Source organism: Homalodisca vitripennis, chromosome 4 (genome assembly GCF_021130785.1).
Source record: "Homalodisca vitripennis isolate AUS2020 chromosome 4, UT_GWSS_2.1, whole genome shotgun sequence".
In the NCBI taxonomy this organism is placed as follows: Eukaryota; Metazoa; Arthropoda; class Insecta; order Hemiptera; family Cicadellidae; genus Homalodisca; species Homalodisca vitripennis.
The window spans coordinates 23,066,756-23,188,651 of record NC_060210.1 but is presented as its reverse complement, the minus strand read 5'-3'; the positions used below and the strand labels follow the sequence as shown (position 1 = coordinate 23,188,651).

At 33.3% G+C, this 121,896-nt stretch overlaps 2 protein-coding genes across 12 annotated transcripts; one reads left to right on the top strand and one right to left on the bottom strand.

Moving 5' to 3' along the window:
• Window positions 1–1,250: 1,250 nt before the first annotated feature.
• On the bottom strand, window positions 1,251–75,080 carry LOC124359036 (glutamine--fructose-6-phosphate aminotransferase [isomerizing] 2-like). Of its 11 annotated transcripts, none has more exons than XM_046811391.1 (17): window positions 74,939–75,080; window positions 55,774–55,881; window positions 50,820–50,909; window positions 43,729–43,904; window positions 43,458–43,595; window positions 42,394–42,535; window positions 40,266–40,298; window positions 37,564–37,587; window positions 36,149–36,306; window positions 24,564–24,687; window positions 16,358–16,473; window positions 14,487–14,685; window positions 11,251–11,495; window positions 8,716–8,871; window positions 8,472–8,600; window positions 7,147–7,281; window positions 1,251–4,766 (listed from the first exon to the last, which is right to left on the bottom strand). In XM_046811391.1, the coding sequence occupies exons 1-17, from the start codon at window positions 74,943–74,945 to the stop codon at window positions 4,656–4,658; spliced, it is 2,091 nt and encodes a 696-aa protein (XP_046667347.1). In that variant the 5' UTR covers window positions 74,946–75,080; the 3' UTR covers window positions 1,251–4,655. The 11 variants fall into 11 exon arrangements, with proteins under 11 accessions (XP_046667347.1, XP_046667353.1, XP_046667354.1 ...); XM_046811387.1 differs by lacking the exon at window positions 1,251–4,766 and adding an exon at window positions 6,129–6,287; XM_046811388.1 differs by lacking the exon at window positions 1,251–4,766 and adding an exon at window positions 6,129–6,287 and having other exon boundaries at window positions 40,266–40,295.
• A 1,247-nt stretch (window positions 75,081–76,327) lies between these two features.
• On the top strand, window positions 76,328–96,366 carry LOC124359035 (geranylgeranyl pyrophosphate synthase). The gene is made up of 7 exons (XM_046811386.1): window positions 76,328–76,517; window positions 79,155–79,309; window positions 81,167–81,311; window positions 82,605–82,725; window positions 94,648–94,787; window positions 95,337–95,439; window positions 96,163–96,366. The coding sequence occupies exons 1-7, from the start codon at window positions 76,473–76,475 to the stop codon at window positions 96,363–96,365; spliced, it is 912 nt and encodes a 303-aa protein (XP_046667342.1). The 5' UTR covers window positions 76,328–76,472; the 3' UTR covers window position 96,366.
• The last annotated feature ends 25,530 nt before the right edge of the window (window positions 96,367–121,896 follow it).

Sequence of the window (121,896 nt, the reverse complement as noted above, 5' to 3'; positions counted from 1 at the left end):
AGAGGAAATATCCTCTACCCTTCTCAAATCATCTTGTGGACACAGCCGATGTCTTGGACACGAAACAACTTTGTTCCACACGCACTCCCTGTATAATAAAACTACTTCATAGTCCAGTGTATTTTCTAGCCCAGTTTATGCTTTTTTCTTCATGATATCAAAAGCTTCTGTATTTTCCATTATTTGGCGTGCTGGTTGATCCAGTATCAGTAAGTAACGATGTAATGTTGAATCATGAATTTGAGTTCCCGTATTGCCAAATATTTCTAAACAAAAACAATGTTTTTGGTTGGATCAATCTAATTTTTTCTTAATTGGAAAACACCATCACAAGCAGTAGTTTTCTTCTAAATTTTCTAACTCAAGGAGAAAATTATCTTGTCTCCTTTAACTTGAAAACTTTTGCTCACAGAACTTTGATGCACATCACACTTACTAGCACTCTTCCAAGTCAGGAAATTGTTTTCACTCAATAATCTACCTCTCTTTAGTCATCATATCCTTGTCCATAAAACAATGATACTAAATCTGATTGGATTGTAGAAGGGAGTGCAAAAATAACATCTAGTAAACGGAAAAATAAAATGGTATTTTTTGAGTGAACACCTGTTTGTTGACTTGAGTTTATGTTTTGTAATCAAGAAAATCTTGCAAATACGAATGTTGCAACTTGATTCCATTAGTTTGCATACATGTATGTGTTTATAAATTATAAAATTGCATATTATTGAGTAGGCATACAGTTCTATGTTAAACATTTCAAGTCTTCAGTTCTTAGAGAAGTTATTTTTAAATTATTTACAAAACTTGTGCTACATAACAGACAAACAAAAAAGAGAGTGTCAGATATCAGACGCTGCAATAAAAGGAAGGTGAACTGAAGCTAAATTCAAAATTCAATCATTAAAGCAAGTTGTTATAAACTAAGTGCAGAATAGAAATATTACTTCGTTAAGAGAATTGGAGGTGGGCATAAAATGTGAGTTTAATAATACTCCAACCAGTCCAGGATATGCTGGAACGGTCGTGATTTCCTGTCAGTTCCAGTGGAACCTTTCATTTTTCTGTTGTGGTTCCTTAACCGTTCCAGTTACGGAGCATCATGACGAGGCGCAGTTCCAGTTCTAATTAGACCCATCTCTACCGGGGTCCATCGTAACAAATAATGAGAATTGTTATGGTTTGTCTGACTGGTATAAGTGATTTGAATGAGGAATAGGTACGAAGTGAGGTACAAAATCAAACGCAAATGTATTAAAACCCATTTAATACTTCTAGGACCACATTAAAGAAGAATACTGGGCAAAAGTAACAAAGAACAAGCAGTAAAAAAGTGTTTGCAAACCTGGCATACCTGACCACAGAGTTTCTACCACTTGAGTTTCCATAGACAAACAATACATTATTACATCTATCTGAGAGCAAGGAATAAAATCTTTCTGCACTTGGTCCCTAAACACATTCATCGTGAAGACATTTGAGGAAATATTACTACTGGAATGTACAAGAGTAAGAAGACTGTTGTTAAGGTGAAATATTAAAATAATGGCAGGACAAAAATAGGAACTGCTATATAAAATTAAAAGCAAAAAATGGCAGTGTAAATCTAAAATCAAGCTCATCGATTACCAATTTCCAGTTAAAACCAAATGGAAGCACTCGATTTTAATTCTATCACTGCACTGTTTTTAAATGGCAGAAATAGAGATTTTGCATCATATCTCAAATATAAAATTAAATATTTAAACTGTATGAATGAAAAATTACAACTATTTACTAAAATGTACAGTAAAAAAAATTATAATTTAAGGTTAAAACAAAAACTGTCTAAGTTGTTCTTAGTAATATAATATACTAATATTTAAAGAACACTAATTGTAATATTGCACCACGGATCCCTCAACTAATCAATTTTAAAATTTAGATTTGTAATGTCACTGAAATGGATTCTTTTTCGTTGTATAACTACTTGTTTACTTTTTATTTTTTTATATAGTTGGATTATACTGTCTACCATGGGTTATTCATCAAACAACAGTATTTATATAAACAAAAATTACAAAGTTCTCATGTACCAACAATTTTGGATAAGGAACGGTACGCCATCTCTCCAATTTTAACTTAATATTGAGATATAGTGGTACTAGCCGTAAGGTGAATGAAGAAACTAAATATGCAAGTGAAAGGAGATGTAAAAAAGGTGGTAAAATGTCCTACATAAATCAGCTGAAAATTAATATTCCTACAGCCAACCATGCACAGCTTTGTTTCCTTGTATATGACATAGTGATTGTCTTTTTTATGTCCATGTGGTTTGTAAGCACTGTTCTACAGTTTGAGATCGTGAAAGTAAACGTTTTATATAATGATTGATGCAGGCTGAAGAATCAGCTACAATGAATAACGGTGACAGTGGAAGAGAATAATCTTCTTTGTAAATGTGAATAGCAGCTTCATACTTCTATGCATCTACCTGCCTGTTTCTTTATTCAGCTTACGGCCTGTAGGGATATTTAGAACTAGCTAAACTTGGCTCCTCAAATGCATTAAAGACTTTTATCTATTTAAAAAAACACTACAGATATAATTTTCTCAGCCAAATAGTCTAGCAACATGTCTTAACATATCTAAACACAGACTACAGTTTAAATATTATACATGTGAATTATAAACTTCCAATAACCTGCAATTAAATTTCATAATTAGTTGTAAAGATTTCTTATTTCTTCTTCGGGCATAAAAATACATTTTGGGCTTTGGTTATAAAATTAAAAAACTACCAATTGGGCTTCTATTTCTAACTTAATTATACTTAATACATGAGACCTAGACTAATTGCTTTGCAGTACCAAAAATGATCTTTAAATTAAGAAAATCACTAAGACGCTGTAACATTACCGGTGGATAACAATTGCAAATATAAATTTTAAATTTGCTGATTACACTTCCATTATTACTGTAGCTGTTAAAACGAATTAGGTCTATTAAAGTTTCTTCAATCTGACTTAATTAATTTACAAGCATTGTTTGATGCAAATAGTCTGGCTTTCAATAAAAGTAAAAGAGTTATTGCATACTTAAAAAAATATTGTCTAAACAGCAATCAGTAATTGTTTATTATAATAGTGACATTCCGAATTTCAACAATTTAAAATTAAGATATATAAATCGTTGCTGATACTAAACGTGATTAGAGATCTAATATTTCTTAATCGTAACAATGAACCAAGCTTTTGTAAATTTGATTCTGGCCATGATCTGTTAATGCCAATACTTTAAAATTTATGTTTAATATTTTATTATTTAAACTCATAAAATCATTTTCTGGGGCCACTCAGATAAAAAAAACATACTTTTTAAAATTCAAATGAGAATTAATGAAATTTATTTACTCTCTTAAAACTAGAGAGTGATTAAAATTGACACTCAAATTGTGATATTTACTTCAATTTATACTCGTACATTAAGTATGATTTATTATGTTAAAATCTGGCCAAACTCCTCAAAACAATTCTATGGCATTATTAGAACATTAGACATTGAAACAATCTCCTTATCCCCACTCATAATACTGCAGCTTATGAAAATAGTCATTATTTTGGCTTGAGACATTTCTACCAACATTAAAAGTAGACTAGAGAAAACTGTTTTAATTATTCAAAAATATATTTCTTGCAGTTATAAGTACAACATTTTTGTATTCCACTATTCATAAGATATAATTTTATAAATATATTAACTTGTTGTTTACCTATTGTAAAGAAAGATTACAGCCACAAATTATTTGTATTTATTTGGTTACGTAACAAATTCAGAACTTTTTGTAATAACAAAGAAGTCCTACCTTGTTTTAGGATTATTTTAGGAATTTATTCATTAGGACTAATACAAAACTATTATATTCTTTAAATAGTTAATGAATAAACTTATATTGTAAAAATTAATTTCAATAATTTAATTTTCAAAATCTAAACACTTTCTATAAATGTTATGAACCATCCATATTTAAATTTAATTACTTTCAGTAACAATTATCATAGTCTTTAAGGAAAAGACTACATATTCTCTTAAAAATGAAACTATGAATCTTAAAGATTTTAACTTGGCTAGGCTTGTAGGTGAATTAGGTTTTCTTAATGGTAATGTCTTATGAGTTATGCCCATAACAGTTAAAGTACATATTCGAAGTAATAAACAAGAACAATATACCTGAAATAGGTATGATAAAACAATACATAATTTATAATATAACAACAATACAAAAAGGTTTAAACATACTTAACAACAATAATTAAACCATTAATAAAATTTATTTCACTCTAAAACAACATTAAATTGGTTTTGTCATATTTTGTAGCATTAAATATTACTTTAGAACTTGTACCAGAATACAAATATATTTTATATTGCGACCTTAGAGGTACAAAAAATTTTTAAAAACATTTTTCGTATGTGTTTTACCATGCTTGGAGCATCAGTCTTAAACTTTATAATTTTAAGTTTTGATGTTACAAAATGTTACTAAAAATATATAGCTACATTTCTAGTAAAAAGAGATCCGTAAAAGAAACAGAAACTGCAGACCGCAATTTTTTTTAAATTGGCAAATTTGAGCGCCATAAAAAATTTGGAAATTGAAAAACAAATGCCAGCATCTATTCAACTGTGACGGACTTGGCCAGGTTTCTCGGGCAGTCAACATTGCAGCCTCTCAGCACTGCGATGTGGTAGGACAGGAGCTGCATCGGTATCACAGTCAGGATGCCCTGAACAAGACAAAATGCCTATTACATCAATTTGAGGTTGACACAAATGCGAGCATCTATTCGACTGTGACGGGCTTGGCCAGGGTTCTGGGCCAGTCAACATTGCAGCCTCTCAGCACTGCGATGTGGTAGGACAGGAGCTGCATCGGTATCACAGTCAGGATGCCCTGAACAAGACAAAATGCCTATTACATCAATTTGAGGTTGACACACAAATGCGAGCATCTATTCGACTGTGACGGGCTTGGCCAGGGTTTCTGGGGCAGTCAACATTGCAGCCTCTCAGCACTGCGATGTGGTAGGACAGGAGCTGCATCGGTATCACAGTCAGGATGCCCTGAACAAGACAAAATGCCTATTACATCAATTTGAGGTTGACACACAAATGCGAGCATCTATTCAACTGTGACGGGCTTGGCCAGGGTTCTGGGGCAGTCAACATTGCAGCCTCTCAGCACTGCGATGTGGTAGGACAGGAGCTGCATTGGTATCACAGTCAGGATGCCCTGAACAAGACAAAATGCCTATTACATCAATTTGAGGTTGACACACAAATGCGAGCATCTATTCAACTGTGACGGACTTGGCCAGGGTTCTGGGGCAGTCAACATTGCAGCCTCTCAGCACTGCGATGTGGTAGGACAGGAGCTGCATCGGTATCACAGTCAGGATGCCCTGAACAAGACAAAATGCCTATTACATCAATTTGAGGTTGACACACAAATGCGAGCATCTATTCGACTGTGACGGGCTTGGCCAGGGTTCTGGGGCAGTCAACATTGCAGCCTCTCAGCACTGCGATGTGGTAGGACAGGAGCTGCATCGGTATCACAGTCAGGATGCCCTGAACAAGACAAAATGCCTATTACATCAATTTGAGGTTGACACACAAATGCGAGCATCTATTCGACTGTGACAGGCTTGGCCAGGGTTCTAGGGCAGTCAACATTGCAGCCTCTCAGCACTGCGATGTGGTAGGACAGGAGCTGCATTGGTATCACAGTCAGGATGCCCTGAACAAGACAAAATGCCTATTACATCAATTTGAGGTTGACACACAAATGCCAGCATCTATTCAACTGTGACGGACTTGGCCAGAGTTCTGAGGCAGTCAACATTGCAGTCTCTCAGCACTGCGATGTGGTAGGACAGGAGCTGCATCGGTATCACAGTCAGGATGCCCTGAACAAGACAAAATGCCTATTACATCAATTTGAGGTTGACACAAAAATGCGAGCTTCTATTCGACTGTGACGGACTTGGCCAGGGTTCTGAGGCAGTCAACATTGCAGCCTCTCAGCACTGCGATGTGGTAGGACAGGAGCTGCATCAGTATCACAGTCAGGATGCCCTGAACAAGACAAAATGCCTATTACATCAATTTGAGGTTGACACAAAAATGCGAGCATCTATTCGACTGTGACAGGCTTGGCCAGGGTTTCTAGGGCAGTCAACATTGCAGCCTCTCAGCACTGCGATGTGGTAGGACAGGAGCTGCATCGGTATCACAGTCAGGATGCCCTGAACAAGACAAAATGCCTATTACATCAATTTGAGGTTGACACACAAATGCCAGCATCTATTCAACTGTGACGGACTTGGCCAGGGTTCTGGGGCAGTCAACATTGCAGCCTCTCAGCACTGCGATGTGGTAGGACAGGAGCTGCATTGGTATCACAGTCAGGATGCCCTGAACAAGACAAAATGCCTATTACATCAATTTGAGGTTGACACAAAAATGCGAGCATCTATTCGACTGTGACAGGCTTGGCCAGGGTTCTGGGGCAGTCAACATTGCAGCCTGCGATGTGGTAGGACAGGAGCTGCATTGGTATCACAGTCAGGATGCCCTGAACAAGACAAAATGCCTATTACATCAATTTGAGGTTGACACAAAAATGCGAGCATCTATTCGACTGTGACGGGCTTGGCCAGGTTTCTGGGGCAGTCAACATTGCAGCCTCTCAGCACTACGATGTGGTAGGACAGGAACTGCATCGGTATCACAGTCAGGATGCCCTGAACAAGACAAAATGCCTATTACACAGTATGAGGTTGACACACAAATGTATTATCAGCAGAGTTTACAGATTAGTAGTCTTGGATAAAGAACTAAAATTATATGAACATTGTCACACAGACAGCTGCTATTGAATGCTGTGATCTGAAAAATAGGTTTTATCTTGTCTTCTCAATGTGCAAATTTAAATAAACATAAACTACCAATAAATCATTAAATAACAGGAAAATTAGTTTTCTCCTTTCAAATAATAAAAATGAAATTATATTAAGAGAACTGACCATACAAGAACAGAAAATTATATAAATAATATATGAGATGAATTTGTAAACAAATACAATTTTATAAATGAAATTGTACCTGTAGGCAGTCCACAGTGTGTGGCACTTCGACACTCTTGAACGCAAAGGACTTGGTTTCATCGTCACCGTTCTCACAGATGACAATCGGCCTTCCTTCTCTGGCTGTGACTTGCTGAAGAGCGTTCATAGATTTCTAAAAAGTTGAAAAAATGTTATTAATATACATCAAATAGAGAGTTATTTCAGAGGAGAAATACATTTGATTTTGTGCCTAGAACTAAAGAACACAACATTTTATTAAATCAAGCTATATCAACTTAAATGAGTAAATGTATTCTGTGTATTGCTGTAATCCTATATATTAGAATTATTAAAATCTCTGTTGATGTTCTTTTACAAAGTTTCTCTTAGCATATGAACAGATATTTATTTTTGACATTCTTACACTTAAATGAGATTTTTCTTTCTTTGGGCTGCAAGAGTACAATGCTTTGCTCCCTACTATAAAATTTTAAAAATCTACTCTAGGTTTTAGAAAGATGTTAATAACATGTTTTATTCTAAGTATATTTTAATTTAGAATATTGAAGTTACTTTGTAGTATTTGTGACAATATAGTTGGCTTGGAAAATGGAGTATTGTAATTTGCAGATATATACGGGTTGTAACAAAAAGATTGGGCTCGCTATGCATTTTCAGATTTTATGTGTGATTCTAAGCTAAAAATAAAGAATCACTTTTTACCAATTTCCACTTTATTTAGCTGCTAGCCGCCATTTTGTATTTTTTATTAACAAATTATTATCTCTAAAACTAGTAAAGCTAAATAAAATAAATTTGGCAAATAAGTTTGAACAGGTAAGAGTAAAATTAAAGAATGGTTTCTTTTGTTATACTAGTTTTAGAGATAATAATTAGTTAATAAAATAAACAAAATGGTGGCTAGCAGCCAAACAAAGTGGAAATTGGAAAAAAGTTATTCTTCATTTTTACCTTAGAATCACACAAAGAATTTGAAAACACTTAGCCAGCCCAATCTTTTTGTTACACCCTATATATATCCACATGTGTGGTACGGTCTTCACCGGCTGTTTCTCGCTTCTCACTTCCCAGCCTTGACAGTCATGATCTTCTAAATCCCTCACACTCATGGCTTCTTCCATTTCTTGTTTCCATTTTCTTGGAGGTCTACCATGTTTTTTTTATTTTCTGATTGAATCAACTGGAAAACTTTAACTGACACCTAGTTGTGTCCATCCTTCATAAATGACCATACCATCTCAATTGTTTACTTTCTAATTTGAAGAACGCTTGCTTAATAAAGTTTACATTTTTTATTATTATAAGAGATAATACATTCGTAATTTACAAGAAGGTTCTCACCACATAGACAGGATCTCTGGTGACAATCATGATGACAGGCATAGCTTTATCGACGAGAGCCAATGGACCATGTTTGAGTTCACCGGCCATAATGCCCTCACTGTGCATGTACGTCAGCTCCTTCACTTTCTGTAACAGCCAAGTGTCTACAGTCAACTACTATTTTATATGAAGAAAATCAAACCTATTTATTTCCCCTCTCTCCCGCTCCCTCTCTCTTTAAGATATTAAGAAATTCACTCACCAATGAACCTTCCATGCACGTGGCGAAGTTGTATCCTCTGCCCATGATGAGGAGTGACTTCTGCTGGTACAAGTCCTTGGCCAGGTCCAGAACCTTTTCATCGTTCTTTAACACTTCTCTAATCTGCTCATCAAGTTGTTTCAGTCCTTGAATAATCTGTTACAAATAATAAAAGTAAAAGACTTGTACATTTAATTTTATTAGCACGTGGTATATACTTCATATACTTGACCGAGATCGTACAGGAAATATATTAACACATTTTCTCTTTTCTAATTAAAAAGATTAACCTAGCCAAACACCTTGTATTGAATTAAAAAATATGTATTCATCTAAGTACATTATGTACAAGAATGGTATCAAGTTCTATTGTTCAATATCCATTTTTAAGCAATTATAGAACATATATACATATATATATATATATATATATATATATATATATATATATATATGTACTTATGGTATATATATATATATATACCATAAGTAACATGACATATTTAAATCTGTTAGTAAGTCCTCAATTAAAATGATTATATCATTTTAAGTGGTATTTTAAAATCTAAATACATACGTCTTACATTATCGTACACTTAGAAAACACATCTATGGTGTGTAATTATTTTAAAGTTACCTTAAAATGTTTTGTTCCTCTTTAAATTTTTATACATTCCAGCAATTTATAAAAAAATCTACATCCCTGGTAGGTAGGTTTCTTCTTAAACAATTCCAAATTGTGATAACCAATTGTAATATTCTCCCTGTTTTAGGTAGTTTTGAATGGGTGTAGTTGAGCTATTTGACATTTGCTTGAATTTCAATTATTTTACTTGGTTTTTAAATAGGAGAAGGGTGGATGCCACTTTAAGTTATTTAATAGCCAAATCGAACTTGTGTTTTTACTGACAAAATGGTACAGAATTTTAAGAGAAGCTGGCCTTAAAAAAGGAAAGCAAAAAAGAATTAAACTGTTGCAAGCAATTTAACAATCCAGTAAAACCCACACAAAATTTGAAAATGAATATAATTTCGTACAATATTTATGGATTTTAGCTAAACATTCAAAAATAAAATTCATATATCTAATATTTAAACAAATGAAGAAAAAAGCAATAAATTCATCTTGACCTGGTTACGCCTTGGCTGCATGGAAATCCTGTCCTCACTCATAAGTAAGGCAAACAGGACCAGAGATGTGAACTGCGAAGTATAGGCCTTGGTGGAGGCTACTCTTATTTCAAGGGCAGTGTGTTCTATTAGAACTAAGAGCATCTCTGTACTAACCTGGTGACGCCTTGGCTGCATGGAAATCCTGTCCTCACTCATAACTAACGCAAACATGACCAGGGAGATGAACTGCGAAGTGTAGGCCTTGGTGGAGGCTACTCTTATTTCAAGGGCAGTGTGTTCTATTAGAACTAAGAGCATCTATGTACTAACCTGGTGACGCCTTGGCTGCATGGAAATCTTGTCCTCACTCATAACTAACGCAAACATGACCAGGGAGATGAACTGCGAAGTGTAGGCCTTGGTGGAGGCTACTCTTACTTCAAGGGCAGTGTGTTCTATTAGAACTAAGAGCATCTCTGTACTAACCTGGTGACGCCTTGGCTACAAGGAAATCTTGTCCTCACTCATAACTAACGCAAACATGATCAGGGAGATGAACTGCGAAGTGTAGGCCTTGGTGGAGGCTACTCTTACTTCAAGGGCAGTGTGTTCTATTAGAACTAAGAGCATCTCTGTACTAACCTGGTGACGCCTTGGCTGCATGGAAATCCTGTTCTCACTCATAACTAACGCAAACATGACCAGGGAGATGAACTGTGAAGTGTATGCCTTGGTGGAGGCTACTCTTATTTCAAGGGCAGTGTGTTCTATTAGAACTAAGAGCATCTCTGTACTAACCTGGTGACGCCTTGGCTGCATGGAAATCCTGTTCTCACTCATAACTAACGCAAACATGACCAGGGAGATGAACTGTGAAGTGTATGCCTTGGTGGAGGCTACTCTTACTTCAAGGGCAGTGTGTTCTATTAGAACTAAGAGCATCTCTGTACTAACCTGGTGACGCCTTGGCTGCAAGGAAATCTTGTCCTCACTCATAACTAACGCAAACATGACCAGGGAGATGAACTGCGAAGTGTAGGCCTTGGTGGAGGCTACTCTTACTTCAAGGGCAGTGTGTTCTATTAGAACTAAGAGCATCTCTGTACTAACCTGGTGACGCCTTGGCTACAAGGAAATCTTGTCCTCACTCATAACTAACGCAAACATGATCAGGGAGATGAACTGCGAAGTGTAGGCCTTGGTGGAGGCTACTCTTACTTCAAGGGCAGTGTGTTCTATTAGAACTAAGAGCATCTCTGTACTAACCTGGTGACGCCTTGGCTGCATGGAAATCCTGTCCTCACTCATAAGTAAGGCAAACAGGACCAGAGATGTGAACTGCGAAGTATAGGCCTTGGTGGAGGCTACTCTTATTTCAAGGGCAGTGTGTTCTATTAGAACTAAGAGTATCTCTGTACTAACCTGGTGACGCCTTGGCTGCATGGAAATCCTGTCCTCACTCATAACTAACGCAAACATGACCAGGGAGATGAACTGCGAAGTGTAGGCCTTGGTGGAGGCTACTCCAATCTCAGGGCCAGCGTTGATGTGGACACCGCAGTGACTCTCTCGACAGATGGAAGAACCGACTGTGTTTGTGATGCCAATGATGAGAGCTCCCCGCTGCTTGCAGTACCTCAGTGCCATTAGCGAGTCAGCTGTCTCTCCTGCACACACATTTATTTAGTAAAGGATAATTACGAGGGTCGTCCAGAAAGTAAAGAACGATTGCGCATCACGGGCGGCGCAGTTCCCCCACCACCGCGGTAGATAGCTTGTTCGTTAGCCACACCTTCTGCCTCAGTGTGAGCTGAGTAGCTTTACCGTGAGGTCACGTTTGCGTCTCCTGTGAAAGTTTAAAATGGCGGCGTTAATTGAAAATCCCGCCAAGTGTGAACTGCGTAGTGTGATACGGTTTCTGAATGCACAGAATGTTCGACCTATTGAAATTTATAGGCAAATTAAGGCAGTTTACGGTGACAATGCGATGAATGAGTCATCAGTGAGAAAATGGTGCATTCAATTTAAGGAAGGTCGAACTAATGTGCACGACGAGGAACGAAGTGGAAGGCCGTCACTCGTTACTGACGAGTTGGCAGCGAAAGTTGATGGAAAAATTCAACAAAACCGTCGTTTCACTTTGAGTGGTCTAGTGGAATTTTTTCCACAAATTTCAAGGTCGCTTTTGCACGAAATAGTGACTGAACGTCTTGGTTATCAGAAAATGTGTGCTCGTTGGGTGCCTAAGATTCTTACTGATGTCCACAAGACTAAACGGATGGGAGCAGCTCTTGAGTTTTTGACTCAGTATGACGAAGAAGGTGATGCGTTTCTTGACCGCATCGTAACGGGTGACGAAACTTGGGTTTCCTATCGAACCCCGGAAACAAAGCTCCAGTCAATGGAATGGCATCACTCGAATTCACCAACAAAAAACAGGAAAGAAAAACCAAATTTGAACACCAGGAAATTGATGGCAACAGTTTTTTGGGACCGAAAAGGCCTAATCCATGTGGAGTTCATGCCGAGAGGCGAAACAATCAACTCAGAGGCCTACATCGAGACCTTGCATCGGCTTCGCCGCGCTATTCAGAACAAACGACGCGGAATGCTGTCGTCGAAAGTGGTGCTGATCCACGACAATGCTCGGCCTCATTGCAGTGCACGAACCAAAGCAGAACTCAATTCTTTCAAATGGCAAATCTTCGGACACCCTCCGTATAGTCCAGATCTGGCTCCGAGTGACTATCACTTGTTTCCAAAGTTGAAAGTGTTTTTAGGCGGAAAAAACTTTTTGGGTGACGAAGACCTCAAAGAAGGAGTAAAAACGTGGCTTCATTCCTTGGCGGCAGAACAGTATAACGTCGGTATAGAAAAACTGGTGCCACGCTACAACAAGTGCCTTGACAGTTCCGGCGATTTTGTAGAAAAATAGAGTAAGTTTATAAGTATTTATAAATAAATTTTCATGCTCTTATCTTTTGTTTTTATTGACTTATAACAAAACGTTCTTTACTTTCTGGACGACCCTCGTAATTTGCTCTAATAAAGGCATGTAATATAATATTTTATATAATAAAAATTCTCCAAAAAATCAATCATTTGTTCGAAGAAGGAATAACAGAGCAAATAGCACAGATATTTTTAACATTTCTAGATAAAAAAAATACATGGAAAATAGTTCCTTTAAAACCTTGATTAGAATTACCGGTTTAAAGGTAAACTTATTAATTGAAAAAAGCATCTAGTATAAAAAATATTTAATATTTTCCAAATTGGCACAATTATTATGTTTTATAATATATAAAAGCTTTTAATAAGCGCTATAACTGTATTTTTAAGACAACAATTTTTCAAAAACCTAAGTTTTGTTCCAAAGATAAAATAAAGAAACAGCACAAGTATCATGTAAAACTTGAATTAATAATTTTCCAAGGTCACGTAAGGAACAGATTTACAGCAACTCATATCGGCCCTCAGAATGTTGGCAAGGTGTGACTAATAGCAGTGGAGTTGCTGCTGTTCTCAGTTCTGTGTTTAGCAACACTCTTGTATTTCATGTCATTTGTATAACAGTGCATTTCAATACTCTCGACTAAGTTCACTATCTTGTTGCTTTCACAGTAGTCCAAGAAATATCTGATGGATTGAGCTGAGATGTTTACGTTATGTTATATAACCTTAATTTTAGTTGTGTGATTCATTTACAAATCAGAAATTGGGGAGAGATTATTATTGGAAATTGAAAATGATGTCAATAATTCAATTGTTTTTGAAGTATAACAATATAGTTTGCGTTTGTTCCCAAATACTCAACTCAAGATACATGTTTGATCTGCAGACTACAACGTTCATCATCCAAACACCAATGAGGCAATTAGAGCAATTTGCAAAAAAATGATCTAATAGCGATTGGTGCTTCAGAATTCCCTCTCTGGACACAGTGTCTAACATGTATGGATAATTACTTGTCCACCTCAACATCTGCCGAAATACATGAACATCATTAGCTGTCACCATAACAAATACACATACATTTGATTTAACTCATCTCAGCCACATCACAGTGGGAAAAGCCGATGGTCAGCAGCGATACGGGGTACAGCCAGTCAAATGTCATCCACTTATGTTTTGTGCAGATTATAATAGTGCATTTATTCTTATTATGATTCACAACGCACTTGAGATAATTCCATCGGACTTAACATTTTTTTTTCTTCAAAATTTGGAGCATTAACTAATCCTCTAATATGCATTCTAAAATATCTGAATGATCTAATTATATGACAGTAACACGTTTATATCAGAATCAACCGCAAAACTGAAAAACTTATGGATGGAGAAGTTGCAGTATTAATCCAGAAGATGTCACAGCTTGTTGTGGCCTAGAGTGCTGCATTCTGGCTTTTAACGTATAAGTCACATAGCCACTCTGCCCCCTCCAAAAAGAAAAACATCCAGCAAATTTAAATAGCTGAATCAAACCGACCCAGATAGAAGCGTGATCAAGTGGATGGTCCTGAAAAGTATAGATAATGAGTGCCTGTGTAGTAAAATGGTGACCAAGTCTGGAAACCAACCCATCGTACTGAAATAATCCGGCATCACTAAATGACCAAGTCTTAGCACTGGACATGTTCGCTCAGCACACTACACACCTGACTGAGAGATGAAGAAGCAAACGTCATCTCGGAAGACGGGTGTGTTCCGGTCAAGGAAGTCTGAGGCCAGCTCGACCATGACAGGGAGTTCAGTCAGCTCCTCCAGGAGTTGTCTGGTGGCCACCGCACTGTGGTAGCTGGTCCCACACCCAATGAGCATCAGCCGCCGGCACCGCCGGATCTCCGGGATATAATCCTGTTAACCGTCATTATAATTATTTACTTACAGAACTAATTTATAAATGCTAGTTCTGTTTTAACATAACCACTGTTGGATGGTTCCTAAAAAATTGAAACATGTTTTTGATCAATTTAACACTATTCCACAGAATGCATGTGTATTTTCCACAGCAGATCTAAACTCACTTATTGCATTTGTTAAAACTAAATCAGTTGTTATGCAAACTAAGTTATTACAGTTTGATGTCATTAATAATGTAAAAATGTTATTCAAAATTGCTTCGTGCTATTCTAACCGATCCCTACTACAGAAGAAAATGATCTCCGCCATTTAAAATAAAGTATGTTCTATGTTGCCTTTTGCTGAAAAAAATAGTAACTATCTGAGCATATTTCTTTCTAAATCTATATTTTTTAGTGTAAGTAATAGTTTACTTTATTCAAATTGCTGAAAAAATATGCTTTTGATGTTTGGAACATAGATGTTGATTGGAGACTGAACGCACATAATAATATATGAGATGTGTTCAAAAAGTAACAGGAATTTTAAAGTTTTGCGAGTTTGGAGAGCACGATTTTCAAGATTTTTGTTATTATGTTGGTATGCACTCACGCTCCTGAAGTATAATACAATTTCAAGCTGTGGTCAATTTTTATGTTTTCAGTGGCAGCTACTAAGGTCAGATGTGTTTTTTGAGAAAAAAAGTATGATAAATGCTAACAAAGGCCTTTGATGAGTCTGCTATGAGTAAAACAAGGGTTACGAATGGTATAAACATTTCAAAGTTGGCCGTGAAGACACTGAAAATGACGAACACTCCGGACGCCCCAGCACATCAACAACCAATAAATAAGTGAAAAGTCACTGTGTTCTCTAATTATATGGCATAGTGCATCATGAATTCTTGACATAGGCTAAAACGCTCAATAAGGACTACTCGCTGCAAGTTTGCCTGAAACAATCTGAAAAAAAAAAACACTTGGATTTGTGACAAAACAGTTCATGGTTTTTACACCATGACAATGTGCCTATTCACATCTCATTGCTTGTTCATGAATTTTTGGTCAAATACAGTACTCTAACAATACCCCATCCTCCATATTCTTTAGATATGGCTCCGTGTGATATTTATTTTATACTTTATTTATTCTTTTAAATTTATTTTATGCCATCTTTTTAACATACGAGCTAAAGATTATCCCAAAGATCAAGTTTGAGAAGAGTTTTGAGGCTTGGAAGAAGTGGTGGCACAAGTGCATAGTATCTAATGGGGACTATTTTTAAAGTGACAACAGTAGAAGAATAAATAAATATTTTTTTTCATAAAACAAAATCTTCAGTACTTTTTGAGCATAACCCATAGTTGGCACACTCTAAATCTTGTGTGGTGCTAACATCATTGTACAACTGACACATATAGACAATCCGACGTGAAATGGAAGTAGACACAATTTAATGATTATTTATGAAACTCTAGTGCTCTAATTCTAAATTTCATTACTTCCTGCTAACTACAACTTTAAATGAAGAGCAAGCCAACATTTTCTCAAAAACAAAATAAAAATGGTAACTTTAGCAGTATTTGATTTCCACACCACACACATTTAATGACCTAACATTAACTTGATATAGTGAATAGTTCAGAAAATAAAAAGTAAATAATGTAATTTGACCAGAATTACAGTACCTTTATGCCACCCAGGATAACTGTGTTAGTTTCAAAATTGACACGACCTCGCATAGTATTGATAACAGACTCTGGCTGCTCAAATATTTCCTTCTGCATGAAAGAGCTGTAGTTTCCTGAAACCAAAAACAAGCATTAACTCATTGGAATCCAATATACACTGTCTTGATTACTCGCAAACGCTTGAGTGTACAAGTGCACTGATATCAATGTTTAATTTATTCAAAATCTCAATACGCTATTACATAAATATAAAATTAAAAATAGGATTTGTCATCATAATATACCTAACCTCAAAATTACTACAAGTTCCCATTTGTTTAGTCGAAAACATAATAAGTTATAATGTAAAAGATGCAATATGACAATGTGTCTACTGTATTTTATTACTTATAATAATGAGTCAGAATATAATGAATGATTATACTTAATTAGGATAGTAAAAGGAACAAATATTCAAAGACGTACTACATTTGATGTTTTGTACAATGTAAATTCTTATGTCTTGTTGATTTATATTCAACATGCATGCATTAAAAATGCATGATCTTGAGATTTATTTAAGTAATAAATATAATATATAGAATAGTAAACTAGCTATACTTCCAGAGAACAAACTAATACCTTAAGATCTATACATTAAAATCTGTTTTAAAAACAAAATGCAAGTACTGTCATAAAACATTATGATGTTCATGTTCCCAGTGAAGATAAGATTAAAATTACAACTACCCAAAACAAAATGAATTGAGTCTAAAAACAATAAGAAAATTTAAATAAAACAATTTTTAGTTGGATAAGATATGAGAAGTAAATTTCACAGAACACACTTGAAAATTACAAAAAGTTAAAGAATGACGCTGTAAAATGTAGCAGCCTGCTTTTTGATACCATTAATTTGATTTTAAATCAAACACACCATATTGTGAGTAAATAATTTCACAGGCCATTCTGTTTTCCATTTTTGTTGATAATACTTTAAAAATTAATATACTGCAGTTTAGAAATAATTTTAAAATGATAGTGGAATTGATTTAATTACCATGGCAATATTTTTATACTACAATATTCCCAATAAGTTTTCAACTGGTTATGATGAGGTTCCAATGACTGTGATAAAGTTAGCCGGCAATCAACTAATTAAACCCTTAGTCCACTTAATCAATTCTTCCTTTATTAGTGGAATCTTTCCGTCAAAACTCAAAATAGCCAAAGTAATCCAGATTTTGAAAAAAGGAGATTCAAAACACCCATCACACTACAGACCATTATCGTTGCTACCTACTTTTTCAAAAATTTTTGAAAGAGCAGCCTATAATCAATTAGTACATTTTCTTGAAACCCATTGTTTGCATGATAAGGAACAACATGGCTTTAGACCAAATCGATCTGTGGTTACTGTTGGCATAGATTTCATTAATTCCGTCATTGACTCTGTAGATAAAGGAGAAAAAACAATAGGTATTTTCTTGGACCTAAGCAGAGCTTTTGATAGCGTTTCACACAAAATTCTATTAAACAAGATTGAAGGCCTGGGAATCAATGGCATTACTCTAAATTGGATCAGTTCATACTTAATCAATAGAAAACAATTTGATGAAATAAAAAGTAGCATTAAGAATCAATTAGTCACCAATAATTCTTCACTAGCACAGATTCAACATGGTGTTCCGCAAGGATCAATCTTTGGCCCACTGCTGTTTCTCTGTTATGTAAAAGGTATTCCGCTCTCTTTTCAAAACAGTCCAACAAAAACACTTTGTCTGTATGCTGACGATGCAATTTTAAAAATGAGTAGCAGTACATTAAATAATTTGAAAAATAATGCTTCTTCTAGTTTATTGGACATAAATAATTTCTTTAATAATCATAAACTATTATTAAATACCAGCAAAACTAATTTTATTGTTTTCAATGCAGGAAAAAGGAAATCTTCAGTAAATCCGGGAATAAAAATAAACAACCACTCTTTGGAAAAAGTAAGTTCCACAACATTTTTGGGTTTAATCTTAGATGAAAATTTGACATGGAATCTCCATACTGAACACATAGTTAATAAAGTTACTTCTGGATATGCTTTGTATAGGATGTCTAAATTTTGCTCATTAAATACTTTAAAAATAATTTATTTCTCTCTTATAGAATCATCAATAAGTTTTGGTATTGAAATATATGGGGGTACGTCAAAACAGAATTTGGATAGAATTCTCCTTCTCCAAAAGAGGGCAATACGAACCATGTTGAATCTAAAATTTGATGACTCTGTTCGTCAACATTTTACTGATTTAGGAATAATGACTGTTTATAGCTTATATGTTTTCCGATCAATACTCCATGTAAAAAAACTAAGCATAAATAAATTGGTTCCGAAACTAGGTGACAGTCATTCATATTTCACAAGAAATCGAAATCAAATTGCTATTAATTCCCATAGGCTAGAATTTTATACCAAAAAAACATCGTATGCAGGTGCAAAGTTTTTACTAAGACTACCTGTGGAATTAAGAAGTATAGACAATATTAAATTATTTAAGAAAAAATTAAAAAGTTATTTGATAAACAACCCATTATATAAATTTGATGAACTTTGACAACTATCCTTAATTTATGTTGAATTTGGTAGTAGGTGTAGTTTGATTTGTTATGGAGAAAACTGTAAATACTGTTACTTAGATGCAGCTAGTTTAATTTAACATAACAACGCCATTCAATGTATACCACTGTATATTATATGAATAAAGATGTTTCAATTCAATTCAAAAGGTACTTTGGAAGTAAACAAGCAAACAGCAACATGAGAACTAATGTCAGTACTAATGCAACCTCTGAGAAGTCATCAAGTAATTTTTTAAACCAATACCGTCTAGCAAAAATCAAGAACTAGAAATAGCAAAACCCCTAAGCAATATCCTAATCATGCATCAAAATATAAGAGGACTTAGCAAGAAGTTGAAAGAATAAATCATAACTTGAATACCTTGAATCCAACAATACTAATTTTAAGTGAACATGGAATGACATGGAAGCAGATTACATATGACAAAATTACATGGCTACAATTTGATAACAGAATTTTGCAGAGAAGAACATAGACTAGGGGGAGTGGCAATTTACATAAGGAAGCAGCAAAACTTGATGCTGAAGAAGTTTAAGTAGAAATGCATAATAGAGAACTACACTGTGAATCAGCATTAATAAAAGTAAAATTAAAAAAATTACTGGATATATATTCTAGGAGTATATCAACCACCTAGTAGCTTGACCAAACAGTCAATTAATGCAATCTCAAATATACTTGCTACATTTCAAGCTGAAGCAAAACATACGGTTATAATGGGAGATATTGACAGACTGTTATTAACCCTGACAACAAAGCTTTTGAAGAACTACTAACCTTTAACATCAGGCACCTCCCTCTCCCAGAAACTAGGATAACCGGTCTAAGACATAAATTGCCTGTATCTGTACTACCTGTACTTACCTGAGAATAAGGTCAGTTTCCGCTTGATACAGGAAGGAATGTCAGACCACACAGACCAACTGTGCAATCTGCTCTTGAATACAAAAAATGACAACAAATGTATAGCCTCTTCTAAAAGAATTTTCAGTAAACTAAACTTTCAAGTGTTAAACCAAGAACTGGCTGAGATAGACTGGAGCCAAGTATACAATGCTCCAGATGCTGAAGAAGCATTCAACTCCTTCAACTCGGTTGATAGAAGAGCACTAGACAATGCATGTCCACTAAAGAAAACAAGAAAAAAAACCAAAACACACATTCAAGTTTGAATACAATGAAGAAGTACAGATGCCCAAAGACAATTTTTTCAGAGCCTTACATGTTTATAAAATGACAGGAGAACCAACTGACAAGGAAGATATGACAAATAAGAAAAAACTTTATGACTTAAAACTCAGAGACCTCAGAAGAAATGTTGCAGCAGAACATGTCCACAAATCTGACAACAAATCAAGAGCTCTATGGACCATTATCAACTCGGATAAATCATCAAAGAAGACTTCTGACTCTTTATCAAAAATCGAAATAGGAGGAATAATGCAAAATGATCCCATTTTTATAGCAGGACACCTTAATCATACTTCTCTCAAATAGCAGATTTAACTTTAATTTTAGAAGAATAGGAATCAACTTCAAAGTTTAGTTTCAGCTGGCTCCTCAAACATCCAAAATCACACTGTTTAACCATTGCTCACCTTTTCATCAGCCACAATGGAAGAGATAATTAAAGTGATTGGCTCGCTTAGATCTAAGCTATCATCTGGTATGGATGAAATACCAGCAAAAGCAGTTAAACACTGTGCACACCAACTAGCCAATCCACTTACAAGCATAATTAATAAATCTTTCAGTACAGGTCAGTTTCCCTCTCTTCTAAAACTTTAAAAAATATACCCTACACACAAAAAAGGCTCTACAACTAGAGCTGAAAACTATAGACCTATTTCTCAGCTCTCTACTTTCTCCAAGATAATTGAGAAAATTGCACTGTCAAGAATGCTGAAACACAGAAGAACAAGATCTTATAACCACAAATCAACATGGTTTTTTAAAAGTCAAATCAACAACCAGTGTCTTAAAAAGCGTAGTCAAATCTATTCTGGATGAGCTAGGAGAAACTAATCATGTTACAGCTGTGTTATTGGACTATAGTAAAGCTTATGACTGCTTGGGACATGATTTCATTATAAAAAAAAACACATCCCTGGGTTTTAAAGTAAGATATAAAGACTGGATAAAAGACTATCTCAGAGGACATAGTCAGATTGTAGAGATTCAGAACACATCAAAATGCAATAGAACTACATTCAGATCCAAACCAAGACCAATAAATAGAGGAGTCCCTCAGGGCTCAGTATTAGGACCCTTCCTTTTTGTGCTTTTTACGAACGACTTCCCTAATTTCATCAGTGACTGCAATATTGAAACTATTATGTTTTCTGATGACACTACTCTGCTTATCAAAAATATAACAGCAAATGGACTTAATTCTGAAATAACTAAAACCACTAACAAAGCACTCCAGTATTGTCTTCAGAATGACTTGGCAATAAACCCATCCAAAATAACTCAATTAAATTTTAGCAGAAGACTTGAACCTATACCCAATATCAATGACATCACAGTGGAGGACAAATCCAAACAATTAGGTTTAACTATTGACAAAGATCTATCCTGGAATGAGCATATTCAAATATTGAGTAAAAAGCTTGGATCTGGTATTTTTGCAGTGCGTAGGATAAAATGGATAGGGGGGCAGGGTGCTACAAAAGTAGCCTACTATGCCCTAATAGAATCCCCCATTCGGTATGGTCTAATAGTTTGGGGTGGCACTTCTAAACAAAACATTAACAAAATCCTAATACTTCAGAAGAAAGCAGTGAGGGCTCTAGCAAACCTTAGTCCATTAGAGAGTTGCAGAAGTTCATATAAATCACTTAAGCTTCTGATGGTTGTGTCTTTGCATATACATGTAGTGGTCATGTACACAGACCAAATAGACTTTGCAAGAGGAAGTGATGTACACTACTACAACACTCGTAGAGCTAAAGATTATATTCTACAAGCACATCACACCACTAAATACAGTAAGAAACCCTCTTACATTGGACGCAAGATCTACAACTCACTCCCTCTGGATCTGAAGAATCTTACTGGAAGACAACTCAAAGACTGGCTGATGCAGCGACCCTTCTACACCCTACATGAATATTTTGACTTAGTAAAGGACTCAAACAAGACTTTGTAAAGCCAGATTCAACTTTGTAATGTACAATTTTTATTCTGTAATGTATTACATTTTAAGCTTGACGCCATGTTATTTCTTGAAGAAATTAACAATAAAGAATTCTTTGATTTGATTTGATTAGAAGAATGTTAAAAACGGTAGGGCTGAAACCACATCGGCCTACTCTACTGCAAGGTTTGAATGAAAATGATTATGACAGGCAAATGGAATTTTGTGAGTGATACGTAATAAGACAAGAAGCTGACAATACATTTTATAAATCCATTTTGTGGAGCGATGATGCAACATTCAAACTTAATGGTCAATTGAACATACGTAATGGCGTGTACAGAGATTCTGAAACCCCACATTTAGTCATACAGACTGAATTAAATGCCTCCGGAATATGTGTGTGGGCTGGAATCTTAGCTGGTGGACTTATTGGACCATTCTTTTTTTTTGAACAAACGGTTAATGCTGTTAATTACCATATGTTACATGAGGTAACAGTTGAATTGGAAAACAGTCCTGCATTCAAACAACTACAACCTGTTCGTGAGAAATTAATTTGGCAGCAAGATGGTGCACCTCCTCACTACGGGAAAAATGTGAGAGATTTCTTAAGTGAGACTTTTGCAGAATGGATAGGAAGATGAGGTACAACTGAATGGCCTGCGCATTCACCCGATATTACCCCAAAGGACTTTTCAATTTGTATTGTTATTAAATTGTAAAAGACGAAGTTTATTCAGAGAAATCAAGGGATCTGAGACACTTAAGAGAACATTTTGAATCTGTATTTGAAGAATTATCTATCCAAAGCCATCACTAACACCATATGCACTTCTGAGCTTAAAATATGTTACATGTGTATAGAAAATAATGGAGGACACTTTGAACATTTACTTTAGGTATGTCTTTGTTATTTGATATGACAGTTAAAATTATAAACATTTATATTTAATATACTTTATAATAAATTAATACTTACTATCGCAATGCATTTTTGTCAAGTGACTTATGGCCCACCCTGTATAATTAGTAAAACATATGTCGATCAATAATTTCTTATTTATCCATTCAGCAAGAATGGTTACTGAGTCGATGTATTTAAACTAGTTTATCTATGGCCATGAAAATTGGAAAATTGTTAAATTTGAAATCGGTGACAAATCTAGAGTTGTAAGAAAATGTGACAAAAGAATTATACGTGTACATTGGTTATAAAATAATTATACATATGTAATGTATTATGTATTGTGCATTGTGTAATATTTATTATGTAATATATATGTACATGTATTTTTTAGCCCCTCTTTGTCAATGGAACAATATCCTAAGTTTATGTAGAGTTTTGTTACACCCTGTATGTATCACTTGAGAGTTACAACTCAAAATCACATACCACAGTACACGTCCATTCACTGGGTAACTAAACTAGTAGAACATTTTTTAATAATAGGGTAATAAAGTTGAAACTGTAACAAATGCAATATATGCAACAAGAGTGAATGCATGTTCAAGAGTCACAACACCTTTACAGTGCTGTGGCTTCATTCTGTTTGGTGGGCTGCTGGTTCATGTTACTAACTATTAATGTAAGGCACACCAGAATTCAATCGTGTTAAGACAGAAATGCAATAAAGCAGTTGTTAGTACCTTAAGCAGTTCACACACATCGACATCAGAGGTCTGGAGTTCGAAGAAACACAGACATTGACTCTCTACTTAAGTAAACTTATGTCATTTGTTTTGATGTTTTAATATAATATACAATCCCGTACAAATGGCGCAGACGTGAGGTGAATTACGACTCTATCCAATCTAGTACACAGTGGTCATGGTTTTGTACAAGTCTTGCACAACACAAACCCTCCTTTTGATCTTTGCTGAGCATTTTGGGGACGAATTTCATAACCACTTGTTTGAAACTCAAAACATCGAAAAGAATTTCACCAACAATGGTTATTGATATGTCCAAATTTTCCTCCAACTGGCATACTGTTCCATCGCTAACTGCACATGTTCGATATTTTCAGGGATTCAAATTGATGAAGGTGAACCAGAACACAGATCACGTTTAACCTAATCATAGCCATATTACAACAGTTGTGCCATAAATTTAAAGATATTGGAGGCATGGATTTCCTTTGAAAGGCTTGCTATATCTATTCAATTTTTGTCCACACACTTTTTCCAGACTTTAAAACAAAACTTCACTGCAAATGCAAATTCACTGATTTTCACGTTCTGTCATTTTTGAGGGGAAAATCCGACGCAGACTTAAGAAACACACACAGTGTACACTGACTGACAGTCAACTTATTACATGTATGAATAAGAACTGTTCTCTGTGCAGAGACATTGCATGCTGAATCTGATAACAGTCAGCCCTTCATTAACTGTACGTGAGCTGTTCTCACCTGCAATGTGAATAACACAGTAAAACAATTTAATACCTTTCATAATCTGTTGGATTTCCATTTTAAGAGTAGTAATTTCCCGAGCATGAGAGTCATCCAAAGATCGCTTCAGCCTATGGATGCTCAGCTTGCCCTCCTTCACAGCAGCAACGTCATCATCCTGCAAACATCCATCAAAACTGCATCATTGTCTCAAGTATGTGGGTTTTTCTTTTATACACACATAACTAACTACAAACAACCAAAGAAATCATTCTGTTCATTATCAATAGTTAAAAGGTAGGAGTATACCACATTAAGTGCTGTGAAACAGACTTCGTTGAGGTAGCATGCAAAATTTCAAATCTATAGCTCATTTCATTCTTGAGATTTCCTACAGAAAGATGGACAATCAGAAAAGAAATTGGCACAAAAATGAAGCCAAGTTCCATAATTGGATATGTACCATAATGGAACATTTTTCTCTGTATAGAAATGAAGTTTAATACCAAAATTTAGGTCTACTGATGAAATCTTTCTCTAAATATCTCACATGATACATTCACATTTTTGGGGAGGTTGCAAATCCGTTTGAACTACCACACTAAGGTTTCCTCAACTGTTTCATTGACAAGAACTTGTAGTTTGGCAAAGTCTGTATGGATATTTAAAAGAATTGTGTCGTCAGCATATGAAAGAGACTTGACCTTAACAGCACTTATAAAATCATTTATATGTAATAAAAACAGAATAGGGTCCAAGACTGACCCTTGAGGTGCACCATTCTTGATCACTTCGTTGGACCAGTTTCCATTAATACAAATTTTTTGGCTACAATTAGATAAATAGTCTTTAAAGAGCATAGCCAGAAACTCAGTGATACCATAATAGTTAATTTTTAAGATCAGTTCATCATGTTTAACACAGTGGAAGGTCCTGTTCAAGTAAAAAAATGTTTACTGAGCAAAGGCTTTACCTTCAAAAGTGTTTAGTACCTCCTTAATTAGTGAATAAACTGCATCAATGGTGCATTTACCTCTTCTAAAACCAAATTGTGATAAATTTATATAGTTGTTATTTTCCAGATACACAAGTTGATCATATACTATAATTTCTATTATTTTAGATAGGACACGTATAATTGATACTGGGCAATAGCTCAAGAAAATCTTTAGACTCTTTTCTACAAATTGGGCGGATTCATGACAACTTCATTTCATCAGGGAAAATACCTTCTCTCATACATTTATTATATTTTAGATGTAGTTAATTGGTTCAAAAAGTATGGTAAATTCGTTAAAATATATTGTTACATAAGTTAAAAATGTCTTTGACTTTTTTAGATTTTAAGTCTTTTGACAACTTCAATGACCTCATCAGTCGAGACTTCTACGAAGATAATTTCTTTCTTTCAATATGGTAATTTTTTAATAAGCTCATACTATTAACATATGAGGCTTTTTGATACTATCCTTTATTTGTTTAATAAAATTGATAACAAATTCTTAAAGTTATCTGGAGCGATATTTGTATTTAATTAAGATGATAAATTGTTTGTATTTTCTTTTATCAAAACCCAGACGGCCTTATATTTGTTACTGCTATTTCCTGTTTTTGCGACATTATGAGTTCACTTTGCATCTTCTATGGACTTTTTAAGACATTCCATTAAATCCAACATGGCGGACACCCATCATCTAGTGTGAAAGTGATCCTACTTTTTAGTGAAGTTTAAGTGGGAAAATCAACAAAGTACCAACTTAACTACACACCAATCAATACTTCTAAACTGTAAGTTTAGTATCATCTATTTGAGGAACATTTAAATACCTTGAAGACAATAAAAATCCAAGAAAACTTTAAGTAGCAGCACGAACTAGATCAACAACTGCAACAATCTTTTCAAGATATATCACATAATATAACAAACTCAAGCACTTTTCTAATTAATTTTGTTATTTTATAGCACTACTGATATTTATTTTTCCACTGACAACAAGTAAATAAATAAGATAACAGGCTGAATAAAGCCGAAACAAAACAGTGACGTCATAGCCAACACGATACTATCTACAGCACCATCTGCTAAAAGACAGATAGAGCCAGCTATTAGGTCAAGCAGATAGGTGTATTTGCTTCACACTTGCTGACAATGCGTCTGTGACGCTGACCTCAGACAACACGGCCTCTCATCAGCACAATACTTAGCTTGTAGCAAATCACTACTTACAGAGCATTATCTATGTTTTAAATCTGAGTATTTATTTATCATTTTCTACTTTTACTTAATACAGTCTATTTTTACTAAGAATTTTCTATTAATGCCTCTACTAAACTGACTCTGAAATGCCCACTAAATATCCATGTGGTATATGCAATATTGGAGTAAAATATTCTAGTATTAAATGCACAGGCCTACGTGCAAATTGGTACCATGCAGGATGCCAAAATATTTTAGAAAAAGATTTTTTTAAATGGGCCATCCATGAAATTGTAAAATGGCACTGCATGGCATGCAGGATATCTAAAACACCACCATTACCCAACCGAATTGTTGATACAGAAACACTAAATACCTCAGACACCCTACTGGAACTAGAAATGAGTCTTATTGAAAACAACCTAATAGAAGGCTCTAACAGTCGAGAGGACGACCTCCAAATGGCTGCCAAAATAGGATCAGCATTAGTAGCTGAGAACGAATTGCTAAAATCAGAGAAACTAGCACTCCAAAACAAACTTATCAGTATGGAGGGGAAATTGGAAGAGATGGAAAACATTGAAAGCAAATATTTGACAAAAATTGAAAATCTTCTACAGTTAAATTCAGATATTCAAGCCCAACTTGAAAACGAGAAGAAACTTCGCATAGAAATCCAGAATTCATCAGAGGATAACGACCTTAAACTGGGTCAAATGATTGATAACTATGCAAAACAAATAGTAGAACTAGAAAAAACCAACTCCATACTGCAAGAAAAAATTTTAAACACAGAAATAACAGCTGTAGTATGCAAGAGCTCGTATTCACAGACTTCTCCTATGGGGGATGCCCAAATATATGAGACTAATCAAACGCTGTACTATTGGAAATATCAAAAATGAACTCAAAGCTTGACCAAATGGAGCTATCTATTAAGAACTTGGCTTCAAGTGCATTTAGCCAAAAAATAAATGAAACTCTCGCAGGAGTCAGTCAAACCTGTAGCAAATTACTTAATTTATCTACAAAGACAACAAATGCAGCTTCCTCTATTAACTCACCTATAACACATGTCAGCCCAACTACAAGGCCAGGAGTCAGCCAAACCTGCAGTAAAAAACTGAAAAATACCCTGACTACATCACCAACAGAAAAAAATCCATCCCCAACCTCAGAAGTCAGTCAAACCTGCAACCGAAAACTGTTTATACCTGCAAGGACAACAAAGGCAGAGCCCACTATTGCCTTAACCATGACAGATGCAAGCCTAACTACAACGCCAGGAGTCAGTCAAACCTGCAGTAAAAAACTGAAGCATACATTGACTACACCACGGACAAAACAGAACCTTTCAGTGACAACAGGAATGAGCAAAAAACGGACTATAAAGACTAATTAGTTTAGTGTCTCCCTTCAAGTGGCAAAAGCTGCTGAAAAATCCAACATCCAGCAATCCCAACTACCTACAAACACTAATAGAATTTTACAAAGTGAAGCCACTCAAACTTCAACTCCCATAATTGTACCGGAATCTCAGCCAGAACCATATAAACATTTTTTAGTTCACACCTACCAGAAGCAGACCAAATTCAAAACCAAATACTTCATAAACTCAAACCTAAAAAAAGCCCCAGAAAAAATCTAACTATAATGCATCAAAACATTTGTGGACTTGATAAAAAGATTGATAGGCTAAACCACCTTCTAAGCAATAAAAATATCTTGGTCCTTACCGAACATGGCCTCAAAAGCAAAGAATTAGAGAGTACTAAACTCGAACAATACTCTTTAATAGCAAACTTTAGCAGAGAAGACCATAAGCTGGGAGGTATAGCTATCTATGCAGAGGACACTCTAGCAGACAGCACCAAAGAAACCGCTATATCCCACCTATGTCAAGCGTTCTGCTGTGAAGGGACTATGGTGTCGGTAGAGTCAATTTGACAAAAACATACACATCCTGGGAGTATACCGATCACCCAGAGAAAGTACAAGAGCTAGTATAAATGTTCTGTCAAATATCCTATACTACACACAAGCACACAATAAACACCTAGTGCGGATCGGAGATATTAACATAGACAGGATGAAAAAAACCATAGACAACACAATCTTAGAAACTGAACTGCACACCCACAATATCATAAGATTGCTCTTACTTGCCACCCGCATTACTCATGACACAGCCACCTCAATTGACTGTATATGCACCAAAATACCTGAGTATAACATTGACACAGTCATTCTACAAACAGGACTTTCTGATCATACTGCTCAGATATGTCAGATAAACGGCTATGAAATAAACACTCTGCCGCAAACTTCCTTCAAAAGACAATTCAGTCCAACCAACCTACATAACTTGAAATCTCTTCTGATGAACAAAAAATGGGATACTATTAATCTTGCCCCTGATGCTGACACAGCTTATGATATCTTTCTGGAAGTCTTGAAATTATCCCTTGACATTGCTTGCCCCAAGTAGAAAAGTAACAGGAAAACAAACAAAAAAACTTTGTTTGTTTGTTTGCTATGACAATGAGACAAAATATCTCAAGGATATTTTCTTAAAGGCACTTTACAAATATGAAATGACAGGAAATATCCAAGATAAAGCAGTTATGGTGGAAAGGACAACAAATTATGACAACAAACTTAGAACCCTAAGACAAAATGCAAACTCACACTTCATTGAGTCAGCTGCAAACAAAACCAAGACCATATGGACAGTCATTAACCATGAAAGAAAAGGACAATACAAAATCCCATCTCAATCCAGTATTATAATAAATGACAAAGTCGTGAATAACCCATCTGAAGTTGCAGAACCTTTGAACACTTTCTTCTCTCAAGTTGCTGAAACGACACTGAAAGTTAGCAACCAGAAAACAGTTGGAAATCAGGATAACAATGAAAATGACTATAGTAGACAACTGCCAAACTGTTTTTAACTTAGGCCCAACAAATTTCAGAGAAGTAAGAGCTGCTATCTATTCCCTTAAATGAAAACCATCCAGTGGAATGGATGAATATTCATCTAAAATTGTAAAGTATTGTGCTGATGAGCTTGTACCACATCTAGTCAGCATAATAGACAAATCTTTCAGGCTTAGCCAATTTCCTACTGCATTCAAACAAAACATAAAAAAAGTGTAGTGTTGTGTCTAAAGTGTATCCAAAACATAAAAAAGGACCAACGACTGAAGTTCAAAATTACCGTCCTATTTCACTTGTTTTGACATTTTCAAAAATAATAGAAAAAGTAGTACTCAATAGACTTATGACCTACCTAGAGCAGCATAACATAGTTACTAACTGCCAACATGGATTTCTTAAAGGTAAATCAACAACATCAGCTATCATCTGCTTAGTAGAATACATAATTGACCAAATAGACAAAGGAAAATACATCTTTGCTCTCCTCCTCGACTATAGCAAAGCATTTGACTGTTTAGGACATGACCTCATATCAAAAAAACTTAAATCTCTAGACATTACTGGCATAGCAAACAAAAGGTTTATGAGTTATCTGTCAGGGCGAACACAGGTAGTTGAAATACAGAACATTACACTTGGCCATAAAAACACCTACCAGTCAAACCCACAACCAGTCACATGTGGAGTGCCACAAGGATCAGTCCTGGGCCCAGTCATCTTTTTCTTATCTGTCAATAACTTCCCAGCATACATCCAAGATCACAATACCAACTGTGTAATGTATGCTGATGACACAACACTCTTAATAAGGGATGACACTGCAGAAGGAGTACTTGCAACCGCCTGCAACTCCCTCTGTAAAGCACTGACATACTGCAGAAAAAATGACCTGGCTGTAAATCCATCAAAAACAATACAGATTAACTTTAGTAAAAGAAAAGATTACATTCCAAAAATACCTGACATAGAAATTGAAAACCATGTTAAATTCCTTGGAATCATCCTAGATGGAAATCTTGGCTGGACAGAGCATGTGGATGGCCTTTGCAAAAAATCAGCATAGGTATTTATGCTGTTCGGCGCATAAAATGGATTGGAAACTTAGAAAATGCCAAAACAGCCTACTATTCATTAGCAGAAACCCATATGAGGTATGGGATTGTTGTATGGGGCGGATTCTCTGTTGGAAACCTCAACAAGGTGCTCGTCCTGCAGAAAAAAAGCCATTAGAATCCTCGCTGACCTTGTACCTCAACAAACCCTCGGCATAATGACCGTCACTGCTCTATACATCCAAGAAGTAATTCTACATGTGCACAGCCTGGGTCTTCAAACAGGGAAAGACATCCATTCATACAACACTCGCCATACAGCCAACTACGTTCTGCCTCCACATCGCACAGCAATTTATGGAGAAAAACCATCTTATATCGGCCAGAAGTTGTGGAACGCTCTCCCAGAAACAATGAGAAGATTAAAGAGGAGTGCCCTACAAGGAAAACTGCATGACATCCTAGTAAATGAACCATTTTATTCACTGGATGAGTTCCTCAACGCCTGCAATGAAACATGGAGATTTCAAAATGTACCTTGACTTTTTTTTTAACTGAAACACAAATGTATAAACATTCATCATCCATACTTATGTAATAATATTATGTGACTCTATAACTGTTCTTAATGAATATGTAAAGAAAGAAGTTTGTCTATTTCTTGAAATTAAAATGGTCAGTACGAAGCCTATAACAGGTAGAATGTTTTGCCAGTTTGTCCACGAACAAGAGCCTTTCTTTCATTTGGGCCAGTTCACCACTATACCAATCATTTCGATTTCGACCTTTGATTTGTCTAACTGGGTAATTTTGTTTCTTTCACTGTGGACAAAATGTTAATTTATTAACTAAAATAGAAAAAAAACTTAAAAGAACTTTTGGCCAAAGAATACTTTTTCATTATTAAGTAAGGTAATTCCAATCATGTGAAAATAAATTGTTTTGTCAGAGCTTAAATCAGGGCTTTTGAAGTTTATTTTTGACAATGGAAGGATTGTAAAGGAAACAGTATTTTACCTAAAGAAGAAATCAGATTGCAGATCTCATAACGTAGTGTTACTGATTTTTTTTGTTTCACTGAACAATGGCAAATGTCCAGAAAAATCCTGTTTCCTCCACATAAAAAGGGGGGTTTTTGGAAAAATTATAATACAAGGTGTCATTTGCCCTCTTGGATTTAGCAAGGTTTCAGATGTTTTAGACAAAGTTTTCTTTTGGATATTTAAGATAAGCTCGTTATGATACGAGAAAGGAAAATCAAAAACGTTACATGATATAACCTGATCTGGGCAGTTAACAAAATATTATCAAGACAATGGCTCTCCAGATCGGTTTGTCATTGATGCAAAAGAAATTATATTTCATTAACACGTTTAAAAAAAAACCACTTTTTTTTGCACAGTATTACGATGAAGCTCGCATTCATGTCACCTCCTACAAATATTCAATAGCCATGGTAATTAGGAATTAGAAGCTAAGAACTCCTCTAGTGTTTCTAAGAAAATGTTTGGATCACCAGCTGGAGAGTGATATATTGAAACTGCTATATCTTTAAGATCATCTATAACAGCTGCCGATGCTTCAAACAGAAGACAAGCTCAAGGAGATAGTTTGGAAGTTTGTGTGGTGCAGGGAGGGAAAGATGTATGTGAGGAAGTCTGATAGGGCTTAGTGCATCAGAATTCACAGTAGTTTTCTTTTTAAACCATATCAGAGGTTATGGCAATTTTTTAATTAAAAGGAAGTTAGACCTTGAGAGTATACATTTGGCCAACTCATTTATACTGGAATGGTTGCAATTTTTTTTATAAGAAAACAATAATATAAGTTTTCGGCATGTAAACATTAGAAACAAATGCAATGTATTTGAAGTCCTACTCGACTTGATCAAAGATAAAATTAACATTATTTAAACCAAAGTTTGGATCTATTCAGAAGAAAACACTCTGTATAAGTTGCCAGAGTTTAATATGTTTAAATCATACATAGTGGAATCTGCCTCTTGAGCAGAGGGACAAAGTAAAAAGTGGTTTACTCACTAATTTGCCTATAGCTCTTTAAATGTTGATGCATTCCTGGTTTAAGTCATATTGTTCAATACTACACTGATTGACAATGTGATATGAGGAATGGTAATTTTTTAAATCATGTAAATATTAACAGTTGACACTGTACTGAAACTTGTAACACGTTAGGTACAAAATAGCTGGAGACAGATCACTGCCGACCACCCATTCGCCTTAGTGTATGGTCTGGTATTGCGTGGGGAGAAATATGTGCTGCTAATCTGCAGACGAGGAAGTAGAGATTGTAACAATAGCTACAAAATAGCTGGAGACAGATCACTGCCTACCACCCATTCACCTTAGTGTATGGTCTGATAGTGTGTGGGGAGAAATATGTGCTGCTAATCTGCAGACGAGGAAGTAGAGATTGTAACAATAGCTACAAAACAGCTGGAGACAGATCACTGCCGACCACCCATTCGCCTTAGTGTATGGTCTGGTATTGCGTGGGGAGAAATATGTGCTGCTAATCTGCAGACGAGGAAGTAGAGATTGTAACAATAGCTACAAAACAGCTGGAGACAGATCACTGCCGACCACCCATTCGCCTTAGTGTATGGTCTGGTAGTGCGTGGGAAGAAATATGTGCTGCTAATCTGCAGACGAGGAAGTAGAGATTGTAACAATAGCTACAAAATAGCTGGAGACAGATCACTGCCGACCACCCATTCGCCTTAGTGTATGGTCTGGTATTGCGTGGGAAGAAATATGTGCTGCTAATCTGCAGACGAGGAAGTAGAGATTGTAACACTAGCTACAAAATAGCTGGAGACAGATCACTGCCGACCACCCATTCGCCTTAGTGTATGGTCTGGTAGTGCGTGGGAAGAAATATGTGCTGCTAATCTGCAGACGAGGAAGTAGAGATTGTAACAATAGCTACAAAACAGCTGGAGACAGATCACTGCCGACCACCCATTCGCCTTAGTGTATGGTCTGGTATTGCGTGGGGAGAAATATGTGCTGCTAATCTGCAGACGAGGAAGTAGAGATTGTAACAATAGCTACAAAATAGCTGGAGACAGATCACTGCCTACCACCCATTCACCTTAGTGTATGGTCTGATAGTGCGTGGGAAGAAATATGTGCTGCTAATCTGCAGACGAGGAAGTAGAGATTGTAACAATAGCTACAAAACAGCTGGAGACAGATCACTGCCGACCACCCATTCGCCTTAGTGTATGGTCTGGTAGTGCGTGGGAAGAAATATGTGCTGCTAATCTGCAGACAAGGAAGTAGAGATTATAACATTAGCTACACTCTACAGACTGGCACACCATCAACATATGACACACAGTGTCAACACACTTGATAAACTCCTTTTACTCTTCCTGCAGAGAATCTGCTTCCTACAACAAAAATATTTGAATTTCCATTTTACACATGATGCAATTAAGAATTATTGTTTTGCATTTATAAAAAGGTATTTATCTTGCAAGAATAATAGACTGAAATGTATCTATCCTCCTGCATGGAAGTGTTTAGTACGGAATCAAACTGACTAGATAATGGAGAAGTATTGTTGTGAGTGAATGTGTTGTGTGTGCTGTATGCAGACTATAACAAGAGGAATGGTTGTCAAAGTTACAGCTCTTACACTATTACATTCTTATTTATTTAACAGTAAACAGAGGGCAGTTATTACTAATAAATCAGGAGAATATTGTTCTAATTGGGCAGATATAAAACATAGTGTACCCCAAAGGTCAATCTTAGGCCCATTGTTATTCATCGTCTATGTCAATGATCTGCCAAATTACCTCCTTAAAGAAGTGTGTAGCCTCTCTTTATATGTAGACAATACAACTGCTCTAATTAAACAAAAAAATTTAAGTGACTTAGAACTTGACACAAAAGATGTCATTGACAAACTTGACAAAAGTTTCCTTACTCGTGGTCTGTTGTTAAATCGAGACAAGACTAATACATTACGTTTTAAATTAATAAATGTTCATTTGTGTAAAGGGTTTAGTAATAATACACAAGTAGTAACATTTTAGGCATACATTTTGACACTACATTGAATGTTTCTGACCATATCAATATGTTAAATGTAAAACTTAATTCAACCAGGTAAGCTTTGAGTATATACTAGTTAGAATAACATCTTTGGGAGTTGGTGTAGCTGTGTATTATACCCATGTATTCTCGATATTGAGTTATGGAATTGCTCTGTGGGATAATTGCAGATGTGCAAAAACTCTGTATTAGTCAAAAAATCAATTATTAGAACAATAGATCATTGCAACTCAAGAACATGTAAATCGTTATTTAAAAAATTTAACATCCTTAATTTGCTATATATATATATATTTGAAATGCTTAAATTAATACATAAGAATCCTGATCAATTTGAAAAGTACAAATTTAATCATAGATACCACACAAGAAATTGAAATTTGTTTCAATATCTGGCACATAAACTAAAAAGATTTAAAACTAGTCCTCTTTATCTAGGTTTGTAATAATATAATAATATTCCACAGTCACATAAAAAACCTCCCTTATCTAAATTTACAAAACAATTAAAAAAAACCCTTTGTAGAAAAACATATTATAGTGTACATTAATTCTTTGAAGACAGTTTATGATGAAAACGAGTAATAAAAATACATCTTTAAAAAATTTTTAAATGGGCTTATGCCTTGGATTTAATCAATGGTTTTATAGGTCTTATAACGTTTTTTATATCAATAAATATATATATATATATATATATATATCAAAAGTAATGTTTTGGAATAAGTTTAGTTGCACAGTTTTAACGATTTTATAAGTTAATCAGTTATCACAGTATGTATCAGTTTTTTTATTACATTGTGATAACAGAAAACGTATTGTACAATAAATATTTGTCTATTGTCTACAATGTTAACCATATATCAACCAAGTCTGGGTTGTCTGAATTGTACTCTAATATGGCTAAATATTTTACAAACAACAGGCAGTTATTTAACTTTTAACAAAGCTCAATAGCTCCATTTCACTATAAAATTCAACAAAACGAAACTGAAATTCATGGCCTTTACAAATTCTTAACTTGACAGACTTTACCAGTGTAAGCCAACCCTATAAAGACTGATATTTTTTCTAAAAGTGGTGAATTTTATTCTCTTTACTTCATAGTCTAACGCTGATACAGTATCACTATTATTTATGTGTTAAAAATTAACAAAAGTTAAAAGTATATGTCTCTTGTGGCAAAAGCAGTGTAGCCAATATATGACAGTACAATATTTCATTTCAAAATCAAATCATTTCACTGTCAAGAAATGAACAAAATATCACTAGGCACAAAATAACACATTCTACAATGTGCCTTCAAATCTAACAAAAGGTCTTCAGATAAAACATGGAATCAGCTGTGAAATGTTAAGTGCGCACCTCAAGGAAGATGACTCTGTTGGTGTGCTCGATAACCGCACTGGCATCTGAGGCGAAGAAGTACTCCACCTCTTTGTCCTCAAGAGGTTGAAACTCAGAGGTGGATTCTGAGCGAGGAATCATGGCAGGGATATCCTGAGGACCGTGGGGTCTGTGATCTGCACACCACAATCAACATTCAGCCAACCCTATCACTAAATAAGTTAATGTTAAAGTCAAAACCAATGAGAGATCTTTACATTAATAATCCAAAAGAAACAAAGGATAATATGCTATATTTGTCATATTGAAAATATTTAAGATGTAAATGTTAAAATCGTTTTAATTTTATTACAACCCAAAAAATTGCAAAGCACAGAATACTCATGCCTTTTATACTGCAAATAGACACAGTTATTTTACTACTACGTTTTAAAGGAAGATCTGGATGCAAGAGATACTTACTGACTCAATTCTTTGAAAGTTCCAAAAGTTTGCACAACTGACTTAGACTCTTTCCACTAAAATATGTTTAATAACCCATTGAAAAATCCCACTGCCTAATTGAGTAATAAATAAAGTAAATTGAGAAAATTTAAATATCTAAATCCAATGAAGTGCTTCATTTGTTGGATATTTTGAATTAATGAGCCAACTTATAATTCAAATAAAAAGTTCAGAAAATTTAATATGATGTATAATATTGATTTCAGAAAACAATAAGATAATGAACTAAAAACATGTATTTTTGAAACAAAACTCCTCAAACAATTTCTCTCTAAAGTTCCTGAACATATAGCAAAATAATAAAAGAATCAAATTAAATTTTAATTAAATGTTTTCTATACAGTCTGTTTATGTCCACACATATATTATTAAATGTTAATATAAATAACAATATATAATAAATTGTTTACTGAGAACCAACAAGTTATAACCATTAGCTATCCCAGCAACCACCAGACAACATGCCTCTTAGCTTAAATTGTAAATAGCTCATTAAAGTGTATATTATTTTTATTGAAGAGAGAAACAAAAATATTATAATGTCTGATAGTTTACAAAAAGTCATAACAGGGATCCAAAAATACCCATACACCAAATTAGTTTTAGAAAAATAAAAAAGAACATTTTTCACATGCAATGATTTTTATAATAAAGATTTTCAAATACTTTTTAAAAATCATCGGAAAATTGTGTTATATTTCAATATCATAAATGGAATAGAAATCTTGCTTTTGAATATCTTATTTAAAAATAAATTTAAATTACCAAAAGAAGATCTCAAATGCAAATTAAACTTTATTTGCTTTCAGGACTCAAAGAATAGTGCAAAGCCAAAATTGCTGCTGCCAAAAGGTACGAAAGCGTTCACAATGAAGCAGTAAAAAAATGAAAAAGCAAAGCTGAGTCACAAACTGAAATAAATAGGGTACCTGATAAGGTATGTGCTTCAGCGTCTGACCAAACAAAGAACAAAAATATTAATAAACACAAAGACAAGGAACAAACAAGCTAAACACAATAATACAAACCACAACATAAGGAAAACAAAAGAGGCAAGTAATAAGAATTATTGGATCATATTTCAACTGGAAATTAAATTTTTTTCCCACAGTTAGGTTGTTAAGGCATGGGAAAAGGTTTATTACTTAATATAGATTTTATTCAGAAACCTACATAGATACTTCTTTTAAAATTTGATACTTACAATGTCACTTTTTGCATAATAATCAGGAACAAATTCATCCTTACAATAACAATGATATGGAAAAATTATTATTATATTACTAATTCTCATATAAGATCTGGCAATTTAATGTTTGATATTATGAATAATGTTTATTCTGGAAAACTACAATCTGTTCAAAATGTAATTTAGGTAATTTTAAGCTACTTGTAATCAGATAAGTTTAATACAACTATCTGATTGGTATTATGGAAGAAATTGAATAAACCAATGGAAAAGGTACAAAATAAGACTTATCATAAATAAAACTATAATTAAAACAAATAGAAAAAATATATTTAATACCCGTAACCAATAAATAAACAATTAAATAAATGGAGAATGGAATGAAGATAATTATTAGAAAAAAGGCAATTTTAAAAGAAAAATGTCAAGCCAAGCTATCAGATAGAGTGTGTATTACCATTGACCATGCTCAATTAATAAGGGTTGTTAGTTAGGAAATGGTATAATTTGAGAATAAGCTATTGTGTTTACGAGCTCACCAGATGTCACCTAGGATATAATTTACCTAGCTGGTTGGTATATTTATTTGGAATCTTGAAAGTTAGTACTTTTTACAGATAGCTGATTGAGTTATCTGTGCGTATTCACATCTATGCAGGTATTTGGTAAGTTGTAAATAGTTTTAGTTATGCTAGTGTACAGTTGTGTGCTCACTGCCATCAATGTTACAACTGAGGTGTATGCTGAGACTTTTTGAGCTGTACAGTTTAATGCACTTTATGAATTTTTCAACTGACTGAATCCTTTGTAGATATTTCATGCTGATGAGGTGTTCTAAACTCAGCATTGCTGTCTTTGTATTAAAGGAGATCCAGGTTGCAGTTGCACCGCTAGCATTTCCGATTGTCCAACTTTTAATGGAAATTCATTAAAGCTATGTAACAACAGGATTTCAGTTAAAGAATACTTGTTTGTGAACAGATGACACAGACTTGCTTCATGACTTCATATGATGTTTCACACGTAAGACACATGATGCTTCACACGCATGACACACGTGATGCTTCACATGCATGACACATGTGATACTTCACACACAAATGACATATGTGACGCTTTACACGTATGACACATGTGATGTTTCACACACAAATGACACATGTGATGCTTTACACGTATGACACATGTGATGTTTCACATGCATGACACATGTGATACTTCACACACAAATGACACATGTGACGCTTTACACGTATGAATGACACGTGATGTTTCACACACAAATGACACATGTGATGCTTTAAACGTATGACACATGTGATGTTTCACACACAAATGACACATGTGATGCTTTACACGTATGACACATGTGATGTTTCACACACAAATGACACATGTGATGCTTTACACGTATGACACATGTGATGTTTCACACGTATGACACATATATGATGTTTCTGATATAGGACATGTTCGATGGTTTGTTAGTCATAACAAGTCAGCCGCAGCATGCAATGATGACTAAATAATTGCGAACATAATCTGCAATTCTGAAATATACAAACTAGAAACTTACTCATTCATAATGTAACCATTTTTCTTTCCCTAATTCATAACAACTTATTCTTGTTTAAAATTTTAAAATTATTCTTGAATTCTTTTCACTTTCTAAGTAAATAAGCTGTAATAATATATTTGTTATACATTGTTGTAGAGTTATACAGTTCCCAAACTTGTTACTTATATAATCAACTCTTGCAAAAGAGAAATTCTTCTTTCTGCAGGTGGCAACACTGCTAGTGAAATAGCCAAGCTCTTTGTCACTTCTCTCTGTTCACTCTCCTCAATGTACTCAGCATTACCCAGTCAATCTCCTGCTTGATTCACTGACTAGAAATCTCACTTTGAAACATCAAATATTCCATGCACCATTTGATAAAACAATTTTAAATTGTATACCACATTATTAATGTGGAGGTTGATATCAATATATACATTTCATCTATTATAAGAGCAACCACCCATTTTCTTCGAACACATAGAAGTACAGGAGACAATATTCAGAAGGTTTGACGGACTGGGCAGTTTACCATCTATAATTAAGGATATAATTTACATCTTTTTACACGTTACACTTTTATTGTGACTGTCTATTTTCTCATCCTCCAAATTCAAATTTACCGCGTTAACAATTATCACACTATTTTAACTCAAGTTCTTCTTACCTGAAGTACTAACAACATATGACGCATCTTAGCGGTAGAAATAGAGTTCATTTTCTACTAAATTATTGACATTTGAAGCTCCCCGAAAAGTTAGATTATTGAATATAGTGACAAGAATGATTGGAACGAAATTAGAGAAGGCTGTTGCTTAAAAGCAGCAAGAGGTGATGGATGGATGATGATGGCGGTGATGGTGGTGATGGCGGTGAGAAAGTACCTGTGATAAGGGGCTGTGGAGGAGTTTCTTCTGCTGGTCAAGAATCATGCAAAAAACAAGAGGCTGGTTAGCAAACAGAAAATCAAGAGACCCTAATTAAATGTGTCACTTAGTCAAGAATTCACAAAAATTCTTGTCTTAGATCAAAAAACAAAATAAAATACTGTTTTAACAACATTTTTAAAAACAAATGTGCTTTTGAAATTTGAAATCGAAAATTCCCAGTACATAATTAAAATTATTAGAATATTTTAGTAAAAACTCATGAATGAACCAAAGTTAATTTAAAATTTTAACCTCTAAGTAAACTTAGCTACTCCCAATCTAAACGTGGTTTCTAACAACAGAATTTCTCTAATTCAGAAACTATAAATAATCTTGTCAACAAATATTTAACATTTCCCTAGAGTGATGTTTTGTGATCCATTTTCACATCCACATCACTCAACAATTCAAAGTTAAAAAAATAGAGTGATTAATAAAAGGCAGATAAAATTTGGTAAATTTAATGTCGTAGTTGTCTTTTTAAGTGTTAAGATGTTAAAAAGAAAAGGGGTGTTCTAAAAGTGGGGGTAAAACTAATATCACATGCTAGGTCTCATCACACTCACTACATGGAAACAGAAGTGACAGGTAGCAAACAGAGCGTTTACTTACAAGGTTACACAGACATCAGGTTACACACAGTCCAGAAAAAATGTTGCTGTTTGTTTCTCAACATTTTGCACAACACTTTTTGCTCTGCGAATTTATATAAATGGTCAGAGTCTGACACTGGTTGTGAGGCTGCTGCCATCTATTGGCATTATAATAAATATTTGGACTGTTTGAATTATAGTGCATTGTTATAGCAGGTATATTATGTATAATCCCAAAATGTCTTACGGACTTTGTAAACTTTTTAAAATTCATAATATTTCAAAATCGCACAAATTTAACATACCTGATATCAAATTCCAATAAAAATCATAAATCAATTTTAAGAATAAACTAATTTTCCAAGGTAGAAAAAATTTTGATAGCGTAAATGTTTGAATTAGATAAAAAAAAACACAAAAACTTAATGTCTACTATTTTAAAACGCTGGATCCCATTTAAATTTATTAGAATCAATTGACTAAGAGCAATACAAATTCAATCTTTAGTTATATCTAATTTTACAAATAATATATTCAGGAACAATTTTTCTACCTTCATTTATTATATTACAAGCAATTTTTATTAAATCTTTTAGAGTATTTTCTCAGGAATCCAGCAGATGTTGGAGCAAAAACACTGGATTACTATAAAATTGATAATAACAATAAATTTTATCAGAGAAAATTTAATTTTTGTACAATGCAAGGTTTAGTACAGTACATGCAAATAAAGAGGCTAAAATAAGAAATAACTTAAATCAGAAATCGAATGATTAGAATTGAAAACAAACTGAATATTATAAATTCAAAATTATTCGGAAAGACTAATGTTTACATTTTCCAAATGGCTTCAACACCTCATTTTTATCCACAAGAGATAAAGATTTGTGGTTTTACTGCGGTCATTTACCATGACAAAAAAATTACTTGCTTCTACTATATAAAAACCCCCAAATATTGCCAGGGCCAGATAAGCGAAGTTCCAGATTATAGAGGGGGTACTGAACAGGAAATTTTAAATAACACTGATTTTCAAATATTATATATTTGAAAAATATTCAATTTCAAATATTAAACAGAATTTGCAATGCAATTATAAAGTGTTCAATAAATACCTTGATGGTTTTTCAGAAATATAAATTTAAAGAAGTAACAAAATATCAAATTAAAATGAAATCACAAAATTTTAATTGACTTTTTTTAATTTAAATTATATTTCCAATCAAGTTGTGTTTTGAATGTGGTTTTTTTGGATTTTTTATGAAATAACTATCATCATATGAAAACATGGACCATCTCTATTATTTTAAGTTCAGTGTTATACAATTTATTGTAATGAACTTTTACATGAAATCCTTTGAAAAGAAACTCCTGAGGAAATATTACTAAAAAAGCAGACATTTTTTACAGACCAGCGACACAATAAAACACTATCTAAATAGCACATAAAAATAAGCACACGTGTCACACCCCAGGGCATACGACTGTACCTTTACTGTACAGAATGGGTACATGGTCGGTAGCGAGGCGAGTCTTAGTCTTGATGCCAACCAAGAGAGGACTTCCGCGCCGTGTTGCCACACACTCGCCGGGGAAATGTTTGCTCTTGAAACACAATGCGAATGCTCCTTCCTGTACGTAAATAGCATACTACAATGTGTCTTCAGAAAGTAGATACAAAGATCGGTCAAACTTGTGCTATATTCTCTTTGAATTGGCATTTATTTTGTAAAAAGTATAGGAGGTTTATTTTAACATAACGCTTATTTGTTACATGACCAGAGTCCATGTCTGTTGAGACAGATCTAAAAAAAGTCGGCAATGTTTAAAACATGTTCTTTCCATCGTTTCAACATCAGAGACACCTAGACTAGAAAAGAGGCCTGTCTGGTTTCCAGTATAATCTAGTTGAAGAGGTGTTTTCATTGTCTCATTAGGTGCACAATCGTGTGCACTATAATACAGACACCATCCATTCTTTTCATTGATTTCACTAAGATTCAAGATATATCAGAATTTATTTAAAGCCATAGTTTAGTGAACAAAATATTACCAAATTTTGATTTTATCTAGGGGTTATGAACAAGCTGAGTTATACACGTAACAATTACTAAGTTATACAAGTACACAATTCATGTGTGCTGTTCTCTAATTAATACAACATATATGTTTTCTCTGGCAGATCCTACCTAAAGCTTATTCTAGAATAAGTTTGGAAACACAGTGAAAATGGTATAAAATAATTCAGATTATACTAGAACAACACTGTTTTCTGTGTGTTTTCAAAATAGTTGAAAAATTTACTAAATTACTTTTAATATTTTTGAATTTTGATATAAATATTTACAAGAAATTAAAATGTTTCTAAAATCAATGAACGGTGTTCTAAATTTTTATCCTTAACGAATAAACATCGTTTAAAACAAGACATCTAAAATTTTACTGATTAAAAAAAATAATTGAATAACTGATTTATTATGCACATTTATTATGCACAAAAGTAATTTTATATTTGTTGTTTGTGCACCTAAACAACGTACAAGTAAGAACGTACCAGTTGCTGGATGACTTGCTCCACCAGCTCTCTGAAGGAATACTCTGGATGTTGGGTGTAGATGTGATGTACCAACTTTGCAATCACTTCCGTGTCGGTTTCAGACTCAAACTGGTACCCCTTCTTCATCAGGAATAACTGCACAACCAAAAAACTAGCATTTTTCAAAAAGAAAAAATTTGTAAATCAGAAAACAAAACTCATTTATGGATTTAAAGTTAAAAATGCCTCTGAACACAAATGGATTTCTGAACGTGAGAGCCAAAGCTACCTTGACGTCCTTGTAATTGGTGACGATCCCGTTGTGTACAACCACAAACGAGTGGGTGGACTCCGAGCGCTGAGGGTGCGAGTTCACCTCACTCGGAACTCCGTGAGTGGCCCAACGGGTATGAGCGATACCAACATGGCAGGATGTGGTGCCCTCAAAGTCCAGTTTCCCCCTACCTGCAGAACAAATGCTTCATTCGTATGTACAGTTTCACTTCGACATACTGCAGTAATAAGTATTAGAACTGTATTTAATTTATTGCATATGCAGCTATTTTAATATCCGTATAATAGATTAATAACTTATACATACAATTTTGTTAATATTAAACTAGAGTAACTCTCTTGGCAAGTAAGTATTGATCACTTGTTTTGCTCTTTCTATTATGCTTGATGTCAAAAACAAATCAGCTGATATTAAGTTGGTTAGTGGATTGAAAATAAGTGCCTGAACAACATGTATGTTTTAGTAAGACATTTTTTTAACCCTAGAACTGGCAATGGTGTCACTCTGTACTGGCGGCTCTATTTTAACAGCCTCGCAAACGTTTCTTATAATGTATCACATTTCATAACTGTTAATCCAAATATAAATTATTATGTCAATGTATTCACAACTATATAGGAAGCATTATAATAACAATATCTTATTGTTTCCATGGAAATATATTTTTATTTTTTTTACAAAATTGTAAAAAAAATGTTTTTTGGAAATTTTTTTTTTAAATATTTTGTTGTGTAACTGCTTAGCAATAAGCTTTACATCAAAACCGTAAATGTATAACTTATTCGAAATTGTGTCCTGATTCCATAAATATATATTTATTGTAACTTTTACCTCAAAACGTATGTGTTACAAGGCTTTGTATGAAAAAGCACCCATATTTACTTATTTTCAAAAATGCGTACATTTCTAAATAAATATTATTGTTCTTGGGTAAACATAATCTCTTGACTGCATTTATACTTATATAAGTATGGCAGTTAAATCAAAAATAAACTCAAATAATAAATTTTAATCTTACCTTATTTACATATGTACAATATCAAAGTTTCATTTTTCACACAGCGTCACTAGATCCCGCCCTGCGAGTTCTCAAAGATCATTTGATCGGTCTCTAAAGTTTTCACCCATACTGAACAACTAAAACTATAACCTAAGAAAGCTAAAAAAACAATAATAACAACACCAAATACTATTGGATTCGTAACCTCAAACACAAAACCCGGCACTTTTTTACAGTTTCACAACAATGTGGTTGACCCGTACTACGTTCACGTCAGCTGTCCAAAAAAAAAAACGATGTTTTACGGTAAACAAAGAAGACATAAATCGAAGTAAGAACAGTAAATCGGTACTATATATCAAATCTTCCAGAATATATCAAATAAAAATCATTTATATGACCTTAATTGCCTACAATTTCAATAACTGTACATATCTACTTTGGCGATGAATATTCGTCGTTGCCAAATCGGACGGGCCTTTGGCGACAAAAATTCGTTTCATACCAGCTCTAGGGTTAATAAATAAAAGTCTTTTTGTAAGATAAGCATTGGAATTTCAAAAGCCCATGAGGCAGTGCTCCACAGGCTTAACATAAATGCAAAAAAAACTTAAAAACGTGTGGACAGAGACCAGCACAGAAAAACCTTTAAAAAATCAAGGGAAAACATTCCAAAGCATCTCTTTACAAGTCGCAAAAGCCCAAGAGAAACTTAAGAAACCTAAAATATCCTTACCAGCTAAAGTGGACCCATAGAAAAATCCACGATGAAACTAAGTCATGGACCCCCGCTACATGCTAAGCTAAAAGCAGAGGATGAAAGCTACTATGATTTCTTCCTCAAACACATTGATTTTTACAGAACACTTAAGACAGTACATCCTGACTGCTCACTTACTTTTTTAGACAATGCCAAAGTGAAAATCTTACATCCCTAACCAAACAAAAATAGGGAAAAACAAAAACTCAAAGCATAAAAAAAGTCCCAAATAAACTTTCCGTCTTACACCAAAATGTAGAGGGAATAAGTAAAAAATCAAACCGGCTAAATCACCTTATAGAAGAAACCAACCCCGACATAATCATAATTAGCGAGCATGGGCTTAAAAAAGATCAAATGGAAAACACCAGACTGCCTAAGTACTGCCTAAAAACACATTTCAGCCATGAAGACCATAGAAAGGGAGGTGTCGCCATTTTTGTCAAAGATGAACTAGCAACAGCTGCGCAACCCATAATCATAGAATACAACAAAGAGCTGACATGTGAGATGGGCATGATCAAAGTATCGCTAGGTAAAAGGCAGCTATACATCTTAGGTGTCTACAGAACCCCAGCAGGACAACTTGAAGAAGCTTTAACCTTACTCTCAGCAACAATTGAAGAAACGAGGGCTGAGAATCACCCGATTCTTGTTATGGGAGACATAAATGTTAATAGTCTGAAAAAAGACAGGGAGAATGATATGCTTAATGACACCCTAAGCAGCCACAACATCACTAGACTACCACTCCCTCCAACACGAGTTACCCCAACATCCAAGACATCTATAGATTTCATCTGTACAAATATGGTCTCGGATGAAATAACTACTAACGTCCATGCTGGAATTTCTGACCACTCAGCTCAAATCTGTGAAATAACACACGTACAACAACTCTAACAAAACAACAAAGTACAATGCGCAGAATATTAAACCAAAGAAACCTTAACTTACTAAAGGTTCAGTTGGAAAATGAAGACTGGCAAAATGTACACACACAGACTCAGCAGAAACAGCATACAAAAATCTTCTGTCAACAGTGGTAATCAACCTGAACTCAACCTGCCCTAGAAAAAATGTCCGCCCTAGGAGGAGGAAGGTGATGGTTTTTGCTGACGAAGAAACAAATTGCCTGAAACAAAACTATTTACAGTGTCTTCGAAAATATGAACTCACTGGAGCGCTATCAGATAAAAATGAAATGAGCAAGGCAAAGAAAGATTATGATATGAGGCTGAAATCAGTAAAGCACCAAGCATCAGCTGATCACATAGCAAACGCTGCAAATAAATCAAAGGCATTGTGGCAGGTCATAAATAGTGAGAGGAAGAACAATCAACCAAAAATATCAGAACCAAAAATTACTATAGGACAGGAAATCGTCACTAACCCCCACACAATTGCTAATCACTTTAACCAGTTTTTCACCAATATTGCAGAAATCACCCTAAAAAACCAGCCAAAAGTCACAAAACAACCTGCACCTCCACAAACCTCAGGTAATGATTTAACACAGCTACCTTTCACTGATAAACAAGAAATTGAAGAGATCATCGATAATCTTAAACCCAAAACCTCGTCAGGATTAGATGAAATTTCAGCAAAGATGCTGAAACACTGTAAGAAAGCTTTAACTCCACCACTAGTCAAAGTAACAAACTTATCCCTCGCTTATGGCCACTTTCCAGCCGCACTTAAACAAAGTAAAGTATAACCCAAGCTAAAAAGTGGAAACCAGACTGAAGCCAAAAACTACAGACCCATATCGTTAATCTCAACCTTCTCCAAAGTAATTGAGAAAATAGTTTTAAAAAGACTAATGGACCACTGTGAACATAACAGCCTGTTAACAGAAAGCCAACATGGCTTCATCAAGGGAAGATCCACAACATATGCCATAATCAAACTTGCGGAATTCATCATTGATAGCTTGGAAGAAAAAAATCTGGTTACTGGAATTATGTTGGATTTCAGCAAAGCTTTTGATTGCTTGGGACACGAACTGATCCTCAACAAACTTGAACAGCTTGGTGTGAAAGGCCAAGCCCACGCATGGTTCAAGAGTTATTTGGAAGGAAGAAGTCAGGTTGTTGAGATTCAAGACAAACAAAAAAACATACGCCAAGAAGTAAGATCAGACCCTTTACCCATTACAAGGGGTGTACCTCAGGGGTCGGTATTGGGACCAGTCCTATTCATTCTCCTGACAAATGACATGCCACAATATCTAGGAATGCACTGTACTCCCCTAATGTACGCTGATGATACGACACTTCTAGTCTCCGAGTCATCACCAAACAATGTGGCCATCAACTCTTACATTGCACTGAATAAGGCATATCAATACTGTCATGAAAACGACTTAGTTGTAAACGCTGAAAAAACCAAACAATTAGCTTTTGGGAGAAGACAGGAGGAAGTCCCAGAACTACCAGAAGTATCAATGGAAAGCCAGACCAAATTCCTAGGAATGACAATGCACTATCCTGAAACAATCATGTTGACGCACTCTCCAAAAAATTGAACTCCTGCTTGTACATTTTAAAAAGAGTAAACCTCGTCAGTGACGATGCCACAACAAAAACTGCCTACCATGCATTATTCGAGTCTCACTTACGATATGGCCTTGCAGTTTGGGGAGGCACAACAGCAGGAAACCTTAATCGAATTCTACTTCTCCAGAAGAGAGCAATCAGGATTATGGCCGGCCTTGGCCCAAGGGAGAGCTGCAGAAAGGTCTTCAAAACTACAAATGTGTTAACAATCATCTGCCTATACATAAAAGAAGTCATATTGTATGTAACGATTGAACAGCTTCAACGAGGCCTTGATATATACACACACACACACACACAACACTCGTCATGCATCAAACTTTCACCTCCCTCTACATCACACTGCATCATATGAGAGGAAACCATCCTATATGGGGAGGAAACTCTTTAACCTCCTACCAGAAGATCTAAAGATGCTGAATGTGAAGAAGTTGAAGACAGTTCTGACCAACTGGCTCATCGACCGACCATTTTACTCCATTGATGAGTTCCTGGACTGGAGGAAGAATGAAGAACACATTCACTGAAGGAAAATACCTATATAAAATTGACGCCTTTGCATTTCTCGATGTTATGTTAATAATAAAGAATTTGTCTATTGTCTATCTAAATAATTTATGATAATTTTAAATTTGTCTTATACTAAATAAGTAGAGATTATTTACAGTGGCATTATAAATAAAGTTTTATTATACATTATAAGTTTATTAATAAAAACAAAATATTTAAACAAACCTTTACGAAGCCAAATTTATGTAGCATTCATCTGAATAAAAGTAATTATCATCTAATTTATTTTCAAATATGACATGACTTTGTAGGTACATATTATGCTCTTCATATATAAGGAGTTCATTAAAATTACTTCCATCTAATTTGGTGATTTATCTCATAATTAAGGTTGGTGGAATGAAAGATAATGTGTTATATAATTCCTGTGTTAAAGTTTATCCTACTTTAACCCTTTTAGCGCCAAGCATATTGGGCAGGTCGAGTCACATAACGCCAGAGTTAATGGTGCGGGTTGTCCCGTTGGGAACCGCAGCATAGCTGCTGGGTGTGTCGCAGTTTAACGAATTATGACACACATAGATATAGATCGTTCTCATTTCACTAAATTTTATGATAAATTAATGATCTAGACCACATTTTTTTTGTTATTAATAGGAGAACAATGACATGTAATGGAATTTATGAAATTTTGATAGTTTAAAATTGTATACCTTTAGAAGTTAGACACTTTTTCTATTTTTTGTGTGTAAATTAAGAGCTAAATAAATGCCTGAAAAAAATATTTACTCAGCAAACCTCTGTATTATAGTGTAATATATTTAATTGAGAAAAACCTGTGAAAATTTCATAAAATAGTACTAAAAAATTACAGATTTATAGTAAACAAAGTACAAAACTGACTTTTACCATGAAAACCCATGTGTCGTTAGATAAAAAATTTTAGTATGTATTGTTATTTTGTTTGAATATTACATGAATGTCTATCCAGTGCTACTTGTTATAGTACATTTACATAAAATGCATAAATCAGTACAAATTTTATTGATATTAGCCAATAAATGGTTGTGTACTGCATGAAAATAGTGAGAGCCTAAATAAAGGCTCTTGGCGCTTAACGTCCAAACTTGTCCAAGCCTATAATATCAAAGCTCTTGGCGTTTCACCACCAACCTAGCTTAAGCCTAAATAAAGGCTCTTGGTGTTTTATGACTTAACAGGTTGAACCTATATATAGGCTCTTGGTTCTAAAAGGGTTAAATATCCATATGGTAAATTTAATAACTCTTGAACTTTTCAACTATAAGCAAGTTCCTTTTGTTTTGGGGGACTAAACATTGCTATGTAAAATGTATTTAAAATGTAAAAAGTTTAAGCAAGATTTTGATCATTGAAATTTTAAATAACAATGTAAATAAAGACAGTCTAAGTGTAATATAAACTTTTTAAATAACTCAATTTGTATGAAACAAATTATAATTTTGGGCTTTTAATTTTTATAAACATCTTCCAGCTACTACGGAAGTTATAATGCCTTCCAGGTATTACGGAAGTTATAGTACCTTCAGGTACTACAGAAGTTATAGTATTTTCTATGTGATACACATCTTAAACTAATGTAGTCGTGAAAATTGGTTCACTTCTTAATTCTGAATAGAGTAAGAGAAATGAATGGTTTCTTGAGTGATTTCATTACGAATCAGTGAATTCCAATTTCCTAAACTTTTTTTACCCTTAATGATTTTGTTAATAATGAACTGTAGTGATACATATTTATATAATTCCTATTTAAATTGTACTATAAGTCACAATAATATTGTTTTAATTTAAAATTTAGATAATTTAAACATTTTCTTCATATTACTTTTAAATGTTTAACAATCACTATTCTATGACTGGTTTACAACTACAATATAAGTTTAGTTGGTAATAAAATATTAATTAGTTATTATTTATAATTAAATAATTAACATGTTTATTAGTATAAATAATAATGGTATGTAACATTCTAGGGAAGAATTAGGTCCAAACAAACGGTCCTGATTTGATAACAGACGTGAGAAGTGATTTTGATTTTTAAATTCAATCTGACAACAATAGGGAAAGTGTTCCAGCATAGCCCTGGATATATACCTACATATGACTCACAACATGCTGTTTTCAAACCTTCACATTGAATGTTAATCTCCTTAAACAAAATTACTGAGCTCTTTCACTAATAAACATCATGGTAAAATTTTATGGACTGCAAACTTACGAGACATGATCTCATCTTCGAGAGCTTTGACTTTGCCACTCTTCTTGACGATGGCCACATCCTTGCCATCAGGAGAGTCGAGGGCAACACCTGTTACAAAACAATATTTTATTGTAAAGATTTAGTATTGTTATCAAACATTTCTGAAAATAAATGAAAAATTAAATAGCTTTACAGTTAGCTTCTCAATTTTCCTGTTAGTAGGCCTACACAAGTAGTTACAACATTAATTTTAAGTTTCCAGCATTACTATCGTTTGCTGCTTTCCAAACCCCCAAACAACATAATGCCAAGCTGTGTACTACATGTGTTATTTTGTCAAGTTCATTACCTTCACAGTTCCATTAAACAAGGATAAACACATTTACAAAGGGATTAAACAATTTCATTAAACAAGGATTTACAAGGATAAAAAAACCATGATAAGCCAAGATTAATTGTCACCCTGAATATATATATATATATATATATATATATATATATATATATATATATATATATCACCCTGAAAGAATTACACTTCTAATGATACGTGGCTGGGATGATAATGTAAGGCCACATGCAGAAGATACAGATTTATTTAATAATACTTTTCCTGATAGGAATTCTATTTAAAAGTCCACTTTGTGTCCACCATTGTTCTGGGGGTCATATTTGGTGAAGTTATATTCGGTAAGTGCTACTATGAGATTGATTGCAATAGGCTGATTTTGTATATAAAATCAATTTAACATAAAGTGGCATGGTCAGAAATAATGTCTTTTTTATCATTTACAGTGAAGATATTTCATTCAAGTCAGTAAATAATTCGTATAATCTAGACAGTTGATGTAACTGTCAGCTGAGTATAAGAGATACTCGTATTTCCAGGTATTCAATCTCCTCTCAAATAATTGTTCATCGGTCTTCTTCAGTTCTACAGGAAGAGCACTCTATAATTTAGCTGCAGCAACACGATGGGACAGGAAGGCTTCTTCGTGTCTTCATCATGTCTTGTGTTGTAACTTTGGTGTAATGATCCAGTTCCCATTATGTCTGGTGGATTATTCCTGATGTGGATGACGGGATTTAGAAATTCACTATAGCTAAGATTTTTGCTCTGTAAAGGTGTTGTTTTAAGGGTTTTTTTGTCAAAGTTATCAAACAATTTTAATGGCCCTCTTAAGAACTAGAACTTTCTGAACATTTCTCTTTGTTATATCTCCTCAAACTGCTATTCTCTATGTTAGTGAGATTCATACAGGACATTTAGCTGGTTTTAAATCACTTTTCATCCTTTCAATCACATGTAGTCATATGCTAAGCATGTTGTACAGCTTGTTAAACTGAAGGTCTGTGCAGACACAGTCAATAGAAGTACTGGATATGTGTTATTCTTGCAGGTGTTAAGTTGAGTATTTTGAATAATTATAGCTTGTATGCAAACCACTCATTGCAGAAAGTTAATTTTTTGTCTAAGATGTTATTGTTTATATCACTCTTTAGAACTTCATGATGAGATCTTTTCCATCAAAACTTCTGAGCCAGTTTCTAGATTTCCTGTTGTTCTCTAAACCCTGAATACATACTATAAAATAATGCTTATGGAAAAATTACGATCTTTCTTCCATTATCAACAATCATATTAATTTATTTATCATATTTAATTCATATTAGTTGGTAAGTTATCAAAGCGAGGTCTTCTCTTATAACGTTCCTTTGTTAATACAATATTATTGATAAGAATTAAATATATTTAATTTGAATTGTTGGATAATCTTTTTGGAAAATATTAGCTTTGAAATTTCTACCAAGAATTGTGTAGCAACAAACAACCAGTACACCTCAATTTATCATTTGATAATGAATTATTCAGAACCTCAATAGAATAATCTGGCGGACTTTAACAATATCGATGCAGATTAAGTTATTAATCTAGAATAAGTTATTACTCAAACATTTGTTATAATATCAGTTGTTAAAAAACAAAATGTGAAGTTAAAAAACATTTACGTGCAACAAATATTACAAATTCCTATGAGTTTTTAAGTAAAAAAAAAATAATCCGATGACTGACATAATTGTGTATTGTAATTAAAACGGTTGCTAAGAAATGGTTCAAGGCAATTCAACTAAAACATCTGGTAATTACTGGCAACAGGATCAAAAAGGACAGTTGCAAGGATTGGCAGGACTCCAGAGGGTGTGGTCTAGAGCTAAATGTCACAGGGGTAAAGTGGAGGTCAGACTCAAGGTCGTCTTCTGGCACTCACTTTCCTAGTGCTGGACTCTAGGCTACTGTTTTTGTTCGATGAAAGTAGAAAGTAGACCCTGAACGTTCGGTAACAAACAATACCACACAATTACATCTCTGACCACAAAAGATGAGAAAAACATGTTTTGTCTGTTCTTTTGCAAACTTGGTTTCATCAATGTTTTTTTTTATATACTTCTTCAAGAAAAAAGAATAAATTTTTGTAAACCTAAACTTTGTTATATACACATTTTCTTCTTAACACATAACATTACCAAAACATTTCTACTTATATTAAAGTAAATATTACAAAATTAATGAATAAAAACACTTATTTTTAGGAAAGACAAAGACAAATGCCCTAACTTCACCTCAACAAATAAACACATATTCCATTTTTCACATTTATGTATTACTACAAAGCCGCAAGTTTCTAACAAATTTAGAGCCTACATATATCTATAGGTTTGAAACGCATGAATTGTAGCCAGAGATTTGCTACTATTGCACTCTGGCTATACTGTTGAATTAAACAAGTAACAAGTATGTTGCATGAGACATAGAGTACATCTACTTTGAAAGAGTAGTCTACCTAAGATGATAATTTTCTTATTAAATAGCCTATGACTATTTTGGTTAGACTATAAAGTTACATCTTCAAAACAAAACAATATGGTTTAAATGATATAAACTAAGCTGTGTAACAAAATGCATTGACTGTTTCTTCTGCTCAGACTGTTTTCATGAATATCCCAGGAAAAAGTTTCTACAACTACTTGGAAAAGGGCAAAACAAACACAGTTTTATGTTATGCATAAATTGGATTGATTACAAAGGTATGCAAGAAAAATATCCGTGGCCCATGAAATTGGCTTTTCTATTACTAAAACAAAACACACCATCTTAATTCTCTGGAGATGTGTCCCAACACTGAAGAAGACTTTTAACAGTTCTCTCAAAGCTCTTTCAATAAAACAATACGGTAGGCAGAAAGTTTTGTTTTCAAAAAAGAAGGAAATTGGGGAAATATATTGCTAAATTGTGGACTTTTACATTTTAATTGTTCAAATAAGTGTTTAACACAGATTCATTATTCAACATGGCTGAAAACTGATGTCAAGGTTTTACAAAACATGATAGTAACTGAGGATGAGTATTCTCATCTCTCAAGTAACAGCCAAATATACAACAGCCAATATACAAAGAAATATATCACACAGTTAGATATATCAAGAGCTCAAAATAAATATACTACATACTATAAAATACTACTTCATTAATAAGAAATGGGCATTATTAAGGGAAATGTAGTGAATTTATCTGAAAACTATTTGTTAATCTTATTTTATTGTGTGCTTTATAAAAAGGTATAGGAAGTAAAGATGCGAGCAGTCAAATGCATAAACACATGCATAAGGAGTGAAGAGATAAGCAGTGAAATGCATAAAAAGTACACAGCGGGGAAGAGATGAGAAGTCAAATGCATACACATGGAGTGAAGAGATAAGCGGCTAAATACATATAAACACACAAGGAGATGATGTATGCAACACACAAGATGAGATGTCAAATGCACATAAACACACAGGGAGTAAAGAGATGAGTAGTCAAATGCATACACATGGAGTGAAGAGATAAGCGGCTAAATACATATAAACACACAAGGAGATGATGTATGCAACACACAAGATGAGATGTCAAATGCACATAAACACACAGGGAGTAAAGAGATGAGTAGTCAAATGCATACACATGGAGTGAAGAGATAAGCGGCTAAATACATATAAACACACAAGGAGATGATGTATGCAACACACAAGATGAGATGTCAAATGCACATAAACACACAGGGAGTAAAGAGATGAGCTGTCAAATGCATAAACACATAAACAGGAAGTGAAGAGTTGAGCTGTAAAAAGTCCAAAACATACACATAACATACCAAGAATGAATAGATGAATAGTTGAAAGAGTTTGTAAACAGCCTAATTGTGAATTACAATGCTTCTTAATGAATAACCGTCTGCTGCCAATGATAGGTTCTGCTTGTAAATTACAGTGGTTCCACCTTGCCTATGTTCTCTAAAAGGGGTTTGTTGTTTAATTTAATATTTGTTTACTTGTATACATTTTAAAATTAAAACAAACTTTTGTTTGACAATGGAAAAATACTCCCAGATACTATGCATTGTTAGTACAACTTACTATGGGTTATGGACTTTAACAAAATATCAGTTTTCAATTAGCAATGCTACAATAGAAAGGCCATATTTTGTGGAGATAATCAAATTCAGGCCAAATATAAATGATATAGGGTAAAATTAGTGTTTTTCCATTAATCTGTTCCACTCAGTAGACCATGCATATAGCCATGTATTATAAGATAACACAGCCTGTTTTAAGCACAAGGACAGGAAATTCCCAACAAATACATGCAACGTCACAGTAAAAAACAAGATCTTATCTCATATCTACGTTGTTATACAGCTGTTTGGTTGACTACCTCTCAACTTATCTGCATTGTACCTTAATATCAGAGCACAGATACCAGATCACTTTAAAGCACTAATGCTAAAAGTATGGAGCAAATCTTAGTCAATAAATCTATACGAATTTACTGTGAATGTTTTTGTTCATCTGAGATTTGAGTCATTCAAATTTTATTTTGCACGATTTGCTAAATAAAATAGGAACGATAATGGCAAAGAAATGAAAAACGTACCAGCAGAATCATATCCTCTATACTCCAACCTCTTCAACCCATTCACGAGAAGTTCAAGAATCTCCTTCCTGGTCTTGGGTGTCAGGTAATTCAGGTAGGCAAAGATTCCTGTAAAATAAGTTTACATTTTTAATATGAAATGATTACTCTCTTTCTATAGTCTAATAGTTTTGCGATTAGTTCTTATCCGCTGCTCTGGCCTTACAAAACCAGTTAGTACGTCAAGTTCAACATTTTGCCAAAAGAGAATAAAAACGAGCAGACAAGGTGAACCGGTAAGTGGGCCGGACAACAGAGCCAACAGAAACCGGTCCGGGCAGCCCGGTAAACAACCGGTGAAAGTTGATAAAAATAAATGATCGGACACAAATGTTATCCAATCAAGAGGTCCAGCAGGATGGTGTGAAGTAACTCCTCATTACCAGTTGTGAAACGTGTCTGCTTTATGGGACACATGTTCAAAAGATGGAGAGAAAATCATTTAAGCTAACAGAAGATTTTATCACAAAAAAGAATTTGATTTTTTTTCTTCAGATTCATCCAAAACATTATATATAGGTTTACATACTACATTTTATTAAAATTTAGCATTAACTCATATTTTACAATAATATTCGTTTATGAATACATATTTTAACCAGAACTGTATTTAGTCAGTTTTTTCAACTTACATTATGAACAGCTATAGTGAGAAATCCATACCACACTAACCCTAGTTCTTGCATCTATTTAAGAAGTTGCGACTTATTCTGTAACACTTTGATTTCAAACATACAGCCACATAAAGGTGATGCCACACTAGTATGGGCTACTTCATCAAGAATGTCACTTATAGTGGGCTTACTTCATCAAGAATGTCACTTATTTTGAATTGACGTTTCAAGTTAAGGTGCATTTGACTAACAGACCTCACAAATGGTAAAATCATACTTATTAAGAACCTGCATGTAAACAGAACACGAAACTCACAAAAAATAATTGACCTGTTCAAATACTTTTGCCCACTACTACTTATTAATTCTCCTATTGCATCGTTACTTACAAGATCTTCACAAATATACTAGTGCAGTCATAAGTAAATAATGAAATATTACATAATACTTTCACCAAGTTTTAAAAAGGTCAAATAGTAACACATTACAAAAGAAAAATTTAAATATTTCGAAGACAATAATTATTATACAAAGAGGATTAGGTAACAAGAAAAATCTCAGAAAATTCCAAAGTCTCAAAATGTAATAATTCTGATAGCTCAAATACCTCTTGATCACAGACCCATTCTATTATTTTCATTCAAAGCATATTTTTACAGAATAGACATCTCAGTTACCTTGACATTAGACCCTCTCTCAGTTTATCATATTGAATTTGAAATTTTAAAATTGAACATAATCTGAAATCTGACCATTGATATTTCTAAATGTCAAAGTGAAAAATGTGACAATTTTACAAACTTTGATATTTTAAAATGTCTTTGGTAGTTACAAAAAAACAATTGCCCAGTGTTTTTAAATGGCACTAGTCAATAATTAATTCACATTTTACTTAAAATATGAGTTTAATCAAAACATTAATACACAATTTGGTACTTCACATTGCCGCCAGAGAAATGAACGGATAGTGAATCGCTCAAAGATTGCTGGGTTATTCCCTCGGTCAATGATGTAACATATATTACATTGGCCCTAACATCAACTGTTGGACAGACTAACCAAACGTACCGAAGACTAAAGTGAATAAGAAAGCCACAGTGAGTTCTTTGCCAAAGAATTAACATGCGAGGCTGTACCCTGCATGCTGGTATAGGAGAGAGGACAATAACCTCAAGTCATAGGGTTACGATACAGAGTCTGAAATGTAGATCTCAACAACTAAATATGAAAAACTACAGTTTTGAAGTGTAAAAATGTAACAATCTATGGACTATCATGAAACTAATAATTAAAACACAATTATTATTCACTTAAAATTCAAATTTGTCTACACTTTAAGCACCAAGTTGTACAGTACAGGGTGTATGCAAAAATATTTAGCATTTGAATTGGGCTCATAAGCAATGAATTTAAATATGGATTAAAATATTTTTTTCTTAGGTTCTCTCTTCACTTAATTTATATTTGTATTAATAGTATTAATAGAAGACTCAGCAACTGTTTTCCAGGACATGTTTGATTAATACTATATGTGTGACATTTGATGAGGAGGAAACTACCTGCATAACAAGACAGTTTAAAATAAGACTGAAATGCCAGATTCTGATAATGGTAATCGAGATAATGAGATAGTTGGAGGAAAAGACTTCCCTTTCACCTTCTCTAAATGCTACGAAGAGCCAACCAATACATAACTCTGCTGACATTTTGTTTACAGTCTGTTATAAAGCTGTCAAGTATTTACTGAACTCTACTAACCAATCCCAATGGTATTAGTACAAAAAACACTTGCATTATTTCTACCAACCGTATTTACACACTTACTATGTCTGATAATGAATGTATATATTACATCAGAAATCAATGATATATATATATATATATATATATATATATATATATATTTTTCATAATATAACATTAACTGTCTGCCTCTCTAGAAATACATTGGGAGTGCCGATGGCCGAGTGGTCTAAGACGAGTGGACTTTGATTCTGAGTTAGAGATAGCGCAGGTTCAAAAATCCTGTCTGTGACAGTTGCACTTTTTATCAGTACTATCGACCTTGTACTGTATCGACTCTCCCCCTTATTCTGTTTGATAAGATCCTCGCACAGGCCAGTGGCCCATGAGGTCGAGCAGAATAAGGCATAGAGGGAGATCGGCTACTCCTTTATAAAAAAAAAAAAAAAACAATATGACAATTACAATTGGATAGCGTATAAACCCCAACATATAAATGATACCAAGTATCCTAGAAATAATTACGAATCAAAATGGCTTGATATAAACTGTTCAGTAATTAGCAGAACAATCATTCAATGAAATTAACACACACCACACAAATTATTTTCTTTCAATTGCAGCTAAAATAGCCAAATCTGGTGAATGGATACCTCATTTCTTCCCAATTTCTATAAATATACAAAATTTTAGTTATAAAACAACTTTTTGCTATCGATAATTTATTAACAACTAGCAATAGGAAAATGCATTCATTAGGAAAACTGACACAAACTTTCCATTTTTCTTTTCAAAGAATAAAAATTCAATGAGTATAACTGTTAAAAAGATTAAAAACATTCCTTCATTTTTTCAAATCAATTTACTAGCAATTAAAATTTGTTTGTTTCAGTGAAAACCTCTAAAAACACAGAAGTTAATTTAGTGAAGAATTAAATGAACAATCTTCCTTCTAAGTGTTTCTCTAGAACAGACGGGAAGTGCATCAACAGGGTGAAATTATAAGTTGGCTTGATATTGAACGTTGTGAAGGCCTATCCTGCAATCCTTGCACACCGTTACAGATAGAGTTACCGCCACCGGTTAGCCTTGATGTAACGGTAGCGCAGCCAACACAGGCATGTCGCCTGTTGCTTGCCACAGTCCCTGCAAGGCATCAAAGTTCTTACTGGCAACAAAGCAGTCACACAAAAAAGACATTGTTTCCATTCCTACTTGGATAATTCTACTGTCGTTTTCATGCCTGACAGTTTTCACACATTAAGAGTATTAATTATGCTAAGTTCTCAAACAAAATCTTGAAAAACAATCTTGTCATCTGACACCATACACAAAAGCCAAAAGGCAATGTGTTTAAGGTTTATTTCCTACATCAGACTTGAAATGAATTCAACATCAGAGATATGTTTAATACTCAAGCTGTACATTCCAAAACAAACCCATTTATTAGTTACTTTCCTATTTACAAAAAAAGTAATAAATGAAGATCATAAACATTGTGTGTTTTAGGTCCAACTGTTTTTATATCCAAGTTGCTACAAAATATTTGCAACAAGCAACAGGCCAATGGTCACTTTATGATTAGAAAATGCTTACTGGATTGCTGACACTACAATAAGTAATCATCAGATTAATCTCAAAGTCAGTAGAATTCTCTGAAACAGAGTTAGTGTTCGTTGAAAATGCAATGTGTTTAAATTTTGCTTTAAATTTGTATTTTCATACATTTTTTTGTATATGCATGGCATAAGTGATTTAAAGTGGATCTGATATAGTTAACCATACATTTTAAAGTATATACTCCCAAGTATATAATAAAAAATAGTAATAACAACTTACTGCCTGTCAAATTTATAGATGTAAAAATTTATAATTTATAAATTATCAATATATTACTCTGATTAGTCACAAAAGATTTAACAAAAGTGTTTTTAACACTAAATTGTTTTCTTCATTCAAACCACAACATATAATTTCAAAAACATTGCATTTACCTTGCCATAGTAATCAAAAAGACGCAATATCTGGTAATTAAGTACTTGTGGTTGTAAATAACAAAGTAAGTTAACATATTGCCAGTGGCAGATGCCTTAGGGCATGTTGAGTATTAAAAGTACTCAGTGTAGAGCCGCAGCAAAGATGTAAAGAACTAACAAGCAATCAAAATCACTCGGGAAGTGAATTTTAAGCCAATCTGAACAATTTAAAAAGATGTACAGTGAAGAAAACAAGTTTTCATACAAATTCTTGCCAACAACTTGAAAAATTGAAAATATTTCTATTAAAACATACATTAGTATCCATGTTTTAGTATTTTTTTGTAACATTTGACTATTTTAGTTATATAAAAAATTGTTTGAAATTATAACAGCAACTTTATTTTTCACTATAAATGGAACATATGTAAATAGTATGGTGGTATAAAATTACACACAAGTATTTTGTGGAACCATTTTGGAACCTATCTCCAATCACAGAAAACAGTCGTAACCAAACAAATGAATACATTTTAGCCAAATTTTTAGGCACATAGTACTGATTAACCAAATGTGGCTTGATATTAAATTTTGTTTAGTGTTTTGAAATATCTTAAATGATATTCATTAAATTTCCTCTCCTTAAAACTTATAAAATGTCCAACAAAATTTTACAAACAGCATCTTTCTAACATTGTATGTTTTAGTGTGTTTTTTTTTTTATTTTTAAGAACAATATATTATTTATATTATTTAAAAAAATTAAGTTTATCTTCTAAAAATCAAAATATTTTAAGAGTTTAGTAATTTTGATTAAATTTTCACTATTTACAAACCACTAAAAAACTAAAATAATAGCACCTACACACATATTCCTTACTTTTATCATTATTTATTTTTAAATGTAACGTTTGTAACCACCAAAATTATTTTCAGCCCACCATATTTTTTTAAGTATAACTTAGCACAAACTAATTACAAATGGTAATAATTTTGCTCCATATGGTAGTTCAAGGAAAAGTTTAATATTGGCTTAAGGTTTAATTCACACATAAAGTTACAAAAGAAGTTTATCTTCACTCAATGATAACAGAGTGCTTAAACTGAAGTGTATAAAAGAAAAAAAATTGAAGTGTATAATTAACGTGTCAACTTTCAGTAGTGTTTCCAGATAAGCAATAGGCTGGGTTATATAGTCTTCTCCCACAACACTGATGTTTACAAAGATCAGTTATCCATTTTAGTTTGGAAATAGAGTGATCTACTCCTCAGAAAGTTATGATCAGATAACCTACAAAATGAGACTCTGATAATCCAAGATTAAATTATAAGTCAAAATTTGTTTGTTGTATTATGTAACCATCATATAATTGAGGTACACTCCGTTGAATTAGATGTACACTATATTGCAAAATGACCTTGAAACAAAAAATCCCGTTCAAAGATAAAAGATGGAATCTATGAGGTATTTACGTTTAAAACTTAAAATTACTCATCCAAGGTTCCAGAAACAAGTTATTGTATTTTAATTGTGACCTTGTTATGAGTAACTCCAGCCTACGGTTACCTAAGGGCATATTGAAATCTCAAGACAGGAAACATTAACGACCTTGGAGATTGAAATAATGAAGTGTACAGTGGTGGATACTGTAGTAATGGAATAGGTAGTCTTCCTTGTACAAGGAAGGTCAGTCATCATCAATATAGTGCCAATGATTAGAACTTTAAAATCAATTTGTTCTTTTGACTAAAAATAATCCTATTTGGAGAGCAACTGGAATGCATCATTTGGAATATACGCTATTTCAATTAAGGGTTGGCCAGTTCTGATGACAATCTTTATCATTTTTATATAAGAAACTATGTTAAATTATAAAACATTTTACTCCATTAAATTTGATTGTAGAATCTAGTGAAATATAGTTAAATGAACTTGAAGTACATGAATACAGTATGTAAAATTCATACAATTTACATTACACTTCTAGCAACAATAAGGGAATTAAATGGTTCACAATTTTTTCCTGAAGGGCTGAAATATTTTAAGATTATATCATTTGCATAAAGTGGCAAAAATGAGTTTAAAATAGTTATTGTTTTAGTGTTTTAGTGTCAGCTAGTTTAGTGTTTAGCAATGTTGCAACATTTTTAAAAAGGATTCAGTAATACCTTGAGTCCTGTTTATGGTACTTTGTTCAATGTGGCTTTAACAGGTAAACTTCATAAGTCAGATAGCATGAGCCTTACATGGGTCACAGTTTACTTCTGGAGTATTCTGTAACTTATAAAAGGATTTTGATTGGGTACATTGTGATCTGCTACGGCACCAACTAGGTGATTTGGGTGTTAGGGATAACGCTTGATTTGCTCTGTTTATACCTGAACTGTCCTAAACAGCATACAAAAATAACTGTAGATAATATTACATATTACTGTAGCTGAAGTCAGACTGTTTGGAGTTCCACAAGGATCTATATTAAGCCCTCTCTTGTTTGTAACTTATATCAAGGATTTAGGCTAAGAAATCCCTAGAAATCTTTTTTTATGTGCAGACAACATAAGTTACCTCCTAACTACAAGAAAAACTATTAACTGACATGTTTATCACAACTAAGACATCACTTGTATATTTAGAATAATGGTACACAAACAATAGATTAATCCAAAACACCTTCAAACCTACATACATTTGAAACAGAACAATCATAACAGACTTTCATGAAACTATCTAAACATGATGGGGCTTTTTTATATTTATTGTAAATACTAAATCCTAAGAACCTATATTCCTATAACATATTTATAGGTTATAATCCTTCAAATAGGTTAATTAAATAAAGTTTAATATATCTTTGAAGTATAAGCTAAACAAAGGAAATACTTTGTTATTGTTACTCAACGATAAGTCATATTGACTTGGTGGGACCATGATTCTGTAAAATCGTATGTTAAAAAAAAAAAATAAATAAATATATATTTCTGTTTTGACAAATGTCAATCACAATGGATGTTTTATGTAAAAGAGATTTAAAAGTCCAAAAACACATTAATTGTTTTTTCACCCTTATCAATTGCATCATGAATTGATTAAATCAATACACCCAACGGATGCTGTTATGACCGATTAACCGCTTTTGAATCCAGACTGTGATGTTTATATAAACTTTAATTTTCTAAGCATTAAACTAAATTATTAGCTATTGCCTGTTCATATACTTTTAAAAAATACAAAAAGAAAGAGGTCTATAGTTAGCAACTATCACACAACCCCTGCTTCTAAAAGTTACTTCATATTTTATATATTTAGCTGTTTAAAAACAATGTTAGGAATAAATTATGAGTAATCAGGTGAGTTTTAGGAGTACTTGTTTATTGTTTACATTCAATGAATCCCTACTTGAATAAAGATAACAATATTCTGAAAAAATTGTTGTATGAGTCTACTTCTTGTATAATATGTAAAAAGAAATCACTTCTGAATCTATTCAAATGTAGATGTGTGTGCATAAACATGATAGAATGATATTGGTTAATCAAATAGAACTTGTCTCTCATGGATAGATTTTACTGTCTTTCTTCAGTCAATACCGGGAATTGCACTTTCAGAAAAAACTAAATAAACAAATACATTAGTAGAAATCCAAGAAGAGCAATTAATGAAAAGATTATATGCTCTTTAAATATAGTTAAACTATATGGAATGTAATTGGATCTAAAATAGGAGAACATCCAAAAGATATGGCTGACAAACACTAGAAGATAATAAAGCCAAAAAAATTAACAACCCCTTAGAAATATTTGAATTGTTCAATAACTCCTTTACAAACATGGCAAGTCTAGATGAATTAGTAATTCTGAACATTGATAAAACATCAATGAAAATCTTAAATCAAGAAAACATTCTAAGCAATGGTAGTACATTTCCTTTCAGTGCTGTAACTGAAAAAGATGTGGAAAGGGTTATCCTATAATTTTAAAACAAATATTCAGCAGGGATTGATAAAATACCCATAACTGTGATTAAATACTAAAAATTAACACATTTAACTGATATAAAGTAACTTCTCAGAAAATTTAAAAAATTCCTAAATGATTCCTATTTTAAGAAAATAAGCACCAAGGATTTTTTTTATGGTATAGACCATATTCTCTGTTCTTTTTAAAAAATCTTAGGGCGAGTTAGGTCATAGTTAGGTTTCTATAGGTCACAGAGCAGGTGCTTTGCAATTAGTAGACATCTATTAAACATCTTTTCTCAATCCAATTATAAACTTTAGAATTAATTGATCTCATGTTAAAACAATTATGATAGACATTCTAAAATCAAGTTGAAATCAACTGTGGAAATATCAATAAAGATAAGAGAAAACTGATTAATTTGGCTGCTAATGACGAAGACAATAGCAGAGGGGTTACATAACTTTAATAACAAAATCAGGTTTCTTAAAATGAATTTTATGATCTGGAATTATAGAATGAATACTAATGAGTGTTTTTATTTTTTACTGAAACCTTTTTCACCCCCTTTTTTTAAAAATACTTGAGACAAAAATACTCTAAAAGTTATAGAAAACATTTTGAAGTAGACTAAGAGTAAATAAAACCATCTATGTCATCAGCCTTCCATGAGATTACAATGAATGTAGTTAGGATTAGGTCTATGCTTTGAATGTACCGTCTGGCAATTAGAGAAAGTAACTTGTGTTCACAGCTGTTTGATGTTGGTCTTATTAAATGGATGAAAAGTAAAAAGTCACAGTTAAATTTCCTCCAAACTTACATTAAAACTATTATTTAATTGAATAAAAGTTGTGTGTACAATTATGCATTGGGTTATGTTTTACATGACCACATAAAATTTGGGTCTATTGAAAAAATGTGGCGAAAATCAAATGCTTTAAGATGGGTCCTTTCAGAATTTTTGGGGGGGAAATTTTACAACCCATGGCTAAACAAAGAGAATTATTTGTGAATGCATCTCTCTTGCATCATGTTTTTACCCCACAATCTTTACTTCATTACGATAATTAATTACAAACACAGTGTCAAATTAAATTAGGAGTAAGGTTACCAGTCACCTAAACTAGGTAACTGACCTGTCCCTAACTGTACTCAACAGATGAAACAAAAACCGGAAGGAAAAATCCTTTTAAGTGATTTGTTTGTGAGTATACATAATAATGGTATTAGAATAAATAATACACAAATACCAACCACAATATGTGTTTCTAGTTAGTTATAGTTATAGTTAGTTCATAATGAAAGGTTTTCATTTAAAAAATCACAAATTTAAGCACATTTATTTGTTTTATGTTTGTTATAGAATACTTACTATAATATCATCAATGTTATCATCCAGAGATGGTTTTACTATGCCAAGAAAAGTTTTTGAAAAGTATTACATACATTATTTCAAGTAATGTTGAAGATGGAGCTTGTATTGGTGTATAAAATTAATGTTTAAATGTTATTATTAAAAATAAGAAAATGTACTTTAAAAAGGATCTCAAGAAATGTGCCACAAAAGTTTAAATATTGGTTGCTGTGATTTTTCAGTATAGTAATTACAATTATTTAAAATACTAAATTAAGTCAATTAAAAGACCTCAAATATTAAAAAAAAGTAAATTCCATGTTTAAATATAACACCTCATGGATCCTCAACGTTCTATATTTTTTCAAATTTATACAAACTAACTACCATACAAGCAATCAATATAAAAAATTATTTACAAACAATATAATTTAAACCCAATTACTGATGATATTTTACAAATTAATTATCTTAAAATTCACATTATTACGAGTCTTAATACTGAGAAATTAAGTCTTTTGACAGATAAAGGGGTACATAGCTCTTACCCAGTCGGTTACATATTGCCACACTATCATATAAGCTTCTTAGAAAAGAAGCCTTCATACATTTACATTGGTTGGAAACTGAGGAACATCCTATTCCAACATCTCAATGCTCTGAGGGACAAATTCAGAAAAAGTTTTTCGAGTTTCTTGGTCAGCCACCAGATCTACACCTTAGAGGAATTCATGGGCCATGAAAATTACCTGGCGCATTCTATTCCAGATTCTTAGTTTTAACCAATAATTTAAAATTCTGACATCTTGTATGTATAATGAGGAATGCTACTTATTGTGATGTAATGATGTGCATCTCATTATAAAATTTACAAACTCACCTGCTCCAAGCACAAACATGGGGAAAAGTTATGTATATAACAGTTTGCTATTGTACCATTACACTAGCTATGTAACTTTACACTATAGCAGGTCTTGCTACACACTGTAAATGTGATTTGTAAGTGCAGACTGTCATCCCAGAGACAATGAGTACCGTACCATAGACAGATAAAACGAGTTTGCAGAACTGTAATCAGGTTTATTTTTATTGGTGTAATTATTCTGACTGCACTTTGCGGGGTTAATACTCCTATTAAATGTTAGTACACTCCTCTACTGATGGTATATAACTATGATTTGAGTTCAGGGAAGACGGCACACCTGAATGTGCATTTACCCCCCCCCCCCTGTCAAAGTTCTTATGGCCAATAGATTCTCCAAATAAGTTCACTTTCAGATGGAATCAAAACACCGCTTACTAATTTCAAATTCATACGTTGAAATAAACACCTTTTTTTTAATACACATGAACTTTCAAAGTATTAAAACCGTCAATGAGATTGTAAAGTTTACGCAGTGTTCAAAGCATTCTATTTTATCTGAACTTCATGCCATACAGAAGGTTGACCGTTAAATTCTTGTTAAGTTGTCAGGGGTTGGTTGGACAGATCATTATTTTAGTCATGTAAATTAAAGGACCAAAGAAGTCAGAAGAGAGTGTTTTTGTAACTGGTTGAAAGATGGCTCTCAATTGTTACAATTGCATTCTGGATTTTGACAACGAGCCCTGCAGGCTTAGAACTGGATGGATCTTATGGTGCGCAATAATTTCCCTGTTCACAATGTTATGTGCATAATACCCGGACCTAAGGATTTTTTACAATTTATTAATAATTGTATAAGTTAAAGTTACAATATTTTATAATTCCAAAAAATTATATATTATATAAAAAGTTGAATATAAAATTACTAAATGTATAATTGCGGTAAGAAATTAAATAGCAGCATCTTGTAAACACATAAATAAGTTGGCGATGTTAAACTGATAGTGTAAAAATTGTTTGTGTATTTAAGAGTTTGTTATCATATGTCTACTGTTGAGCTGTTATTGTTGAAATTGTTTGTTAGATTTATATATATTGTTGCATTTAATACTGTTGTATATATTTTATATTAAATCCTGTTTTGTTGAACTTCTATTGAACTTGGTAGACCTTGAAAAAGAAATTGTGTTTCTCTTCCACTATGTGCTTTGTATAGCACATAGAATTGTATTTTTGTAAAATACTTGGAAAACAATGTTTTTTTAACTGTGGTGCGTGCGTGCGTGCGCGTGCGCGTGTGTGTGTGTGACAGCACTGGTACATTTTTAATGAAATAGTTCTGACTATCGTATAAGATGAACAAAAAGAGAATATTGAATATTTGTATACAATTTGACGCAATAATTCACACGTCAATTCACGCCATCACAATACAGTACAGTATTGTCAGGTTATTGTGAGGTTATTGCGTGATGCGGCGCCGACAGGCGGCCGGTCAGCCGACAGGTGTTTAGTTCCGCTCCATAGTTGGTAGTTACGCGATCTCGGCGGCTGACCGGAGCATCGATACAATGTACCATGTACCATCGACAGAGCGTGGCGTAGGCAGGCGCAGGACAAGGAAGTGAGCCAGATTATGCTGAAAGTGAAAGTTATGTGGTAACACACGTTCGCCGTGGCCTTCTTGCCTCGGTCGTGTAGGAGCGCCTCCGGCCGCCCGGCTCCGAGCAACCTTTGCTTTTCATTTCTGATTACGACCGAACACATTTACATCTCATTTGTAAAAGGTAATTGAGTTGACCGAACGATCAGGATACAAATGTTCTGAATGGTCTCGATTGGCTCCTTGATGTCAGCTGAAACCGTTATCTACGATCCTATCTCTTCCTTCCTCTTTGTCTATTTTAGGCCGGCTCAAAGAATTTCGACCCTTCGTTACGTCTGTCGGATCCGGTTACATCATCAATACTTTATAATACAGACTACAGTAGTTTGTTGTCTCAATACAATACTTAAATCATAATGTGATACCTAGTAACTTTTTTAACTGATATGGTTAGAAAAACTTGGACGAAAGCAAGATTACGAAAAGCCCTTAAACCTGTTTATACTTGTTAACAATGCATAGTTCACTCTTTTTTAAATATTGCATAATCATTTTCATTTTTTATATTTTCTGAATTAATTAAAAGCCTTTATGTAGGAATACAGAATAAAACTCCACTATACAATATTACGCTTAGAAAACAACATTATTCTGTAATATGCCTTCATGAAATAAACACTAATAATTTATATTAAACATAAAGCATTACAAAAATATCATGCACAAACTGTTAATGACAACAGTTTTCTAAAAGTGATCTGCAAAACATTATGCTGTTGTAAAAACAAATATCCTTAAAAACATTTTTTTAAATTAAAATGTTGATTAGTGTTTTGCTTTTTTTACAAAAAATTTAATTCTATACTAAATTAATGAATAATCATACCAAAGTTATCATTACTCTGTTGCCCAAATCCTTAACACCATGTAATGTTGAAATTTGATAACTATCTTCAAGTGTCTTTCTAAGTTTTAACAAGTAAGGTCTAAAAATGAAAATTAAAACAGAATTTTGACAAATTAGAAGTTACAATACAATTATGCTGTTTCCTAATTAGAATGTGATCAACATTTTTCAACTTTTAGGTGAGTTTTAACCAACACAGTCAGTGGAAAGACGGATACTATTATTTTGAATTTTTAACTCTTTACCAGTTTTTGCTCTGAATTTGGTGAATATTGTCTGCACAAGAATAACTATGCTATTCACATTTTCCCCATTACAGTATTTTCAACTAATCCTCGTTTTGTTTGAATGTTTATGATAAAAACATAAGTTATGAAAAAACTGATATAGGCTAGATTACAAAGATGTAAGTGTTACGTATTTCATGCATTACGTATGTCATGTATTATTATCATGTATGTATATACATATTTAAAAAGAAAATGTAATATTGCTTGTATTCTCTGACATCTTGATTTAGAAAGTACACATGATCTGTGTTTTTCCAACAGCTTATCTATGCTTATCTTTATTAAATATAGTTTAGTAAAGACACATATTCTTGGCATGTTATAACAACCTTTATTTATTTTTATAGAAAGAGTTTAAGAAAATGGGTGATATTAAAGAGTCAGATGTTCCTTTATAAATCATATGTTTATCATAGAAATACAATCACTCATTTAGATTTTTAATATTATTTGTAAATAAATTGCTCTTGTTCCTCCACACTTCATTGATGTCTGTGCAAGATGATATGAGGTGTTGGTATACAGCGAAAAATAATTTTTAAATAAAAAAAGTTATTGAAATAGTGAAGTTTGTGGAATCAAAATTTTGTTACAGATCATTGGAAATCTTTCACTCAAGGGATTTTATTAAAGTACTCACGTTAAATCAAACTTGTAGTTTCACTTTATAAAGTTAAATAAGAACTATACAGAGAGGCATGTAGGTAATAGAAACAAATGCCTTTATTTGGTTGAAGATGACACCTTCACTATGGCTCTGTGTTGAGAGACACTGACTAATGTAGTATTCGTGATGCATTGGTGCTTCTATTAACATGTTAATGACAATCTCTTACACCCTATTCCCAAAACCCCTAATAGCAATCTTGTACAAATTATTAAGGAAATAAAGTAAAAACTGGATGGCAATAAACTATTTTTCAGGAAGTAACAGAATCTAGGGTTAAGCATATTATAATTATACTGGTTTAAATCAACTACCTGTTTACTACTGATTACTAAACCATTTGATCACAACGAATAGAATGGGTAAAAGTAGTAGACTAATAGTAGGGAATAGTACACAACTAAATATAGGGAATAATTTAAACAAATGATTTATCTAAAAAATGTTTAATTCTACCATTAAATTATATTTATTTCATGACTAACTAAAAATAATATGTTACATTCTACCAGCTTCTTCTTATTGGAATCAAATACTTAATTTATAAACAAACACTCCAATAACTAAGAAATTTTATTTTTATTAATTATTGGAGTGTTTGTTTATAAATTAAGTACAATAATATGTTGAATACGTACACCTGAAAACGTTTTACCACATACAATCCTAATAGACATGATATCAAACATTTTGTTTTTTAGGAAGTAATTTTTATATTTTATTACTCACTACTATAAAACTTGTAAAATTTGATTACTACTTGAAATGGCTATCATTTGAAAACCACTCATGAATGAAATGTAAGAAAAATAGCCAAAAATACCAACAGACAAACAACTATACAAATATAATTACAGTGCAATATAAGTCATAATCTTTTAAAAATAATAGTAAATTTAATGTTACTAAAATAATATTTGTTCCAAAACAGTTTATTTTTTGGACGAGGCCTTTTAAAACCAAAGGTTTCATCATCAGGCATCTTCACAACTTTGTGGAGTCGCCTGATGTTGAAATGTTTGGTTTTAACAGGCTGCATACAAAATATAAACTATATTGGAAATGTACTGTAATGTACTGTACATTGACTGCTATTTAAAAATTTTTCCAATTGCTCCAAAAAGTCTTCAATCTTAATAATCTTTTTATTTCTACACAGTGCTAGCCTTCAGATAGACATGCACTAAATTAATAAACATATTAAATTACCGCTAACTTGTTTTGTGCATCTAATGAATGGTATTCTAGCTACTCGATTGCAACTCAATTGAATTACACCTATTTTTTTTAAAGCTAGTTGCTATGTTTAACTTATAAATACTTCTTTCATTAATTTAGGGATGTAATGCATATGTAATGCCGTGGCAGTGTCCTATTTTTGGCTGTTGATAAACCATGACTGTAGCAATATCCAATATCACCATGTCCACATGATCATAAATATATCATACAAATATTCATTACAATATATCAAATTGTTTTAAAACACAGTAACAGAATAAGCTCAAAATTCAAATAATAATAATTTTATCAAATCTTAATATACGTTATGATTCAACTTTAATGTTCAGGTTGAAAGATTTCAATTCCAACTTTAATTAATTTACACTTGCACTGTATCCCACAATAGTTAACTACGTATATACTTCAGTAATATATATTGTAATAGCTCTTTCATTAACTGAATGTTCATGTAATAAAATTGTTCTTCTTTCACCGATGTAAAATATGTCAATGATAATAAGATTTTTACGTAATAATTTCAATCAGATTTTGAAAACTTGTTAATGTATGGTACAAATAAGGAATACCACATGTCATGGAGTCGGGTAAATTATTTAGGTAACAAGAATATTAGGGAGTCTGTATGGTTACTCACAAACATTTCGCAGTAACTAAAACTAAAACTTCAGATGTGACAGTAAACTTTAAAGAAATCGAATTTTAACCAAGTTTTCAGATTAAACCCAGAATAAGCCATAACTATTTTTTTTAAATTGATTGAAAAATAAAATGTTATTTTTCGTGCAAAATACTTCAACAGTGATTTTCAAAAAATTAAGTTTTAAGTACTGTTTTCTTCATAAATACCGAACCATCAGAGCTACAGCTACCAAATTTGTGTGAATTATTAAGGACATATGTAGTGCAATATGAAATAAAATCATAATGGTAAGCTCAATATAAATGTATTTTTTTATTTCAAAAACATTAAAGATTCAAGTTCAATATTTTAAAAATGATTAAAAATTAGTTTTCTCTATCCAAACAGTGAAAATAGTCCAGGCAGCACCTAATATCAAGATAAAAATTACTTTTCCTATTTATCTCAAAGCACAGTAAAGTTATTAACATTGCTTAACACCCAAGGCGGGGACTCCCAGCTTTTGATAAATGTTTTGTAACATGTCAGAATAAGCGAGTTTATCGAAGGATGCGTCTCTAGGACGTTTCATCTCTACCACTGCTGGCTGTGCATCACTGGGCGGGTTTACACTATGTAACAAAACCTGCAATATGTTATATCTAGCACAAGTTATATAACATTTGCTGCAAGTAGAAAACCTAATTTTCAAAAGTGCCACATATATCATGCTATATACCTATAGCAGATTCTCCTAAATTTAGCAAAACTTCTAAAATTATTCAAAACCAGTAAATATCAAAGAAATATGTGCTACATGTAGCTTTGCTAAATTTTTGTTATATGCAGTATTTTTCTCTAGCATCTGCTAAATTTAGCATTTTATAGTGGACCTCAGATCACGTCCAACTTTTCCGACATCAGATCATTTTGGACAATCAGGCACGTGATCTGAATTCAGGAAAGTACCGTTCAGAAATGAATGTGGCATTCAATGAGGACTTCAGTGATCGGTGCTAATCTACACTATTAACGGCAAAAGAAAAAAAATCCCTTGATATAGAACCTATATTCAAGCTCATATCACGTGAGTACTCATAAATTTTGACTTAACTTTTTATATTTATAATACGTACACTCGTACAACCTAATAACAAACAGAGTGGCCTCCTTGCCGTCATCGCTTTCAGGAGGCAGTAAACAAAAACCGAATGTCATGATGACATGTACGAGTAATATGTGGTTCAAGAGTAATAGTATGACGCTAAATGTGGATAAGTGTGTAGTAATAACCTTCCATCGGAAAATTACTCTACTCCTGTTGGACTACTCATTAGTACAGGGTATTGACATTTCCAGCAAGTCCTCTGTCAAAAACCTAGGAGGGACCTTTACTTCATCTCTTACTTGGGAAGTCCAAGTCAGCAATATGTGCAATGGGGCTGTTTGGATATTGGGTCTTATTTATAGACTCTCACGCTGTCTCAATGTCATCTGGTCTCTTAAACTTCTCCATTGTGCCCTGGTACGCTCACATCTTGAATATTGCTGTCATCTGGTCGCCCCACCAACTTTATCCAGTGGTGCTCTGTGAGATTGGCCAGTACTCTACTCGGGCTACAGGTTCCTCGACGTTCTGTCCCAGGAATACTTCTTCAACTTCCATCTATGAAAGCCAGACTTGTTAACCAGGAGATCCTCTTTCTGTACCGTCTTTAAATTCTGAACTTAACTGCCTTGAGCTTCTGAAACACTTCAACTTCAGAGTACCTACTGACGAGATCTGTCGCCCTGTAGCCAAACCTATAGCTTCAACCTCTTACATTGTCAACTCTATCCTGTTGAGGAATCAGCATCGTGGAAATATCATACTCTCTAACATCGATTTCTTCTACTCTACCTAATCTTCCTTCAAGCGAAAACTAACAAATATAAGCCTTCAACTTTCCTTTCCTTTTTATAAGTGTAACCTTCCTTTCTCTCAGTGCTGTCCTTAAAGAGCCCCAAGCTGTGTAACACATGCGTTAATGCACATGCGCACGCCAAACACACACACAAAGAGAGAGAAAATGAATACACTAATCTCACATTTGCTATCATTGTATTTATTGTTATTGTCTTGATTGTTAATGCTTTGTTATTTATTGTTATCAATAGTTACATCTGTTTTATGTTTGTTATAGTTATTGATGTTTATATTTATATTGTTATTGTTAACATCTGCAGCTATTCTAAATTTGGTACACTCTGTAAAAGGTGGCTTTGCCATTAAAAATTAATAAAGTGAAATGTAATTTTCACAGTAAGTCCATTGAAGTCGGTTTTTTTTTCAAACAATGTACTTTTTTACTTCTTTGGTAAGAAAAACTGTTAAAAAAAATAGTGGCCTCCAGGTAGGCTAATACCAAAGTACCATATTCCTAACAATAAAATCTTTCATTATCAATAGAAATGTAGGCTATAAATTAAATTAAATGATCAATACCATATCAGAATTCCAGATGATCTGATAAAAAATGCCTTCAACCATCAGTGCGAATTGTGGTAGCACCTTTGATGTGGTTCTGCACTACTAGTTAGCAATAAAGGAAAAACATTCCCCAAAATGAAACATCCCTCAGTTTATGTAAAAGTGCAGATTTTATAGCTCTCCTAACTTATGACATAACATATAATTAATTGTATATGCATATATACTTAGGTGTAGGCCAAATATTATTTCCAGTGCCAGGATTGCAATACATAACAAACATACAGCAGACAGTGGACAAACTCTTGGAATCAAACTGTAATCTTATCTAATCTAAGTTATACAATAGTAAGTGAATAATACTTGAACAATAATAAAATGTGTTACCTATCTACTTTGATAAAGACTTTTGTTATCATTTTCTGATTATTCTTATCAAATTAAACATCTAAGTTTATACACAACAATTATTTTTACAGTGACATGTTTAAAAATTTCCAGATATTAATACACATTTTAAACTACAATTATAATTAATGGTAAAAGGAAATACAGGTAAAGTGTTTGGAATATAAACAGAAATTTGTATAACAACTATATATATATATATATATATATATATATATATATATATATATATATATATATATATATATATATATATTAAAATTAGTATATTTTTTAATTAATATTCAATCAATCGAGTCCTGGAAAAAGTTAGGTTATATTAACAAATATGAATAGTAGTATTGTCATGTATCAGTACAAGTACTACATGTATTATTGTAATGGAACAATATTAAAACTTACCGCACATGTTGGTATATAACAAGCCACGTCCAAGTAACTCACTGATACACGACACTGACAACGTCAACTCACACTCGAGCTTGACGTTCAAATGAGCAGAGACACTGAAAAGCAAACAATTTTGACACTTTTACTCACACCCACATACGCGCACACACACGCACAGGGAGTTGGAACACATCGTCTGCTGTACAAAGAGAATATAATGTAGCCGTTAAAGCTGGCATAACTATTACATATAATAACATGCATTCAGAATTTAATGCAGATGGATAAATAAATATAAACAAATATACAAATAAATTAACTTCGAACGAGCTTTGCTAGTAAAGTATCTGAATCAAACCAAACAACTCAATATTAACCAATATCTCAGAAGTTTCTTTCTGAGACAGTTATTTTTCTGACGATGGTTGTTTTATCTCGAAAGTAAGAGATCATAGTCACAAGCCAACTTATACAGAATCAATAAGCTCAGATCGTAAATATGCTTAAAGTACTAAAATCACAAAATATAAAAATTAGTTCTTATCGGTACCGCAACTTTGTTTTACAACGCAATCCGACCACTTCTAACACTACCATTGATTGAATCTGTGGATAGATGAATTTATTCGATTTAACAACGACCTTACTTATACTGATTGAAGTAATTAATAGAAATCAGTTAGTAAATAAACCAGTAAAACTGTGCATGTTCGTTATCATGATTTATTAATTTTGGGCATGCTTGAGCTGTCTCTTAGAGGTTTACACCTGAAGAAGAGGATATACATCAGTTCTCGAATTTCAGTGTTTAATTTTGGTAATACATTGATTGCGAATGTCCTAAATGCTGTTAGCATTCAAAACCAACTATCGTACGACCTAACAGAATGTAAAAAAGTCTTCACCGAACTGACTGTAATATTTTTCCGAATTTGTGATTTTGCTGTTTTTTATCTTTTGGCCCGAAATTCAAAACAGTACATAAACAGTAAAAGGCTGTGTACCAAATTTCAATCCTCTAGGACACTTCTATCAAGATTTATAGCACGGAAAACGACACGAATCGAAAAAAAAGACATGCCGACCCTTAATAATGAGTTTTAAAATCAATCAACCGAATTTTGTTTGAGTGCTGTGGAATTTGCTACAAATCAAGATGACCGGTAAACATATTTCACTCTTTACAAATTTGTAAATAAGTTGTGTGTAAATTTCAATAAACATTCAAAATCAACGCCTGCTTCATTATCATACAAATCTTAATAGTCGTAAGCGTTGAATAACTGCGGGGTAACAAACCATTTTGTTTTAGTATTAGCGTTTGCAAAAAATATTAGTTAATTTTCAGTTACCGGCCTAAATAATTACCGGTAGCCGGCCGGTTTGTTACAACTACTTGACTGTTGTCTGATCGTAGCTGTCTAATCTCTGTGTTCTGATTTCTATACGTAATTTGAGGTTAGGTTTTGACAACCTATACATCGTAATTCAAATTTTGTACCTATTTAAAAATTAAAATTTCCTGTGTTTTAGAAGACTAATAAATATGGATAATGTTGTTGGTCAGTCTGGAGGTAAAGATTTGGACGAGGCAAGTGTCAAAACTTCATATATGTTACAGTGCATATGTTATTTCTTAAACTCCTTCAAAGTTGATTGGTTGTACAAAGTACCTTTCCACTAACACAAACTCCAAAATTATTTTATTTTTAGTTAACCAATGTATTAAAACAATTTTATGCACACAGTAAACTAAATAGTAAATTTATTACTATTCTACCTGTTTAACTTAAATCTGGTAGGCACTAGGCCCTACCATGCTAAATGTTGAGAAGTCACCCTTTTTCAACTTTGCAAGTATTTTTTTATAAAAGCTACCAAAGTTGTTATCTACACAATGTTTTATTAACAGCTGTGGATTAAGTAACAATTTTATTATCAACAAACAAATTCTACTACATCAGCGTCCTTCCATTTCTAATCAATCAATAAATATAATTTTGGACCTAGACCTAAACATTTATGGTTTTTTAATGTAACTTGTACCTACTAAAATTAGTTAAAATGTATATTGTTACATTTCAGTACTTTGGTGTTTGTAATTATTATTAACTACAACCTTACTTTTTGATAGTGTCTTTAAAACGCTGTTACTAAAACACCTGTTTAGCTAAATAGTTAAAATTTGTAGCAATCTCTTCTCTTTAAAATATCTTTTTAATGTGATATAGGCTGTCACATGACTATTTGATACGTTATAAACTTCCGAAAAAAACGGTGTATAAAGTACCCAAACTATGTCCCCTTTGATGTTTTTGAAAAATATATAATTTGGAAAATATATTTACACTATAATTGACTATAAATACAACTTTTACAATTGGGATAGTGAATGAATTATTGTTAAAAAAAAAAATAATAAAACAGAGAAACACTTTGGGTTCACAGAAAGATGATCTCGAAGACATAGGTTCTCCAGCCATAACTGATCTTTTAGCTATATTAGACTATAGTTCAGCTTGCGAACAGATAAGCCTACAATGAGGAAACTTATACAGAAACTGGCATGCCTTGAACTAACCTATGTGGAGTGAAGAACTAATATACTGAATTTGGATTCAAAGCTATTTCGGACAGAGTATGATAAGCGGACCTGGTTTTTATATCTCTTTGTATAATCAATACTTCATTTTGAATAACAGAACTATCAGTCTTTATCTGTGTATCTAAAAATAAAAGTAATACGTTTGATATGAAAAGAATCAATTTAATGTACACAAAAACATAACCTCATAAATAAAGTACGATACAACTCTGGCTATCTTAAATAAAGGGGGGCAGCCATTTTGGATAACCAATAGCACACAAAGTAAAATACAACATGTAATCTGACATAGTATTCAGCAAACTGATAACCGGATTCATGGTGTTTCTGTTACATATTATATATATATAGTTTTCTGATAAATCTTTCAAATGCTATCAGATCTTGGATCTCAGCATTTCCAAAAACTTTCTTATTTTATACCCGTCTTCATTATCTTTGACACAGTGAAGGTATAAATTTCCAACTACAAAATTGTTTGTCCAGTAATAATAGTGAAAGATTACTTCTTGCACTGTAATAAAAATACATAAAGAAATTAGAGAAGCACACAGTAAAAGCAGCTTTGCAACTGGCATTCACCAAATATTTTGTGAAATGTGGTCTGTATTAGTTAAAATTCAGGGTAAGGCAGACCCTGATCTGCTATCTGCGATGTATAGTTGCTACATGGAGAAACCAACCATCTTCATTTTAATGGTAACCCCCATATTTTGACCCTAAAGAATTCAGGAAAATAATTTTTAACACCCAAAAATACACCCAAAATGGCACTTTTCGGAGTTAGGGGTAATTTTGAAAGATTTTCAAATGTAAATGTAGTTTGAGCCATACCTCATTTTAAAGATCTCTCTAGTAGCTGACCATTTTGGAAAAAGTTTTAATTTATTTCGCTTCTGGTGTACCTATACCTTGTAGGGTGGTCCAAAGTTGTACGGTTTCACAGTTTTACTTACTGTTACCTCATTAGAAATTGTAGCAAATCCAAATTTTTATTTAAGGTTATCAAAGAAGCACTCTTTCTAAAAATATGTTACAGTTGTCTCTTCTGAATTAAAAAAATGTTATCCCTTGAATTTTGGGTATGGCTGCTTTGTAGCATATGGACAACCCCAAGACGATACCAATGGCCTATTGCTAGCGAACCAAGCTATAGCAGGAGGGTTCATCGATAGACGCTTATAACAGTTTGAAGCTCAATATTTCATGGTATTCTTTGTTAATAGTCCAGGGTCACCTGGCTGTCAATCGTTACGAGTTAAGTATCTCCTATCCCACCAAAATTCCATTCATTCCCTTATGGGTCTCCTGTCGAGTGCCCTCCACCTCCCAAAGAGGAGGACGAGGTTGAGGCGGTTCGTCACTGTTCTGGTTCAGGTAACAGTCAGGAGCAGCCTTGTAAGGCCGTGATATCTAGCCAACATATACTCTAAGCAGATAAGCCACCGCGGCTGGGAGCAAGGGTCATTAAAGCTGGCTGAGGAATGGTCAAGTCATGATCCACACCTCCTGGGATATCTAATTTGTAAATTAACTAACCACCCAACCATTTGGTTGGCGGTAACACATCGTGGTCCTTTCCAAAATGTGCTGGACTGACAGTAAGGCATGTGTGTTTACCAGAAACTGCTGCAGCCATTCGCCTACATCCTGCAAGTGCCTGGCAAGCAGATCAGGGCCAAGCTGGCACACGCATTCAACTACTGGCTCAACATACCAGCCGACAAACTAAATATAGTGGGAGACATAGTCCAGATGTTGCATAACTCTAGTCTCTTGTAAGTGGCTTTTACAGCAGCTATAAGTAATTAGTTTAAGTAGAGTTAATAATTAGTCCCAACTGTTAACCAATTGTTACGTTATCATTTTACACCTGACCTGTTTGGACAGATTGATTTAAGTCTGCCGAAAACAGCAAGAGCTTTGTAATAATTAGCTAACTTTTTCCCTTTTTTTTGTCATTCTAATGTGTGAAATATGTGTTTGTAGCTTATGACATAGATTTAAAATATGCTCTATATCTGTGTGTGGGAACGTGCATGTGCATATGTATTATTATTATTGTATACTCTGTGATATGTACATACAATTTTTTGTTTAATTGATACAATATCACATAACAGGTGAGGCAGACCACCCACGCTGTATGTACAACAAGAGAACGGTCTGGTGTATTGACAAAAGCAATGTGCTTTCCTCATAAATCGCCCATGTGGAGTCCATTGAAAATATACAGTATTCATAAAAATTTATGTTCAGGTTGTTCTAAAATTAAAAGTTAAGTGTTCGAAAAGTCAATGAGTATTTTGGTATTAATCCCCAAACTCAAATTTTGAAATATTAAAAATCCATATGTCAAAGATTTTAAATAGCAACATATATGTTGTACATAATTTTGAATGTCTTGTTAACATATACGAATAAAGTGTATTTTTAAACTTGTTTTGTACCTCCAATGGTTTGTTAAAAATAAACAAATCTGTTTTTCATATAATTTTTCCAATATTTTATAGTGACACTATACCTTAGCCATTCATAATTCGTACTACTTGAAAAATGTTTAAACAAAACATTTTTGAAACAATTCAAAGCAAACTGACACTACCGACGATCATCCGCGGCGCCTACGATCAGCTGTGTAGACTCGCTTGTAGTACGACGAAAAATATAAGTATTTCATTACTAAAACGTGACCCAGGGATCTCAAAACCAACAAATACGAACTTAGACAACCAATGAACATAATAAAAATGTTTGAATCCAAAAATAAGATGACTGAGCTAAATAATACAATTAAATAACACGACCCGAGCTATAATCGGGCGCCGGTAGCGGGCGCTGCCGACGCAGCCCGACCTATACTCGGGCTCAGGGTACAAAGTGTTAACATTCAAGTATTTTAGTAGCAATGCAATAGTTACAAAGAATTGAACTATTAAGTGTAAGGTATCAATATAACTAAATACGTTTGTACAGGCCAAAAACTCAGTTTATTTAATGGTTTGAAATACCGTTAAAGTAATACACATTGTAATTTATAAATGAACGTTGAGAAAATAACAGTAATCTTACTTACCTTATTTCACTAGTTTACAGGTGTTCAAACTGTAATCCATTATTTTCTAAACACAGTTCTGCTCTGGAACTCAAGCTATCAACAGCTCGCAACACCTATTGGCCACTGATCAAATTTACAGCATTCCTGATGCACTGCCTCATATCTTCGACTGTTGTTGGACGTGTAGAGTATACTAAATCTTTCAACCTACTCCATAGGTAGAAATCTAGACATGTTAAATCAGGAGTTGTTGGACAGTTGACAGGTCCACCTTTTTCGATCCATCTTCTAGGATATTATTCATTGAGAGTTTTCTAACGTTGTTGGCGTAATGAGGCGGTCATCAGCTAAACCTATCAGTAAGTTAGTCAAGTGATTCATCAAAAAGTTGTTGTAAGTCCGCATCGAGGTGTTCTGCGAAGAAATAGGGACCTACAGTTTTGCTACCAACCAATACCACACCACAGCTAATAAATAGTATAATGGAACAGTTGGAAATACAATTAAAAATATTTAGATTAGGGTTAAATTCTTTTACACTAGCCTTCAAAACAGATTGTGTGTGTTTATTGAACAGAATTGATGACATACAAGACAACTCAATCCTACGAAGAGGAATTCCCGTGGCTCATTCAATTTATGGAGTAGCTAGTACAATCAATGCTGCCAACTATGTCATATTTTTAGCTGTTGAAAAAGTCTTACGCTTAGAACATCCTGAGGTAAGATATTTTTCATCTTTAGTGTATTGTTTACATGTCTGTTTTAAATATTTTGAAATTGGACAAACTAAAATTAACCTATTTTCATGACATTATTGGATGACATGTTCCTAATGCTGATGAGGATAATATATAACAGTGTTTACATCCAGTAACCTTAAGTGCAGATCAATACACCGTCGGTGTAGATCATTTTTACTTATTTTGATCATCTGTATTTCTTATTTTAATTGCTATTTGATTGTATTTAGTCTTTCTTTATAAATATCATTCAATCAATATATATTTGTACACTACATGTGCAAGTCATCAAGTTAGTGAAGGAGGCATATTACTCCTTGGATGAGTACTTGCTTGATAGCTGGAACTAATTTGTTGCACTCTCCCGTTTTTTAATAGGTATTAATTTTATTGTTTTTCTTTTTTATTTATTTTTATTATATTATTTGTTGTAAATGCAAATTGATATACAAAATGTAGTTTAAATTTAGGTAGGCTAGTTTATATTTTGTCTTTGATGATGCACCTTTATTGCGTACCTTCTACCCATATAATATGTAATGTGCAAATAAAGAATGACTGTTGACTACATTTTATAACATTGAACCTTACATTTAAAAAAACTAGTGCTTTATCAGATAAAAGATATTAAAGTTAAATAAAAATTAACTTAATTTTCAATGTATCACTAAAAAATGCCTTAACATCGTAAACATTGGATTTTAATATAAATTATCTTAGAGCACTAAACCATTTAGTGTCCATTTAGATTAATGAACATTTTAGAGCTTTATGTCATTTATTTTGTATAGGTTGTGTTTTGTCCTATAATTTTGAGTTATCAGAGGGAATTTGAAATATGTGAGTGCAATATCTAGTAATAATATAGTAATATTTTAATTAACGTGTTAATGGAAATTAATAAGTATGAAACTGTTACATGAATTAAAGTATTGCTACTTATAATAATTTTTATAATTTACTCACATGACAAGGTTAAAGGTTCTAGTATACTCATTGTTTCATAGTCGATTTGAAACACCTTATATGAAGTGCACACTGTGTAAGATAAATATATTATACTTGAACATAAAGTAGAATAATACCTACAAAACAATAATTTATAAATTAACCACAATTTGTCTGCTTAATTTAGTAAGGACAATCTTAAGTTGACTGCCAAATAAATATATAAAAACTTAAGGACACAGTTTTAAAGTTTCTTTTGATAACATTTTATTACTATGTGATAAACATTCCTAGTATTAGTACCAATTATTAGTTTACTTCTAGGCAACGAAAGTTTGTGTAGAGCAACTGTTGGAGTTACACAGAGGACAAGGAATAGAAATCTATTGGCGTGACAACTTCCAGTGTCCATCTGAGGAAGAGTACAAACAGATGACCATACGAAGTAAGTTTGTGTATCAATTCTAACAGGTATTGTTTAAATTTGTCATATGTATCTTGTTCTTTGTTTGAAGTTTGTTTTTGACAATGGAAGGATTGTGAAGGAAACAGGAAAAGTCCTTGATGGTTGGTCGGCGAATGCAGACCTATTGTGACCGGTAGTCTGTAGTTCAGTTTTAATAATTAGTGTTTTGTTTATGTTTTTATTAAGTACATATTTTATTAGAGTTAGTGTGCATAGAGTTGACACAAAACATGGTGGTTGTGATTCCTGAATTTTGCGTGTCACATCGCTCTGGTGTGATTTGTTTGTTTTAATTATATGTTAGGTTAGTTATTCACCTGAAGAAGAGATCAGATAGCAGATCTTATAAAACGTAATGTTACTGATTTTTTTTTATATAACTGAACAATGGAACATTTCCGAAAAAATCCTGTTTCCTTCATGTGTTTTGTGTTTTATGTTGCTTAACAAATGGTTTGCAAGAAAACCGGTCATTTTTTGTATTTGCCAGGAATATAGTGCTTTCAGTACCTCCAGAAGAGCTGACTATCACCTTAATCAATTGAAGTGCTATGTCTTTTTATTCCAAATTTGTTATAGACAAATTTTAGATTTATTATTTAAATCAGTTTATTTGTAGCAACTTTTAACAATAAATGTTTTGGTAATTAATAACCATTTTGTTCATTTAATTATTTAATTTCCATCTGTTAATTAGTAACTGATTATGACCAACTGTATTTATTGGTCTAGGTTTTTAGACTAAATAGTACTAAAGTTATATGATTATGTCAGTGGTTTAATTATTAATTTGGTCTTGATGGAAATGTTCCATTTCAGGTAGTTGTGTGATAAAGAGGACGCAGAAGGTGAAAACATACAGGATGTAAATTAAGTCGTGATATGCCAGGATATATTCCAAACGGATTGAGATATCAACTTACAATCTTCACCATATTTATTAAAATACTTTTTTGGAGGAAATTAAAAATTCTCCCTCCTTCCTTTTTAAAGGGGGGGTAGCTTTACATTTTCAAACTGCAACCCCTATCTTGTGACATGTTGGTTTAAAGGTTGCGGCGAGTGCCGCTACAGTTTTGAATTTGGCGCGCGTTTATCCGTCTGTTGCCGCGAACGCTATAGCCAGCTGCGCCGACCTCTAGCCTTTAGCTCAAACATAGGAGCCTCCTACCATCCGGAATTCTTCCGGACAGGTTTCTGGTAGGATGGTTCCTGCTAGGTTTTCAGGCTGTGACAGGAGGTTGTGCACACAGGAGTCGTTGTGCAGCTTTCGAGCAGGGTGGACCGGGAGAAGTTAGCGTGGGTGGTCTAGATTTTAGTAGTATTTTGTTAGGGAACCTTTCGGAACTATACCCAAATTATTAGTATTTATTTAGTCATCAAAGCTGGTTACGTTTTGGAATAGACGGAATCTAGTGGTGGATCCACGGATTATTCCTCTATAAGGTCCCACCTTCCGGTCGCGACGCCACGAGGTCGCAAATATTGGTAGCGCGAGCCGTCCGCCTCGGATTCCCAACACCATTCCTAACCCAGCATTAATTTTAATTTCACGCTTTCCGTCCATTTTTTTTTTAGTTTTCGTATTAACAGTGGTAATTTCTCAAACTATGGCGTAAATCACCCCAGGGCAGCGACCGACGCCAGGAGGGAAGCAGCGACCTTCACCAACAGAATCAGATAACTAAATTAGTTCTAGTCATTTAAAATAAGCTTAAAGTGTAAACCGTTTATTACTTGAATTAATTTAAACATTTATTTTATTGTTCTCAGTTTAACTTTAATAAAATTTCCATAGTTCAACCTTAATAATTTAATACTTTTTTTGCCCTTTTTATAAAGTAATTTCTTAAATATAAATAAATTCTTAAATCGTATTTTTTTAATAACTAATAACAGTAAAGTCTCATTTAAGCTTTAACTAAGCAGAGTTACGACTTGTTTAACCAAGTTCTATAGTTTTTTCTTTTATACTAGTAACCTGAAGTACACTTTGTATTAGACTGTAACACCATTTTTTTCACTAATTATAGGTGTTATGCAGTATTTTTCTTTGTTAACGTTATTGACATAACTGTCCATTTATTTATTACAGCCACAATTCCTTTTTCAAGTTTTTCATAAGGATTAAGTCTTTTAAAATTTATTATCACGGAGTTCGTAATTTCCGTCTGTCTGTCTGTTTCAAACAAGAATTTCTCGTTTCGTTTTAAGACAGTTTTAAAATTTAAATTTGACATTTTTCTTTGTAATTATACTTATAGTTCTAAGCTCGCAATTGTTATAATTATTTTACTTCATATTTTTATCCGAATTAGATCTTATTTTTGGAACTGCAGTAATATTTTTTCGACACAAGTTTAGTCAGTTTGCCGTGCAAGCACGTAATTGCGTAGGCAGAGTTCCTCAGATCCGGTTTTTGTATCACTCCGTAGATAACGAAGTCTAATTATTTTAATCTACATTATAGATTTTACTACTACAGTTAAGTACGAATATCTTATAATTTCCGGTCAATGTTTTAAGGTACTACGTAAGTTATCTTTGTAAGTAAACGGTAATTTGTTTTCGTTTTCACTTAAATAAATTGTAAACCGAATGATTTCTTTAAATTATTTTACGACTTAGCCTTATATACGTTTAGATGTTGGTTATATTAGTTAGTGTTAAACACATAATAATAACTGGTGCTTTTGTTTTGTGTAAAATTACAGCTTGCGACGATCATTTGTAACTAACCTTGAGTTACGAATACAGGTAAGGTAGTTGGTGACTTTGTTATTTTTGTTATAGCCAATATTTTTACTTTCGGTAGAATCTTAACCTTTGTGTTCTAAATATCACTTCGCTTGGAAATATGTTTAATGTTGGATTCGAGCATTTGTTTCAGGTACTCAAACAGTTGTTACAATAATTATAAGTCTAACAATGCAATTTGAGTATAATAAATTTTTATTTATTTAAAAGAGATAGACAAGCTAATTTACAGAGAAAATTTTATAAAAAATTAAACTACTTAAACTTTTTTAACATCAATATAAAACTAATTTATAATTTATTAAAGTAACTACCTGATTTTTTTTCCTCCCAGTAGGTGTTGGTTTGCTGTATTTTTCTCAAAGCTAGGTCAGCCCAAGTTGTTTGAAATAATTGTTTTTTACTGTTATTGTTTTCAGACTCCTCTAGTCTAATAATTACAAAAGTAAACATATTGGTACCAGTTTCCCTTGTATAGCTTGTTGTGTTCTTATTTTCGCTCTCTTTAAATATGTATAAACCAGAACAATTCCCCAAAACTGTAGCGTGGATTAAAGAGTTTAAAAGCAACTCAGGTCCGGGATCAATGCTCTCTATTGGGCATCACACAGCAGGTACACTTGAGGGAATGAGAGTTCAGCTTCGTGCTTATATTAAAGAAAAATATAAATTAGGTGATATCGACTCAGACGAAAAATATTAATGAATCCAAATTAGAAGCTACAGCAGCCTCGACTGATGTTACACCAACAGTCACACAACAATCTGAGGTACAGTCCAACATAACATACACACCTTCACAAACAATAATAGATCCGAATATACAAAATTTGATAGTGGCTATGCAACAACTTTACACAAACGACAGTTGAACGCACTACAGAAGTAGTGTCTTCACAAGATTGCCGAGTTATTCTCAAGCCATAATAGAGATAGTGATGCGACATTTCCTTCTGTTGTTCGCGAAATGATTAGAGCCCTGCCTATGACTTCAGGTTCTTCCCTCCCAGACCTCGTACAATTTGTAATTAAAGCTACAGAAATATTCAACTTGAACCTTGTAAGTGACAAACTATTTATTACAAATACTATTCCGCGGACTGAGGGGTAGACTTCGTGGCATATGGTTAAATGCTATCACGTCTAATCTTAGTTGGCTCTCACTGGTCCAGACTATACGTACTTCACTCTTAACTGATAGAACACTGAGGGAAGCTCAGAATCAGTTCTTGTACCGCCAGCAAACTAACTCAGAGTCCTTAGCTGACTATGTACACAGCATTAGTGCCATGTTTTACATTTTTAAACCCTACAGTAGATAATGCAGTTGTCTTTACTACTATTATGGCAGGTCTCAATCCCTCCACTAGAGCCTGCTTATCAGGACTTATAACACCACACTGCATTAATGATCTTTTAAAATTGGCCCCCACAGTACATGACTTACGTCTTACATATTACGACACTCCACAAACAACCAACGTACCCCCACCTACATCCCTTCATAGTTCCATACCATATAATCAAAGTTTTCAATAAAAACAACAGATTGTTTTACAACCGAAGCAGTGGCCACTCTAACCATACTAACGGTCAACACCACTACCAAAATCACCGGTCACGTAACTTTTAATCAATATAAAACCTCAAAATAGTCGTAATGGCGGTCATTCACACTTGGAATCAGGGAATAACCATTCAGGCCAATATTACACCAAAAAACAACACAAGTCAGCGTAACTACCAAAACGGTCAGCAGAATAGGCAAGCTAATTATTCTGGTCAGTCCAATTTCCAGGCCGAAACATTTTAAACTTCCCAGGGAGGCATTTTTAGACAGGGAAAATTGTCTCCCCTAAACCGAAGGTGAATTGCCCTGTCCGCTCTATGGCACCTTCCTTGCCCAAAGTAGATCCCCTTACTATCTGGCTATCCATAAAAGAAATCAAACTTGAAGCACTAATTGATACAGGCTTCCACATACTCAATAATATCTGGGTCAGTCTTTAAGGATCTACAGAAAGGTAAAGGGTTTTTACGTCAACTCACTTAACACCAGAACTCAAGCCTTGACAGCGAATGGTACTTACATGAATTTCCAAAAACAGATTAAATTTGCATTTTAAAATTTTACACCTTTCCTGGACTTTTCCTTTCTTTGTATCAGATAGCCTACCGGTGGCAGTTGTTTTTTGGGTTTGGACTTTGTAGATCACAGTTAAAATGGTGATCAATGCGGCTCAGCGTAAAATAACTTTTTCCTTTGACACAACCTTAATTATTAATCAATTCCAGGATCAGTCAGCTCAACCCAACATAGAATCAACTCATACAGCACCAACATTAGGAGAAAACTTGAACACAAAACAAAAAACACATTTTAAAAAAACCTATTGCAGCAGTACCCGGATACCATAACACCATGCCTTGGCAAAACCAACTTAATATCTTATACCATCCGTATAACAACTAATAAGATTGTCCGCTCAAAACCTTTTTCATTATGCTCCTCCCAAACTGAAAGAGCTAAACAGCCATATTAAAGACCTGTTGAGTAAGGGTTATTATTCGTCCTAGTGACTCTCCATATTCAAGTCCGGCGTTTTTAGTCCCGAAAAAGAATGGTAAAAGTCGCATGGTGGTAGACTACCGTCTCATAAATAAGATGGTTGAGCTGGAGAAACACTCCCATGCCAACGGTGGAGTCAGCATTCCAGTATTTAGGGAAGGCTTCTCATTTTTCCCACCTGGACCTTGTAAGCGCTTATAATCAAATTCCTCTTGATGAGAATTCCAAAAAATATACGGCTTTTGTCACAAGCACAGGTTTGTTACGAGTATAACTATCTGCCCTTCGGCTTAGCTTCCGGTGGCATGGTTTTGGCAAATCTACTTGACAAAGTCTTTGGAGATATAAAATTCAAATTCCTTTTTGTTTATTTTGATGACCTAAGTTGTCTTCAGTAACAGTTTTCAACGAGCATGTACAGCATCTTAAAAATAGTTTTAGACAGGCTTAGAGATGTGGTCTGACTGTTTAGTCCTGAAAAAATGGTTGTGGCATCTCCTAGAATAGAATTCCTTGGTTCACATATTTCATAATGGTAAAATCAGTCTAAATCCTGACAGAAGTAAACCTATCGACTCCTACCCAACACCTAAGAATTTTAAAACAACTTTCTAGGTTTCTGGGAATGTGCTCATATTACTCGAGATTCATTTAAAGGCTTTTCTCAGATTTCGGAACCTTTAAATTCTTTAAAAAGAAAGGGCGGTTCCATACATATGGGGACCTTCTCAGGAGGAGGCATTCAAAACCCTTAAAGCAATTTTAGTATCTTCACCTGTTTTGAGGCTACCCGAACTTTGAAAAACCCTTCACGTTGCAGACCGATGCCTCTGGCACGGCTGTGGGTGCGGTCTTGTCCCAGGAAACTTTTGATGGCAGCCTAGCACCTGTTGCTTACGCCAGTCGTGCCCTGAACCTCCATGAAAAGAACTACTCAACCTTTGAACTGGAGGCTCTCGCTGTTGTGTTTGCTTTGGAAAAGTTCAGAACTTACTTAGAGCATAGAGAATTTTCTCTTTTTGTGGATAATAGTGCTCTTTTCCTGGTTGCTGAACCACCCCAGGCAAATTGGAAAAATAGCACGATGGATTGCCTTAATAAACACATTTAAATTTCAAGTCAGTCACATTAAGGGCAAAGAGAACGTTGTTGCAGACTGCCTCTCTCGTTTGTACGAGGAAGACTCCACAACTCCCAACAAGATGACACAAGTTCTACACCTTCAACAAACAAACCCAAAAATCCTACCTCAAAATGTTTAGTTCTTTTCTCTCTACCAGAAGCCTTCCAAGACATAAGAGAACATCAAGCCCTAGACCCAGAATTAAAAAATATAATTAAGTCAATTAAGTCTGGACAACACCCTCCAAACTATGAAATAATTGATAATGTCTTAGTCTATAAAAACCCCTTCCCAGAGCAGACCGCGTGTTGTTGTTCCCAAAAAACTACACCACATGCTATTTGCCATGTATCACACGTCCCCATAGTTGGAGCACATTTGGGAATCTCCAAAAACACTAAATCGGTTAAAAAGAATATTTTACAGTTCCGATCTTACTACAACAATAACTAACATGGTTAAATCATGCTTGCAGTGCCAGCGCTGTAAGCAAGCCCCAAACACAAAATATGGTTATCTATCGTCTGATCTAGCTCAAAGACCTTTTGAAAAGATCATGATTGACTATGTTGGTCCTCTCCCTAGAACAAAACGTGGTCACCAGTGGCTACTAACCATTGTAGACGCGTTTAGCAAATTTTCTGTCATGATCCCAACTAAGAATTCAAACAGCTTTAACTATAGTAAATGCCCTTAAATGAGGCCTATTTTTCCTACTTTTGGGTTTCCCCAGTCTATTGTCTCCGATTCTGGCAGTTGTTTCAAATCTCATCAGTTCAAAAACATGTGCGATGAGCTTGGGATTAAACACATTTAGGACTTCTCCTTATTAACCCGAAAAAGTTCGCACGCTGAACGTGTGAACAAAAATATCGGAGTTGCCTTGCGAATTTTCCACCACAAAGACAATACTCAGTGGGATGAAAACCTACATTAATTTTCAAACCGCCTTTAATTCTTCTAAGCACGAGAGCACTGGCACATCACCCTCTGAAATATTTTTGGGATACACTATCCGCACTCCTTTGGAAAATAAATGGAATCTTGACCAACTTCTAGAACCTAATTCTGAACCAAGAAACATGGAACAGAGATGGAGTAAAAGCTCTAGACAATCTGATCCGTGCTAAGGATAAAGTATCCAAACAGTATATAATAAAGGTCGAGCACAGGTTCCCTTTAGAGTGGGTGATACAGTTATGTATCGACTATTTAACCTGAGTAATGCACCCAAACACATCTCAGCCAAGTTGCAGCCTATGTGGGTCTAAACCTTTGGAAATTGAGACCTTTACTTCCCCTGTAACAGTTGCCTTGCGTGACCCAAAAACCAAGAAATTTGTGAGGTCAGCACATGTATCCCATATTAAAAAGTGCATTCTCCCAACTCCACGACAATGATCTGCCACTAGATATTTCCTCTATTCCGAAAAAGCCATTGTGATATTAGGTTTAATTTGAGTTTATTTTCATTCTTCTTTCATTTTACACCTTACAAATAACATTTCCTTTTCTTTTTCTTCTCTTTCTTTGGGACCCTGCATTGGTGGCTCTGCCTGGCACTGAGGTGGATTTGGCTAAGGAGTCCACCTGCGTGTGCTCTCCTCTTGCTACCTGGTGTTGGGTTTTTGGCAATTCTGATGTTTGGTTCCAAACTGTCTACTATACACTTACACGGGGATGGGTGGTTATGAGATCTGCCATTTAAATTTTTTTTTGTTTGAAGTATTTACAGCTTCCTTGATTTAGTATTTATTTATATTATTTTTCTGTAATCAATATTGGGAGCAGCGACAGTCTCATTGCCTCCTGATGCGCAACCCCAAACACACTTCATTAACACATCTTTAACTATCTCTATCCTATTAATTAATTTTTTTTTTGGTTAAGTTATAACTTAAGGCATTTAGGGATAGAGAATAATTTGTATCGATAAATGCTTTAGAACCGACATTATTTAGCATTTCCCTTATAGTCGACTTTTCAACAAAGTTTTCTCCTATATACAACTAGGCTAAAGCTATAGCGAAGCACTCACGCCAGTTAGTCAATCGTTATTTATTGCTATAAATGTTTAATCTCTGTGTAATTTAGTGTTCGAGTATGGTTTTTCGTGATAAAATATTACTTTGTATTTTCGAGAGCATGCGTGTTACGACCCTTATAATGGTCAGTTATATGTATATTTATTTGTATGTGTTAGTTATACAGAGTGGTTATCCTATCCACATATTAATGGTTATTACCAATCATTTCCTGGCCTACTAACTCTGAGCCAACAGGAGTTTTTTTTTCTCTTGAGTTATTGTTTGTTGGCCCTTTCCTTCTCGATCTGAACACTCCATTTAGGGAAAACTACTCGCCATATGTCACCAAACAATCTTGAAAAACTAATAGGGTAGATAAGTTTAAAGAACTTGTTAGCAGACCAATTCTCCTCTTTCCTTGCCTTTTATGACTGTAGTCACTGGGAGACCTCATCATTTAGATTTGGATTTATTTTTTCCAATGGCCATTTAATCTTTTCACCACCTTTCCTGTATTTCAAATATTGAAAGAATATGAACAAACAATTAATTGTATATGTTCTTCCAGAGAGGTCATGGGGACCTTTCACTCCCTCTCATTCTGCGTCCGGTAGATTGGCTTGTTGGCAGCAGGCTTTGTCTCCCGCTGCGGGAGGGGGGGAGGGAAGTAAGGGGAACAGGACTAGGATTATGGCCAGCTACGATGGAAGAAAATATTCTATGAGTTACACAAGAATTAAATTTCCTTAACTTCCCCTTTCCTACTTGGCCTAATTTTGGAGGGAAATCTGAGTCTGATGATGGGGCTGAATGAAGGTCGTGATTCTCAGTCAAACACAGTTTCCAGAATCCTCATTCCTTTTAACCTAGACTATCTTCTATAATTTAATTAAACTTTTTAAAGAAGCCCAACCTTAACCTTGGAAGAGTTAGGAAGTATTTAGCAGGTATTGTGACATATTGGTGATAGATAGATCTTAGTTGCTTTCCACTTATGGGTTGAAGTTGTCTGTGGTTGAGGACTGGAGCTGTTCAGCGAGAATGGGCGCGGTTTTCTGCACCGCCTTCTGCATGGTAGTGTTATTTGAAAATTTTAGTAAACTCTGCGTTCTAGTTTAAGAATTTTGGCTCAATTTAACCATAACTGGTTCACTTCCAGATAACTTTTCCTCTCACCCATTCTACCACTCTTAATGGCTAAGCCTTCGAACTCCTCGGAGAAGGAGGGGAGGATGCGGCGAGTGCCGCTACAGTTTTGAATTTGGCGCGCGTTATCCTTCTGTTGCCGCGAACGCTATAGCCAGCTGCGCCGACCTCTAGCCTTTAGCTCAAACAATAGGAGCCTCCTACCATCCGGAATTCTTCCGGACAGGTTCTGGTAGGATGGTTCCTGCTAGGTTTTCAGGCTGTGACCGGAGGTTGTGCACACAGGAGTCGTTGTGCAGCTTTCGAGCCAGGGTGGACCGGGAGAAGTTAGCGTGGGTGGTCTAGATTTTAGTAGTATTTTGTTAGGGAAACCTTTCGGAACTATACCCAAATTATTAGTATTTATTTAGTCATCAAAGCTGGTTAGGTTTTGGAATAGACGGAATCTAGTGGCGGATCCACGGATTATTCCTCTATAAGGTCCCACCTTCCGGTCGCGACGCCACGAGGTCGCAAGGTCAATTCAAAAGAAACATGACACAAAGAAATCATCTCTATGACGTTTCTAACAAAATTTATGAGCATATAACATAAAAAAATAATCTGTAGGGACAATGCCACCAATGTCTTGCGCATATCAACATAATGCATGCGTGATATCTTTCAGTAAAACTTTGAGGTGCCCAACTTATCCCTTTACTTAGTATCTAATTTTTGTGGTAAGCATAGTTTTGGTAAGAGGTGTCTTTTTCTAGGTGACATTACAATGTAAGAGGTATTGCCCATAATCTTTGCTTGAAACGTAGTAAAGATGTTTTCTTAGTGTCATTGTGTTTCTTTTTAATTTACCTTTAAACATGTCACAAGATAGGGGTTGCAATTTGAAAATGTAAAGCTACCCGCTTCTACCCCCCTTAAAAAGGGGGAGGGGGAGAATTTTTAACTTCCTCAAAAAATCCATAAAAGTATAAGTATGGTGAAGGTTCTACATCGATATTTCAATCTGTTTGGAATATATCCAGGCGTATCGAGACTTAATGTATACCCTGTATATATGTACATGTGCAGCAGTTGAGTGGTTAAACATGGAATAGTACTCCTTTACTTTTTATGTTCCTGAATGGGAAGTGAAAAGAAAAAATTATAACAGAAGTCCAACAAAACTATATTAACTCCTTCATGGTTTGCGACCAAATACTATGTTTGTAGCGATTGCATAAAAGGGTGCTTCTGATGTAATATTAGACATTGTTATATTGTTCCTGTTTTATTCTGTTGTTTGCTCTAATATTGCACAAGAAGCATTTCTATGACAACCGCAAGTAGGCCTGGTGTTTTCTACTTGTCAGCACTTTTTGGTCCTCTGTCATGAGTGTTTGGTGAGTTGCTGTAGTCGCACAGTACAGACAGCTACAGCATGTTGATGCATGTCACCTGTCCTGGAGTATATTATAGCTTTATTTCTAGTCGCACAGTACAGACAGCTATTGCGTGTTGTTGCATGTCACCTGTCCTGGAGTATATTATAGCTTTATTTCTAGTCGCACAGTACAGACAGCTATTGCGTGTTGTTGCATGTCACCTGTCCTGGAGTATATTATAGCTTTATTTCTAGTCGCACAGTGCAGACAGCTATTGCGTGTTGTTGCATGTCACCTGTCCTGGAGTATATTATAGCTTTATTTCTAGTCGCACAGTGCAGACAGCTATTGCGTGTTGTTGCATGTCACCTGTCCTGGAGTATATTATAGCTTTATTTCTAGTCGCACAGTGCAGACAGCTACAGCGTGTTGTTGCATGTCACCTGTCCTGGAGTATATTATAGCTTTATTTCTAGTCGCACAGTGCAGACAGCTATTGCGTGTTGTTGCATGTCACCTGTCCTGGAGTATATTATAGCTTTATTTCTAGTGTTTATTTTGTCATGGAAATATCCTATGCATAAACAGACAATTGGCTTCACTTGTGTGATGGCACAGACACGGATACTGAAAATGACAGTGGACAATACATAATAAAAACAAAAAAAATATGAAAAGACACTAAAAATAACTTCTTTTCCATCAGAAACATATACATCTAAACTAAACTAACCTGTTTCAGTAAAAAAACATAAAAAATTCATTGAAACAACATAACTTCAAGTACCTAAAAACCATTTAAGGGGTTAATTGTATCCAAGCATTTATGATTTATACAAGTTTCATAATATTAATTAATGTATGTCCTACTGAATAAATTATGTATTTTCTAAACAGGAATGTGTATTAAATTTTCAGAAACTGGTGGCCTGTTCATGCTCGCTATTCGATTGATGCAGTTGTTCAGTGAAAACACATCCGATTTCACCAAACTGACTGGAATTCTGGGACTGTATTTCCAAATAAGAGATGACTATTGTAATCTATGCCTTCAAGAAGTAAGTTATACATTTAAACTTATTACAATGACACTACAATTTTCTGTGTTAAGTAAAGAAGAGTACTTAATTTTCCATAACGTTACCGCCTAATTTTTACGACTATTTTAATTTTAAAATTTGTGTCCAATTTATTAAAGGTGCAATTTTTTATATCTCAATGAGTATGAGTATGCTTCTAAATAATATTTATACCTCACTAAAATTTTAAATAGTAATTGGGACATTTTTGTAACTTGTAAAAAAGTGTAAAACTCAAAAGCCATTGAGTGTTTTTTCTGCGTGTCAAATCCCATTTAGCTTGGCCATATAGGTCGGTTTTTCACTAAAGTGAAAAAATCAAAGTTGTTATTCTCTTTCTATAATCCTCGTTTGTCTGTAGTGCCAAAGATGTTATTTGTAGAAGTTTGTAGTCAGTTTGAACCTAAGAGGAAGAGTTACTGGTTTCACTTTCTCACAGCTGAGCATTTTGTTAAGTTTTATGAACATATTCTAAACTATGAAGATATTACTTTGTCTACTTGTGACTAATTATATGATATTTTTCAGTACTCTGAGAATAAGAGTTTTTGTGAAGATCTTACTGAAGGGAAATTCAGCTTTCCGATAATACATGCCATCAGGAGCCGACCAGACGATCGGCAAGTCATACGTATCCTTTATTCGCTTTTGCCTTTATGAAGTTCTAAAAACGTTTTTTTTTTGCATATTTGTAAGCTTTTGGGAAAATAGCTATTGTAAAATTACTATCCAACATATTTTCATGATTTTGATGTGGTTTTTTTTGTAATGAAATGAAGAATATAAGACATATTGTTGCAAACAAAATTTGCTTTATAAAAATATAAATATTTAGTTTTTACAAAAAAAGTGTTTTGCTTTTTTATCAAATGTTAAGTTTGAACCTAATTTGAGTATATGCAGTATTTTTCAGATTTTTTCCGTTATACCATGATAAAGTCCAAACAATTCTAAATAAAACCCATATATAATATATGATTCTACAATAAAAACAAACATGTCATTATATGTATAAACATAGTGCTAACCGGTACAGACATTTTGTAAATTATTGTACTTCATTTGTAGGAGTTTAGAAATGACATAGTGATAGTTGAGTTTTCACAATACATAAAATAACACATCAAGGTAATACAAATGAATATGATTAGTACATTTAGAGACAAATACTTGCTTACATTTCTTTTGTTTGAGTATCAGCAACTTTGTAAAATCCAAAATAAATATAGCTATCTGGTTATTTGGCCAAAATAACCTTGTACTATATAATAATATATGAATAAAGATTTTAATATTCTATATTCTATTCTGTAAATGATTACAAAATTATGTACTTTCCTTGACTGAACCCCAGAGATCTTAAGACAACGGACTCGTGACGTGGAAGTGAAACGCTATTGTATCACCCTGCTGGACAAGTTCGGTTCGTTCAGTCACACACGTGACACCCTGTCTCAGCTGGACAGAGACGCACGGGACGAGGTGGCCAGGCTGGGGGGCAACCCACTCATGGAGGCTATCCTCGATGATCTGCTCAACTGGGACAGGCCCAAGTAAGGTAAGTCGATAAGTTCGGTTCATTCAGTCACACACGTGACAGCCTCTTTCAGCTAGACAAGGACCTATAATGGCAGTACGTAAGTTAGGCTAGGTTGGGTTAGAAACCTAACCTAACCCAATCTGAAGTAAACTTACATCATAATACAGCTTGATAAGCTTACTTGATTTATTAAGGTAAGCTTGATTTGAGAATCAAATAACATCAGTATCTAAGATCCATACAATCCCCAGGAGGGTTCACTTTTGGCTTGTTTATACCTTCTATTCGTACCTACACTGGGTGCAGCAAAACATGTGTCACTTAAATCTGGGCAACCCTACAGTTATCCAGGAGCGGCACATCAATAACCGCAGAAGTCGAGATATCGGAGTGCAAGAACTAGCCTAGAAAAAACCTAGGCTCCTAGTAGACAATAGACAATAGACAAATTCTTTATTAACATAACATCGAGAAATGCAATGGCGTCAATTTTATATAGGTTTTTTCCTTCAGTGGATGTGTTCTTCATTCTTCCTCCAGTCCAGGAACTCATCAATGGAGTAAAATGGTCGGTCGATAAGCCAGTTGGTCAGGGCTGTCTTCAACTTCTTCACGTTCAGCATTTTTAGATCTTCTGGTAGGAGGTTAAAGAGTTTCCTCCCCATGTAGGATGGTTTCCTCTCATATGTTGCAGTGTGATGTAGAGGGAGGTGAAAGTTTGATGCATGACGAGTGTTGTGTGTGTGTGTATATCAAGGCCTCGTTGAAGCTGTTCGATCGTTACATACAATATGACTTCTTTTATGTATAGGCCGATGATAGTTAACACATTTGTAGTTTTGAAGACCTTTCTGCAGCTCTCCCTTGGGCCAAGGCTGGCCATAATCCTGATTGCTCTCTTCTGTAGAAGTAGAATTTGATTAAGGTTTCCTGCTGTTGTGCCTCCCCAAATTGCAAGGCCATATCGTAAGTGAGACTCGAACAATGCATGGTAGGCAGTTTTTGTGTGGCATCGTCACTGACGAGGTTTACTCTTTTTAAAATGTACAAGCAGGAGTTCAATTTTTTGGAGAGTGCGTCAACATGATTGTTCCAGGATAGTGCATTGTCGATAGTCATTCCTAGGAATTTGGTCTGGCTTTCCATTGATACTTCTGGTAGTTCTGGGACTTCCTCCTGTCTTCTCCCAAAAGCTAATTGTTTGGTTTTTTCAGCGTTTACAACTAAGTCGTTTTCATGACAGTATTGATATGCCTTAGTATTCAGTGCAATGTAAGAGTTGATGGCCACATTGTTTGGTGATGACTCGGAGACTAGAAGTGTCGTATCATCAGCGTACATTAGGGGAGTACAGTGCATTTCTAGATATTGTGGCATGTCATTTGTCAGGAGAATGAATAGGACTGGTCCCAATACCGAACCCTGAGGTACACCCCCTTGTAATGGGTAAAGGGTCAGATCTTACTTCTTGGCGTATGTTTTTTTGTGTGTCTTGAATCTCAACAACCTGACTTCTTCCTTCCAAATAACTCTTGAACCATGCGTAGGCTTGGCCTTTCACACCAAGCTGTTCAAGTTTGTTGAGGATCAGTTCGTGTCCCAAGCAATCAAAAGCTTTGCTGAAATCCAGCATAATTCCAGTAATCAGATTTTTTTCTTCCAAGCTATCAATGATGAATTCCGCAAGTTTGATTATGGCAGATGTTGTGGATCTTCCCTTGATGAAGCCATGTTGGCTTTCTGTTAACAGGCTGTTATGTTCACAGTGGTCCATTAATCTTTTTAAAACTATTTTCTCAATTACTTTGGAGAAGGTTGAGATTAATGATATGGGTCTGTAGTTTTTGGCTTCAGTCTGGTTTCCACTTTTTAGCTTGGGGTATACTTTACTTTGTTTAAGTGCGGCTGGAAAGTGGCCATGAGCGAGGGATAAGTTTGTTACTTTGACTAGTGGTGGAGTTAAAGCTTTCTTACAGTGTTTCAGCATCTTTGCTGAAATTTCATCTAATCCTGACGAGGTTTTGGGTTTAAGGTTATCGATGATCTCTTCAATTTCTTGTTCATTAGTGAAAGGTAGCTGTGTTAAATCATTACCTGAGGTTTGTGGAGGTGCAGGTTGTTTTGTGACTTTTGGCTGGTTTTTTTAGGGTGATTTCTGCAATATTGGTGAAAAACTGGTTAAAGTGATTAGCAATTGTGTGGGGGTTAGTGATGATTTCCTGTCCTATAGCAATTTGTGGTTGTGTTATTTTTGGTTGATTGTTCTTTCTCTCACTATTTATGACCTGCCACAATGCCTTTGATTTATTTGCAGCATTTGCTATGTGATCAGCTGATGCTTGGCGCTTTACTGATTTCAGCCTCATATCATAATCTTTCTTTGCCTTGCTCATTTCATTTTTATCTGATAGCGCTCCAGTGAGTTCATATTTTCGAAGACATTGTAAATAGTTTTGCTTCAGGCAATTTGTTTCTTCGTCAGCAAAAACCATCGCCTTCCTTCTCCTAGGGCGGACATTTTTTATAGGGCAAGTTGAGTTCAGGTTGATTACCACTGTTGACAGAAGATTTTTGTATGCTGTTTCTGCTGAGTCTGTGTTGTGTATATTTCGCCAGTCTTCATTTTCCAACTGAACCTTTAGTAAGTTAAGGTTTCTTTGGTTTAATATTCTGCGCATTGTACTTTGTTGTTTTGGTAGAGTTGTTGTGTGTGTTATTTCACAGATTTGAGCTGAGTGGTCAGAAATTCCAGCATGGATCACGTTAGTAGTTATTTCATCCGTGACCATATTTGTACAGATGAAATCTATAGATGTCTTGGATGTTGGGGTAACTCGTGTTGGAGGGAGTGGTAGTCTAGTGATGTTGTGGCTGCTTAGGGTGTCATTAAGCATTTCATTCTCCCTGTCTTTTTTTCAGACTATTGACATTTATGTCTCCCATAACAAGAATCGGGTGATTCTCAGCCCTCGTTTCTTCAATTGTCGCTGAGAGTAAGGTTAAAGCTTCTTCAAGTTGTCCTGCTGGGGTTCTGTAGACACCTAAGATGTATAGCTGCCTTTTACCTAGCGATATTTTGATCATGCCCATCTCACATGTCAGCTCTTTGTTGTATTCTATGATTATGGGTTGCGCAGCTGTTGCTAGTTCATCTTTGACAAAAATAGCGACACCTCCCTTTCTATGGTCTTCACGGCTGAAATGTGTTTTTAGGCAGTACTTTGGCAGTCTGGTGTTTTCCATTTGATCTTTTTTAAGCCCGTGCTCGCTAATTATGATTACGTCGGGGTTGGTTTCTTCTATAAGGTGATTTAGCCGGTTTGATTTTTTACTTATTCCCTCTACATTTTGGTGTAAGACGGAAAGTTTATTTGGGACTTTTTTTATACTTTGAGTTTTTGTTTTTCCCTGTTTTTGTTTGGTTAGGGATGTAAGATTTTCACTTTGGCATTGTCTAAAAAAGTAAGTGAGCAGTCAGGATGTACTGTCTTGAGTGTTCTGTAAAAATCAATGTGTTTGAGGAAGAAATCAGTATATTAGGGGCATGACACCCCCTGCCTGCTTTGACTGGAGAGACTAGTACAGAGCTGGCTCACCTTCTTCCAAGGAGACATTAGTTCAGTTCCCTTCTTCAGTTTGTAGATTAGTACATTGACATGTATAAGGTTTGGCATAAAAGCATATCTTTTGTTTTTATTTTTTGTTTGTTATATCACAGTAGAGTTGTTAAATTATAAACTAATGCTCCTGAACTCATTTTATTTTTAATAGTTATAATTATTATTATGGAACCTCTAGATGGGCCAATTAGTAGCCTTAGGGGCCCTATTATTTTCCTTTTGGGGTCAGCCTGGATCTTAGAATAAGTATAATTTTACTATTCCATTGTTTTGAGAATTAAAAATGTTAAATATGTTTTATAAAGTACGACTTCATGAGGAGAATAAAGATATTTACATGATTGAGCCTAATGCTCAAAATCCTTCCTCATCGATCTCGATAGGAGGCAGCCCTTACCACCAACCTTACCCATCCAGAATATCCTGTCACTCATTCAGAAGGAGCGCAAATGTCCTTTTCTTGACTAAGTTAAGAACAAAAAAGGAAAAAAATCCTTAGGGGTACACTGTATCTTTATATATATATATTTCTTGTGATCGTGTGTATGTGACTGTACTCTTCCATAAACGACTGAACCGAATTTGATGAAATTTTGTGTGTGTGTGTTGAAGGGGATTTGAGAATGGTTTAGATTCATGTTTTGGTTCGATTTAAATAGTTTCTTTAATTAATTTTTTATTTATAAATTGTTGTTGATGTTATAGTGTTTTGTATTGGATCCGGCAGATTGCGCTACGACACGTAATACAAAGTTACTGATATTTTCAGCTGTTAACACTTTCAGCTGGAGTTCATCAAAGAGGCAGAAACATTTGTTTACATTGAAATTTTAGTAACTATTAAATTACTGTAAACTGCTTGATCAGTAGTGTAATGCAGATTACAGAGACGAAGTTATTATCTAATTTTAAATTTTGATTGCGCTAATGATCAATAATCCATCTAATGCCATGGAAATGCTATTTATACGCTTTTATAAAAACTACCTCATTTAATAAAGCTGTGAATGTTTGCACATAAAGTAATCTAATCTGGTTAGCTCCTTTAACATTGTGTCTGGCATTTTTACTGTAGTTATTGAAAAGCAAATGGGGGTAACACACTCTTGCCTTAATACTAGAAGCATATACCCCTTATACATATTTATTGATCAGTAAAAATATAAAAATCACTTAATCACCAAAATTTAATCTAAGTTGAATTCCAAAACCAACATATGAGACCATTGTTTTGGTTAGTGCAACAGCATAAATCAATTATGGAACTGTAAATAGATTAGACCAGAGGTGAATTTAAACGACTAGAACAGACTCATATTGACCGCAGCAACTTTTTAGTTGGACAATACACTTTCGAAATTGGGATAAAAAGGCTAATCTTATTGTTACTGAAATCGTGGAGCAGTTCAATAAATTATCATGGAATGTTAGAGGGAATACGAATCTTATAAAACCTGTTTCACTTTACGACTTCAGGACCCAAAAACACTGTACTTTAAACTTAAATCTAAAATGGATCAGGAGATTGGAATAGCTTTGAGTGACTATCGATTATCTCAGGAGTGTTTATTATGTCATAGATAAAGAATAAATGAATATATTGTCCGAGTTTTCAACAGGAAAATGCGTGTGAAGCCGCAGGTAACTGCTAGTATATATATATTTATATATATATATATACTAATATATAATAATAACCTAAAAGATAATCTAATAAAATACAGTTAACTAGATATGAATGAAATTGACGATATCTTATCATTGACAAAAGCAACTGTTAATCAAAATTATTTTCAATACAATAAGGACTTTTACAAACAAGAAGATGGATTGGCAATGGGATCTCCTCTTTCAGGCCTTCTTGCAAATGTATATATGCAACATTTAGAAAAGAACAAAATAATGAGTGACACTAATCCATTTAAAGACAAAATAATTTATTGGTTTAGATATGTGGATGATATATTATGTCTTTTCAATGGAGATGAGAACCAGGCAGAACACTTTTTAACATTTCTCAATTCTATATCACCAACAATTAAGTTTTCTAAAGAAATCCAAAAAGTCAAAATTAACTTTCTTGATATAAGTATTTCTAATCTTAATGGAAAGCACTCATTTGAAATTTATAGAAAAACAACCCAAACAGATCTTCTAATACCATCATCCTCTAACCATCCTTGGAAATACAAATTAGCAGCATTTCACTCAATGGTAAACAGAATGTTAAATATACCAATGAGTGATGAAAATAAAAATAAAGAAATAAAAATAATAAAATACCTAGCTGTCAAAAATGGATATCAACCCCAAATTGTAGACAAAATGATTAAGAAGAAAACAAGAAAAATTAATAAAACCAACAAAATACTACCTAATCATAATACTACAGAAATTCAAAAATATATATGTGTACCATTCAATACTAAATTAAACAAAGCTGTTCAAAAAACCTTTCAAAATTCAAAATTCTCCATCAGTCACCAAACAAGAAATAATACATTTAAACTTATTGAAAACAAAGTGAACCAAAATGATGACAAACAGGAATTATACAAACAATCTGGAGTATACAAAATTAACTGTAGTGACTGTGAAAGCTATTATATTGGACAAACTGGAAGAAATTTTAATAAAAGGTTTAAAGAACACATACAAGCTTTAAAAACAAATAACATGTCTACAATAAAATCAAATTTTGCTGAACACCTATTGCAGACTGACCATAACTACACAAATATTGAAAAGAACATGGAAATTTTAGATATCGAAAGGAAAGGAGAGAAATTAAACACAAAAGAAGAATTACACATTTATCTAAATTATAATAAAGATCCTCATAACATTTTAAATAGTAATCTGAAAAATAAGACAAATCCAATTTTTGAAAAAATTAAAATATTAAATACAGATTACTAATAAGAAAATTATAACTGTGTCATTTAAATTTAACATATGTTTAAAAGGTCCACATGTGTATATCTAATTGTTTATTATTTATTTATTTATTTAGAGGTTAATGTACACTGAAGATGGTTAAAAACCGAAACACGTGTATGTAATAAAGTTTGGTACTTTGGGATTATACCGACCACACCAGTATGAAGAACACAAAAATAGAAATTTATAGAAACAAACATGATAGAACGAAAAAACAACTCTTCAATTACAAAATTACAAACTTACAAGCATTTCCAGGTATTGTGATCGGTATTGTTGTCGCTGTTATCTTATCTTTCTCGAGAATCCTGATTACGGCAGGCCGCGCGGCATCACGTGATTTGCACGGTACATCATTGCCTTTCCATTACAATTCAATTTATATTTCTGATTAGCCCCTCTAGAATTTGATATTTTACTGATAGGTACTATCTCGAGGGATGTTTTTCTTTCGTCGACATCAGCGCGGGGCAGCACCGAAGGTGCTGCCGAAGCCCGCGCTGATGGCCGGAGGCACTCGCATTTTGGGTGGCGGAATGTGATCAAGAATAAAAACAAGTTTTGAGTGTTTTTTTAATAAAAAGTTTAGTTGGTAAATGTTTGTTTTTGTTGAATTTTTGTGTTTGGAGAAATGTAGAGGTAAAACACGGAAGTACAACAAAGCGATGCACCAGCTGAACGGGCGGCGAGACTCTGCAATCACGTTATCTACTAGACGCTCGACTTTGACCTCTGTCTGAGGATGGGGAGGTGTTTGCGATAAGACAATTCCTGTTTTATATTGACGAAATATTGTTCTACGCTAATCTAGTAATCAGTAGAAACGAAATGTGAAATAACGATTCATGTCTGGGTGTGGTCGGTATAATCCCAAAGTACCTAAAGTTTTAATTTAAAGGGTTTTAGTTATTTTCATTACATTAATATAAATAGATAACCCTATAAGTGGAGTTAATAACATAACAAATATGACTAACAACCAATCCATTGTCCACAAATACAAATACCTCTCACTTAAGTTGGCAAAGGTAAGAGAAGATATACAGTTTAATAAGTTATGCCTGAGTGAAAATATTATTCCAAATTATGTTCAATTAAAAACTAAATCTACATCAAGAGCTGCGCTAAAAGCATTAAAAAGAGGGAAAATAATATGGATAAAAGAAGAAATTAACAGTTTATATGCAAAAATGAATATAATAGTCAGATCAATTGAAGATATTAGAACAGAAATCAAATTAACATTTCACCAAGAGACCATTGAAAAAATTGATATTAATACACAGCAATGGATCAAACCTATTATTTTAAAGAAAAAAAAACAGGTTCATCTTAATAAGATTAATAAATTGATTAACTCACAAGAAGACAATAATTCAAAAAACTATACATTTGATGATAATGAAGATTTCTATCCAAGAATAAAAAACTTATCATCTATCCAATTTAATGCTGAGGAGTTGGCCCTATTGGACAAATCACTCAAATATAATATTAATCTGCACCATAAAATTCAAACAATCAAAGATGATCTAATCAATTTAGAAACAGCCATAAAGAAAACAGACACAGAACTCCAAGAACCTTTCCGATACAATCTTATCCATGAACTAAACAAAAGTAATTTAAAAGTACAAAATCCTAAATCAATAAAAACGTCAAACAATGATATGAAGTTAGTAACATCCATATCAAGAAAACTAAAAGAAAATAATTGTACAATATCAAAGGCTGACAAAGGCAATACTATAGTAGTTATCGACAGTCAAACATATCAAGAAAAAGTTAAAAACATTCATTGACAGCAACAAAATTAAAAATTTAAAAAAGGATCCAACTCAAGAATACACAAAACTTATAAATGCCACAATAAGTAAATGCAAAAATTTATCAAAAGCAGAACAATACCAACTCAAAATGACAAATCCAAAAACTCCTACTCTAAAAGGTCAACCAAAGACACATAAACCAGATATTCCAATTAGACCAGTAGTAAACTTTCGTAACTCTCCTACTTACAAGGTATGTAAATTTTAAATAACAAAATAAAAACCCACATACATTTTGAAAATAATTACAGTATATCAAATTCAAGTAATCTGGCAAATCAAATTCGAGATATTCAAATTCCATTAAACTCTTTCTTCATTTCTTTTGATGTTAACAACATGTACTCAAACATTCCAAAACAAGAAACAATTCAAATCCTAAAAGATAATCTAATAAAATACAGTAAACTAGATATGAATGAAATTGACGATATCTTATCATTGACAAAAGCAACTGTTAATCAAAATTATTTTCAATACAATAAGGACTTTTACAAACAAGAAGATGGGTTGGCAATGGGATCTCCTCTTTCAGGCCTTCTTGCAAATGTATATATGCAACATTTAGAAAAGAACAAAATAATGAGTGACACTAATCCATTTAAAGACAAAATAATTTATTGGTTTAGATATGTGGATGATATATTATGTCTTTTCAATGGAGATGAGAACCAGGCAGAACACTTTTTAACATTTCTCAATTCTATATCACCAACAATTAAGTTTTCTAAAGAAATCCAAAAAGTCAAAATTAACTTTCTTGATATAAGTATTTCTAATCTTAATGGAAAGCACTCATTTGAAATTTATAGAAAAACAACCCAAACAGATCTTCTAATACCATCATCCTCTAACAATCCTTGGAAATACAAATTAGCAGCATTTCACTCAATGGTAAACAGAATGTTAAATATACCAATGAGTGATGAAAAATAAAAATAAAGAAATAAAAATAATAAAATACCTAGCTGTCAAAAATGGATATCAACCCCAAATTGTAGACAAAATGATTAAGAAGAAAACAAGAAAAATTAATAAAACCAACAAAATACTACCTAATCATAATACTACAGAAATTCAAAAATATATATGTGTACCATTCAATACTAAATTAAACAAAGCTGTTCAAAAAACCTTTCAAAATTCAAAATTCTCCATCAGTCACCAAACAAGAAATAATACATTTAAACTTATTGAAAACAAAGTGAACCAAAATGATGACAAACAGGAATTATACAAACAATCTGGAGTATACAAAATTAACTGTAGTGACTGTGAAAGCTATTATATTGGACAAACTGGAAGAAATTTTAATAAAAGGTTTAAAGAACACATACAAGCTTTAAAAACAAATAACATGTCTACAATAAAATCAAATTTTGCTGAACACCTATTGCAGACTGACCATAACTACACAAATATTGAAAAGAACATGGAAATTTTAGATATCGAAAGGAAAGGAGAGAAATTAAACACAAAAGAAGAATTACACATTTATCTAAATTATAATAAAGATCCTCATAACATTTTAAATAGTAATCTGAAAAATAAGACAAATCCAATTTTTGAAAAAAATTAAAATATTAAATACAGATTACTAATAAGAAAATTATAACTATGTCATTTAAATTTAACATATGTTTAACCCTTTTACTGCCGGCCATTTTTTTATTGTACCAGTCAAAATTGCCAAGGAGGAAAATCACTGTTGTGCATTCATTTACAAAAAATGCTGTATCTTTTTTATTTTTCATTAGATTTGCATGAATTTTTATTTTATTTACTCGTATTTAAATGCTGTTTTTTAAATAATAAAAAGACATTTTAATTTGAAACAAAACACATTATTTATTTTTAAAAATGATATAAATAAAAAATAAATAAAAAAATAAAAATTGTGTTTGGCATCTGATAATTTATTTTAAAATTATACTAAAATTATGAGCATGATATCATTATAAACTAGAGCAATTGCTTAGAACATATACCAAATTTGAAGGTGCTACCTTGACACATAACTGCACTATGAGGATTGAAGGCCTACCTCCTCTAGGCCTACCAGTGGAATTTGAAGGTAAACTTATCTGTGCCACATCCCCCTCACTATCTAATAACTCCTCATTATCTGATGGTAAGATACAGTCAGGATCGTCATCAGTGTCATCCACATCACTTTGATTGTCATCAATAGCCCTAACAATAATATCAGATTCGTTCTCGGCATCTGAATCTGACAAATTCAGAAGGAAATCGTCACTTAGTTCGTCTTGCACTTTCTTATTGTTCCCTCACTCACAGGAGAGTTAGATGTAACTCTTTTACTCATTTTATCCTTGATCAACAAAAGTAACACTTCAAAAAACTTTCGATAACATTGTAAACAACAACAATGAACGAAGATTTCAGTAACATAATCCGATCATCTGGTTTTGACAGCTGTCTAGGTAGTTCGTCAATTCTAGTCAAAGACGACAAAAATAGAAATCCAAAGTTCTTCAAATGGCTTCTTTTCATTATCCTTTGCTCCTAAACAACCAAAATACCGAATATTTTGGCATTTGAACATAACAGTAGCCAGTAACGATAAAAAAAACAGACGTCCGACATATCGGACGTTGGCGTTTTCGGCAAAAATGCCGACGTCCGATATGTCGGACGTCGGCAGTAAAAGGGTTAAAAGGTCCACATGTGTATATCTAATTGTTTATTATTTATTTATTTATTTAGAGGTTAATGTACACTGAAGATGGTTAAAAACCGAAACACGTGTATGTAATAAAGTTTTAATTTAAAGGGTTTTAGTTATTTTCATTACATTAATATAAATAGATAACCCTATAAGTGGAGTTAATAACATAATATATATATATATATATATATATATATATATATATATATATATGTATAAAAATAAATATACTTTAATAATTGGCTTAGAGTTAGCAAGCCTATCATTGAAGTAGCTGGAAACATTTCATTTCTGTCTATCTGCACAATATCTTTAAAAACAAACTAACCTGTAGACTTGAAATTTTACATTAAGGTTAATTTCTTTATAGAAAAACACCAAGTTTGACATTGGTGCATGTCACTCCATGGGATTTGAGAGAGGGGGGGCGAGAGAGAGAGGGCGAGGGGAGAGTGAGGGCGAGGGGAGAGTGAGGGCGAGGGGAGAGGGATATAGCCTAACTATAGATATCTCGAGAAAGGTTCCATCTGCATGCGCAACATGTGGTGTGGTGCACTCCTACCTTATCTAATTGGGTGAAATTAATGTATCTACAATTACAAAATATAAAAAGAAGGAACACTTTTTTCTCTAATTAAAAATTTTAATTCTCACTCTTTTGTCTTTTCAGATACTTACCTACTTAAAACAACATTCGTAATGTTGTTGATATGGTTATCAAACGCACTGAAAAATTAAAAGAATTATTATTAATAAAATTTATGTAGATTAAATTTTGTTTATTTTTCAGAATAAAGTACAACTCTTACGTGAGTCACAGACTGCAGGACTAGTCTGGACGAGAAACCGAGAAACCGAGGGATGGAACTTCGACAATAATCTTAGCATTCTGCTTCTATGTATTGTGGTTGGTTTGCTGACTAGAAATTGTGATTTATTCATAAGTTAAAACAGAAGTTTCTTTCTTTAGAGACATCTCTTTCCTCATATAATCAAATTAGCAAATCTTGTTTGCCCTATACCTTCCTGCAGAGTTGGTTAGTCAATCAGAATTTATGGACTTTTGTAAGATGATTAGCATTGTAATAATGCAGTGTGTCAACATTGTATTTGTTTTAGTTGAATATTCACTGCATGATGTATTTTCATGTTGCATGTGTAGGATTGAAAAGGCTCTTATAGGTACTTACTTAGGAAGCAGAAATTAGCCTTTTTTAAGCAGTTCTTAGAACGGAAACTTAGTGAATTATTAAAGTGATGAATAACATATCCTATAATCAGTACAGTAAACGTATACTTACTTGTTTTGTTTCCTAGTGTGTGGAAATCATGTTTGTTTATTGAATAAATAATAAAATTACTTATATGTAATCAGTGTAGAATCAGAATCTCTTAATAGTATTAATTTGTCAATTTACTCTGGTATAGATAATGTTAACAATAATAACGGAACACTAAGTAGTAATACCATATTGTATTTAAACTTATACAGGAGCTGGTACATTCCTACCTTGTATTTGTTATTGTGTGCTGTGTTTATTCAAGTAAAACATTAATGTGGAAAATTAGAGGTTTTGTATTGTAACTGCTCATGTACATTTGACCCTAAATGGTTGTAAATACAAATTAAACAAAAATTGATTCTTTCTCAATTTTTTTATTCAAAATTTGTTTAGTTTTAAATTGTTGTTAAAATTAATCAATAACGAATACGTATATTTATTGTATATACACTGAGTGTTCCAATTAAATGGAACACCTGACTCATATTCATGTAAAACTCAAATTGGGCGTCTTATTGGATGGGGGGGGGGGGGGGTGGGGGGGGGGGGGGGTATTCGAATGATGAATGTCCGCAAGGACACACCATACATATACAGAATTTTAAATACTGAACCCGAAATTCAGTATTTATTTTAGATAGATCATAAGAATAAGATTCATAAACTTGATTTCTATGTGTACTCTTTTGTTACTAACTATATATATAATAATAATAATTGACATTTTGAGGCTTTAGTTATACAACCAACTGACAAAATGTAGGTTCTTGTAAATTAGGCACTGGTAGGATCTTATTCTGGGCTGTCTCTCCTGTAAGAATTAATGTTCTGAAACTGCATATTCTGTAAATAGATCTAATATTTAATTATAATGCACTGTACTAAAACGTCAGGTCCTGACAAAACTATTGTTGTTATTCTTTAGTATCTCACTGTATCCATGGTATAAATAGAATGTACTTCTAAGGGAGGAAAATGATTATTAATATACTAATATCATTATGAACTCAAGAGGATTAAGTGCTTTTTTACACTTGCAAGGGATTTTTGAGGGAAATAAGACAGTACAATACCCATTGCATCCCTCCTACCATATTAAACCACTGTACAAAACAGCAAGCTATAATTTGATAAAATTTGAAGTTACAGAACAGCTGTGTTTTATTAATTTTTAAACCTGAAGTTACCAACATTCATTGACAAAGAAACACTTCTTACTCTCACATGCCAACAATTCAAATTATAATTATTAAACAATTGAGCGATTGTAGAATTGAAATGTATTTAAATATAGAATTAACATTTTTTGGTTTAGATGTACAATTTTTATAAATTTAATCTTATATAATTTATATTTAAATTTGTAAATTTACTTTCCAGATTCAAAAATTATGAATAAAAAATATAATTTAAAAGATAATTCTCATAATCATTTCAAATAACTACATAAAAACTAAAATAGTAAACTACAAAATTAAGATTAAATAATTGCCAATGGCGCAGTGTAGTGGGTACAACTGTTATTGCAACTTAACCGGATCAAGCACCATTGAGCACGGCTGCTGCTTGGATGGGTGACCGCTGAGCGATCCTGTCCTTGCAAGAAGTAGCCCGCCTGCCCGGCATTGGTGGTGGTTCGGAAGACGTCACCTTTAAGCCGTCGGTCCCCAGGTTTTGTTATAGAGGGCTTCTTAACCCTAACTTCACCTGGTAAAATAAAACATCTTTACTTTTCTTTACTCTAAATAAAATTATTGCTTTCCAAAATTTGTATTAAATTATTGTAAATTAACTACTGTTTTTCATTCAAAATATTTATAATATTCCCTAGTAAGGAAAATTCTTAGATTAGATTAAATTATAAACTTAGATTACTTTTATTACCGTACAAAAGTAACAAAACTTTTTAAAATACTAAATAAGCGTTATCAACCATTTATATTTCAAAATTAAATCTATACATTTTTAAAACTAATTTACTTTTATTTTAATTTTTTGTATTTTAGTGTCAAATGTAAACAAGCTTGAATAATGTCAAACCTTCCTTCCACATTTTACAATAAAATAAATTTATAGAAATTATAAACTAAAAAAATACACTTAAATACTTCAATAATTTTGCTCTACATTGCAATAAATTTTGGATATTTTGAATGAATTTAAATTTTGAGGTATAGTAATTTTCTCAAAAGAAAAAAATTAAAATTGTGGAATTGCGATTTTTAATTCCACCATAAGAATTTAATGAATATCATTTGCTAAAATTGAGATTAATCAAATCAAATAATTCTTTATTGTTCATTTCTTCAAGAAATAACATGACATCAAGCTTAAAATTGCAATACATTATAGAAGTAAAATTGTACATTACAAAGTCGAGTCTTGCTTTACAAAGTCTTGTTTGAGTCCTTTACTAAGTCAAAATATTCATTTAGAGTGTAGAAGGGTTGCTGCATCAGCCAGTCTTTGAGTTGTCTTCCAGTAAGATTCTTCAGATCCAGAGGGAGTGAGTTGTAGATCTTGCGTCCAATGTAAGAGGGTTTCTTACTGTATTTAGTGGTGTGATGTGCTGGTAGAATATAATCTTTAGCTCTACGAGTGTTGTAGTAGTGTACATCACTTCCTCTTGCAAAGTCTATTTGGTCTGTGTACATGACCACTACATGTATATGCAAAGACACAACCATCAGAAGCTTAAGTGATTTATATGCACTTTTGCAACTCTCTAATGGACTAAGGTCTGCTAGTACCCTCACTGCTTTCTTCTGAAGTATTAGGATTTTGTTAATGTTTTGTTCAGAAGTGCCACCCCAAACTATTAGACCAATACCGAATGTGGGATTCTATTAGGGCATAGTAGGCTACTTTTGTAGCACCCTGCCCCCCTATCCATTTTATCCTATGCTCTGCAAAAATACCAGATCCAAGCTTTTTACTCAATATTTGAATATGCTCATTCCAGGATAGATCTTTGTCCATAGTTAAAACTAATAGTTTGGATTTGTCCTCCACTGTGATGTCATTGATATTGGGTATAGGTTCAAGTCTTCTGCTAAAATTTAATTGAGTTGTTTTGGATGGGTTTATTGCCAAGTCATTCTGAAGACAGTACTGGAGTGCTTTGTTAGTTGTTTTAGTTATTTCAGAGTTTATATTTGCTGTTATATTTTTGATAAGCAGAGTAGTGTCATCAGAAAACATAATAGTTTCAATATTGCAGTCACTGATGAAATTAGGGAAGTCGTTTCGTAAAAAGCACAAAAAGGAAGGGTCCTAATACTGAGCCCTGAGGGACTCCTCTATTTATTGGTCTTGGTTTGGATCTGAATGTAGTTCTATTGCATTTTGATGTGTTCTGAATCTCTACAATCTGACTATGTCCTCTGAGATAGTCTCTTATCCAGTCTTTATATCTTACTTTAAAACCCAGGGATGTGTTTTTTTTTTATAATCAAATCATGTCCCAAGCAGTCATAAAGCTTTACTATAGTCCAATAACACAGCTGTAACATGATTAGTTTCTCCTAGCTCATCCAGGGTAGATTCGACTACGCTTGTTAAGACACTAGTTGTTGATTTGCGTTTTAAAAAACCATGTAGTTTTGTGGTTGTAAGATCTTATTCTTCTAAGTGTTTTCAGCATTCTTGAAAGTGCAATTTTCTCAATTATCTTGGAGAAAGTAGAGAGCTGAGACATAAGTCTTATAGTTTTTCAGCTCTAGTTGTAGAGCCTTTTTTGTGTTTAGGGTATATTTTTGAAAGTTTTAGAAGAGAAGGGAAACTGACCTGTACTGAAAGATTTATTAATTATGCTTGTAAGTGGATTGGCTAGTTGGTGTTCACAGTGTTTTTAACTACTTTTGCTGGTATTTCATCCGTTACCGCATGATAGCTTAGATTTAAGCGAGCCAATCACTTTAATTATCTCTTCCCTTGTGGTTGATGCAAAGTTGAGCAATGGTTGGTGGAACAGTGTGATTTTGGATGTTTGGGGAGCCAGCTGAAACTAAATTTTGAAGTTGATTCCTATTATTCTTAAGGGTTACCCTGCTATTTGAGAGAGAAGTATTGATTAAGGTGTTCTGCTATTAAACATAACATTAATAATTATCAAAACAATAAAATAAATTAAATTTACTGAGATTTGTATTTGTGTGGCTTACATTATGTTGCATTTCATGGATTTTTAATTACTTATCAAATGTTGTTATTAAAACAACACAGTTTCAATATTGCTACAACACTTTCATCAATGTAATAAATAACTCACTGGTTCACTATGAAGAATACATAAAGGATAAATAAAGACAAATATTGGTTTGAATTTTTTTTATTTATTAATTATTTCAGTTTTATATAACTATATTACTTGCATCAATGGAAGACAAAAGATATTCAAAAATTCATTCTACATTCACAAGGCTCATAAACAAAACTGTACAGTTTATATTTTACTGCTTCCAGGTGTTACTAAATGGTTATATTCTATCTAGATTCTAGAGTTAAAACCCTACAGAGTACAACATGATCTACAGCATTTACTTAATAATAATGCTTTGCAAATAAAAAGCTCGTTCAGGCAAAATGGTTAGTGTATAATATTACAAAAATGCTATCGCTATTGTACAATTATCCTTTAACACGAGTAAACAAACATATTCCAGCAAGAGACATTATATAAGTATTTTTGCCTCAGAAGATTGTCAGTTATTACAGTGGACAAACTCATTATCTCCTGTCATTGGACCAGAATCGAGCTTCAGATACTTCTCAACAAGGGATTCAACATATTTAAAGGACTACGGTTATACTTTTGGATGCTTAGATTATATTAGTAAAACACAGTATATAGGTTGTTAATCACGGTTTACCAATTTAATTATTCAATAATACTGATTTTGTAATGTATGGAACGTTTTCAATTGTAAAGATTGTTACTTTTCATTTTTAGTTTGTTAGTATATATTTGTAAGACTACTAAAAATATATGAACAATAAAAAAAAAATTTTAGATAATCGTTACTTTTATATTGAATTAAAACAGTTAAAATTATTAAAAACTAAGTAGTCATAACTTATTTAAATGTTATGTATTTTACATTTAAAATATGTTATTCTTCCACATTAATAAAACTGTATAAAAATAAAAATTAAAAAAAGCATATATATATTTTTACAAAATTGTAAACTTTAGAAAAATTACTGGAATATTACTGATTTTATGTAGGTGAACAAGTCTAATTTGTTCTAGAATCTCCAGTGTTTTAAATATAAATATCTCACTGATAATTTGTTTTATAGGAGTAATATTAAATCTTTACTTGTTTCTTGTTTATTCTCTTTTATTTTTATAGCATGGAATTTAATACTGGTATGCTTTGGCCATAGATTTTACTTAGGTTCAATAAACTACAAATACTAAATCAGTTCCTTAATCTAGATAAAACATTTGACAATCACAAACTTTACTAAGCTCATTTTACTTTAACTTAATAGTGCACCTAAATAATATAAACATTTACTCTTTTTTAAATATAAAAGAAAGTATTATATGAATCCTTGTCAACATGATTTTTGAACTTTAATTTCAAGTTATAATGACGTATAACAATGTTCCAACTAAAAAATTTGCACCATGGTGTTTTAAACTGTACAATAATTTGTATTGTTATTGTTTCACACGAGCTTCAATTTATCTACTGGTATTTTTGTTTAATTTAGTAATTTTAGATTTGTAATAGATTTCTTAAGAGATCTTCAATAAGTAGTGCAATAACTTTTCTATAGACATGTCAAAATAATAATCAATTATTATTTTACCGCCTTTACAAATGTTGGGATACTTCATGATAATTTTAAAGTCCACAAAACATAGGGAGAGAATGAAAATGTCATCTGATTCTTAAAATAGTTCAAACCACACTTATCTGATATTTTTACTCACAAACGATCACTCAATTTATTTTATTTTTGTTCAGTTACATCACTCTAACACTATAGCAGCCAAGAATAAACTAAATTGACAACTAAATATATGACTAGAACAAGTAAACACGTGTTTACTTAAGAATGTCTATATTCCCACACATGATTGATAAGCCAACGGTAAATAGAGAAATATGTTGTAAAAATGAGCTCACATCGATTACATAACACTTTATGCAATGATGTTCTGACTGACTGTATATCGTCACATACTCGAGTAAGACACAAAATTGAATTTATATGTTTAAATAGAAATAGTTCACATTGCTGCCAATATTATAACACATTAATTCAAAATACCAAAATTTCAGTGTTTTACTACAGCTCAGTATACATTTTTTATTACTTCTAGATCTGATGCAGGCATGTATATAAAGGACAAAAACTAAAATGTGAGTGGAAAAAATGATTTTATACATTAATTTTTATAGAGAATCTTTTATGTTTTGTATTTTCTTCCACATTAAATATTGACCGGCGATCTCTCTCCTTTAGAGAAATATAACCTGTTTTGTAAATATACATTTTTAAAAACCAAGAAAGGTTTCTCAAGTAAGGATTTTATTGTAATACCTCATTCATAGTTAAACATTTTAATTTGGGAAATTTAGTAGGCCTACATTTCTTTGTTTATAATTGTACTTTTAATATGCATTTGATATTTTTTTAGCTTCTGACTACAGTAATAATTTAAATAAAAAATAACACCAAAAATCAGTTTTCTTTAGTTTATTTAAATTTGTAATACAAATTATTTCACACCTCGCACTTATGATGAATTACAATGTTTTTCATTTTTTTATCAAAAAGGAATTCTGGAAATATATGTTCTGTACTTAATGTATTCCATACTTTATTTACTGATGAGAAAACCAAGGTACATCAATATTTTATAATTTAGGCTGGCCTTGCACTTTTTTGTGGTTTAATTTAAATAAGAACTTGCAAAAACAGGATTACTACATTGAACTTGTAACACAGCATCAGATCTTGGACCAATAAAAATATATATTTATATAACTTAGCGTTAAAAAAAAACAAATTTCAATCAACATAAATTAGAAAATGTGCATCACACTACTGACTTTTTGAGTTTACACAAATTGTACTTTTAACATTGGCTTAGCAATTAACTTAAAAATATAGATAAATACAGTTATTTAATACAATAATTAATTTTATATGAATAAAAGTATTCTATAAATGTATATAAATTACAGGTTAATAATAACATTATGCCACTAAATTATTTTCAAACACTTTACAAAGTTGCACTAGAAATAATCAATTAATGCTTGTATCAAAACAGAATAAGGAACAATGATACATTTACTAATTATATAGAACCTAATCATAATCAGGGTTAGTAAAGTCCCTCTGATATAATACATAATTGGTAGAGAAAACACTTCAATAATAATTCTAAAATATGTTATTACATGCCAAAATGTATAAAAAATGTAATAAATACATAATTTAAAGGAATTATTTAGCTAAAAAATTATTTTGGAATATTGAATATTTTACTATGCCACAGTTATTGACTTTGAAGTCTTAATACGTCTTTAAATACATTGTAAATGATAATATAAAATGAGAAGAAATTGTCAGCTGGATATTTCTTAGCCACTGTATTATTACAATTTTCTCACATTGTTAACTATACCAAATATTTTTATAGTAAATTAGGTCCATGCAATTTCAGCAAAGGAGGCCTCCATTTCTCCAAAAAAAGAATAGATTTACTGATGTATAACGTTTAAAATTGTCTGAATTATTACAAAAATATCGAACAGAATCAGAAAATGCTAGATATTCCAAATTAAGTATGGTTCCTTGCTTTATTTTTTTTGTACACAATTCAATTCAGAGTTTTAAAATAAATGCTGTATTATATCGATGCTATGGATATGACTTCACCCTTTTTATTTCAGCTCTCTTACTAATACGGGTGTCAGGTATATGGAGGTAATAATAATATTTCTGTTATGTCTTATTCCCAAAATATTTGGCATTTCATTCACTTAGAAGCAAGGAATGGAGATAAATGTAATTCAAAGGCTTTGGATTTAAATTTTTGCCATCATTGTCAAAAAATACTACTAATGTACACAAACACTTGATCATTGTCAAAGATACTGTACTTTATTTATTCGTGTTTAGTTTCATTAAAACTATCAAGATGCTTTTAGTTACTGTTTTATGTACATATGTTTTACTATATGCACATGTAAATCTGCAACTTAATACACAGTTATTTTTAGGTACAACCTTTAATTTGGTATATGTTAATGGAAATATAAACAGTATAGATATCATATTTATAGCTTTAGTATAACACAGTAAATTATATGTGTAAAAACATTCCTCAGTTTTAAGGTACATCTCATTTTAAATTCTAAATTAGATTACTGCATTTTAAACATCATTTAAATGTGAGCAATAAAACACAAATCTATAATGATTACAGTAACAAAATTTCGTAATTAAAAAGCCCTGTATGGTAACAATTTAGTTCCTGACATTCTTGGGGTTTTATCAATAATATATTGTTTTTACTAAAACAGTGAATTTAGTTAATATTACTGTATGTTTTTATGAGAAAAGGATAATATAATAATAGTCAGTAACTCTGATCAGTCAACAATTGGAACAGCGTTATTCTTACCTACTTTCCTACTTTATGTTTTAGTTATATTTTTAATGTTCTGAATAAACATAAAAAGCTAAAAGGTAAATGAAAAAGATATTTGTCTTAATATACTGTTTTATATCATATTCAATTTGATTCCACGGATTCATTGGAATTGCCTAGTGAATACTTATTACTCAAGATGGAGACCTGCTGTGAACAATACTCAGAGACAGTTAGTTGACTTCTCCTACCCATGATGGATGCCTAGTGAATACTTATTACTCAAGATGGAGACCTGCTGTGAACAATACTCAGAGACAGTTAGTTGACTTCTACTACCCATGATGGATGCCTAGTGAATACTTATTACTCAAGATGGAGACCTGCTGTGAACAATACTCAGAGACAGTTAGTTGACTTCTACTACCCATGATGGATGCCTAGTGAATACTTATTACTCAAGATGTTGAGATGGACCTGCCTAGTGAACAATACTCAGAGACAGTTAGTTGACTTCTCCTACTACCCATGATGGATGCCTAGTGAATACTTATTACTCAAGATGGAGACCTGCTGTGAACAATACTCAGAGACAGTTAGTTGACTTCTCCTACCCATGATGGATGCCTAGTGAATACTTATTACTCAAGATGGAGACCTGCTGTGAACAATACTCAGAGACAGTTAGTTGACTTCTACTACCCATGATGGATGCCTAGTGAATACTTATTACTCAAGATGGAGACCTGCTGTGAACAATACTCAGAGACAGTTAGTTGACTTCTCCTACCCATGATGGATGCCTAGTGAATACTTATTACTCAAGATGGAGACCTGCTGTGAACAATACTCAGAGACAGTTAGTTGACTTCTACTACCCATGATGGATGCCTAGTGAATACTTATTACTCAAGATGGAGACCTGCTGTGAACAATACTCAGAGACAGTTAGTTGACTTCTACTACCCATGATGGATGCCTAGTGAATACTTTATTACTCAAGATGGAGACCTGCTGTGAACAATACTCAGAGACAGTTAGTTGACTTCTACTACCCATGATGGATGCCTAGTGAATACTTATTACTCAAGATGGAGACCTGCTGTGAACAATACTCAGAGACAGTTAGTTGACTTCTACTACCCATGATGGATGCCTAGTGAATACTTATTACTCAAGATGGAGACCTGCTGTGAACAATACTCAGAGACAGTTAGTTGACTTCTACTACCCATGATGGATGCCTAGTGAATACTTATTACTCAAGATGGAGACCTGCTGTGAACAATACTCAGAGACAGTTAGTTGACTTCTACTACCCATGATGGATGCCTAGTGAATACTTATTACTCAAGATGGAGACCTGCTGTGAACAATACTCAGAGACAGTTAGTTGACTTCTCCTACCCATGATGGATGCCTAGTGAATACTTATTACTCAAGATGGAGACCTGCTGTGAACAATACTCAGAGACAGTTAGTTGACTTCTCCTACCCATGATGGATGCCTAGTGAATACTTATTACTCAAGATGGAGACCTGCTGTGAACAATACTCAGAGACAGTTAGTTGACTTCTACTACCCATGATGGATGCCTAGTGAATACTTTTTACTCAAGATGGAGACCTGCTGTGAACAATACTCAGAGACAGTTAGTTGACTTCTACTACCCATGATGGATGCCTAGTGAATACTTATTACTCAAGATGGAGACCTGCTGTGAACAATACTCAGAGACAGTTAGTTGACTTCTACTACCCATGATGGATGCCTAGTGAATACTTATTACTCAAGATGGAGACCTGCTGTGAACAATACTCAGAGACAGTTAGTTGACTTCTCCTACCCATGATGGATGAGTCGGCCACATTTTCAAAAGTACAGTAATGATGAGAAAGAAGTGAAATATTTCAAACTTTTTTAAAATTCACAAAGTTCCTTTGTTATCTGATCAAAATAAGTGAATGTTTTCAATTATTTTCTCCAATTCCAAAGAATTCCTTATTCATCATTTCCCAGATGAAGAGACTTGGTGTAAACATGGATTTCCAAATATCTTGAACTTTCTTATTTTGCCGACCAAAGCGATAAATTAAAGCAAGTCTTTGCGCTGATGCTGCCTACTTCACTCGAGTTGCCTGGATGCCTCTATTTGACTAGGATCGTTAAAAAAATTAAGGATTATCTTTCAATCTCAATTGAAACCCCTATAAACATCCAAGATGTAATCACGAATCATTCTGTCTTGCTCATAGTGACTCAATCTCAATTAAAAACTCACAGTACCTTGGAGTGAACCCTTGAAAATGTTTTGGAACTCCTAATACAGTCAAAAAAATAAGCAGTATTGTTTTACTGTGATTCACGAGCTCCAACAAGATGCAACATTAAACTGACACGATTTTGACAATGTTATAGATTGACAGGTGATTCTTATATAGAAGAAAGAATGTGTGTGAAGTATTACTTAATTACCATTAAAATTAAAAAAATACAAATAAATAAGAATTTATATTGGTACAGTAATGGGTGAGAGAGCTAGTTCCATGGAAGAACTAGGAGGATGGTTAAATCTATAGTTACTATTGAAGAAAAATACTATTATTAACTCCTGTACTCTCTTAACACCCAAGTAGCTTTGTTGGTCTGATTTTCGTTTCTTTTTCTGAATTTCAGTTTCTCCAAATAGAGATTTAAGGGAAGCTAAACACGTGATTGCCTTTGACTTTTTTATGTTTTAAAATTAACTTATATTATTTCCAAAAAAAACCCTTACAGTTGTTTTTCAGTTATGAAAAAAAGACTACATATTATTAGTAGAAGTGTTTAAAACATTAAATACATTGTAAAACAGCCTATAGTACTACTGGAGAACTAGAGGCAATATACACAACACATAAAACAATGTGAACACATTCCTATTCCTCTCTTGTGCAAGAAGAAAATGTTAAAAAACTAACAAATTCTATCTCACTTTTAAGTAAACACATTGTATTAGTTTACAGCAATACAAATTTCAAAACAATATATGGCACTTATTAAACCTTCATTGATAATCATATACAAAAACATTTTTATTTGTAGTTGTAATGTCAGCTATAAAATCACATAAAAATGAACATTTATTATGATTTTTGAGGGTACATTCATTTCAGGAACATTTTACTTACTTCATTTAATGTATATAATATAAACTGGTACGTAGTTTATCTTCTATTTAACAGATTCTTTAAAGATGTAAACAGTTTTTCTATACACAGAGTGTCTCATATTTTAGAAATTGGTTTAGGTGTCAAAAATTTAAAAAATCAAATGCAAGGTGTCCAAAACTGCTTTGGCTTCCTTTTGTCTACCTGTATATGTTTTTATACAAAATATTTTTATTTTAACAATTGTTTAAAACTATAGAATTGGGACTTGGCACAAATATAAAATCGTAAAATAATGTAATTATGACAATTACAGTTTCAAGATGGCGTCAACATTTAATAACAAATTTCATGGAAACTAAAGATTTTTACTAATACACATTAAATAAAGAACAAATGTGCACAAAACCAATAATACAAAGATTTACAAAATCTGTTACAAAATTACAGAGGTATTATCTTTTTTAAACTAAAAACCGCTTAAACCATTTTAAAAATAAAAAACGTTATTATATAAAACAGATGCAGAAAGATAGGTGTAAATCTTAATTCTTAAAAACTAAGCATTTTCAAACATTTCCATGGATTTTCCTTGTTTTAATGCTCTGAATCGATTTCTGAAATATGGTCACTTGTTATGGGACACTTTGTATAATGTGCATTTGTTAGTTTATAAGTATGAAAAGTGTCATAATTTTTTCATCTCTCAGTATGTACAACAGTGAAAAATCAATATGATTTTAAAACAAACTACTATTTATCCGCTAGGAACACTGACAGAGGAATGATCGGAAAGGATAGGTGTAATAAGAGGGGTTAATCACTTTCACGTTATTACCGATTAGCTGATATTGTTATTGTTTTAGATTTAAAGTACATAAATATAAATTTCAAAGTAGGAGAAATTACTATAAGTTAGTTCACAATTGTATATGAAATAACTTTAAATGAAATTATTAGCATGAGCATTACTTGAAAATATTATTTAGAAACCTAACAAGTTATACACATGCTGTTTAAATTTTTACTACTGACAAAACAACTAATATAGATAAACAAAACTCAACCATTAAATTCCAAAATTAATTTTAAAACTCTCAAAAGAAAGAACAGTTTTATGTTATAAATTTAGGTAACTTGATCAAATAAATTATAAAAATGTATAAATCAGTGTAAGGAATTTAAAGAACTAAACAAGCTGTTTCCTGCAATATTTTCCACAACAACGCATGTAAAGCACGCGATATTGTGTAAAACAAAAATATTTATTAGTTAAATTTAGTTACCAACACTAAATGAAAAATATTTTCCCAAATATGACTATTCTTAATCATGAAATGTCGAACATAACACTATATGGAAGTATAAGAACGTTATAATATAAGAAAAATGTGAGGATCAATATTTTACGACAAAG

Excerpts from the sequence above, each read along its gene's own strand:
- LOC124359036 (XM_046811387.1), bottom strand. Across the intron at positions 40,299-42,393 it reads ACCCATTCTGTACAGTAAAG|CAGAAGAAACTCCTCCACAG; the intron begins GTACAGTCGTAT and ends ATTCTTGACCAG. Across the intron at positions 6,288-7,146 it reads ACACTGTGGACTGCCTACAG|GGCATCCTGACTGTGATACC; the intron begins GTACAATTTCAT and ends TGTCTTGTTCAG.
- LOC124359035 (XM_046811386.1), top strand. The coding sequence starts at position 76,473 with ATGGATAATGTTGTTGGTCAGTCTGGAGGTAAAGATTTGGACGAG. Across the intron at positions 82,726-94,647 it reads CAAACAGATGACCATACGAA|AAACTGGTGGCCTGTTCATG; the intron begins GTAAGTTTGTGT and ends TTAAATTTTCAG. Across the intron at positions 95,440-96,162 it reads AGACGATCGGCAAGTCATAC|AGATCTTAAGACAACGGACT; the intron begins GTATCCTTTATT and ends ACTGAACCCCAG.